Here is a 144179-nt window from a genome sequence, read left to right as displayed (position 1 = left end):
CAAAGTGTGTTTTATGCATTAAGATTATGGATGCAGTTCAGAAGCCTGTACTTACACATAATTCCTCTGAATGGACAGAGAGGCATTTCTTCCATTCTCTTTTCCTGTTCAGATATCTATATCCAAAATACACTGTGTGTGACAGAAGAGCCAAAGCTATCTTTCTCCGTGGGTAACTGCGTAATACTAAGGAAATAATAACTCCATCTTAGAAAAAGATGGCATCGGGAACTTGTCTTCTGCTAGCATGTGGAAACTCTTGAACAGCGAAAAGATTATTAGTTATATAACTCCCTCCCCTCCCGGAGGCCTAAGTGGCTATTATATTAGCACTTAATTTTCCTACTGCCCTTCATGTCACACAATGCGCAATACATTTGTAATTACAATAGAAATGTAGGTTTTGCTTACTGCAGCATGGCCAAAATGAAGGTGATGGTTATTGCTTCTTCTAGCTTGCTTGTGCCCTTCCTATATCGATTTCTTATATTGCCATAATCTAAATAGCATTTAAGCTAATGGCAAGTTTCTTTATGACAAGTGTGTCAGTCTGGAGCATCCCTCCATGTAATGCTGAACATGAACAAGTATCCAGGTGATATGGAACAGAAAACTCTGCCTAGGAGAAGATTACACGCCACCAGAGCTGAAAGGTGGTAGGTGGTCTGGGAGAGACATTTTCTGGAAGGTTTCAAGCGTGCTGGGGTGGGAAGGATTTCAGATACCTGCAGAGAGCCTGGGGGCTCACACCACAGCGTCTGACCCAGAATTGCATAGGGTGCAGTTTCTCTCTGGGTAAGTGCAACTTATGTCTCTTCTTGCATTAATTTAATGCTGTAGGCTGACTCTTGTGTTGCAAATCTGCCTGTTAATGAGGACGTTGGCAGTTCTGATTCACCTTGCTGTGAGGTTATGGAAATGCCTTGTTGCTACCAGCAGGCTACACTTTCTCCCAAAAACTAATTCCTGTAGAGTACTGCAAAACATGTACTTTCAAGACTGAGGGGAGATGAGACAAGCCATGTTACTGAATTGGCCTTAGGACTTTTGTCAAGTTTGGTGAGGTTTCATTTTTTGCCCCTCAGCAGCTTTGGAGACAGATATGGTGCCAGTTGGCATCAGGCATTAAATTTCTGATTATGTATCAAAATGAGTGCATTTCTGCTAGTTGCATGTACCCTCTGATAGAATCGTTGCTCGAGATTGAGGGCAAGTTTGACGTTAAGCCAGCTGCACATTTTTCAGCACATGCTAGATACATTGGGCAGATCCTCAGCCTTATGTGCGTCATTTTGTCTCCCATGGCTTCAGCAGAACTGGGCTTTTGCCGGTTGAGACCATAGCTTGGCTGCCGTATCCCTATTTGCTTGTGTCTTTTGCTTTTGTTACAGCATAAATTGAGCCAGCCAGGGTGCTTAGAGAGCAGTGCTGACTTGCACTCCATTGCAAGAGAAACTAAGCAAGTTGCATGGCTTTCCTCTGAAACCCTGACATAAAAGGGGCGTGATGACAAGTTTATCACTTAATTGATATTTGTGAAATTTCCAGTTGGCTAATGTCCCATGCATCTGTGGACTTGCACCCTCAATATAAAGGACATAACACTGTTAAAGCAGCTGCATGCTCATTTGTGAGCGTGGTCCACATTTGTATATGCCGCCCTCCCCCACCACTACAGCAGGGGTTTTGCAGGTGAAACCCTTGATATATTAGTGTGAATCCTGGGAGTGTGTGGGTTAGTGTTTGAGCAGGTTAGTGTTTGCACCTGCTCACCCCACATCTGTTGAGATTGGCTGGGAAAGTCCAATTTATCTTCATGTAATTTGTGTCCGATGCTGACTTCCCCAGGTCACAACATCTTGGCACAAGAACAGATTTTGGAAATAAAACCTGTGACTCCACTGTCATACTTTGACCTTACCTCCTCCCATCTCTTAAAGCATATTGGTCCCATGATAACATAAGGAGGGCTGCTGCTTTTTTATAAGGTACCAGAGTGGCACATCTCTAAATAGACATCTTTATTGGGGTACATTGCTATTTTCCCTTCTAATTTTCTTTAACATCAGTGTTTCACAAGCTTTCAGTCTGCATGACATGATTTGAGGTAGAGTATTTCATTCAGCTTTCCATTAGGCAGAAGACAAGCTGAGCTGTCCCTCCTGGCTTTCCCAGCACAGCCCTGCTTGCTTTTGCTAGATTTTGTTGATCTTATTGCAGGCCCATGCAAGGATTTGTACAGCAGAAGTCTTACATAGAGCTGCCAGCTTTCCCAGCCACTGGCAGCTTCCGTGCCCTCCTTTCTCAGTTCTGCCTTCCTGTTGCTTTTGCAAAAACTTCTGCTGCCAGGTGTGCATGCATCTGGTGTGTGAGCCAGAAAGGTGATCTGCAAAAGTGCCTTTTTGGTGCCAGAGGCGGTTTCATCCTTGGCACATATTTGGGAATGGCTGGCAGGGCTGGTACAACCTGGCATGTGCCACCTGCCTTCTCTGCTACACTAATAGCTCTTCAGCGCTTATCATAAGGGCCTGTGACAGCATCAATGCCTGCAATGCTCTTCATTTAGATCTGCATTATTCTCCATAGATTGTAGGTAAAATGAGGTCTTCTCTGGTGAAGAAGTTGCTTCTGGATGGAAGTGCCTCCGTCCCTCCCAAATACCAATCCCTTCCGGCAAAGCAGCATGTGGCCAGGTAGAGCTTTGCCAAGCCCATTTCTCTGAGCATCCATTCTTTCGTGCATCCCCCCAGCTGCAGCCAAACAAAGGGGTGGCTGGTGGCCTCCAACAAGTACATAAATGTTGTGGTGGGTTGTGGGGTGCAAATAAGGCTGGGAATGGGAGAGTGAAGGCAAAAGGTAGATTTCAGTCCTGGGGACAACACACTCCGTGTGCACGCCCCTCACTGCTATTACCTAGAGGCTCAGCCTGGTCTTGGTGGTGACAAGGAAAGAACTGACACTTCTGCCTGGGGCATTTTATTTTGGGTCTGCACCCATCTCAGAGAGACTGGAGAGAGGCCCCAGTCTTGCCACAGCTTGTGGGGCAGATGTGAATGTGTGGCACTTGTCTGCAGCAATGGGCCTTGCAAGGGGGTGCTGCTTTCTGCTGTGGCCCTGTGCCCCACAGCCAGCGCATTGGGCTTACACAGCCCCTCCAAGGTAATACTTAGAGCAACATAAAACCTAACATGACTTTTTCCTGGGTAACAGAAATCTGCATTCCCTTTCACAAAAGAGTTTGATATAAATAATGGCAAGTGACCTGAGAATGTGTGCTTGTAGCCTGGAAACCATGAGTTGCAGAAACTTTTCCATAAGCAGTAGAAATTTTTTATCTGGACTTTAGTGTGACAAGCCAAATAACTACCCCTTCCCATCCTGAGAGGAATTGCCTGGGACAGCCACCGACTGTGCATTTCAGGGTGCTGGCTGGCTGGCTCCTAAAGTTCCCTATGGCTTCACAGCATCTTCCTGAAGTCCCGGGCAGCACTAGAGGATGCAGCCCCACCTGACCTTGCTCACTGAGGAAGGGTGCGTGCCCTTAGCAGTGGCAGCACTGCAGCTCTGATGAGCAAAATGAAAAGACAGACCCATTGTGGTTCACTTTTTTTTAAACATCTGCAAGGGATTCTTTGTGTTACTGCAAAGGAAATGTTCGGAGAGGCTTGCTTTCTGCTACACAAAAAAGAAGATCTGGAATCCCAGGAGGTAAAAGCAATCTTTGCTCTGAGATAAGATGCTGGCAGGCAAATGCTATTTTTTCACTGTAATTTCTGAGAGCCAATGGACTACCCTGAAAGCATTAGTCTGTGACAGGTCCTACAGCCCTGCAGAGACATTTGAATTCTTCACTGGTTTAACATTGTTGGTCATTGGCAAAGGTACATTACTGACAGTACTCAGAAGGCAATCTTCAAAACTGCTGACAGCTATAGGATTGCTACAGATGTAGAGTCAATCATTACTACCACAGGTTAAGAAAACGTTTTTAAAATAGCCCTGTGGTTCTGTGCCAGTCTGGTGGACAGGACAGATGATGCTTGGTAATGGAAAAAAGCAAAACCAACCCAAACAAAACAAGCAAAACCACATACACCCAAGCTGAGTCTTCAGTTCAGGGTGAAATATGTTTGTTTGTAATTTGATTTTTATGAGTTAGTATCTGCTAAAGAAAGGCTTCGCCATCTTGGAAGCATTCCTTGCAGTCCCAGAAAGCCAAGGGCAGACACCCCAGTGACTTTGTAAGGTATTAGCTGGTGTAGTGGTATCTCACTTTGCCTGGCCTGATAGCAGTAGGTCCTACGTAGTGGAAGTCCCAGAGACACTGTTGCATAGCTTGTTGCCCACAGTTAGCCAAGCTAACATCATTTCTTCTTCTATTCAGTACAAGAGATACCTTTATGGATGCTGTAACTTCCTTAATTGCTGGAGGGAACACTGTGGTCCAGTGCCTCAAGATAGCTTTGAGCAATGTCATGTCAAAAGGCAAGAAGCAGGAGTGGACTCCTGATGCAACATGTGGCACAGGCCCCTGATGTGGTGGAGTTTATTTCCTTGGCTCGAGCCACTTGCCTCTACTTTAGCCTGTTACAGGACTGTTCCCTCACATTTCTAAGGCTTCCTGCAAGGAGTCTTTTGAAGGTGAGACTCCAGTTTCCTATTTGTGACTTTTTCCCATGCTATTTTACATCCCCAGTGTTTGCAGATGCTTTTTTTTTTTTTTTAACTTGTGGGTATAGCAGCAAAGAGCTGTGATGTCCAAGTGCTCCCAGGTCACACTGGCTGCTGAGTCAAACTGGCCTCAACAGCAGCCCCGTGAGCACCGTCAGTGTGACTGCTCAGCAGCCAGCGTTTTTTAATTTCTTTGTTAAGCACCTGAAGACAAGATGGGACTGCTGTTTTATTCGTATTGCAGCTTTGCTAACACAGGCTTTGCTATTTCTATGTGAGCAGCAGTTTGGCTTCTCCTGCCTTAACTTGGGAAGGGGCAGAAGTGAAGGCTGCCTGCCCCCTTTGCCTGTTGCCACTCATCTCCCTCCCTGACCACTGCACAAGGATTCACGGTTGTAGCTATTTTGTTGTCCTCTGGAGAAGCCACAAAGCTTGTCTAATGCTTCTCTCTTTTACCTTCCCGAGCCATTTATTTAAATATCTGGCATACATTGCGTGTTCAGTGCAGCCTTCTATCCCTAAAACCTATCCTAGACAATCCGCTTCAGAAATTCACTCCCATACAACACAGGATAGGGGATTTGGTGGTAGATCACAGCATGGCTAAGATAAAGCACAGACTTCTCTTGAGCTTCTCTTCTCGTCTCTAGTGTCTACAGCTAGGGACAGGCAGCAGTTTGTGGCGGAGAAATCACACTTGGAGAGTGAACATAAGGAAAGAGACCTTTGCAACACCCGCGACTACAATCTCGCATTGCTGTCACTCCCATGACACGATCAGCCTTGCTCATGTGCTCTCCAGCTGGCTTGGTACAAAACGTCCCGTTCTCGACGCTTGCCTGCTGCTGCTCAGCTGTATGGCCGTGCCATGTCCCCGCCGTACCCAGGCATGCTGCCGCACCACAGGGACTTCAGCTGTGGTTTCCCCTGGGAGAGGCTGGTGCAGGCAAACGTTGCCCTGCTGCCAGGTGGCACGTGCCTTGCTGCCAGGCGGCTGCGGGGAAACTGCCACTCCAAATTTCCTCCCTTCTTTCAGCATCTGGGGGGAAGATGCATGCTTGGAAGATTTTAACCTCTGTGCTGATAGGTTTTCATCCCCCCCATGGTTAATCCAGTGGTTAGGTTGAATGTTGATGTGACTGCAAATCGGGCAAGATTTTGGCTTGGAAATGAAACTTTTTGATGCAGTTCTTGTTTCTGCATGCAGCTGTATATGGAGCAGCTCAGCCCTGCACAGGGGCCCTTGTTAGATGCCAGTTTGATTAATCCTCACCCACTGCCTGCTCCCCTGTGCCTCTACCACAGGGTGATTTTTCTGATGCCAAGAACTTGTGCAGCAATATATCTGAGTTCACTACCCAAGGACTGTGAGGGCCTGTGCCAAATTTTTAATTGTATTTTTCTGGCAAATAGCCATAGCTTGGTCTTAAGAAAAAGAAGTCAAGTGTTTCTAGCTCTCAACTCTGTGTCAGTCCATTGAGGAGCAATGCTGGGAAGTGCGGTTGGAGCTTACTTTGCTTAACTGGGGGGAGGAAGAGGGTTCCCAGGCTGCTGGCGTAGTGGGAGGGATGAGAGAAGCCAATAAACTGGCCCTGTTTTGCAGGAGGAGTTGAAGAGACCCTGGGGGTGGAATAGCTGCCTTGGACCCACTGCTCCTGCCACCTGTGGCTGAGCTGGGATGATGGTTCTTTTGCAGGTGGGAAGCATTCAGGCTGAGCCCTGTTCTTTTCGGTTGTGCTGAACGACGGAGGCTCTCCTGTCAGACAAAACCATGATTTTTTGACCACTTGCGAACTGGTCTGGCTGGACAGCTGAGCATGAGATGAGTTTCACTGCATTACCCTTGGTGAAACGGAAGCCCTGAGTTGTGCTTGGGAGTGCAGTAGCTGTAATAAAGCACCGCAAGGCCTGGCAAAACTCATTGCATGGCAGAAGCATGATGGAGACAGAGGATTAAACTCATTGCATGGCAGAAGCATGATGGAGACAGAGGATTATCACACACATTATTCTCCCAAAGGCAAATCATGTGCCATCTTCTGGGTAATTCATTAGCTATTCTACAAGTTCATTTTACATGGACCCTCTACAATCTTGTCTCCACTTGAGGGGAGGAGGGTGTATCTATCACTCTGAATTTCCCACAGCATGTGGAGCCTGTTCAGGAGCCATCTGCCTTGGATGCCTGGCCCGAGGCACCTCCAACACAAACATAAACCCTCTTATTAATTGCACAAATTACGTTGCACCAACACAGTATTTCAGGCAGGTTGATTGGCTGGTTCAGTAACTCTTCACCACCCTCCATAATCAAGCACTTTTCCTCAGAATTTTATTCAGGAACACTTGGGACATGTATGAGCCATTGCCTTCCTTGACAAAAGGCAATCGGTTCTCCCCCAGGAGCATGTTTGCTCCTGCAGGAGAGTAGAGTTGGAGGTGAAGTGCTTTGTGCTCACCTATGCTCACCAGAGTGTACTGGTTAGGGCTGTCCCAGCCAGCCCTAATGTTCCAGCAACGCTGTGGAGTGAAAAGTGCCAGCTGGCTGGCCCCTTTACATCTCATCCGTTTCCTCCTCTCTCACCTCTGTGAGCTGCCCTGCAGGGATGCAGAGCTGAGCATTCAGAGTGGCCGCCGGAGCCTTTGCTCTGTGGCCAGGAGAGGGCCCATGCCAGGGCTGGTCATTGTGAGAGCACCCAGGATAGGAAAGATGTAAATGGTGAATTTGGTTACTGAACAGCTGAATCCTCCCTATTACACACACATCTGCTCCCCAACTGTAAAATTCCCTCTTTTATCTCGGTTTCAGTGTGCACACATTCAGAAGGTTTGATGCTGCACCATCTGAGCGAAGGTGGGCACGTGCAAGCGAGCTCAGGAGGATGGTGGCTTTGCACTCAGCTCATGTGGGTTTGTGGCCAAGAATTCCTGAGCAGTGCTGCATTCCTCCTTGGTTAAGCAAAAGCTGATAGTTCATTCAGATCTGGAGAAAATCATCTGCCTCTGGCTAGGATCTGTGCAAACATGGGCTTCTCCTTATGGCCCACCCATTTTGGTTAAGCACAAAGATAAGTTTTCTGTAGGGTCAGTCTAATGGGGAATTGTGTTGGTTCCCCGTTGCTCCGTAGATGAGAGCCTGTTGCACATATATATACTTTGTCCTAATTGTGGTCCATCCTCAGGGTGACACAGCTCTCCCTCTGTGACTCGGATTGCACAGAGGATTGTCAGTGCCTTGCAGAGAGCCACATATTCTGGGGAATGAGAAACATGAGCCATGGGCTTGGAGTGGTGGCATAATACATGGCAACGAAGCCACATAAATATTTCTCGGCACACGACTGGGGGTAAGAGCTATTGTCACAGTAGGGCAGAACCAAGGCAGGATCCACAATGCAGGATGCCAAAAGCCAGGAGAAACAGCTCAGCCATGGATACACAAAATGGTACTTGGCCAGACAAGGCTCCCGGGAGGGATGGGTGTGTATTGGGTTTGCGTGGCAAGGTTTTGGTAGTGGGGGGCCTGAAGGGGTGGCTGCTGTGAGAGGCTGCTAGAAGCTCCCCTGTGGGGAGGACAACGGCCCAGCTTTTTTTGGCCTGTGCGCACAGTCGTGCTCAGGTGTTGCTCAGTGGAATAGCTGGAGTATTCTTTTTAAAACACTTTTCCTGGAAAGCAGGATTTTACAGCCACAGATTTTACGGGTGTAAGCCACAGCACGTTGGCACACAGCTGGTGTCTGGAAGAGGCTGTATACTCATTTTCCATGCAGGCCAGTTTAGGGGACTTGTGGAGAGAAGAGCATTATTTGATGCTGCATGTTATTTCTTGTGACTAGTGTGAGGCTTAGGAACAGTGAACTTTGTCCAACTTTAACATTTCAAAGCAACAAGCTTATGGCGTTCTTCTGTACCTCAGGCGCAAGATGTCTCCCTCCCTGTGAGAGGTGGATTTTCCTCATCCCAATTGTGATGTAGTTACAGACAACTGACTTCAAAATGTTAAAGAAAATTAGGGCACTGGCTTACAAAGGTAGCCATGCCTCTGTGGATGCAGCTTATTCTGGGGTAGAGGAGCTACCTGTAAATTTTTTGGCTCAGTTATATGCCTGCAGCAGTCAGCACAGGCCACCTGTGGTGCTGAGGAGCAGCACAGATGTTCCCCAGGTTATACCCTGTAGTGAATACTGGCTTATACAGATGTGAATCATGAGCATCTCCCAGTGCTGCATAGCAGGGAGGTGCAAGAAGAGATCATCCAGCAGGGACCCCTGGGCTCTTGGTATTTGCAGATACAGCTTAGGAACTGTTGTACGAAGCTTTTGGTCATCTTTGTGTGCTACCTCTTATATGTATTTTGCACACTGGGAACTTTTTGTCAGTCCTTATTACTCAGAATTACTTCTTCAGGTCTGCCACTTCTTCTGTAGCTGTGTTTCTTCATTGGCTAGTCTAACCTCTCAAGACGTCTTACACCAATACCAAATCACAGCATGGTTGGAATACTTGTGTGATAGTATCATCTGTCACTGTTGAACAACAGCCCTAAGGAAGTGAGCAATTTTTCAAACTGGAGCAGAATGAGAACAGACAAAACAAGAAGGGATACTGTAAACCTAAATTTGAATCCCTAGCAGGGAGGTGGGTATCCAAGCCCTGAGATGCATGCATGCATACCAGGCTCAGTTTGAAGTTCACAGAATCACAGAATGGTTGAGGTTGGAAGGGACCTCTGGAAGTCATCTGGTCCAAAATTTCTCGGTGACAGCCAGGACACAACTTCCTCCTAGTCTGCCTAAGTCTTGGAGGGTTTAGTTGGATTTGGTTGGATACAGGTAATTTCTTAAATGATACTTTCACTGTAATTCCACAAATACAGCTATAGTAGCTTTACAGCAATTTAAACTAATTTTTAAAGACTCTAAGTAACTTAGTAGTCATAGCAGTTGAGAAAATGCCCTAAATTATGCTAAGTTTAGAAATTCAAAACTTGGAAATACTGCCTTGTCATTTTATTCAAGATATTTTCTTTACTGCATTACAGCCCAGAGTAAACTAACAGTGAAGAAGAAAAGAAGTGGGAAGGACAATGCAATAGATTTTGTAACAAAATGGCAAAACCCAGCTTAAAGCCATGAAAATCACATACATTAGCAAAAAGAACCTTGTCACCTGCATCAAGTGCTTCCTTTTCCAACACCATGGCACAGCCCCATCTCACATTCTGTCTTTCAGACACAGGTGCAAAGGAGATGGGTGGTTTGATTGGTTGGTTTGATGCAACTTATCCATGGAGCCAAGAAATAATGTTCCCTTCCCTGAGGTACAGGCAAGTCCAGTCATGGATTATGTGCTTGGCTTTCCTCAAGCCGCAGCCTCCACTCATGCTGGTACACGATTTCCCAATACCAGCCTTGACTTGTCTTCCAGGTGGCAAGTTGCCCCATCACCTCTTCCCAAGCCTCAGCCATACGTCCAAACAGAGGAAAATCACCCAGCCTCAGCCTCTGGTTGCCTCCATGTTTCCTGGGAGACATCTCCCAAGCATTTCCAGTGCCACACCATCCCAGCCCTGAGCTATGCAGGTACCTCTGTATCAGCAAGTGGTGTCTCTCATGGGGCACTCACTGTGGTCAGAGCCAGCACAGGGGCTCCAGATGAGCTACTGCATTCAGTAATGGGCAATGACATGTTTGGAAATAACTAATTTGAAGTATACCTGTAGGAAAAATGTAAAAGAATAAAGCATTAATGATGAGAAGCCTGTAGACCTTCTAGATATATGAGGTCATTGTTATACAAGGATGCTGTAATACTGTAAATTTCAGAGTTATGGAAATTGAGACTGGAATCTGACCCCTTATGCCTGAAAAAATCCTTAATTGTTATTAGGATGGAAATACTACAAACCACTATGTTAAAATAATGCTAGTTGGGCTTGGAAAATTCACATTCAAATAGTAAGAAATGGTAATTTTAAGGTTACCAAGCAAACATAATCTTTCTGCACAAATGCATATCTTATATTCAGTAAGGCAAGGTTCCTGGGAAAAATGACAAGTGTAATTAAAACCTGCCTCATCATGCATGCACACAGGGGAGGGCAAGCTGTGATTGTAATGGTAACTGCTCCTAGCAGGTGTTTTTCTTTTAATATGAGGTATTAAATAAAACTTCCTGTGTTTATTAACCCAAATACTCTCCTGTATGCTTCTAACAGTGCCTCTGTGATGTGTTGCCAAACAAAGGCGAACTTGAACTACATCTTTCAAAATGAACTTTTGTTTTCAGAGGTACAAAACTAGCTACCTTAGCCGAGACTGTTACAGGGACCTGGAGCACTGCTGATGCTGAAAATGCTTTCACACTTTGTATCTCTGGAGGTTGATAGTTTTTCGTGCTGAAGATATCTGGCTCGTGCGCGTGGTGGGGATCCTCCACAACTGGTAGGGGAGAGGAGGAAAGCCTGCCAGAAGCGCTGTCATCTGTTGCCTGCAACTGTGAGAGGATGAATGTGATCAACTACATTTTTAATAAAAAAGTCAGAAGGGGAGGAGGCAGAGCTGGAGCCAGGCACTGGCTTTGGATAATCTGAGCCTGATGTCTCACTTCAGAAGGGCAAGGTGCTGGGTCTGAAGGAGGGGGAAGTTTGGCTCCACTCTTCCCCGTATGATACTTATAGTTCCCAGGCACCCCTAGTGCTGTGAGACTACATGGGCTTTTATGACTTTTATTTCAAGTTCATTTGTTATTTGCTGCCAGAATTCTCCCAAGGAATGTAGACAAGAAGTGGTAAATGGTGATTAATTTAGACAACCTAAGTGGAGGACTCAGAATGGGCTCCCCATGTAATACAAGAAAGTTAACGGCTTGCTGATGTCCTTTTGTGAGTGAATTGTGTAGCCTGGTTGTTTAATGGAGTGTTTAAAAATTGTGTTGGCAATAGCCTATGAATAATGTATAGAGGAATAATGAAATACTTTACTGCTAAGAAACTGCTGATATGCTGGGGAAATTTCCATCAGATGTGAGAACAATTTTGAAAGCACTGTCTTCTTGGGATGCCCTTTATTTATGGTCTTGCTGCTTCTGAGATTGCATTCCCTTTTTAGATACTGCATGTGAAGATGCCCTCCACTGCCTCTGCCTCTGTCTTCCAGCTTCACCTCACTCCCTTCGCTTGTGTCTGTAAAAGCTCCTGAATTTTGATGACTTTAGGCTTTATTACCTGAGCACTGTAAGCATGGAGATATTTGCTGTGCAGTCTTCAGCCATTCTAGGTATCTGCACCAAGGCACAGTGCATCAAAGGAAGATTGATGCTGTTTTTGTGTCATGGCAATGTCCCATGATGCAGAAAGCAGAAACAGGGCCAAATGATTTGGAAAAAAAGACCAATGTTTCTTTTGCAGGTTTTTGGAGCATGGGCTCCTTGCGTGAGATAAGCAACCCCAGAGTGTCACACATGGATGTTCAGATTTTGATGGACTTTGCAGTGTGAACCCAGCTCTGATGCCTCTCAATTTGCCGCCGTGTCCTCCTCCAGTGCATGAGGCCTCTGTGTGCTTTGGCCATGAGTAGTGGGAAGTTGTGACACTAAGCAACTGAATCTTGCTTGACCAAAGGAGTGAGAAGATTGGGAGTGAACGCCTGCTTGCAGGGGAGCTCTGGAGGTTGCACTGCCTTAGCTGCAGGAGGAAACAGGCCTCCTAAAAGACCCCAGGACATTGCTCAGGCAGGCACATGAGGCAATCGCAGTATCTTCCTTTGCTCCTTGTTTTGACCCTCAGTTGCACTCCAGGAGAAAATAAAATCATAACTTCATTTCTTAAGCAGGGTTTTCCCTACCTGCACTAAAATGCAGAAGTATCACAGGAGGGCAGGCGAACACAGTGTCTATCTAATGACTGTCCAGAGTGGTCTCAGCTAAGTGTATGTTAAAAGCAAACCCAGCCTGTGGAGTCTGTAGCTCTGCACCCTGCCTCTGCTGTGGCTTTGTTACGTAGGAGTAGCCTAGTGCTCATGCTGCATTTTTGTGTCTACACAGTAGAGCCCTGAGTCAAAACGTTTCTTGCAATATGGGCAGTATATTATTAGTGTAATGCTAGAACAAAGCAACACATGATTGATGTTGGTATTAGTCAGCTGAGGAAGTGACATCCCCACCTGGGAGGTTGATGCTATGGGTTTTGAAGTCACGTGGTGATGCCAACAGCAAGGTCCAGGCATGAGGCTACAGGGCAGGAGAGAGAATGGGTTAGAAGAGAGGTTGTATCCACAGGATGATCTGCAACTGGCTAAGCAAGAGGATTCGCCAAAATGGGAGGGAAGATTTGTATTTTTATTGGCTTGTTTGTCCAGTATTTTCACAGCTACAGGAAAGGAGGTGTATAAAAGCAGTTAGTCTAAACACAAGATAGGTGGCAAGAACCACCAGAGAAGTTTGACTGATGGCCTAAATGTTTTCAGTAGAAGAAATAAAGAGAAAAGGTATCTAAAACTTCCTCCATCTCTACCACCCAAAACCCCTCCTGCCAGCCAAGAAGTGTTTTCAGAAGAGAGGGTTACAAAAGTGTAGTCTGAGGATCATGGTCAAGTTCAACAAGTCTTTCTCAGGGTAGAAATGCTGCTAGCCGACAGTATACATGAAAGAGCAGCTTTCAAAAGGAAGATGACAGTTCTGTTATGCAGTTTATTCCACTTCTGATGATCCTATTAATTTATCTTTTTTTAATGTTTGTTTCTTTTAGGTGAAGAGTGAAGGCCCCAAACTGGTGCCCTTCTTTAAAGCTACTTGCGTCTATTTTGTCCTCTGGCTGCCAACTTCCAGCCCTTCCTGGTTCAGTGCCCTCATCAAATGCCTGCCCATCTTCTGCCTGTGGGTTTTCCTTCTGGCTCACGGAATTAACTTCTTAGTGTCACACCGGAGCGCCAGCCGCATCCTAGCGGGACTCATATTCTCGGCAGTGGGAGACGCCTTTCTTATCTGGCAGGAGCAGGGCTACTTCATTCATGGTGAGTGTGGTGTCAGTCCTAAGGGAATGCTGCAGTGTCCAGCTGTTACCCTCTTTATTTAGTAATGAGTTGCTGGGCCACGTGTTTTGTTTATTCATGTAGAGCTTAAGCCCTGAACAGTGGGAAGCACTCATCCCTTGACTAAAATCCATCGTGGTTAGAGGAGTCACACCATGGATGAGTCTTTCTCTTGAACTTGTCTTGAGGTCAGAGAGGTAATTGGGGCAGCTTTGGTTCCCTGGTATGTGCTCGCAGCATCTCAGCTGTCTAGAGCTGGGAAGGTGGCATGGGCAGAATCCCTGTGGAAGAGAAGGAAATGCTTGTGGCACTCAATAGCACCCATGAAGCTACAGGAAGTATCTGCCTCCTATCTTTCTGCAGGGACATCTGTCAGCCCTCCTCTACAAGGATCAGAAATAGGACACATGGTGCAAAGGTCCTCAGTGGAGAACAGGTGGAGAGGACCCTTATGTTTTGATAAACAAGCCCATAGCCTGGGGGAGGTGTTTAAGTGGATGCTAGAAACCAAAGCATCAGAAATCTTGTTGTACGTGTAGGTTCATCAGTATGAATCATGCAGCCTGTTGTACAAGACATGTTTGTTTTGCAAGGCATGTAAATGATGGGGAATCAAGGGCAAACCCTACCACAATGGTCTGTCTTCTCTACAGAAAGATCCACATCTCTCAGAGAAAAACAAGCTTTTTTCATTTTGCTAGTTTGCAGGCTAGAACATAATGACTTAGATTAATCATTTAAAGCCACGTTGAACCTGCCTTGCAGCAACTCTCCCCGGCCTTGGACTGTCACAAGAAATCATCAGCAGTTGAGTCCTTCGCTAAACTGACTGGTGAGGTTTCTGAAGTTAATTTATCCAGCACAGGGATCTCATGTAACACCCACCATTAACTGGCTTCTGTGACTGTCCCACTGGAAAATGTGATGAGACAAGGGAACTTTCTGACTTCTGCTGTTGTCAACTCTGAAAGTCAAAGACTTGTTTTTCCCCCTTCTCTGGAGGTCAGTATTTAGTTTTATTCTGAGATTCCCACAAGCTTGCTCTTGATGAGAGGGAAGTGTGTGAAATGCCAGATATGAAGGCCAAATGCTCTGAATCTGGTTTTAATTCTGCTTTCCCAAGGGCTTATCCCAATCTCATTAAAAGTTCATGTAAAGATTTTTACTGATTTTGGTGGGGTTTAGATTAGGCCCCAAGGACTGAATCTATCTGGCTGAACCTTGGGCATGTTGCTGAGGAGCTCCAGCCTTCTCTTGCAGTGTCATCCCCTCTGTGCTGAGTGTTGGCATTCCCACTGATGGGCCTCCTCCTAACAGGGGTACCCGGCTCAGCGCCTGTCACCTCAGCCCAACTGCCTGTGCTTCTGTTTTGCCTCCTGGAGTAGCTCCTTGAGCTGTGGCTTGGAAAACATTCAAGGCCTGATTCTTACCATGACCGTTTTTCTACTTGAACTGTGCTGAGCTTCTCCTTTCCCATGTAGCTGGGACATCTCTGAGTCCCTTCTCCAATTTAGCGCTAGAGGAAAGTCAACCAGTCACAGCAATTCAGTATCTATCTGGTTAACGTGTTTTAATCTGCAAATAAGTTGGATTTTTGACCCTAATCTTACAACTGGGAAGTGCTGCTTTGTGGGTTTAGACACATTTTTCTCCTTAAGGAAAAGAAAAGCTCTCTTGGAGCATTTTGAAAATCTCAGCCTTTATCCTGATTGTCTCCTGCCTGCTTCAGTCTGTGCTAATCCGAGCTACCGTCTTCCATAGTGAAGCATTAACATTTGTGTTTCAACTGTTAGCAGATAAAGCACACTACCCCACTTCATCCTTTACCTCTCCTGCAAAACATATTTTCTCCTTTTTAAAACTCACCAGGCTGCTGTTGTTGACAATTAACAATATTCAAACTTTTGACATCATTGTTTGTGGGAATTTGAAATTTCAGGGGAATAAGAGGAAATATTAGATAAAAATGTACTTTCTTTGATTTCTATGGCTTTTAGGCTGAAAAAACAGTTGGGAATTGGACTCATTTGAATAGCTTTTGAGACAATGGATTTATAAAAGGACATTTGTTCATTACTTTATAGGGAAGTGAGAACCTGGGAACCTACTCCTGGCACACCTGACTTTTTTTAATTTTTGCTGTTTCAGTCCACTAGTAACATGCTATTTTCTGACTAGTGTCTTACTGCATGTAAAAGATACTTTACAGTGTTAACATCCACCCCCTTTGATAGCAGGCACTTAGAAACAATTTATGCATTTGGTGGAGAAGACAGGGACTAACAAAAAGGACTCACTGCCAGACTAAGGGGAAACCCCAGAGGCAGGGAGGGGAAGGAACTGGACAGAGAGGAGAAGGGCTGATCTGCCTGATGTGGTTGGGAGGGCTGAGCCAAAGGCTGAGAAATGCAAGACAAATATACCCCCTCCCTGTGCAGCCGTCACAGGTTTCCCCAGTTCCTGGCTTGATTTATGGGTGTTGAATGAGCAAACCTGGGAGCTGTCTCCCTTGTTTGTGATCAGCCTTGCCATGTATCACAAAACTCCTCCTGCCTTTCTGGGCTTCTGCTTGGCTGCCGCATCCTGTCCTCCTCTCCTCCTCTCCTTCTTGCCAGCTGCCTGCATGAAGTACACCACCACATTCTCCAGTTCCCCATCCCAGAACTCCCCATATAATGCCACTGAAGGAAAAACTACCCCTTACTGCTACAGCAAAGTAACCTTCTCCTTACTGTGCGCAGGGCTCTAACCTGTCCTGCACTGTAACACTATAAACAGCTCTTCTCCTAAGTCCCTCCTCGGTTTCCTCAGTGCTGTGCCCATGATGTGTAATAGCTCTGTGAAACATCAACTTCTTGTTTCCCTCTTTTGCACTTCTTTTGCTTCCCCTTCACACTATTTTCTCTAGCGTAACCTTGCAGACCAGATCCCCACCAGCCCTCTCCCTCCTGCAGGTTCCCCTCTCATCCCACCACTGCTGATCTTTCAGTGGATGTCCAATCTGGTCCTCCCCAAAGCCAGGGAGACACTTCCCCTTCTTTGAGCTGCTTCAACACGAGAGTATTAGGATGAAGAAATGTCTGCCAGCAGCAGGTTTTTGTGACTGCCCTTTATACCACAGCATCATGCTTTAAATGTAAACAAGTGTCCTGCTGGAGGACTCAGCTTTCCAGATCCTTTTTTCCATTTCATGCTTTAGAGCTGCATGAAAACTTCCAGCTACTCTAATAATTCTGCCAGGATAAAGTGGGACAGCCTGCAGTTGCACCGTGTGGGGTCTGGGAACCAGAGGACCAGAGAAGCTGGACTCCATTTGGGGTCCATTATCTACAATTGGCATGACAACTAGTCGTGTTGTCAGCAGCTGTACCAACACATTCCAACTTTTTTGTCAAATGGATTAGTGGCAAGTGAATAACATATGGGCAGTACCTTCCAACACCCACATCTGGCATTTCTCAGGCGTGTTGGACTTCAAAGGGAAGCCAGCATTTTATTTTCACTGAATGATTCCAGCTAAGGTTCATCTGAACCTTGCAAATAGCCATAAAATTGTTGGCAGATCACATTGGTGCAGTTCTTGAAATAGGCCAGCTGCTTCTTTCCAACTTAGGTTTCCCCTAGCTATGGGCAGAGATGGACTAGGAGCCAGATTTAGTCCCCAAGTGCCTTTGGGTTTGTGGCTAAATACAGTCAGGCTTTTTGTCTGGTTCGGTGGGATTGGTATCTTTTTTCACTTCTTGTTCCTACACTGCTCTTATCCCAGCCTTCCTGTTTCACACATGACCTATGAGCAAAACATGTTGGATAGTTAAGAGGGGGTGATCTTTAGTCTGCCTTGCCCCCACCCTTCCGTCCAAAGCAGGGGAGGAGAAACCACCTGAAAAACAAGCTTTGTTCCTTCTGCAGCTGCTTAGTTCACCGGGCCTCTCGGCAAAAAGTCTTGCATCACAACAGAGTTGTACTTGGCTTGCAGTTACAGATGTGCTGGGGCTTTTTCTTAAGGCGGGAGCTTGGTGCTAAGGCTGATCTCCTATGCATGGATTTTTATATCAGAATGGTCCCAAGTGGTGAGTATGGTTCCCACTGAAAGTGTTAAGGGTTGTAACACTGCAAGGACATCTAAGCCTGTGCTTGTTGCGGTATATTTAAAACCTGATATAGCTACATGTTTTCGGGGGCTACCAACTGCCAGTCACTGATGAAAGGTCACACTTGCTATGTCAATGCCTCTTTCCAGGTCTGCTGATGTTTGCCATCACACACATCCTCTACTCTTCAGCCTTTGGCATGAAGCCTTTGGACCTCAAAGCCGGCTTGTTGATGGGCCTTGTTTGCAGTTCCTGTTATGCCTTCCTGTACTCCTACCTCACAGGCCCATTCACCTACCTGGTAGCTGTCTACATTGCCTTGATTGGCTTCATGGGCTGGCGAGCGGTGGCCGGCATGCAGCTGTGCAACGACCTCTGGACATGGACCAAGCTCTCGGCCTGCATCGGCGTGATGCTGTTTATGGTGTCAGATCTGACCATTGCACTTAACAAGTTCTGCTTTCCTGTGCCCTACTCGCGCTTCATCATCATGGCTACTTACTATGCAGCCCAAATGCTTATTGCACTGTCAGCTGTAGAGAGCAGAGATGAAGAGGACTTCAGAAAGCGAAGCTAGGTGGAGCGCAAATAGTTTGTGAACAATGTGGGTTATATCTCAGGTGCTGTAGCTGCATTCACCCCTGAGAGAGATCTCCATTTCTCTAGGCACATTGGTGATGTTGATTTTGCTTCTTTGAAGCATTACCTTTGGGGCTTTTTTTTCAATGGCTTTCTCCGAATACAGCTTACTTCAGTGTGGAGTCCACATCAGAAAGCTTAGACTGTCCCTGCAGTAGCTACTCACTCAACTTTTTCTTCCTTGGAAGTGCTGTACTACTGCATTTTACTTCTTAGTCTTGAAACTGATGCTGAATGTCTGGGAAGAAGAGGGCTGATGCAAAGGAGGTTTGGCTATGCACTCTGCTAGAAAACTTGCTTTCAATAGTAGGCAGACAGGCACAGCTCTCTGTAAAGTCATAGGTAAAAATGAACTTAACCGGTGTTTGTCTCTTTTGGTGCATTACAGACTCACTACACAAACTGGAGCTGTTGCCTCTGCTGAAAGGAGGCCTGGAGGTAGAGCATAAAAACCAGCATATCCAGATGAGGGCTGAGCTTTGGAGTCAACAGCAGCATGTGGGGCCACCCCCAGCAGAACCAGAATGAAAGCAAGACACCAAGCAGAGAGCACAGAGCAAGAAGTGCACTGATATGCAGTGCTGTGTGCTTTGATCGTGGCTGATCACTGCTCCAGGGCAGGTCTGCAGGTGCCTGTCAGCGTTGCTGCATGTGGCAGAACTAGGAGTTTGGTGGGATTTTCAGGGACATCTAGGTAGCCAGGCCAGTGTGTTCTCCCCCACCATGCGTGCGCAGTTAGATGGTGTCTGCAGCCACCAGTGACAGCTGAGATGTAATGGGCATGAGAGGCACTTTGATTTTTATAGCAGGACTTTGAGCATGTTGTACTAATGTATGTCCTAACTGTCCCTAGTACAGCAGACAGGAATCTAACCTTTATGACTTTCTTCCCCAGTATCCTAACAAATAATATTTCATATACTCTTTAAGCTTTACAGTACTGCTGCTTGCAGTATCTCTCTCGAATCATGGTGTAAGTACTTCCTGTGGTCAAGGCCCTGATTTTGGATGTAGATTGTTGTTGTGTTTTGCCAGCTGGTGGTAAACAATCAATCAGCTTTGCACTGCTTGTTTTTGGAAAGCCTCTTTTCAGCAGAACTTCCTGAAAAGCACTGTCCTGTGTGTTTGAAGTGCCTGATGCTTCCTTCTTGAACTCACATGGATGCAGCGAGAATGTAAGAGCCATCAGGGCTTGCACAGCCTATTTAATTCTGATCTAAATTCTTTCGTTGGTTTGTCTGCCCATCTGCTGAAGCAAGATTACTTCTGACTTCAGACTCTCTTAAAAGAGGTTGCCCTGATTTTTAATCCAAGTTCATTTGCGATCATATGTATATTTTTTCATCTTATTTATGATATCTACCAGTAAGCTCTGTTTCTGTTTGAAACTATCATCTTGAATATGCTTTTTCCTTCTGTCTGTCCTAGGACTGCTCCCTTGGGCTGAGATGCTTCCCCAACACCTTGTTTTAAAGACACGAGTGCACTCAGGTGTGCAAAGGAAGCTTGCTGAGGGTTTCTGCACCTCTTCAATCCTGTAGCCAAACAGGGACAGCCAAAACAGACTGCAGGACGATTCAAATCCTTGCATGCCCCAACAGCCCCTTGCATGTGCTCATGTGGGCAGAGCAAACAGAGGAACAGCCCTCCAGTCCAACCTCATGGGCTGAAAATCACCACCGACTCCATACCTAGCGTGCCCAGACCATTCCAGGCGAAAGCCTGGCACTGAGTCCCTGGCACAGTCAGCAAAGTAGGAATTCCTCTTGGTGAGGCGTGCGGGAGGGTCAGGGGGCAGTTGAGGAAACCCTACCAACCCTGCTAGCTTTTCCCTTGGTTTTGGAAGGTGCAGAGTCTCTTGCTCCTCCCTGGCCTTGCATGGTGGGACTGGGTGTGGAATAGGCATTACCTCCCCACGACTTCCACATTAGTGCAAATGCAGCCAGTATTAAAAAAATCTAGGTTAATCATCCTGACCCCATGGAGTCATCTGCTGCTTTTCAGACAGAGATCAGAAAGGTCAGCTGCATTATTGAGAGGGAAAGCATTGTAAATAGCACAGCTCCATGTAATCTCTTCCCTTTAATGCTGTTGTGTAATGTTGTCAGTATTCATTCACTGGCTCACCAGGGCCTGTCTGGAGTAAATTGCTAAGGGAATTCAGAGCCATGAAACATCTTCATTCATCAGCATAGCTTATCTCCTGGCCGCAGCTTGAACCCTGCAGTGTAGCTCTCTGTGGATGTCACCTGCTGTTACTCAGCTTGACTGTTTGCAAATCTCTTCCTCCAACAGACTGACCCAGCTCAGAAGAAATCTAAGCATTTGGGGTGAACCCCACCGTTCTCCCAGCATGTGAGCAAATAGCACATTTCAGTCTGATTTACAGCTCCTTGTCATGGGTCAGTCCAGCACACTCAGTCCTTAGCTGGCAGTTCTTCAGAGGAGTCCCCCCTGCCCCAAGCTTCCTTTTGCTTTGAGTAAAGTGTGTGTGTGATAAAGTAACCTTTATTTAGAAATTAGAATTTTGGTTATCTCTTTCTTCGCCTCTAGAGATCAGTAGTCTTCAATTTCCTGAAGAGGTTGGGTCACTTTTCTGCATGTGTTTTCATCTTGGCTTGCTTTGTTATCCTGCTCCACCATCAGCCACTGGATAGTTGCAGAAAATGATCTTTTAAGTGTTATTAGCAGGCCTGTCCTCTCCACTGGCCATCAGAGGTGCAGTCTCTGGTGGCAGAGGTCTCAGGGTGGCTCTAGCTAGGATGGCAGAAACACGTGCAGCCCAAGTGGGCTTTTGTTCCCCTGCTGTCTCCTCACCTGGAGCAGGCTGGCTGGGACGCATCCTGGCCAGCCATGCTGGCTCCGCCCCAGTGCTGCAACAGCTTCAGCCTTCCCAGGGATTTGAGGCAGACCCCTCAGCATACAAAGCGAGAGTCCTGGCTGGCTCTGAGGTTTGCCAGTGAAGGCTCTCAATCTTCAAAATCTCTCTTCTGCACTGCATTCTTCCTTTTAATCCGTATTACTTGAATGAGACCATTTTCCTGGAGGCTCTTTCCTGCTGTCCAGATGCTGTGGACGCTGATTTGACACAATTCTGAGTTTCATAAACCCTTGGAAACACCAAGCAGTTGCTGACAGTCTGTTAAATACCTTTTCCTGGGATTAAAACTGCTCCCTCAGTGCCATCGAGGGCAATCTTTACTTTGAAAGGATGCAAAGAAGTGGGAATGATGTGACTGTCTGTGGCACCGCCTTTGTGGACCTTCCTATTGTCTCTTTGCACTGTAAAACTGCAAGGTTTGATACATTCTTTTCCTTTTCAGGGGCACAGTCTTTGAGAAGCACCCTGTCTTTGGCCCAGGAACATTACAGAGGGAATGAAGCACTTCAGCAGTGTAGTATGCCTGGCCCTAGCTCCTTTGCTTGCTAAGTACAGAGGCTTTCTTTTCACGCTGCTGTATTCAAACACTCCTCTGCAATTCCTGTTTGTGGTCACTTGAGGTTACTCACATGGTCCGATTACTTTTGCTCTCTTTCCTTTCTGTAGTTATCACCCTATTGGAGATCCTTTGGTTCCTTATTTGGACATATAAAAGATGTAGCACATCTATTTCAGCCTTGAAATACATCTCTCTCTGTAGATAGATCCTCCTCACACAGACCTCCCAATGAAGTCAAAGAAGCAATGCTAAGTGCAACTGGTTTGCTGAATGCTAGTAATGCTTCTGGGCTGTGCCAGTCACACTGATGTCAGCAGAGTGAAGCTGGTGGAGAAATGGTGGGTTGAGAAGAACAAAGCCAGAGGATTTTAACAGCTTTACTCCTACTCTACCAAGAAAATTGTATTTCTACTTAATAGCTGGCTTCTTACTCCTCCATACTGAGGCAACTGTAAGACTGATTGATTGGTTTAAGAATTACTTTAACATGGCTTTTAAGTAGAAAGGTTTCATGCTGTAATCAGTGGAGGTAATTGATACATTTTTACACAAGTATATAAAATTCCCAGGACAAACTTCACAGAATTTTATAACGGCTTTCCAAACTTTTCTGGTCCCATAGTTTGACACCAACACCTGTATGTTTTCAGCTTGCTATCATGGTAATTTTGGGAGCTGTTCTGGAAGAAACAGATCAAAGCAAACAGCAACTGTAAAGCTCAGTGGCAGGTGCCTCTTTCTCTTTGCTTGGTTTCTGGATACAGATGGGCTCTTTTAGGCAGAGGCAGCATAACTGCATTCTTGGAAGAGGATAGGAAGTTGATGACTTCTCATGGCAGAAGTCCTCCTGGGTACTTCTTCTGCCTTTTATACATGCTTGCTCCTTTTGTGGCTTTGGGTAAGTCACTTAAATTTTCTGGGGCCCGGTCCTCATCTGGTGTAAAAAGGTACAAGTGTATGAGAGCCAGTGCTATGCCAAGTTACAACAGCAGGGGACCAGGCCCTCACCCCATTTCTAAAATGGGGATATTAGCACTTACCTACCTCACAAGGATGCTGTGAGGGTTAATGTTCATACAGCGCTTTGAAGATATAAAGTGCTATATAAGTCCCAAGTATTATCCTACCTTAGTGTTAAACATGCTTTTAGGGATCTGCAAAACTTCTCTTAAACTGTGGAATGTGTGACTGCCTTTTCAATTTGCATCAGATGGAAAGCAAATGCAAAATATTTATTCATGCTGTCTAACAGGATGGGCTCAGCTGCACTTGAACTCTGAGGAGGAGGGTTTAGCTTAAAAGTCTGAACTCTAATTTCAGTTTTGCAAATGGTTTTTAGTTCTTCTAAAAGCCTCAACCAAACCCTTGGACGTGAACCTTGCATCCAAATTTTGCAGTCTGATCTCATCTCTGACTGTTAGCTAGAATAAATCTAATCCAGCCAAAACACAGTGCTGCCACAGTCTGCTATGGCTGTTGAAAAGACTGGAACAGAAAATGAAGTTATTCTTTCAACCTTCATTCTGCAGAAGGTCAGCTAGGTTTCATGGGACAACTTGCAAAGGGATGTTTAATTCCTGTGATTGTAAGTTTTACTGGCTTTAAAATCAGCAGAGAGGGAAGGCCTTGATGGAATCAATAAGGTCAGCACATCCCTCTTGAATTACTTCCTTTTCACCTGAATCAAAGAAGTAGCAGGTTCTGTAGTGAAGGAAGTGTTTGTACCCCCAGTCCTAGGGCCCAGAACAAAAGCTGATGTAGAAATACAGCTCTAATCCATCACCATGTTCTCAACTAGTATAAAAATGCCACTGTTCACTGGTTTCAAATCTGGACCACAGCTAGAAACTACTTAGTTCTGGTAGCACTAGCTGCTGTACAAACACAAGTGAAGGCGAGGAATTACACACCAAGGAACGTGGGCTGTGTATATGTGAAATGGACCACAATTTTGAAGCAGCTGCAGTAAAATCTTATCTTAATATGAACTCAGAAGCAAACACAATGCAAATTTTTATGGTTTCTTTAAAATGTTTGATGGGTTTTAGTTTTCTTAGTTTGGAGGAAATTTCTTAATGTTATTTTATTTTTGCTCTTATTGTAAAGAATAAAAATATACAACTCTAGATGGACCACACAAATGAAAGGAAGTGGCCAGTTGGCAGGAATGCCAAAACTTCTGTGGCTTGTATTGCTTCTGTGGTGACACTATGCTGCTGTAGGATGAGCTACTGGAAGTGGTGTGACAACTCAACAGTGAGGCTGAAGCACATGGCCAGTCTCATATAAAAGGAATGCAGGGGCTGAGCTACCAAGACTGCAGCAGGAGCACGACTGGGCCAATGCAGACCAGTCAAAAGACAGAGAGAGCATCAGGAAATAAAAGAAACCTTATCCTGACATCTAAAAAGCAAGAAACCAAAGCCAGCCCATTGGGTGATGGTGCTGAATTAGTACAAACACGGATCTAGACCTTGCTTGTGCAGTCTCCTGCTGGACCAGGCCTTGTTCCTAATTCACCTGAGGAGGCTTGCTCGAAGTCTGTGGTGATGGCAGGGTCAGGCCAGCAGAACCTGATGCTTTGTTAAATAAAACTCCAAAACCTAGATAACAAAGGAAACAAACAAACAAAAAAGCAAGGAAGGAAAAAAACAATGCCATTGGGAAAGCAGCCTGCCCGCCTGAGACTGCAGACTGGCTGGTCTGTCCTGAACACTAATCTCCACGTCTTGTACCCATGTGAGCCTCTCACTCCAGCCCTCTCCCACGCATTCCAGGCAGAGTGCACTGAAAGATGTGACCGAAGCAGCTGCTCTCCCCCAGGGAGTCAAGTATTTTGCCATGTCTGAAAGCCTCTAGCACTTACTTCCTTTACTGTGATTGTAAAGGTCACCACATGCAGTATGGCCACTTGATCTGAGATCTTTTCTTAACACATTTTTATGCTGATTTTACTATTTTAATTCTTTGTTTGGAATGTATTTTTTTCTCATTTCTTCTGTGTGTAACAGCAATTAAAAATATTAATTTACTGAGTATTTTTACTGTGCAGATACAACATCTCCTTGCTCATTTTCTGTTTCTGTGATGGTTTCAGCATGGAGTATGGAGCCAGCTGAACCCCTGTAGCGGGCAGTTTTGTGCCACTGTTATGCCCGTCAGTCATGTGGCTCTGCCCTCGAGCTAGCCAGCGCCCCACTGAAGCAGACTGACACTCTCACAGCCAGCTACAGTATTCCTGTCTGGGGAACCTTGAAACAGAGCTATGTGCACCCTACAGAGCACATCCAACACAAACCGACCAGGCACCACTGCGACCATGGCACCTGGCTAGTGTTACAACACGTCCCGGGTGCCCTGGGATGTGGAACTCTGAGGCATGCCTGTCCCTTGCTGCTACTGCCAGTCCCACATACAATGGCCATTTGTCCACACTTCCAGGGAGAAGGCAGCTTTCGCTGCCCAGAAATCCCAGACGAATGGCCAAGTCTCTCTTCCCCCATGCCCCAGCAAAATTTCCAGGAGGAAAAAGTAGGGTAGTATGGACATTTTTCCCCGGTTGGGGATTGCATGCCAGTTTCTTCAGCTGTTTGATGCAGTGGCACAGATATTTGGTTTCCTTAATCCTGAACCAGGCCATCTGTCACTAGTGGAACAGGTTTCAAGGATTTATAGCATAGAAACAGAGAGCATGTAACTGCTCCCAGTCCATTAAATGTATCTGCTTGCAGCCTTAACAGACACTCCTTCATACTCCCCTTCTAGAGTGCAGTGGTTCCTGATGTCAGAATGAATCAGTATTAGGCAGAAATACTACCAAATTCTTTTCAAAGCAGTTAAAGGGGTTAATGGCAGGCAAGAGCGGGTGCTTCTTTGCTCTTTCCTTAATTTGGTCTTTTACAATTCCTTTCAAAAACTTAGAGGCCTGCTGGGAGGAGCATCCTGTTTCCTCACACCTCCTTCCTAGCTCCAGATGGAACAAAGGTGGCAAAATATTCTCAGACTGAGTGTATGCCTGTGGCTGGCCACTGCTATGCTTTTATTCCACAACAGGCTCCTGGAAGAATTCACTCCTAAGTTAAAAGAACTAGCACCAATGTATATATATGTGTATTTATCTATCTGTCAATCTGTTGATCCTACAGTGGTTCAGATGTTCTGTAATTCCTTATCTAGTCTTGGCCACCAGCAGTGAAGTTCCTGGACCCTTTTGGATCTCAAGTTTTACCTTCTATAGCCAGCCCTCTCACAAAGTGACTCCCTCATTTGCAAAGCTGCAGACTGTATTTACTTTCTTGATATTGTAAGGATTTAAGTACTTCAGATTGGTGGCTTACTCTATGTTTATATACAATCTGACATAATGAAGCCTAGATCATCATGGAGGTCCTGTTAGGCTATCTAGGGACACGGAGACTCCTCTTGAACTCAGAAGCAGGATTCTCATTGACCAGTGCAGAAGCAAACTGATATATCGAAGAGAGAACTGCAATCTTTGTCTCCTTTTATTACCATTAAGAAACATTAGCAGATGGTATTAGAAATAGCACCTTTAACATGCACCCTTCTTCCCAAAACCACTTAGAGGGAAGGAAGACGTAAACATCAGAAGTGTCCCTGCTGAGCAGAAGCCCCACTCTACCACCTGGTTTAACTGACCATTACAGAAGCCAAGGGCAGTTGCATTTTGAGCCACACAAAGACAAACTACGCAGCCACAGCAATGCCTTTCTGCATGCCCGTCCAGGCAGAGCTAGTTCCACTAATTACATCTTGTGTTTTGACTTCTGCAAACTTTCACTGTGTCCAAGAGGCTTTTATCATCTTTTTCTTAAGAAAAAAAGCCAAAAGGAGTAAGTGCGTGTCATAATTACTGCAATCAACTATTTTGCATGCAAGTCTCACAAAGTTCTGGCTAAAAAGCTTTAGAAAGCTTTGGAAAGATTTCCACTGTATAAAGGAAAAAGTTGTCTGGTCGCAGTTTTTGTAGGCAGTAAACAGTTTAAATTTGGGGAGTTCTCACTTTCATTCTCATTTCCCCTCATTCAGTTCATTACTGTTCCAAATAATTTATTTTGGGTCTAACAGGCTTTGTGTTCTCTGCAACCTGCCACCTCCCAGCCTACAGAAAATGATATTCACCCCTTCTGAGCTACAACAGCAGGAAAGATGCTGCTGTGTGTCATAGAGGTGGAGCAATGTCATAGAGGTGGAGCAATGCCCTATTTGTTTTTGCAAATAATATGAAAAAGGCTAAAACTGAAAACATGGCTAAGCAGAGGAATGCAAGTGTCCTTCCTTAAAGAAAAGAGACAGAAGAGCATACATGTATTGGCTTTGCATGGCAAGGTTTTGGTAGCAGAGGAGCTACAGGGGTGGCTTCTGTGAGAAGCTGCTAGAAGCTTCCCATATGTCCAATAGAGCCAATGCCAGCCAGCTCCAAGGCAGACCCGCCACTGGCCAAGGCTGAGCCCATCAGGGAGGGTGGTAGCACCTCTGGGATAACATAGTTAAGAAGGCGGAAAAAAATCCTGGGCAACTGCAGCCAGAGAGAAGAGTGAGAAGATGTGAAACAGCTCTGCAAAAACCAAGGTCAGTGCAAAAGAAGGGGCAGGAGGTGCTCCAGGCACTGGAGCAGAGATTCCCCTGCAGCCTGTGGTGACGACCATGGTGAGGCAGGCTGTCCCCCCGCAGCCCATGGAGCTCCACGGTGGAGCAGATATCCACCTGCAGCCCATGGGGACCCCACGCCAGAGCAGGTGGATGCCCAGAAGAGGCTGTGACCCCACGGGAAGCCTGCACTGGAGCAAGCTCCTGGTAGGGCCTGTGGCCCCGTGGAGAGAGGAACCCAGGCTGGAGCAGGTTTGCTGGCAGGACCTGTGACCGCGTGGGGGACCCACGCTGGAGAAGCCTGTTCCTGAAGGACTGCAACCCGTAAGAAGGACACAGGCTGGAGCAGTTCATGAAGAACTGCAGCCCATGGGAAGGACTCACTTTGGAGAAGTTTGTGGAGGACTGTCTCCCGTGGGAAGGACCCCATGCTGGAGCAGGAGCGGAGTGTGAGGAGTCCTCCCCCTGAGGAGGAAGGAGCAGCAGAGACAATGTGTGATGAACTGAGCACAACACCCATTCCCCGTCCCCCTGTGCCACTTAGGGTGCGGGTGGGGGGAGGCAGAGAAATCTGGAGTAAAATCAAGCCCAGGAAGAAGGGAGGGGGGAAAGTGTTTTAAGATTTAATTTTTATTTCTCATTATCCTACTCCAATTTGATTGGTAATAAATTAATTTCCCCAAGTCAAGTCTGTTTTGCCCATGATGGTAATTGCTGAATGATCTTTCCCTCTCCTTACCTTGAGCCTTTCATTAGATTTTGACTCCCCTGTCCAGCTGAGGGGAGTGACAGAGCGGCTTTGGTAGGCACCTGGCATCCAGCCATGGTCAACCCACCACAATACGTTAAAAGGAGTGGAGACAGATATTTGAAAAACACTGGTTTAGCTCCCATGGAATCAGCATAGAAATCAGCAACTGAGACTCCTGCACAGCTGTTCAGATCAGCAGATTTGCTCATCCTGTAGATCACTCCTTACTCCTTTCCCTTAGGACAGCTTGTCACCAGGTAAAGAGCATTCAAAGTCCCTAAAAAAGTCCCTAAAGAAAGTCTTGCAAGTCCTGGTCTGAAGGAACTCCTAGCCTAACGAAGAGTGCTTTCACAAGAGGTATGATGTCCTCCAGCACCTGACTCCAGGCAGTAACTACCCCTCTTCCAGAACTAAAATCAGCAAGAATATAGTTCCTGAGATCTGAAAGAAACCTGCAGTTAAGCTTAATTTGAAGTTAATGCCTTATCTCCTAAAGTCAGTTTTACAGTCTTATTCTGACTCCTGCTTTCCTGCCTCATGGCTGCAAATATCCCTAGCAGTGGAGAGACCCTCCCAAGAGACTGCCCAGGTCAAGGTACAGAGAAGCCCCAGGAGGCCTCAGAAATAGGCTCCCATTAAGGAATTGGAATATACATTAGCACCTCACCCACACAAGTGCTTTTGCAAGACTTGTTCCTTAGCCAGCTCTGCTTATAAGCAGGCTGCTTTGAATATCTTTGAAGAGGTGTGTTCCTATTATAAGTCCTCACCTCAACAAGCTCTGTGTGGGAAGGCAGAAGATAAGTCCTACCCAGCAATCAGACCTCTGAGGGGGTAGAAAGCTGTTCTCATGCCCCTCAGGCCTGCCTGCCCTCCCTGAACCTAGGTGAGCAGTGCTGACAGGATTCCTCTTGCGTCAGCCTGGCTGGCAGTGATGCCAGGCCAGGGAAAGCTCCCACTGATTTTAGGGACTAGGAAACTGTCCTCCGGCTGTGGCTTGAAACTGTGGCTTCAGGGAGGAGTGTATCAGGGAGCATGAGAAATGGGATACCCAATATTTAAAAAATGGCGAAGAACTGCTTTCAGTCTTTTACGTGGGCAGTGGCTGGCTTCAGTGAAGGAAGTGTTGCACATATCCAACACACAAAGACAGATGTGTTTGTTTGAAATCGGAGCTGGAAAGCCAGCGTGCACATCCTTTCCCTCCACTGACCCACAGCGAGCTACTTCTGCATTAGCAGAGAACCAAACCCTGGGCCGGGGGAGTGGTTCAGCAGTTGTCAGCAGGCTGCCCAGAAGCAATGATCACAGACAAAAATAACCTTAAAAGATCTTTCTAAATATAGTCCCTTGTTATTGGTGCTGTATCAATTTCATTTCAAGTTGTCTCTGGCAGTGTCTCTCTCTTCTTCCCTCTAAGACAACACCAACAGGTCCTGAGGCACCAGGGCCTTTCTCTAGAAAAAGGAAGAATGGGGGAAGCATGCTTCAGTGTCATAACAGACAAAAGGGTGGAGAATTCTTGCTCTCAAATGTTTAACCTTGAAGGGTCCCTAGTTAATTAATCATAAGCAGGGTGAGCTTACCAGGGGCTGGTGAAACTCACAGGACACAGCTGTTTCAAGGCACTACTGTACGTATTGTAAGACTACTCTGCAAGCTCTAAGTTTGGGCATGGTGACCTGGGGAAACCATGTGTGGGTTGTGGGTTACTGTTAGTAAACCTAAGCCCATGCACCTGGAAGTGTTCAGTCTCAAAGGACTAATTTAAGCCAGCTGGAACCAAGCTGTGTGTGTTACAACCTGATTTAAAACTTCACTGGGTGCTTCCAATATGGAAAAAAAAACAGAGAAGGGAATATGAAATGCCTGATTTTCTTCCTTTTTGTGTCTTGGAAATTTTTACTAGTTTTCATACAATGTTGTCAAAATCCTGCCACTTCACAAAGGAAGAGAATAGATTTTTTACGCAGTGTCTTGTGGTATCTGAAAAAAAACCCACAAAACTGTTGTTAGAATGCATCAGTTGACTGCTTGGAGGTGGTAGGTATGCCACGGGTGCAGGCCAAGCCTGGTTAGGGACTGAGAAATAGCCATATTTGCTTTTAAGTTATTTAGGGAATCCCATGAGATCTGCTAGTCAAAATTTTAAGGGACCCAATACTGCCTTCATGCAACTGAAGACAAATCACAGTGACTTCAGAGGAAGACAAAGTCAGAATTAGGCTGGGTTTTGGATATGAAGGTAAGTTCTTACAGTGTGGCCCTTGCAGCTCCAGTAAGTACAGACTGAGCTATCTCAGTCTCGAGGAGGAAGAATGAACAATACACCACATTACTCCCAGCACCTGACCAGCATACCTATCTCAACATGCAAACAAATAGAAACTGAAAAGCAAGAGAGGAAGGAATCAGAAATCTCATTCTCCCATTAATCTGCTATGCAACTGTAAGCAAGCAAGCAATTTCTTTGTTTCTTGGTCGGTAAATAGGTGTCAGGTTTTTGCTCCATGGGGATATATTGATGCCATCTCTCACTAATGCCATTAAATTGTAAAGTGCTTTTGCATATTTGGCTCCCAAGGCACTTTAGAAATGCATTATTAAATTACACTCAATTATAAACCAAAGCAGGTGATCTTGTAAAGGAAGGGATATTGTTCTGCTGGTGTTGCTCTGAGGCATTAACAGTCTACAGAATGCTCTGGGGGAATCGAGGGGAACTGCATGTGCAATTTCATTTCCAGTGTCCACTACAAATCTTCCATTTTCAGCCTGTATTTAAACACACTTCTTGAAGTCTTTATTATCTCCTTTTGCATTGGCATGGGGTCCCATCAGGTAAATCCCCTGGATCCTAAATATAGCACTGTACTGCAAAATTCTCTTACAAGACCTCATTCTCAGAAAACAGCTTATCTTATCCTTTAGAGTCTTTCTACCGTCTCTCAGGTTTGTGCAAATAAACCTTTGTGACTTGCCATTTATATTGAAGAATAGAAAATCAGTTCACATCTGCTTGTGTCCTGCCTGAAGACAGACAGGCAGACTGTTATCAAGGGAATGCACTGCAAGGCACAACCAACCTCGCTTTCTTCTACTTCCTACTCTTTTATGCTCGCCTACATACACAGAAGTTACTGAAGTTATTTCAGACTCTGTAAAATCCAGGTCTAGAGTACTTCCATACAGGAACACAGCTACAGTCCTGTGACTGGAAGTGCTCTTTCTCAGCTGCATAGGTAGCTGAAGTAACGTAGCTATGGTCTAGCTACATTGACCAAGGAAGGCTGATTGTTAAATGCAAATACACAATGTAACACCTGATACTCATTTTGGTGTACTACTTATTCTGTTATTTTAATGTATTGCCCATTACTTTTAATGGGATTAGAAGACTTATAGCAGTATGTAGATAGGCTTCTGAAGAAATATGTACACGGTCTGATAATATATGTTAATATATAGTTTGTTTTATATTACTATATTGTTTATTACAACAGTCATAGGCCAAACAAAAAAATCTGGCTTGGACCTCACTATTCAGAGTAACTTCGTCTGCTTTGCCCCAGACTGGACGGAAGGATCACTTACCATTTTGATTTAATGAGCTGGGGCATGTTCAGTTTTGTTTGGGAGTACTGCTAATGAGACACCCTTATTATGATTAGGCCTGAGCAGGGAGTGACTGAACAAAGGAGAAGGCATTTACCTGATGGGATGACCTCAGAGTGTTTAATTTAATGTGCTTTTAGGGACTACTTATAGCTTCTGGCCCAGACAGACTGTTATACAGTCTCCTACATGTAACAGATATTTTTGCTTTTCATTTAGGGAACAAATCCCAGTCAGACTGAAAATACGCTACAAGACAAATGACTTGTAATGCCAATCTTCCGTTATGTCAAGACATGATAATATCACCCTCTCTGCACACAGATGGCCCCTACTGTCTTGAATTTTAATTTAAACAGCATCTGTATGAACTGCTATGTAATGTGCTACACATACACAGAAGCCTGGTCCTGAAGAGATTGCCATCAAATGGATGGGACAGGACGGAATGTATTCTTGTGACTATTCCCCAGGTGGAGACCTGAGGTGCAGAATAGGTTAGTGATATACCCAAGGCAACAGAGGGATGCTGAGCTTTAGTCCAGAGTCTTGTGTATGAGCACCCACCTTCCTCCAGTACTGTCACAAATTTTTATGCTTACCTCTGCCTTTGGAGATGTACCACTGCTCGTATGAATCCAGAGGGTCAGTGTCCCCAGTATCATACAGCTGTGAACCACGTGGCAGTACTGACATCAAATTTCAGGACACCATATTCAGTCTGCTAGTCATCTTCTACATCTGAGCTATGATTTAGGGTCACAGTGTTTGAGGCTTCTTTAACCAGCTGCAGATTAGTGGATGGTCAGGAGAAATATAGGAATTAATGAGCACATTTCAGTATTGGTTTCTTCTGTTTCAGAGCCTTCTTCTGTCCTTTTGTGGGGCAAAAATTTTTCACTGCAGCTCCTCCCTTCCAAAGTCCCTGTGTGTCTAGGGAAGTACTTTTTTCCTTGATTTCTTGTACCCCAAGCAACCTGAGGACCAATTTGCCCTGTGCATGCAATTCCCTTATGATTTAAAAATAAGGCTGTTAGTTTTAAAAAGCACTCTGAAGAGATGACAAGTACAAAATACACTGTAAAGGTTCCTAACTGCCCGCAGATCATTACAGTAATAGGAGTCTCTCTAGGGAGCAAGCCAGCCTGCCTCCACCTGGCTGTCATGGACCCACTTGCAATGGGAATGATGTCAACAGACTTCTGGGAGGACCACACAGTTGTGTTAGTGCTGTTATGGGGATTGGCCCGATCAAATAATGGCATGAAAAACACAGCAGCATTTGGGCATGTCTGGAACAATAACTGTTCACACTTTCCCTCCACATTGGACAGAGTGAGCAAAGCCCCAGCAGTACCTTCCTTACGCCTGCTTGGCTCAGCTAACTGGCTCTGAGCAAGTGTGAAGGTGGGACTTGGGAAACACTGCGACAAAGAGGTAGGAAAATCCTTTCTGACCAGGGAGTCTTTCTCCTCTTGAGTGCAAATGTAACATTTTGGATCGCTCCTGTGGCATTTTTTGGATGGGAAGTGTGTATGATTGGGATAGTTTGGTTTTTTTAATAAAAAAAAACAACCTTCACAATTCTAGTATTGATGCAGAAATCGTGTGACACTTCCATCAGCAGAGGAGTACCTCCTGTTGATACCCATAGGTGACTGAGATGCTCAAGTTTGCTCTACACTGTACCTGCAACTTGCATTTGAATGTCGTAACGGGCTTCTCCATAACTGTTCTTGAGGATGATCTGGTACAGGTGAGAAACAGATCACTTGGTGCTGTGCATAAGGACTGGCAATGGTTCTTGCCCTCCCTCTCGTTGATATGCCTTCTTTTTGACACATAGCTGTTGGTGGTAGTGGTGAGCCCCGACCAAGACAAATGTGCAGCTGTATCGTTCTGCTTCCTAACCTGGGTGGCAACAGAAACAAACCACATCTCTGAGCACAGAAGGGATACCTGTCTACAGGAGCCACTTGTACATGATCCGCCTGATAGAAAAATGTTTCAAGGACAACAATCCTAGAGATTTCTTGAAGCTGTAAAGGCAACAGCAGGCTTTGTCCCCAGCAAAGTGCACAGAGCTGGCTTGGCTTGGGAGATGCCACATAAACCTTATGCTACAGTTCATTAGTTTGATCTTGAAAGCTGAGGGAAAACAACTGGTGTGATACAGATAAACTTGTACGATTTAGACTGAGAGATACATTCTTACACTGGGGCTGGTTCTGCAAGGTACTGTGGAGCCTCAGCTTGTGCAGAGGTCTAGGCTTAAAAAACAGGAAAGCAGAGAAACTGCCATTAGCCTCTACAGAAATAAGCTCAACATCTGTGTTAATAGAAATTGTACCTCAGAAAGGACAGTGTTGGGACCTCAGGCATTGTCTTTATAACCCGATCACTCCCCTAGGTCACTCAAGGTTTAATCAAGGATGTTTTCACTTCAGTTAACATCAACTGTAGTTGCATGCTCCAAAAATTCTGCCTCTCTTGATGAATCAGAGAGCTTCCCCAATGTTTTATGGTTTGCTGAACACTGTTGCTCCAGCTGCAGAGGGCTGGATTGCGCAGCTGACAAACTTATGTGCACAGAAGTCCCTCTACCCTAACCACCACAGGGAGGCTTGTAAAAAGACTAGCTATAAAAATAATGAGTTATGCAGGACTTCATGAACCTAAATCACTGCATGAGTTTTCTCCAACAGTCAACTTCTTTTAAACCAAAGTGATGGCTCATGTGATAAAGGCCAAAGGACAACTACAGCCTCCCCAGCCCTGCAGCTGTATTTCACCAGATGCCAAATAAAACTCTAATTGCAGGATTTCTTTTCTCACAGGGAAAGATGTATGAATGCATGGTGCTGTCCCAGCACAAACCACCATGTGGCTCTTCAGCCTCACAGTCAGATCAAATGGGGACGGGGGTGGGGGGTTAAAAGAAAAAACAGAGAGAGAGAGAAATTAAAAAATTAGGAGTGAGAGATTGCACAAAAAGGTAAACCCATTCTTCAGTCTGTTGAGTCATGCCTGGAAAAGCGACTGACTGTGACTGGAAGAAGAAAACTTTCAAACTGTTTCAGCAGAAGGCAGTTAGTTTAAGGGTTGCAATGTTGCCAGATCATTTCCTAATACCTGTACCACCAGAAGAGAAACATCAATGCCTCAGCAATCAACAGCTTAATGATGACCACCTATTCAGGACAATTTTAGGTAAGGCACGTGGAACAGGAACATTTAAAAATAGTTCATGTAAAAAGTGAATGAGAACAAAGAAAAAGAAGAGGAGGCAGCTTTAATGCCTCGCTAGATGATTTTACTGTCCACCTTCTGCCACAAATAATTTTGTATGATGCCTGTTTCTTACAGGACTTCTCATACCCTTCAGTACAGTACAGTACGGTGTTGCCATGCCGCACCAGAAAAGTTTGGCTGGAGCCTGCAGTCTCTCTGGGATTTTTGGGGGTTTCTCTAGTTGGAGATGTGGTAACAAAGCCCTGCTGTATGGACTGGTTGTGTAGTTCCAAAGTGGAGACTGAGAAGAGAAACAATCATTTTTTTGTATTGGTCACCTGGATGTTGCCTTCTGAGACTTCCTCAGTCAATCCTGAATGTCCTTCTACGCTATAGGAATCAGTGCTATATAACATGACTCATGGATCACGCATCTTTTCTTGCTGGCGCTACTGCTACTGAGGGCAGTCAGCACCATGCTTTGTTACCTGGGAGTACCTTAGACATAAAAAGTCTGATTTTCCTAATTAAGCAATCGTAAGTCCTAAACAATAAAGACTTAAATACTTGACTACCTCAAATAGTAAGCTATCTAGGGATTTCATGGCAGGTCATAATACCTTCATTCTCAAGACATAATTAGGGTTTTTGAAAGTAAGACCTCTGATAACATTATTTCAGCTTTAGCATGCTAGCACTTGACTGTTCATCCCATTCAAACCAAGTGTCTGAAAGAATTACAATCCTGCCTCAGTACTACTGTATTTACAACGAACGAACATTTAAAACATCATGGTTTATTTGCTGTAGTACCTACCCTCCTAACCCATGCTCAGACTATGTGACAGAAATCAGAGAGTCTTCCAACAGTGACCTCTGTAATCACGTGAGATGTGATGCAAGAGGTCAGGTGGTGGAAGAAACAGCTACCATTGTACCTGATATACTCATTCAGGGGACAGCTCAGCAAGAAGGATGACAGAATGATTTTAATTTGGCTCAGGGACCACACAGCTTGTGCTGCTCTCCGTCTCCTCTCAGCACCTCAGAAAGCTCAGCAAAAAGCAGCAGATCTGTGATGCTAAATGTTCTTTTGTGCAAGATGAATTTGATAATCCTTTAGAAAATAAGGTATATTTTAAAAACACAAGAAAGCAACAGCTGATAGATGGGAGTTCCAGCTGGACAGATACTGCAGGTCTTACCTGAAGGTGGCATTGCTAGAATTCCTTCCTGTAACCCACTGCTTCTCCCATACCAGCTTCATTCACAGCTCGGGTTCAGAGGTAGTATTTGTCGCTCCTGCAAGCCTCCCATAATGTAAGTGGTATTGAGATAGGGACGTCGATGCATTTTGTCCATTTCTTGGTGTCCTCAGCTCATATATCTAGTATGTATCCTGACAGCACATCTCCCTGGTCTGGCTCCTGCCAGGCTAAGGAAATGCTGGAGTTGGAAAAATCCACCACCTTCAGCAGTCCTGGAGGCTCTGCAACAGCAGGAGAGCTGTGACACACTACTGTACCCACAGGCCGATGCTTGCATAAGTGAATACAGAGCTGTTCCTATTTCAAGATGCTGAACCTGCAAGACTGTAAGGTAAAAGAAGCCTTAATTCTGTCCAACAAAACAATGCAATTCCTAACATGACACATACATGTAGACCCTGTTCTAAGGTTGACTATTTATGAAAAATTCTCACAACATTTGACATGGGACTATCTGAATTCAGCTTGGAAAGCGCACCTTTTATGAGCACTGACCACGACTCATTCTCCACATGTGTTTGGGACAGATGTCTATGCATTAAAGGCTTGCTTCTCTCTCTTCCTAACTGACTGGTGAGCTCTGAAGTACATTTACTACAAACCTGCCTTGTAAGGTGTTGAGTGCCTTCTGTCTCTTCTTGTTTAATAAATATCTCTTACTGTCCTGTGTAAAGTGGTCAGGTGCTATCTGGACTGCCTAGATTACTGAACTTGCTTACTGGCTTGCAAGATCCTGTTAATGTTCTTCAAGCATATTTACCAAAGTTTACAATACTCCTAATTAATAGTAATTTTTGAAAATACAGCTCTTGCTTTTTGCTCTTTAGTCCACCTTGCAGCAGTCTAGTTAGATCTCCATAATATGTAAGAAGAGCAAAAGATAGAATATTAAAAAATATCTGTATGTTTTTAATCAAATGAAGGAGTTGTGTATCCCAATCCACATTCTGCTTTGAAAAATCTCAGCTAAAATGCAATGACCCAGCCCCTGCCCCAAACCAAAAATGTCAACCAGTGCAGCGTGGCATGACAAACTTGATGCTAATGGCTTTTATACAGAACACTCATATGAACACACAGGGTCATAAGGAATATGGTGCATGTGGACAGTACATATTCTCCTAGGCCTAATGTGGAATAATGCAAGTCTTCAAATAGGAGAAGAATCATAGCTTCAGGCTTTAAATTGTTTTGTGTTATCTTCTGATGTAAAGGAACATGAATGCTTTTCCATCTGAGTAACTATTTTACCTCAAGGCTTTCATCTACTACACAGAATTCTCTCATTTTTTAGCTATACTGGCTTCCACACTTGGCCAGGTTTTTTTCTAAATTATGTGCAGCTACTGAGGCCCACTCCTGTATCTATTACAAGATTCCATCAATAGTTTAAGCTATTTATTGATGGCTTCTGAGAGCCTTTTGTATTTAAAATGCTTTAGTTATACCGTCATATAGAGTAAGAATTATCTATAACTGGCACAAAATAAAATCTGCCCATTTCAGTATTTCTGATGCTACTGTAATGCTTTGGAGTTTGTCTGTGATTTTGATCAGTCCAGAATTAGGCACAGATTCTTTATTACTACAAATCTAGTTTTAAAGTAAAAGAACGTAAGCAACTTTTCTAAGTTCCGCAAGAGTTTTCTCTTCTTTTAAAAGGGTTGATGGGGGACTGATGAAAGGAGCATAGTAACATGTATGAGAAATTATTTTCTTTGTCATACATTAGGGCCTTTGGCAACCTATATATTAACATTAAGCACTAAAGGTATCTACACCTTAGAGAACCTTTAGCATTTTGATCTCTGCTGTTTGCATATATTGAATTCCCCACAGGTGGGTATCTTTACTGTGTCATTATCTTAATAGTTACACATTTTAAGTAAATACTCTCACTAATAGTATATTATAATATACTTACATTTATAATATAATTACATTTATAGCCAACAGTATGAAGGCCTTTGTCCTGGTTTCAGCCAGGATAGGGCTGGTTTTCTTCACAGAAGCTAGTGTGAGACTGTGTTTTGGATTTGGGATGAGAAACTGTTGATAATGTGCTGATGTTTTGGGTTGTTGCTGAGCAGTCAAGGACAGTCCAGCTTCTTGTGCTGGCTTGCCAGCAAGGAGGCTGGGGATGCATGGGAAGCTGAGAGGGGACACAGCCAGGACAGCTGACCCAGACTGGCCAAAGAGATATTCCCTACCATACGACATCATGCCCAGTACATAAACTGGAGTTGGCCGGGGGGCAGAAATTGCTGCTCAGGGATGGGTTGTTGATCACTGGGTGGTGAGCAATTGCTGTATTGGGCATCACTTGTTCTTGTACATTCCTTTGTTGGTATTATCATTGTTGTTTCCTTCTTTCTTTCTGTCCTATTAAACTGTGTTTATCTCAACCCATGAGTTTTTTCCCAATTCTCTCCCCCATCCCACTGGGGGAGGGGGAGTGAGTGAGCGGCTGCGTGGTGCTTAGTTGCTGGCTGGGGCTAAACCACGACAGCCTGCCTTAATCTTTAGTTAAGCTGTAAACACAATGCAGTCCATTACATTGAGCCAGGCAGGAATTTGCCACGTTCCCTCAGACTTCAGTCATAAATATATAATCTGATAATCACATACATGTTTAGGAAAACTAGACGTTCAACAGTGAAAGAAACTACTGATGGGATCCTTTGCAATGAGAGGTTGAGGGCATGCTGAGGAGTCTAGGGCCTACACGGTTCACAGCTATCACATGGAACTCATTCTGTACCCTCCAGAAAACCATCCACTTGGAATCTGGTACCTAGAGACACACATGTTGCAATTACACAACTCTCTAATCACCCATAAAAGTGGTCCCAAGTGGTCCCTATTTTTTTTTTTTTAATTGGTTTTGGATTGATATAAACCAAGATAAAATTTCAGCTCACAGACTGCTGGAGAACAATATTAATGTCAGAATGCAAGGAGCCCCTTAACTAGGTCTAACCTTCACTTCTCCAGTGGTCTCCTCCATTTTCATATCTCTCTCCTTAAAGAGTAGATGGAATTTTGATGCATATAATAAGAGGGAAAATGTATAATTTGGTTTCCACTAGATTAGGGTCAATAGCCTGACCATACATGCTGGGGAAAAATATCTCCATGTCTTGCTCCACTGACTTCAGTGGGATTTCCCAAAATGTAACAACCTCAACAGAGTGGCCAAGCCTTTCACAATCTAGCCTTCAAGGTTAAACCTCCATTCAATTTTGAAAAAAAACCCTCAGTAATTGAATAATTTGCCTTAAAAAGTGTTTCCATTATTTACCACGAGTAATGTTGGTGCTTTAAGGAGGATATTTTTGGATAGTGTGATTGATTGTAACTTAATTAATTTGGAAGTCCAACATTTTAAATGAGATACAGGAAAGAATCCAAGAAAGAACCAAAATATTAACAGAAAAGGAAAAGCAAAAGTCTCGTTAGTCAGATGCTGCTGCTGATAGGAACACTTCCATGTGTTATACAAGCTGCGCTAAGCATCGATCATATGGTTGCTATCTGATGGATACAACAAAATCAGTCACTTGTTTAATTCAGTTCTGGTCTAAGTCAGGGAAAAGCGGTCAAAATTAGGTAGAGAGAAATGTAAAATATAGATGCTTGAAATTAGGCACCCAAATCCATAGGCGTGACTTTCAGAGGTGCTGAGTGTTCTGTCCTCTCACTGTTGCTCGTGGTATCAAGCCATTTCTATTTGAGGGCTGAAAATCTCGCTTTGAACAGCATATGCCAAAATGTGTATCTTGTTAGATGCCATGATGACATTTTCCTTGGTTAACCAATATTCAGCTTTGCACTCAAAGCTTATCTAACTTTCCTTCTGCCCACATAAAACATAATAATCTTGCTCTGACCTTGCACTGTCTCCTCTAACCAAGGAGACACAAATATTGCTGCTTTTCTTCCTTTTTTTCTGTGATACAGCCTTGCACTGGGGAGCGTCCATCCTGGGTTGAGAAGTTCTAGGTGATGGTGACATCTTCCTTCTTGACATCTACAACTTAAGGCTGACACACCTGTCTTGGAGGCTCTACAAAGAAAAAAATGAAATTAGCACAGTACAATCAGAATTCATTGACTGCAAATGGCGTGTATGTGTTTGTCATGGTGTAACGCCAGCCGGCAACTAAGCACCACACAGCCACTTGCTCACTCCCCCCTGGTGCAATGGGGGAGAGAATTGGAAGGGTAAAAGTGAGAAAACTCATGGGTTGAGATAAAGACAGTTTAATAGGTAAAGCAAAAGCCACGTGCACAAGCAAAGCAAAACAAGGACTTCATTCACTACTTCCCATCAGCAGGCAGGCAGCCATCTCCACCCCTTATTCCATACCATTTATGTCATGCTCAGGTACCACACTATCCAATATAACCTCGTTAACCACCACTCCCCTTCCCATCCTTTGATATAATACACAGATATCATTCCCTTAAGTCTATGAACCACCCCTGTAAAATTCCATAAAATGCCCAGAAGTGTCCACAAAATGTCCATTGAGTTCATTTAGTCCATGACTTTGGGCTCTGTCTGTTATGGTGGTCACTCAGGACAGGAGAGGTGGTATGTTGCGTGGAGTTACCGGGCACCAAAGCCAGCTCAGGTTGTAATACAGCAATCCCTGTAACATGCAACTCAAATCCCAGGTTACAATTTAAAGGTATTTCCACTACAATCTCCACTCCTGGTCTCTTTGGACCAAATCATCAAGTTTAATATTGCAATGAACTCCTCCCCTTGCCCCTGCGTCGGCTTGGGCTTATCCACAGACTGCAGGCTCTTAGGGGAGTACCTGCTCAAAGTGGAGCATTATCTAATGAGCCACAGTCTCTTCAGGGCTATACCTGCTGTGGCATAGACTTATCCACAGCCACAGTAGCTTTGAGATGCACCTGTCCCAGCATGGTCTTCTCCATGGGCCGCAACGTCTTCAGAGATATACCTGCTCCAGTGTGGCCTTACCCACAGCCACAGTCCTTTCAGAAATAAACCTGCTCCAACATGGCCTTACTCATGGCTGCAGTCCCTCCAGGGGTGTACCTGCTCTGTCATGGGCTTATCCATGGCCACAGACTTTGAGATGCTCCAGCATGACCTCATGCACAGCCACTGATGCTTCAAAGCACACATGATGCAGCAGGGACTTATCCACAGCCACAGATGCTTTGGGATGTCCTGCTCCCACATGGTCACAGTCCCTTTGACTTGAGTTCACACTGGAATTACAGCCTTTCCAGTACAGCAGCACAGAAATGGCAGTGATCCCCTGGTCATCTGCCAGCCCAGGTGCATGGCCACTGCTGTTATCAAAATGTTCCCAGGCACAGTAGAGTAAGATGCTGTACAGCAGTACAGTAACCAGCAAAAGCAAAAAGCAGCCACTAACAAGCACTAGACTCTAATATACAGTAAGGCAAGCAAGTCCCATAGCAAACACAGGAGCCTGTCAATTAATAGCTAAATAGCAGTAACAACTATAAATTCGTCTTCAACCCTTCAAGCCCCATGTTGGGTGCCAAAAAGGACTGTCATGCTTTAACCCCAGCCAGCAACGAAGCCCCACACAGCTGCTCACTCCCCCTCAGTGGGATGGGGGAAGAGAATCAGAAGGGTAAAAGTCAGAAAACTCATGGGTTGAGAAAAAGACAGTTTAATAGGTAAAGCAAAAGCTGCACGCACAAGGAAAGCAAAACAAGGAATTCATTCACCACTTCCCATCGGTAGGCAGGTGTTCAGGCATCTCCAGGAAAGCAGGGCTCCATCACGTATATCGGTTACTTGGGAAGACAAAACACCATCACACTGAACATGCCTCCCTTCCTTCCTCCTCCCCCAGCTTTATATGCTGAGAAACATGACATCATATAGTATGGAATATCCCTTTGGTCAGTTGGGGTCAGCTGTCCCAGCTGTGTCCCCTCCCAATTTCTTGTGTATCCCCAGCCTACTCACTGGTGGGGTGGTGCAAGGAGCAGAAAAGGCCTTGACTCTGTGTAAGCACTGCTCACCAATAAGGAAAGCATCCCTGTATTATCAACACTGTTTTCAGCACAAATCCAAAACATAGACCCATACTAGCTACTAAGAAGAAAATTAATTTTATCCCAGCCAAAACCAGGACAGTGTTATGTGAGTGTGTATAAATCTATATGTATGTATGTACAGCAAGAAGTCAAGGAGGGGAACTTGTATGTTGGGGTTTATTCATGGCCACAACATTTTTCTGAAGGCTCTTTGTTTGCCATCTACTTCTCTTTGTCACTTCAAATCTTGAAACATTTCAATTCTTGCACTTATTCTGAAAATTAGCTCTTTCTGTGATGCAGTACAAAATGGCTTAAAAATGCCTAATCCATAGGAAATTTGGACAAAAATGCAAAGTTTTAGGTGAGGATGGATATATATTACTTCAATTTGATAATTTTCCTTCTGAAACGTTTCAACAGGCCAGACTTCCTGTCTGCACTGTATCTTCTGTGATACACTCTGGTCTTAGGGAAAGGGGACTGCAAATCCCCTTTCATTGAGGATTCCAGCCCATAAAGGAAAAATGGGAACAAGAGGTACCCGAACTATAACTCTCAGAAGATAGTTCAGCAGTGTTTTCTAACCAACTTTGTTTTTCACTGACATATTTTCTTTTTTGTCTGTAAAACAAAATGTTTTTAAGCATTCCCTTTTAAATTATCTTCCCTCCTCCTCCACAATATTTTCCAGAGAAAGCCACTTTTCATTTCTGTGGTATCCCACTGAACTTATGTAATGCTGGAACAGTGTGTTAGTCAGTCCTCTGTTGTGACCAGTCTATGTTGAGGGTATCTGAGTCCACAAACCCTTGTGGTGAAAGAACCTGGGTATTTGATCCTGGCTATCAGTCTAAGCACAAAGCAGCTTCTAAGCTCTGTCCCTGGAATTTGTCCCTTGAAGCACAATGTTCTTTTGGGGACTAGCAAGAAGGAAGAGGACAAAAATGATGGGAAGCAGGACTGTGAAACCACATTAAAAAAAGCTGGCTAATACATTCTCCAGCAAAAATTTCTTCTGTTTCCAGGGGCTTGATGAGACCCTCAGAGTTGATGGCATGTATTCTGAATAGGTAGGCTTTCCCTTCCTCCACCTTCTCCATAGCAAATGTAGTGTAGTTGTTCTCCACCACACCTACTTTGATCCACAATTTTTTTTCCAGCCATCGTCCTCTCAGTGACAAAGCGAGTCACCTGCTTTCCTCCATTGCCTTTGGGGGCTTTCCATGTCATTTTACATTTTCCCCATGTGTTCCAGGAACTCTACTTTCCCCTGTGGTGGTTTTAGTTTGTCAGCAGCTGACCAGAGTGACCTGGAGGGCTATTATTTAGAGGGTCATATCCTGCCATGGTGTAAATCAGTGTAGATTACAGCAAAACTAAACTGACTTCAATCACTTGATTTGATAACTCAGTCTGCCCCCCTGCAAGATTTTTAAAAAGAAAGTCTGAATTACAGTGTCTGTTACCCAACATATCTACCAGTGATTGTCCTGATATAAAATGATTAATTTAGGACCTACTAACAAAGTTGAGGTAAAGATTGTCAGAAGCTGAGCCGCAGTCATTTTTTAGATTCATCATAATGGCTCTATTGTCTTCTCTCACACAGGTTTTGGTTGTGAGTAACGCAGTCACTGGCTTCCTCCATCACCACTTTCTCTTCCTCTGTCACCTCAATACCATCTTTGAACCGTGTGACTTTGGGCATTGGCTTTGCCTTGAAAGGCACACTGATGCTTGCTGTATGCTTAGCCTTCACAGTAATGCTGTGCGCAGCAAAAAGCTCAAGGGCAGATTCTTCAATAACAGGAGAATCTGGAAAGAACAGAAGACATCTGAAAGCTGCAGCTGCAAATATAGCTTGACATCTTTCCTGTGTCTGCGAGTTCCCAGAAAAGGTAGTCCAAAGCCGGTCCCTTCATACACTCCTCCATGTTTTTGATATAAGAATCTGTATTTTGTGAAAGTCTTCGGGGACACTCAAATTCTTCAGCATGCTTTGATTCAGTTAATTTATTTCTGTTTCTTGTACAGGGAGCCGGCTGACCTCCTTCAGCTGTTTAGCTCAGCAGAAAAAGAGGGAGCTCTGGGAAACAGCAAGCCCCAAGGCTCTTCACTTCCCTAGTGCCTGGAGATTTGATTCCAAGAATTTTCTAAGTTTTGCAAGGCACAAGAAGCCCTTTGTGCTGTTCTTCCGTAAGGCCGCACTGGGATATCTATGATCATGATAAAGACAGTGGAATCAAAGTTAGGAACTGCTTATAAAGAAAACGCTCTCTCATTTGTTACAGAGTAATATGGGAAAATGATAACGATCTCCTGCACATAATAAAGAAAAAAACCTAGGTTCCTAAACATATTTGGTGTTTTTCCTTTTATTCTTGTCACACAACATGTATGTTTAGAAATGACAATCTTCTGATGAAAGTCATAAAAAGGCATTCAAAAATATTTTTGAATGCAGGAAAATCAACCTGCCCTGTACGAAAGCTTTGCTGTGGATGGGTTTTTACTGCAACACAGGTATGATAAATATTCGGCGCTGCAGCCACAGCAACCTTACTGCTACGTTTGTCCTGCTGTCGGTGCAGCGGTATCTACCCACCTTGCCTGATCCAGCGGGCATAAAGTGGCTTATTTCCATGCTGCAGAGTCTGACAGTCCATCTGGCGCCATCTGGCTGCTGAGAGCTGAGTAATACACATATTTATATATTTCTCTATATATAGTTTCAGAAGAGGTGTTTTTCTTGTTGCTCATGACAACAACGTTTGAAGTAAAGGCTCAGGCCAAAATTCTTGATCATTGATTTATAAACACAGAAATCTATGCTTAGTCACTTAAAATCAACCAGTACGACTGTTCAATTTTCTCCTCTTGGGAACAAAGCAGCAGAAAGAAGAGGTTTCCCCCTGCAGATAGACAAGCCTATAAAACACTACAGACCCAGGTGAGGAGACCTGGTAGAAGCACTGATTCTGCAAGTGTTTGTGTATGTCTGGTAAAGAGCAGTAAGGAGATGGGGTGGCTACCTCCAATGGCAACTGTTGCTCCACTCTCTGCCCCCTTGGCTCTGAACATCTACTTCCCTTCATGCTCCTCTTCCCATTCTGACAATGATGAGTTCATGGATGGATCCTCATTTCACTATCCAGATCCTTCTCATGTCCGTAATCTGACAAGAAGATTGAGGCAGGAAACAACCCACACTGCAACAAACACCATCTCCAACCCTGTCCCTGAATCCTCTGATCAGAGTTTCCTGCTCTAAGATGATTAAGCAGTCAGGATTTCTAGCTCCTACTCTGGTAAAATGCTCTGTGATCTACGGACAAAACAAATTCAGTGTTATGTGGACAGACTGATCTGTGCATCTGCATAGATGAGCCACATGACATGTAACGAAAGGTGTGCATTAGCATGCAAAGGATACACTTACTGATCACTCTGAAAATCAGAGACTGGGAGAGGGAGAAGGGTGGGTAGTGGGAAAGCCAATCTTGTGGGAAAGAATGTGAGTCTACAGGCTGAGAAAATGCGTTAGCAAATGTGAAAACATCTTTACAGGAGACTGGGAAGGAAGATTTTGAAAAAACCAAGATTCAAAGCCAAAACTTAGTAAGACTGAGGCTGTAGTAGACTGGGAAAGATTAGATCCATTCTTGTCTCACCTGTCCATCTGTTTCTCCTTAGTCAACAGCCCTTTATCAAAACCAGGCCAAGTCCCACAGTAGCTATTTGGAGAAAATTTTCCACTAGGGTTTTGCAGCCTTTCATTATACCGACAATACCATGGGCATTTTACCTATTTGCCATCCTTGAGACATATTCCTTCTACCTTTGTGTCATTCAGGACAACACAGAGCTTGGCAGGATCCCCAAGTAGAGCATGAACGTCACACACATACTCTTCATGGTTGCAAATGTCTCTGGAAGAAATCCTGGTGGAAGCATGTGAACAGAAAATCTGTGCAGAATGATTGTTGACTGAGCACTTCAAACACCAGGGAGGTATTTAACAGCAGGGAAACCTCATAACAAAATGGACAGGCCCTCAGGATGAAAGTGGTTTAGTGAATTGGACATCATGGGAAGAAAGGGGGCTGGAGAAAGGCTGTTCCTAAGTAGTTTTTGCCCTACTTTACGGGTGTTCACTGGAGGGAATGTAGCTATAGGAACACAAAAGCTGAAGCAGAACACAGCCTCTTGGCACTGCTCCAGACCCTTAGCTGGTCCAGAGGAGCTGTCAAACCAGCCGAACACTTCCCCTAATTCCTACATAATATTTGTATCTGAACCTGAACTCTGCATGGGGAAAGATGAATCTGTAACTAAGACACCACAACTAAGCCTGTGATTCCAGTGTGCACAGGAGTCAGAGGCAGCTCAGCCACAGCTTTCCAGGTTACCTGTTTCGGGTTTGGTCCCAGAGCAGTAGTCAGAGAAGGCCCCTGCCCCACACTGTCCCTTCAGGCCACCCTGGCCATGGCCCACAGAGGGCACTCACATACCAGGCTTGGTACCCATACTCCAACAGCCAGAGCTTCCTTTCCCACTGCCAGCCACACTCAACTCTGGCCACAGACTCCTCGCCACACTGCACATCTAGAAAGCCCAGGGCTCTGGATGCCATTGTGAAACTGCTCCATTCTGGCCTGTTTTGGGAAAACAAAATGAGAAATACATGGCCAAAATGCAACTAATGGAGTGACCTCCACCCAAGTGCATACACCAGGACAGGGTTTGAGGGGCATCACAGAACCACAGAATCACTAGGTTGGAAAGGACCTTCAGGATCATCAAGTCCAACCATTAATCCAGCGCCATCATGTTCCCTAAACCATGTCCTGAAGTGCCACATCCACATGTTTTTTGAACATTTCCAGAGATGGCGACTCCACCACCTCCCTGGGCAGCCTGTTCCAATGCCTGACCACTCTCTCAGTGAAGAAATGTCTCCTACTATCCAATCTAAACTTCCCCTGGTGCAACTTGAGGCCATTTCCTCTTGTCCTATCACTAGTTGGGAGAAGAGGCAAACACCCACCTCGCCACAACCCCCTTTCAGGTAGTTGTAGAGAGCGATAAGGTCTCCCCTCAGCCTCCTCTTCTCCGGACTGAACAATCCCAGTTCCCTCAGCCGCTCCCCATAAGACTTGTGCTCCAGACCCCTCACCAGCTTCGTTGCCCTTCTCTGGACATGCTCCAGCACCTCAGCATCCTTCTTGTAGTGAGGGGCCCAAAACTGAACACAGGATTCAAGCTGCGGCCTCACCAGTGCCGAGTACATGGGCACGATCACTTCCCTACTCCTGCTGGCCACACTATTTCTGATACAGGCCAGGACATTGTTGGCCTTCTTGGCCACCTGGGCACACTGCCAGCTCCTATTCAGCCGGCTGTCAGCCAGCACCTCCAGGTCCCTTTCCACCGGGCAGTTCTTCAGCCACTCCTCCCCAAGCCTGTAGTGTTGCATGGGGTTGTTGTGACCCAAGTGCAGGACCCGGCACTTGGCCTTATTAAACCTCATACAGTTGGCCTCTGCCCATTGATCCAGCCTGTCCAGATCCCTCTGCAGAGCCCTCCTACCCTCCAGCAGATCAACACTCCCACCCAACTTGGTGTCATCTGCAAACTTACTGAGGGAGCACTCGATTCCCTCATCCAGGTCATTGACAAAGATATTGAACAAGACCGGCCCCAGAACCGAGCCCTGGGGAACACCGCTTGTGACCGGCCGCCAGCCAGATTCAACGCCGTTCACCAGAACTCTCTGGGCTCGGCCATCCGGACAGTTCTCTACCCAGCGAAGAGTAAACCTTTCTAAGCCACGAGCTGCCAGTTTCTCCAGAAGAATGCTGTGGGAGACGCTGTCAAAGGCTTTACTAAAGTCCAGGTAGACAAAGTCCATAGTCTTTCCCTCATCCACTAGGCGGGTCACCTGGTCATAGAAGGAGATCAGGTTGGTCAAGCAGGACCTGCCTTTCATGAACCCATGCTGGCTGGGCCTGATCCCTCGGTTGTCCTGCAGATGCCCTGTGAGCACTCTCAAGACCAACCGCTCCATAATCTTCCCCAGTACAGAGGTCAGGTTGACAGGCCGTAGTTCCCAGGATCCTCCTTCCGGCCTTTCTTGTAGACAGGCGTCACATTGGCAAGCCTCCAGTCTTCTGGGACCTCCCCTGTTAACCAGGACTGCTGATAAATGATGGAGAGTGGCTTGGCAAGCTCCTTTGCCAGCTCTCTCAGTACTCTCGGGTGGATCCCATCAGGCCCCATAGACTTGTGGGTGTCCAGGTGGTTTAACATGTCCTTAACTGCTTCCTCCTGGATTATGAGGAGTTTATTGTGCTCTCCATCCCCGTCTTCCAGCTCAGGGGGCTGAATACCCTGTGGATACCTGGACTGGCTATTGAAGACTGAGGCAAAGAAGGTATTAAGTACCTCAGCCTTGTCCTCATCCTTGGAGACAATGTTCCCCGCCATATCCAGTAGGGGATGGAGATTCTCTTTGCCTCTCTTTTTGTTGTTAATATATTTGTAAAAACATTTTTTATTATCCCGTGCAACCGTGGCCAGACTGAGCTCTAGCTGGGCTTTTGCCTTTCTAATTTTGTCCCTGCTTGACCTAACGAGATCCTTGTACTCTTTGTGAGTTGCCTGCCCCTTCTTCCAGAGGTGATAAACTCTCCTCTTTTCCCTGAGTCCCAGCAAAATCTCCCTGTTCAGCCAGGCTGGTCGCTTTCCCCGCCAGCTCTTCTTATGGCACATGGGGACTGCCTGCTCCTGCGCCTTTAAGATTTCCTTCCTGAAGGCTGTCCAGCCTTCCTGGACCCCTTTGTCCTTCAGGACTGTCTCCCAAGGGACTCTCTCAACCAGTGACCTGAACAGGCCAAAGTCTGCCCTCCGGAAGTCCATGGTAGCAGTTTTGCTGACCCTTCTCCTTACTTTGCTCACAACTGAGAATTCTATCATGTCATGGTCGCTAAGCCCAAGACGGCCTCCGACCACCACATCTCTCACCAGTCCTTCTCTGTTTGTAAACAGCAGGTCCAGCAAGGCACCTCCCCTGGTGGGCTCACTCACCAGCCGTGTCAGGAAGTTATCCTCCACACACTCCAGGAACCTCCCAGATTGTTTCCTCTCTGCCGTGTTATACTTCCAGCAGATGTCCGGTAGGTTGAAGTCCCCCACAAGAACAAGGGCCAGCTAATGCGAGACTTCTGCCAGTCGCTTATAGAATAGAATGTCTCATCTGTCTCTTCGTCCTGGTTGGGTGGTCCCAGCAAGATATCTGCCTCATTGGCCTTCCCCCTCATCCTTACCCATAAGCAGTCTACTTGGTCTTCACAATCATTGATTTCTATGCAATCAAAACACTCCCTAACATACAGAGCCACCCCACCACCTCTCGTTCCCTGCCTATCCCTTCGGAAGAGCTTAGAGCCATCCATTGCAGCACTCCAGTCACGAGAAGCATCCCACCATGTTTCTGTGATAGCAACTACATCATAGCTGTCCCGCTGCACAGTGGCTTCCAGCTCCTCCTGTTTAGTGCCCATGCTGCGTGCATTGGTGTAGATGCACCTGAGCTGGGCTATATTTCAACTCTGGCACGCTACCCCTAGGTTCAACTCTAGTGAGCCTGGTTTTATCCCCCTCCCCAATCTAGTTTAAAGCCCTCTCAATGAGGCCTGCCAGCTCATGAGCAAGAATCCTTTTGCCCCTTGAAGTCAGTTGCACTCCATCTGCTGCGAGGAGGCCCGGTGCCGTGTAAACCGCCCCGTGGTCAAAAAACCCAAAATTCTGACGACGGCACCAGCCCCTGAGCCATGTGTTGATCAGGTGTTGATCATGTGTGATCATCTGACACAGAAAACATGGGACTATATTAGGAAGAGACCAGCCTCACAGAGATATCTCTCAGGGATGGCCACTAGGGCAGATCAATCTTCCATGTGAGAAAATCTGCTTTACCTCACAGCTGAGCTTCTTTTGGCCCCTGAAGTTTCCTTCATACTACCCTAACAACTAAATATTCAGTTGTCCCTGAACCTGTGAAGGCTACACTAATACAATTTTATCCTTCTTCCATGCAGTTCATTTTAAAATGGTCTTAAAATGCTGCGCTTTTCATGGAAGGCATCTGGGCATAGTTCAAAGCTGGTACACATCTAACAGAAGTCATCTCAAACACTAACAACCACTAAAATCCTCACCCTCATTTTGAAATTCTTCTCCAGCCTATGCTGAGAGTATGAAGCTAAGCTTTCCAATGTTTTTTCCCCTCTCTTAACAGCCTTGTGTTTTTCTATAAAGATCACAAAGTTTACAGCATCAATAACGCTACTGCAAAATTAGTTCACAAATGTGATATTAAATATTTACCAGCCTCAAGTTGTGCTGCTGGTCCTCAGCAGACTGCAGCCAAACGTCCCATGGGTTGCTTTCCAGAATCAGGGTAAGAAATCGTTAGGACAACCCTGATGAAAATAAAAAACATGGTACACTTTACTAGGCTGGTTTAGGTGACACGTGCAAGGACTTAAATGAAGATTTACTACTTTATGCTTCTACAGCTTTATACGGCAAAGGGCTGTCCTTAATTATTACCTGCATGATACAAAAAGAGGGCACAGACTAATGGCTTATTCCATATTAAACAATAAATAGACTGCAGAGCAGTGTTATCTCACATCAGTTTCCTAGCTGTTATAGCAAAGAAGCACTGCTCCTCTGCAGAGTTCACTGAAGAACAGTGTAAAGGCTACCTATTCCCCCTCCTCTTCCTCTCTTGAGCCATGCACGCTTACCTTCCCCAGTTACACTGGCACTGCTGTACTGCTCGTTACGATCACTGTCTTGCATAGTCTATGATCACTGTGCAATCTCCTGCGTCAGTCAGTTCAGCAGCATTAAAGATAAGCTCTTCTCTCTTCCCTTCATGCTTTATGGTGTACTTAGGAGACCTCTCAATCACTTGTTCATTCTACATCTCGTTCAGGGTGACATCTTCAGAAGTCAGCACACACTCCAGGCAGGCTTTTCCCTTCTTTTTCACTTGGGTGTTCTTGAGATTGCTGATGAACTGAATTGGAACTCCTGGGAAAGGGGTTGGCAAGAAAAAATGGCACATAGCAGCAAGAACCTTGTAAATAAAAACCGGTGGCTTTGCCTTTGCTGGATATAACATGGGCTGCTGTGCAAGAGAGATTCCAGGCTTGGGACTTCATTTCCACTGTGAAAATGAGGTCTTCATGCTCCCTCGCTTGCCTGTCCACAGACTAGCTTTATGACACTGTGGCTTCCATTTTCTACAGCCCAAGTTCTGCGGCTTTGTGTTTTAGCTTTATGGATTTTGCAGCTCAAACCCTGCTGTCTTGCGTTTGATCACTACCTAGAGATGCTTACTTCACATTACTTATGATCAATGAAGAGTGGAGTGTTCTGCACTAGACCTCCCAGTCTCAACACTGAGTTTCCTAAACTCACTGGACAGAACACCCTTAATTTTCATAGTGTGGGCCAATCCATCATCAGATGTGATGATTTCATACTTATCATCCCACTTCAACTCTTTCCCATTGAAATTGTAGGTGAAGTTTTCCACTTTCTTTGGCCAGGCGGATTCCAAACACTGATGTCTGTCTTTCATTTTCAGTGGTTTAAGTTCTGTCAGGAGTTAGGGGCTCCCCTGTTAAAATACCAAAAAGACAAATATTCATTCTGTTATGCTTAGCTCCTGATCTCAGATTTCCTACACTAAATAGCTAGACTTCAGTGAAGTAATTTTGATTTCTTTTCTTGAGTCGTAGCAGAAAGATCAATTTATCCCTTCAACTTCAGTGAAAATTAAGCTAACTACAGTTTATGATGTTCAGTAAAAGTTGCATGTAATCCTACAAAGCTGATTACCAACAGACATACTGCTTTTCCTGTCCAGTTCTTCTAGCTTAGCTTTGTTTTTTTTTTTCTCTCCTTTACTGTAGGTCATTGTAAAGTAAAATAGCTTCAGGCAACTGCAGATAACAACTAAAAGCATACCTGGAACCATCTGGCAAGCTGAAGGTCTGACATCTTCCTGCATTATCTGTCAAGAGTGCTGCAGTGCCTGGCACAGGATCACTATTTGGCTTAAGTAAGGTAATCTACCACACTACCAAATAGCCTGTTCCCAAGCCCTGCTAAGGGCTTTATCAAAAAGATAAGTATTATACTTAAATAATAGTACTTACAGGAAAGCTTATCTTTAAGAGATGGTCCTATTGCAATAAAAGGTAAGGCAGGTGGCCAGCATCACTTCTACTTAGCATTGATTTAAAGCAAGTTTGCTGTATATAATGTGGTTGGTTTTCTTTCAAACAGCAGGCACACATTTGGCTGGCTGTACGAAGCATATGCAGATGAAAAAAGATCGTTGTCATTATGCCCAGGCCCAGCCACTCACTCCTAAATCCTTTAACATTGTTTGAGCAAAGCTCACTTCCACTAAAAGGACAGCGCCAAAGTGCATTTTGTCATTCCCACCTTTTCCACTAAAACTGGTCCAAATTCAGTAGTGACTAATAAATACCCCTGCCACACTGACGTCAGTGAAAAATTTGGCTTATTATGGGTAATAACTAGGCTTCAAACTGAAATGTGCTATCTCATGAAGGTGTTTTCACATGGGCGTTCTGGTAATTGTGGGTTGGTTTATGACTTGTACAATATTGGATTTCTGTTTGAGCCTAAAAAGACCAGTGAATCATGAATGTTGCAAAGACATATCAGAAAAGAAAGCTGGTCACAGTTTGGCTCACCAATTTTGACCCTCAAATTTTTGTCTGCACATGTTGACATTGTACACAGAACCTCATGTATCTGAGAACAACCATTACCTATCACTCAGCATAGCAGAGTGGCTTGTTAGCCACAGGAAGACTGGAGGTGCCTAGGTCTTTCCCATTCACATTGGTGATGCACAGCATATATTTCATACCCATAGGCTTCATATAATTTTTTTCTCAGGGAATCCAGGGAACGTAAAGGCTTTTCCCCATAATAAGCACAATGCTTGCACCTTTGAAAATGTGTTCTTTTTGCGCAGTGGACACAGAGGGCAAGACACACTGCTCAGTTTAAAGTCAGCAGGAGATAGACTGCTGACTGCATCCTGCTTCACTCCACTCTACTTGCAGCAAATCTGCCCTGCAAAGACTCTCCATTTTTTCCTAACTTAAAAATTCTTCCAAGCCTAGTTGTTAGTAACTGGTCTAGTCACTAATCAAACCAGACCTCTACACCTCACCTTTAGTCATGATCGAGGATCAAGGATCTGTAGATGGCATCAGTGTGGATACTGGACACTACACACTTGTAGTTATCTGTATTATCTCAGGAGAAGCATTCAGATTGGACAGAAAAAAAACATAGAGAAAGCAATAAGCAAAAGCCCCACACCGGTTGGGGCAGTGGGGAGCATATATGGCAAATGTATTAGTGAATTCCTCTTTTTATCTGTGTTTAAGTATTTTTTTTAATCATTAACAGAATTGACCTGTTGAAAAGCCAGAATCTCTCAGGGCAGAAATTTTGAGGTCAAATCCAGTGCTCCCTCCTCTCTAAAGATTCTTCACAACCTTCCTAAAGCCCCAGAAACAGACAGAAGTCTTCCTACTGACAGTGATGTATTTTGGATCAGGTCCATACCTGATCCTAAGGCCAAGCTTAAGGCAGCAAAATGAAGCCACATTTCTTTTCAGAGACATCCTTTTATTCTGGTGCTCTGTATTGAATGTGAATGTCAACCCTGAACTGCATAAGCAATACAGAGACCAGAGAAGGGTGAATGGAAGCTGTTGGACTTAAGACTGGAGTACTGTAGGAGAAGAAAAAATTTGACCTGCCCTGGCTGGCAGACTTGTAAACAAAGGAGTCCCTGAGACAATATGTGAATTAGAGTGAACTAAGAATTAAGGAGAGAGGAGAGAAAGGGACAGAGCAAGGAAAGTATGGAAAAGAACAGAAGGGCAGAATTTTTGCAGCCATGGGACATCACAAATTAAACAGGGCTGAACTGGGACATATGTCTTGAATATTATGAATTATAAAGATTTAGCGTTGGCTTTGCCTGAATGGCACACAAGAGGCATTAGGGCCTCACTATGCTAAACACAAAACCAAGTAAGAAAAATACTTGTTCCTGCTCTGATGCTCTTTTTCTGTTGATCGGAAACACTGCCCTATAAACACACAACAGTATTTAAAAGTAGCAGGATTGCAGTAGGCTGACTGCAAATGGGGACATTTTATTGCTGCTGAGGAATACTATAGTGCTTAAGCTTTTCTTTTTTACAGTTTTTACTGTGGGAATAATTAAAACAATGAGCTAATGACAAGAAAAAAAGGTGTGTTACCTTAGCACACACTACGTAAAAATACTGTCAAAAATATTCTGCATCTTTCTTCTACTGGCACCCATTCTCTCTTTTCCATGTTACATTAGGCTTTGGTTTACTTTTAACTTTAGCTCAGAATATTGCTTTGTCTCCTAAAATTCAAGAAGAAACACTGCAATTAATGAATCAATGAGTGAAATGGAACAGGGGTCTGTTACCTACTTTCTCTGCTTGGGTTTATTTTAAATGCATGGGGGTTTTTTTTCCTGTCTGCTTTAGAGAGGAGATTAAATTAACCTTGCTTTACTTTACTTACTGTACTTATTACAACTTTACATCCATCACAGATACCACTCTGGGAATGAAATTTGTTCATTAGCAGTGCTCTGCACACTGACAGGAATGATTTGTGATTCTTTGGTGATATATAATAAAGACTCATATCATCTTTTTGTCACTTTAGTCACAGATCTGTCAAATGGGAGAGAGTATACATGACAGAAAGGCTTATTTACTTATGCATTAAAGGTCACATTCTTCCAGCCCCAGCCAAATAATTCGATCATGAGTTTTGCATATACAAGAACTGCTGTATTTTAATCAGTAAGGACAGACTTCCAGCAGCTAAAATGAAGAGCAGCTTTCCCACTGATTTTCCCTGATCCATGACAAATCTCTAAAGAGTGAGGATAGGGCAGGGCATAGGTAACTGCAGTTGGCACCCATTTTTGTTTACCACTCTTCCAGTTGTAGAAGATGACAGACCATATTTACTTGTATGAGGTGGGTGAATGTGCCCAAGAACACCTGAAAATGCAGTCGGTTGTTGGAACGTAGTAGGTAAAGAGCTGTCTTTCACCAGAAGTTGTTGTTACTCACCCTTAGATGTTGCCAGTGGACTAACTTTTTCCACAAATTCAGGAATTCTTTCTCCAGCAAGGATCTCAAAGGAGGATGTTACCATGCTAAAAGACTCCAATATGGCAGAAGACTTCTTAGAAACAACTTAGGTTGGGGAAAAATACATTAATCAAGCAGAACACAGAGGTGCTGTCTGAAGCATTTATTTACTGGGAGTGGGAAAAGGTGGATACAAGAAGAAGCCCTGAAATATAAAGTTACAGAGAATTGCCCCAGTCAGTTAAAACTCTTGAGAGAGGAAGGTTTGTGCATCAGGAGAACTGCTGTTCAACTCCTTGCTTCTTTCCAGTCTTTCTGCAGGATTTTGGGCAACTAATTTACTCTCTCTGTACCTGTCTTGCAATCTACACAATGGGAAAATTGGGCTGTCTTTCTGCACAAGGGTGTTGCAAGGTGCTTTGATGTTCATTCCTTTCATTTAAGGAAGGTATCAAAACTGGATGTATCAAAAGGCCCATTAGGACTTAACTCTGTTCTGCACAAGCTGTACTAAGCCCCTGAGTGCTGCTCATGCTCTATGTTTAGAAAAATGCCCATAGTTTAAAGTAAATCCTCCTCCTTTAAACTGTTAATTTCAGGAGGCTCCAAAGAGCTGCATTTTTCTATCAGAATGAACCCATTCAGTTTGTTTTTATAAGAACTAGTTCTTCAGTTCAGGTAAAACTGTATTTTTTTTCCAGCCAGACTGACCAGTAAGGATAATAATTTCTAACAGCTCCATGCAAACGCCTCACTGGAACAGAGATATTTTTCTGTGGTTAATACCAAAGGTCTCAGTTTTACACCAGAAAAATCAACAAAAACTCTACTATTGGCTTGGATTATTCTGGCTTACTCATTTAGTCTATTTCATTGCACTTTTCCTTAATCAAGGACCTCCCCAGCTCTCCTAAATCTATCAAATACAGTGGAGCATGTGAATGCTACAAGTGCCTGTGCACACCTTGGGATGTGGCTGGGAACTGTGTCATTGTCCTCACCGCAGTGTCGAGACAGAACCCGTAAGGAGGTTGCTTTAACTCAAGATAACCAAAGCAAGACAAAATGTTTCCAATCAAAGGCAATGGCTGATGCAGAGGCAGTACCTGTAGTCTTGCAATAGCAGGTATACCATGTACTGGCCTTTGAGAAGAACAAAAATACTCGCTTCTCCTTCAACTGAAGGCAAACCCCACCACACAGATGCAGCCCACCTTTTGTCAGTTTGGTGTGCATCACCTAGGGAGGCCATGTGACCATACTATGGGAAAAAATTCTGTCACCATACAGCCTGTTTCCAGCAGGGACTTTGCTGCCTATAGTTCTGCCAAGACTGGTCCCAGTATGGAAGGCAGTTTGGAAAAGGGAACTCTTCGTTCTAGTCCTTGAGGGATGAGCACTAGTCATCTAGAAATTGTAGCTCCCTAGTTTTAAAAAGCGTTCCTTGTCAAGACAGATACAGTAAGTAAGGAATGGTAGTCTCTGACACAGTTGTGTGCTGCTGAAGGACCTTGGGGCAGAAGCAAATCAACCCAAAACAACAAGCCTTTCCAAGATTTGGGGGCACAAATGGTAAAGCTATAATTATGCACTGCAACCTAGAAGATGCAGTCCACAGGGAAGACAATGTTAAGACCATATGCCCTTGAGACTTTTCTTCGTTGCCAGCAGAAATTGTAGCTATGCCAGAAGTGCTCTGTTTTGGGCATCCTCCCAAGGAGACCCTTTTCCTTATGAGAATATATATACCCTGGTCTCCTTGCTGAGCTGGCCTTTATCTCCAGCCTGCCTGTACAAAAGACAAAGGTTCCCTGACTCTTTATGAACAAAAGACAAGTGAAGAGTCTCTATCCTAGACTATGTACCTCCATATACCCTCTAAAATTATACAGGGATATCATGCATCTCTAGACCCTGTTAAGTCTTTTCTGCTCAGAAATGTTCTCATGGAGACACAATTTTTAAAGTCTTCCCTACAAGCCAAGAGAAAGAGATCACTCCTCCTTTTGCTCGGTCTGCCCAAAAGTGCTCCCCCCTCCCCTCGCTGTTCTGTTCTCACCCTTTCATTCTTACATACTAAGAGTCATTGATGTTGGTAACAGCAATGACTGGGGCTGGTTAGGAAAAAATGAGATGTTACTCTATAATCCCAGAAGTTCTAGAAAAGAGCGTATTTTGCCCTCAGTCATTATGGGGCAATTCCTCAGCAGTAGCACCAAGTGCTAAAATGAGAAGGCACACAGCATGCTGCTTTACTCACCTGCACCACTGCAGAACTCTCCGTGTACTTTTGGTTTTATTTGGATGTTCAAATCCTACAAATCTCACAGTGACATAGTTTAAAGCCAACCCACCATTTTGATAGTTCCTCCTTTCACCTTAAAAACTCCCTTTACTTACACTCCTTTACCTGATCAAAATTTTCATCCTTGGCCACAGATTTTCTGAACATGAACATGTTACAGGTTAAGACCCAGCTTGTGCCAGCTAAGGAGCAGAAACGGCTGAGCCCAAAAGGCTGCACTTGAAGGATGTGACATTGTCTGTTACTGCTCATCACCATGACTCAACTTGCCCATACCTTGGCTGCAGGCAAGAAAGAAAACAAAATGATAATGCATACAACCCTCTGTGCTTAGGAACACAAATGCACCGTGAATCGACCTACAGGTACTCTGCAGAGAATCAATTTCACTCATCACATATAGTGTGGCTATCACACTGTATTTACTATGGCTGCTATTAACAGAATGAGCGCACATTTGCAAGGCAAACCAGATCTCAAGAAAAGACTTGTCAGTACCACCTAAGTACACACAACAAAGACTTGGTGCAAGAAAACGGTAATTTTAGTTTCAGTTACAGAAGACAGAGTTGGACAAGTTTGACTAATTCTTTTGTAGGTAACTGAGTCTTCCCTACACCATACTTTTTGCAGCTCTTTCACTCTGCGTTTAAGTGTCTCAAGGAGTCATACTTCAGAGTGGTACTTCACAAGGTTCCTTTCTTGGAAAGGAAAGGAAAAGCAAAGCAGATATGAGACTAAAGCTATTGATCTCACAGCCAATGTCCACCCTGCCTGCCCACAGCCACAGAATACAAAGTATTGGGACAGTCTTGAGAATATATGTTTACATATATTTTACCTTTTTTTTCCCCCAGCTGCTAAGGTCCTGATCATTCCTACTAAGAGACAGGAGCTTTCAAGTCAAGACCATTACCGACCCTTCTGTGTCCCTCAGCTCACGTGAAGTCTGGTAGATTGTTGCATTCCTAGGAAGATGCCTGGGTCTCTTTACACTGGACAAATATGGCTTTGAGTAGTTCAAAATTTAAATACATACTGGCCTCTTGTGGGCTATGTCGTTACATCCTTCACACTGGCTTCAGCAGTTTCTCATTCGTGGAGTAACAGGACGATAAAACTTCAAGTATGAGGCTAAACAGAGTAAAACTTCTGTAGGCCAAAAGGAGATCTTTTTATTTAAAAATAAACATTAACTCCCCAATCCCAGGTTTTCTTATGATTGATTGTTACACCATTTCAAAACTTTGATCAAAACAGCCTACTAAACAATTTACCAGTCTTGTTTTTCAGGTAAAAACAAAATATGTGGGTCCACGTTTCAAACAGTTAAACATTCAACAAATCCTGCGTTGGTGTTTGTCAGTCCCCAGTGCTCCTTTCACACCTCAGTGTGGCCAGGCTTTGGCTTTGTTTATTTTTAAGTTATACAGGCAGCAGTTCCCACCATTTCCAAGTCCAGCCAGTTCATTCAGTTACTCAAATAGGGACTCGGCTCTTTAGAAAAATCAGTTCACAACTTCAAATTACAGAAGTCATTCTTTAATCCATTTTCTTCCACCCCTTAATAGGTCTGAGATTCTGTCACCCTCTTCATATGGGGAAGGACTTCATTCCCAACTTCTAAAGAAGTAAGATACTTCTCAAGAAGAGAATGAATTACACATCTCAGCCTGTGTATTTAGCTCTCTTCTACTTTACTAGTGTTAACAGCAGCAGTGCTGAAATAGTGCAGGTGCAAGAGGGCTGTTTTATGTGTATACGGGTCTATTCATTCTAAGGGACACAAACTACATATCTTGCATACAACGAAGGCTGAACTAGTGGCAATAAATTGCTTCTCTTAACTGAGCACATATGATTTCTGTTTGGAACAGACTGCTGTTATCTAGTCTGTATTTATATTAAATTCAAATGAAAAGGGAGTCTAGTGCAGGAGGCACCTGGGTTATACTTTGCAAAACACAGGAACTTAGAAAACCAAAGAACATCAAAATGTAGCCAATTTGCAAAGGCTGACAGAAATAACTCTAGGGGTAAGCTCTGGAAAAAGCAATGGCAATCTCCTGCAGGAATATACCACTTTTCCTGATGATTTTAAGATGATTTCTGCTGCTCTAGGAAAGAAAGAGGAAGGTAAAAAAATTTAACAAAAATCAAGAAAAAAAATGTATGGAGCTTGAAACATTGTCAACTTTTCCTGTGAGCAAAAAATGCCACATACAGACAGCCAAAATAAACACATGCTAAAGAAGGATTTTAAAGAAGCATTCCAGCAAGACAGAGGCTCTGTGTTCCCTTCTCTAGAATTTAGTGTTCCTATTAACACAGGTGCATTTATCAAATCAGAAGTACGTGGAAATGGGATTGGTCGTGCTATGAAGAGGATAACGTATTATTTATTGCTTGTCTAATAAATCTATCAAGGAACCAACTTTCACTTAACCTCTTCAGTATTCTAATTCCAGTGGAAAAGATGATTCCTGGAAAACACTGTCTATCAACACATTGGATTAAAACTAGTGCAATACAGTGACTTATATAGTTCTATTATAAGCCTAAGAAGCAACAGGAAGATCAGAGATGAAGAAGCAACAGGGAACACAGAAGTTGAACAGCATGGGTCAATGGAGCAAAAGGGACAAGAATTGCAATACCCAAGTCCTTTGCCAGAGTGTTTAAGCTTTATCTTCTTAAGCCATATTGCCTGCTCTGGTGTCAACATGGCTTTTAATTCTGAGTAAATAATTTAGCTTTTCTCTGCATTCAACTTTGCTATCAACTGAATAAACCCAACACTGCTGCCCTGGCTGGGGATTACATGGCACACAAGCTTGGGCAGGTCTTCTGCACCAAAGTTAATCATACCCCCTTTTGTGACTCTCACACCATGCCATGCGAATGTGGCATCTGTTGTATTTCGGTGCTGGAGCCTGATCTGTATCAGTACTCAGAGCACAGTGGACTCTTCTCTTTCCTCGCATGTAACAGAAGGAGTTCACCTCTTTATGAATAATTCACCTCTCTGTGAATATGTGCAATTCGCTTTTAGACATCAGAAACCAATGCTTGTGTTGTCTAGAGCATGCAGTTCTTTGCCTGCTCTAAAATAAAGCTGTGAATAATTCTTTGTGAATAATTCACCTCTCTGTGAATATGTGCAATTCACTTTTAGACATCAGAAACCAATGCTTGTGTTGTCTAAAGCATGCAGTTCTTTGCCTGTCCCTTATGCACAAAGCTGCAAATGCTGCTTTCATTCACATATTTCTTTCATGCTTTTGAATGGAGTAATTTTTTTTTCTTCTTGCAGGACTCTCGAGCTGCCCTACATTAGCCTAAGATGACAGTCACTTTCACAGGTATCAGCAAATACACATCTACAGACTTGGCAGATGAAATTGGATACATTTTTCCAATGTATCTCGGAAAAAGTGTTTTGTTTTTTCTCCCAAATAAAGGTGTAAAGCATGTTTCATGTCAAAAATAGACACACAACACAGTTATGATTAACAAAATGTAAGTTTACCATTTCCTTTTGTTCAAAATGGTTTCCAGGGAAAGAACACATCAAAAATAACAGTGCAGGTCCACTTCTAAAACCTACCAACTCACCAATCAACAGACATACATTTTCTAAGATCACCTGTGTGCAAGCCGCATAGTTCCTCCACTGCAGAGACAGCAGGGAAGAGACAGGAACCAAGGTCTTGTTTAGTGAAGTCTTCAGTCTGAAGCCCTTTTGCAACTGCAAATTCACAAATTAAGGATAAGATTTTCCAAAGCAGACTAATTGTAGAGGAAACATTCAGAATTGTTAGCTACTTTTGAACATCTTGCAAGTAAATGTGACACTCTACTGTACATGACTGCTAGGTAGTTGACATTTCAGAATAATTTGACCAAGTCATGTTTACCTTGATCCTTCAGAGAGTCAAACATGCTTTACCTCTTGCTCTCAATTGCAATCTTAGTTTTTGTTTTTACATAACCCTGTGTATCTGCTGATCTCAGAGTACCTACAAAAGGACAGAGTGTGTCATTAGTCTGTTACCATGAGAGTAACATAAACAGGATAACACTGCTTAAGTGTGACGGCCAACAACCAAAATGACCAGTGATCAAGCAAGGCACTGAGTTAGGCTCTGACTTGTTCACAAATTGTGAAAAAGCTTATGAAACAGAAGACATCACAGTTGTTACTAAATAAAAAGATCTCAATATGCTAACCTACCTGGAGAGGGGAATTCAGTCCTCTAGGAAACAACTGTTGTAGGTATTAATGCTGTGGTGTCTGGTACCAAGAGGTCTGCGCAGTGAGCTGCGGCAAGTGGATGAAGTGTGCTAGGAATTTTCTTTTAATAGAGTGCCCAGTAAAAAGAGAACTTTAGTAATACACATAGCTTAGTTTAGTTCCTATTGTCAGCTCAGTTTCAAACCGACTGATTATAGAAGCACAAGCCCCACTCATCTCAAGTGTTTCTGCATGGCCAGAGCTCCTTTATGCTAATAATCCCAAGCACTTCTTAAGACTACCTCTGCCATCAGAAGGGATCAGAACAGTGGATATAAGGCCATTTAGAACTCAAATTGTATTAAAAAAAAAAAAAAGAAGAGTGAGAGGGAGAAAGAGACAGAGATAAATATGGTAATTACAGTAAGGCCAAAGAGTAAATAGGAGGATTAGCTCCAAATCTGTTAGACAAAATAACACTTCAAGAGGCATTTCAATATTTTGATCCTGACCAAATGGCATGCTCATGTTCGGTGTGAGATGGCAGCAGTGCCCCCCTCATAACTAGACTGTGCAACCAGGCTGACATTTGCTTTGTACTAGTGAATTGATGCAAAGCAGTCTGATTTTATCAGTGACCAGTCTCTCAGGACATTCCACATATGTAGAATGGGAGTGGACAGCAGGCTATATTTCCTTCATCAGTATAAATCATTCACGTCTACTCAAGTCAGTGAAGCACTGCCAACTAATATCTGATGACAATCTGCACAAGGACCTCAAAGTCAGTATCTTAGAGCCCTTTATACCTTGTTTGCCATAAAGCAATTCTCTAGAAAGTCTCCTTGTACAGGAGGCAGCTTATACATTGAACTTAGCTCCTATATGCACGTTCCTATCACTCATCAACAAATACTCTCTAGCAGATGCACAGGAAGCTGATGACAAAACAAGTAATTTTATTCAGAGTCAGTTTTGACACTGAAGGGCACTGAACAGCTGAAAACATCATTTATAGGGAGTTCCACTTACAATGTTATCCAGAACATCAGTGGCACTTTTGTTATTTCTGAGGAGTGCTTAGCTGAAATAGTGTTATCCCTTCAAAAGAATCAGTAGCAATGGGGAGAATATAGCTAGCAAGGTTTACATAAAACTAACAGTCATGTTATGCTCAAAAGCTTAAGTTTATTGCTCTATTTAATGACTACCACCAGTATTTTTAAAAAGAATGCCAGTTCTTCCTGCTAGCTTCTCACTGAAGGAAATATTTTAAATACAGCAATAAATTCAAGTGGTTTAAAGATAACACAATTTGCTACACATTCATGCAAACCCTGCTGACAGGATTTTTACAGGTTCGTGGATACAGAAAAAACACAAATAAACATGTGAACTGAAATGCTGGGAAACTTTCTCCAGTGATGAAGTTGTAGGCATAACATTTCAGGCCCTACACTCTGCACCTATTGATGTCAATGGCAAAACCTCAGTGGGAGCAGGATCAGCCCTTACTGTTCTGAGAGCTGCTTTACCTTCTCCTGATTAGGAAGTGCAGTAAATTCTCAGAATCTCCTCCACTAATAAAAGCGGTGGGTTTTGGTTATTGTTACAAATAAAGAGAAGTAAAAATATTTTTAGTAGATCATTACAGCTTCTATTCACAAAACACTTATCTTTCATGTTAAGGGTCCTGTGTACCTCCATTTTGCTCGGCTCAATAATGCACTTAAACATGTGCTTACCACAGACTACAGTCTTCACAGCCTGACTGAGGTCTAAAAAGAAAAGCACAGGCAGCAGTCTGTATTACTGAAAAGGAAACACTGCTGCCTGGACTAGTGATTAGAATAGCTAAATGATTGTCTAAATTTGGTTTGAGGGCAAATTTATCAGAAACAGCCAAAATGTTCAGACTGATTTTTTTAAAGCTGCCTATAGCATTTGTTAGTTTTAATATGCACTGGGCACACAGTCACCCTCAAAGCTTTGAAACAAGTTTAAATTCATAAAATACAAGTGATTATATTATTATATTTTTAATAAAAAATGAATCCAACTCTCAAAATTTCTCACCTGATTTCAAACCTCAAATTTCAAGGGAAGTTGTATTTGGATGGTGGTCTGACTTTGTAAAGAGAAACTATTTGCAAAAATCAAATCTGGTTGCCGACTGAGATGCCAAAATATTGACAAGGTTAAGAAAAGGTAAAGCATGAAGAATTTATGTTCCAATTAATTTCTACTAGTCACCTCGGATTCACCCAGCTGTCACGATACTGGGGTACACTGCTGGTAAGAATTAGAGGTAAGAATTTGACTCACATCACTAAAATATTTTTTTCCCCTTAGCTCTGATAACACTGGTGGTGGGCTCTTTTAGAAAAAATAAACAAGCAAACATGATGTGTGAAACATCATTTCAATGTGAATCTACTTGAATCTTTCAACGCAGAGGCTCAGAAGATTTACGATATACACAGTATTCGGTAATTTTATATGTAAAAACAATCAGAAAGAGGCAAAAAGTTACTTTCAAGCTTAGTCAACATACGGCACATTTCAGCATGACAATTCAAAAAGTTTCACACTGTATTTGGATATATTAGCAATGATTTTTTAAAAATAGCAAACTGAAGACAATGGTTTTTTTCTGATTTTTCTTCTTGCTTTTGTAACAAATGAAGCTACTATTCTTATTTACAGTATAAATAAGCCTCTTTTGGTGAAGATTATGTCCTGTCACATATGTTTAAGACAAGGCATACCTCAGCTCTTAAATGCCAATGCAAACAAGAGCATAAAAGCAGTATTAAAGTAAAATAACATATCTTTCTTTCCAGCTAAGACAGCCAAGTTACCATGTGTCTTTTATCAGATCCAAAATATATCTGAATGCAGTCAAAAGTTCTCTTGGTTTTAGCCTTTAGGAATATCATGAAAATTTATTCTTCCGCTGTTCTAGAAAGCTGTTTTCCGTACAAGCTCATGACATGATGGACAAATTGATACTGTTCACAAGTCTGGATCATTCCTCCCCTAAAAAGGAAAGAAAAAAGGGGAGGGAAACAGCATCCTTATTACATGCAAATAACACATGAGGAATGGCATAGCTAACATGAAGCTGGTGTTACACAAAAAAGGTCTACTCCTGAAGCTTCTTGAAATGAGTGAGAAGTGCCCACTGATGGCAGCCAGATTGCAGTCTGACCTCGAGCTACATTTTGAAAGTCTCTGCTAACCAAGGAACGGAAGGTAGACAGAACAGGAATGGGCTTTACCTTCATTTTTGTTGGCAGAGGCCCTCATCCAGTAAGGCAACACCATCATCATTTACATTCATATTACCAGAGCACCTATACTCTAAGCACCATTTTAAACACCATAAAAAGCAACCCCACCCCAATGCTCTATACAGACAGATGGGAGCAGGGGGAATAAAGAAGGGAGGTAGCGTATCCAAGACTTCACAGCTGCGCTAAGGAGTGAATTCAGGAATATAGAGGACCAGGCCAGGCAACTGATGTAGCACACAACTTTCTCATTCTGGAACGAGGGTTCTTTCCTCCATGCCATCCCACATTGTGCTTTTGGCAAGTTCACCAGGGAACGTCCAGCAGGATTTTGGAGCAGACAATGGAACTTCAGCAAAAGACAACTCAGATTTGTAACTGAATTGACTGCCATGTACACCTTGATCAGTGAAAGACTCCCAGCACAGAAATCTATTTTAGTTCAGCTTTTATTTCAGCTTTTGCTGTTCTCTTTAAAACTGCAAACCTGAAAGCAAATGCAAGCAGGAGCAGAAACAGTTTGCCTTTCCATCTATCATTAACCTGTGTATTTCTGCAAGTAGCATATTAATGAACACGAGTACTACAGCAGGAGACAGAAATGAACAAAAAGAACAAGGATAAAATTGTCCATTTTAAGCAGATTTTACTAACACTTAAAATTCTGCTAAGAGTACCTCAACGACAGTGATATGATCTCTTGATTTGTCATTATGGAAATAATTTAAGCCACATGGCTCAAATTCACAGATATATGCAGAATTGTGCCAGCACTGGTACTGGTACACAGACCTAGCCAACACAGTGCCAAAAGGAAGCTGAAATGACAAATGGCGTTGAGGGATATGGGAAGCCACAGGTGGCCAGCACCAACCAGACTGTGTCAGTCTGAGGAAGAGCATATGTGGTGCATTCCCTCAGAAACCTCCACCGGAGGAAATTTATGAAAAGTTGCTTCCTCTGAGCCAAATAGCAGACTGCTAGCACCCTCCCTGGGGACTACCCTCTTCTATGGGGTCCAGCTTAACAAGTGTGGGTCAGACAGTAACCATACCAGTAAGGGGTAGATGAGTGGGCAAGACAACCTCCTCTTTCAGCCTCTTGCAGTTATTTTGTCAAGTGACTGAAACAACACTTAACAATGAGCAGGGAAAGGCAGGGACCCATGCTTCAACCTTTCATCAGTAAGCTAAGGTGGGAAACACACATTGCATTTCTAAAGAAACTATTTCCCAGATAAGCACCTCCTCCCCATCTACTCAATACAGCCTCACAGTTCATCTGTTTCTGAGTCCATGCGGCACACAGCATTGAAATATGTCAGTTCACACACCAGGAATGTTAGTCATATCTGGCAATTACTCCCCATGCAATTCCTTTAGCAGTGAGGTTGCACCCCAAAGTTGTAGCCACAGAAGCACTAGGGTGGCCATCAAGTTTCAGACCACAGGAGATGATTTTCCTTTTTATCTGGTTCCCTGCTATGTAGTGGCTTCCTCCCCTTCCCACACACATGCACACCATGACGTGCTTGCTGTCCAGGTTTTGGCACAGAATAGAGAAATTATGTTTTCACCCCTATTTGCCACAGAAACCTTTCAAATCTGATTTGCATTGTGGGAAAGGACAGCAAATGTTTCTCAGCACTGTGGGAAGGATGCAGGAATGATCACTTCCTCTCCTTAGTCATACTAGGTTATTTTAGGGCCAACTGTTGGCCACTGGTGCAGAGCCCAGTGCACAGAATTTTTCCAAGGGATCTGTAAGGGAATGAAGGGAAAGAAACATTTGTTCGCTTCACCCCCACAGCAAAAAGTAGTTGTCAGGGCTAATGTCAACCCCTCTACTGCCATGAAGCAGTGAGGTGCATTCTGTTACATGTCTGCTCTGGCCTGCATCCAACCCTCTTTCCTTAAACCCCTGGTTACTCCTTCACATCCATCCTATTTTCTCTAGCCAGTAACCACCAGACAGGAGGAGGAGACAGAGAGGGTCTTCCTTCCTATAGCTGCTTGGACACTGTCTCATCCTCTCATGCTGCTTTTGAAGTAACACAGAGCTGTTGTGGGGTTTTGTATTTATTTGACAATAACAGCGGATGGCAGCGTGACTTCCAAGAGACTATGAGCCCCATTTTTCAATCCTTGAAGAAACCATGTTATTCTATAGCCAGGATGGTGATTTGACTGCTTTCGATCTTATTTTCTCCCATGACATTTAAATGGCCTTCTCCTATCTCATCCTACCCCTGAAAGGTACACGGCAGCTACAGAGGTCCCTGCAGGCTTCCTTTTCCTCTATGGCATCCTTTAAGTATGATCTCCCTTCCCCAGCCTCTGCAGATGACTGCCAGTTCCCCTCTCTCTGCAAAGGTAGTATTTTTAATTGGCCTTCTATATAAAGCACAATTGTAAGGAGGTGTCTTCAACCTTCATTTGTATGGCTATTTCTCTGTGTAACATCAGTCACAGAGACAAGACATTTCAGATCCAGCCAAATATTTCACTAGGCCATGGATAATCAGTACTCACTACTCATTTTCTGGTTTTCTTTTTCTCAAGAAGCCTTTCTTTGTCTGGCCTGAAATCCATTGAAATAGCCAAACCTGCAAGCCCCTGCAGGTCCCTGTCTATCACAGCCTCAGCAGGGCAGCAAGCATTTCATTTTCTGCCTCCCACTGAGCATAATTTCTCCTCTGAAATAAAGTTCAGCGTGGGGTTGAGGTTCTTTTTTTTTTCCCTCAGAAAAATCTTTGGTATGTTTTTCGTGACATCTCTTCCCCCGACTACATTTATCATTATCATTAGAGAGAGTACTGAGACATGTTTTGATGGCACTTGAAACCAGTAGGAGAGGAAAAATAACATCTCTGGTGCAAAATTCAAGTCTGTTTACTTCATAATCAAACTCAAGGTGGTGTGTTAAGAAATGCTTAACTAGAAACCATTGAAATTCTGGACATTTTCACAGCTCCTTTCATATGTCTCCAAACACTCCAGACTGTGCACATTCTCCCTCTCCCCACAAAGTCCTAAGCAGCCGTGCCCTCCAAATAGTGCCCACAGCTCCAACTATGCAAGGCCAGTTTTGTTTATGCCTCCTCTAGCAAAGTGCTGATCTGTGGCTCTGAACTTAAGTACAGCACACCTTTGAGCCTTTGCTTCTGTAAGAACATGGGTCCAGCTCCTGAGCTGGGAAAGGTCATCCCTTGCTGCACTGATCTGTGCAGATTTTGATGCCAGCTGTGGATCTACCTCAGTCCTAGGGCTGTTCATTAAGGTTTACTGTTCATAAAATAGGCAAAGATTATAAGTTAAAACTGCTTAGAACAGGACAACTTCCTTCCAGGAACATTCTCTCTTGGCCTCCATTTGCCTTTGTTCCTCTGATCTTCCCATTTGTTTCTCCTGAAGTAAAGCGAAAGATTACTTTTTTTTTTTCCCCCCAGGAAACAAAACAGGCTTTCTTACCTGTCTAAGCGTAACTGGCAGGCTGTTCGCAATATGTCAACTATGCCCTCGCTCTTCAGCTGTTTACAACAGACACTAGTTGCAATAAAGCAGCCAGTCCTCCCAATGCCTGCACTAAGGGATGGAAAAGCAGAGAAAGGCAGTGGAGATGTTAGAATGGCTTTAGAACTTTTTCGTTAAATGAGCGCCATTAAACCAGCAATCAAATCCCATTATCCCTTTCCTCCCTCCAAACCTTGCCAGGTGGGTGCTTGTGGATATAAAGCCACAACTAGGAAAAGATACTAACTTCAATGGGACAAAGCAATTACATGTGAGCCACTCACAGCAAAAGGATGAACACTGCACATACAGTGCTAAAAATTTACTGCTGGGTACTGTTTGACCTGATATGTCATTGAACATGTTATTGAACCACTGAAAATAAGCAGTTAAACAATATTTCTTAGTCAGACTTGGTTTGAGGGCAATCCTTGCTTTGAAGACAACCTTTGCTTTGAGATTCTTAATCCCAATAGCTTCTTTGAAAGCTATTTTCATTCTCAGGTACAGTAAAAAAAAAACAACAAACCCCTTGCTTAAATAATTAAAGCTAACAGCAATTTGGTAAGTGTGATGCCATTTGCTGATCAGATCTGCAATCTAGTAATTCTCTGAATTAGTGCAGGATACAACAAATTCACTATTAAAGAAATTTCCGTCTTCCCTAAACATCTTTGTATTTGATTTAGTCCTTGCTTAATGACCAGAATTGATTTTATTCTCAAAGGCACACTGCTATCAAAGCTGTGAATTCTTCTTACCATCTAATAAAAAGCTAGCAGCAAAAACTGACAGCCCTCCTTATGCATTAAATAATTAAGTGAGCATCCTCAAGAATAATTACCTGACACAACTGCAAGAAATCTTGCTTCCATTTAAATTGTGCTAAAGTCATAATACAAAAATACTGGCAACAAATGTATAAGCAACAATGGAGTTTGCAGTTAGCTACTGCTTGCAAAGTCCTAATACTGTTTCTTTGACTGTATAGACAGGTGTTTCACTCTGTATTTGTGCTCATTAGGGAAACAGCTACATCAGAATTGTTTTAACTTCTATAATAGAATGATCAAGGCAATTTAATGGAAGTTTGGGGGATGATCTTACCAAGAACTCACCTTAGTCTTCAAATAATTGTGATGGAGGTACCTACCTGACTTGAAATTTTTGTCCCTGAAACTCTCTGTACCTCATGCCCTGACTTCTGTTTTCTTTACTATATCTTGTTTGTTCATCAGTACTTCAAATATTTCAGGGTTTCAGACAACTCTTTGCTGCATATGGATGTACATCAATGGTTAAAAAAAAAAAAAAAAAGCCCTTAGTCTTCCAATTCATGCCGTAACCAAATAGGCCACAGTACACAGCTCTGGTATACTGTTTACCATCCACAGGTCTCAGAGTGTTTCTCAAAAGGAGGGAACACCCCCCATTTTTAGATAAAGCAAACAGCACTAAGACAGCACTTGTCCCAGGACAAGCTGCAGGTCTCTCAGTGGCTGAAACAAAGTCATAATCATTCAAACACTGCCCAAGAGTTGTGCATTATCCACAGGACCTTAACAGGACTGCTAGCCTGCCTTTAACATGAAGCTGCTTTTAAGAATAGGGCCACAAAAATTATCAGAGGGCTGGAACACCTCTCCTATGAAGAAAGGCTGAGACAGTTGGGGTTGTTCAGCCTGGAGAAGAGAAGGCTCTGGGGAGACTGCTCCCTCAGTAAGTTTGCAGATGACACCAAGTTGGGTGGGAGTGTTGATCTGCTGGAGGGTAGGAGGGCTCTGCAGAGGGATCTGGACAGGCTGGATAGATGGGCAGAGGTCAACTGTATGAGGTTTAACAAGGCCAAGTGCCGGGTCCTGCACTTGGACCACAACAATCCCATGCAATGCCACAGGCTTGGGGAGGAATGGTTGGAGAGCTGTCCGGAGGAAAAGGACCTGGGGGTGGTGGTTGACAGCCGGCTGAATAGGAGCCAGCAGTGTGCCCAGGTGGCCAAAAAGGCCAACAATGTCCTGGCCTGTATCAGAAATAGTGTGGCCAGCACGAGCAGGGATGTGATAGTGCCCCTGTACTCGGCACTGGTGAGGCCGCACCTCGAATACTGTGTTCAGTTTTGGGCCCCTCACTACAAGAAGGACATTGAGGAGCTGGAGCGTGTCCAAAGAAGGGCAGTGAAGCTAGTGAGGGGGCTGGAGCACAAGTCTTATGAGGAGCGACTGAGGGAACTGGGGTTGTTCAGTCCGGAGAAGAGGAGGCTGGGGGAGACCTTATCGCTCTCTACAACTACCTGAAAGGGGGTTGTGGCGAGGTGAGTGTCGGTCTCTTCTCCCAAGTAACTAGTGATAGAACAAGAGCAAATGGACTCAAGTTGCGCCAGGGGAGGTTTAGATTGGATATTAGGAAAAATTTCTTCACCGAGCAAGTGGTCAAGCATTGGAACAGGCTGCCTACGGAGGTGGTGGAGTCACCATCTCTGGAAGTATTCAAAAAAATGTGTGGATGTGGCGCTTCAGGACATGGTTTAGGGGACATGGTGTCATTGGGTTAATGGTTGGACTTGATGATTTTGAAGGTCCTTTCCAACCTTAGTGATACTGTAACTTTACTGCAGCCTTTCAGTACTCAAAGGGAGCTTATAAGAAAGATGGGGACAGACTTTTTAGCAGGGCCTATTGCAATAGGACAAGGGGTAATGGTTTTAAACTAAAAGAGGGCAGATTCAGACTAGATAGAGGGAAGAAATTTTTCATAATGAGGGTGGTGAACACTGGCACAGGTTGCCCAGAGAGGTGGTAGATGCCCCATCTCTGGAAACTTTCCAGGTCAGGTTGGACAGGGCTCTGAGCAACGTTATCAAGTTGAAGATGCTCCTGCTCACTCCAGCGGGGTTGGACTAGATCACCTTTAAAGGTCCCTTCCAACCCAAACTATTCTATGATTCTAACAGTTTCATGTTTAGGTTTGCATCTATTTTTTTCTTAAAGGTGTGTTATTTTACATCACTGAAGGCCAAAATGACAGTGATTATGTTCTACTGAGGATCTCACACAATGGCCAAAGGAGCTACAGTACTCAGCATAACACAGGCCTTGGCTAATGGCTTGCTGTATATACCACCATCAAATAGACACAATATATTAAATTCCTTCTTCAGATAAAATGACTGCAATTGAGAATAATCTGAAAGGGTTCTGGTCCACAGTTATCACATAAAATACTTCATAATCCTATCACCATGTCTCTTAGTAGTTATTTCGAATAAAAATGCCCCGTTTCCCCCCAAATTATTACTGTGTCATGGGGATGACACCATACAAGAGGACAAAACAAGTATGCAAAGCAAGAGTGACATGGTGACCAGAATCTTTACCTGCAGCAAATACCATAATACTTCAAGGAGCTCTTAGAGAGTCACAGATTTCCAAGGGCAAAGGGGACCTTCTTACAAACCATTTGTTATTTTTCTCTGAACTCTCCCCAATTTGTCAAAATCTGTTTTAAAACACAGGCAGAAAAACTGGACATGTGTCATCATACGAACATTTTACTAGCGATTACTCCATATTAGCTTATAGGTGGATCTTTGATGACACCAGGCTACCAACCATTCATGCGAAGAGACTCTTTAAAAATATTCCCATTGTATGATAATACCCCATTTACTATGGCTTCTGGATAGCAACCGTCCACCATTTCCTAGAAAACATTATGCAAAGCTAGGTAAAATTCCTTACAAAAATCCCAAAGATCAATCTGGCAAAATGTATTTTATTGAAATTATGGAAGATTATCCTGGCAAGATTACTGCATCACTTACAAGGCTTTCACTATTTACCTGGAATAATTGTTTTGAGAACCAACTTGTAGTTTTCAAGTAATCACATTTAACCTTTCTAAACACTAGCACAACTGGACTTGCTTTTAGACCTCTGGAACTTCTCCAATTTTCCAAGAACTGGAACTCAGCTATACTAAAGTTTAATGGTTTAGAGCCTGTGGACCAATTTTTTTTAAACACTCTTGGGTGCAAATCGTCTAGTATAGCTGATTTAATAATGGTTAGCAATTGTTACTTAACACATTCCCTAGTTAGTAGTACAAAGGAATGTACTTCATCATGTCTGTATCATCCTATTTTTTTCTGAAAACGGAAGAGAAGTATCTATCTTCATCTATTTTTTCTCCTCTGTGATTGATAATTACAATTTTCTCATCAGGCTTCAAACCACTGTAAGGATTTTGCTTCTTCCATATAAGAAGTTTTCATCTTTGCCAGTGGCTTTTCACAGATATTTCCATTTTGCTATCAGTTGCATACATTTCCTGTCTGCTGGTGAGTACGTGCTGCAAATCAGCTTTGCCACTGTTTCATTTGTTTTATGTATTACACTTGAATTATTATCTTCGGCCTAATCAGGAATTTTTTAAAATCAAAGAAGGAATCTTCTCATTTTTCTGCTTGCATGTGTCTTCCTACTTGATTTTGCTCAGTGTGTTAATCTTTGATTTAGCCCTTTTAAGATCGTTAAAGGCATATATTGCTGGTAAGGCAAATAAAATGATACTGTTCTTACTTGTAACTCAGCCACCACCAGCTTCTCTGTTCAGCTCAGTCTGTATCTGATTGCAACACTTGATAATAGAAAATTATTGTCATTAAATTTTAGAAGTTCAAAGCATATTTCAAAAGCAGTTGGGCAAGATCTCCCCCACCTCTGACTGATGGCCAATATGACAGCATCTGCACTATGCCATTATATGCAAAGAAGCCCTTAAAAGTCAGATACAACATTTATTTACCTGCAGTGAACAATCACTGGGGCGTTCTTCTCTTCTGCACTCTGCATTGCCTCTTCCACTTCCAGTACTAGCTGTAACAGAGGGGGTGCTTGATCTGGTGTCTTCTGGTCTGGCCAAGATGTGTACCAGTAATGTTTCAGTTTTCTGATTTCTTCTCCTTTCTGCAATCCAGTTAAGACAAACACCACAAAGTTTTAAATTGATATTGAAACCCAGCCTTCCCTTTAAGAATGAGATGATTAAACCAATGCTAAATGGAACAGGAGATCCAAATGGCAAGCCACACAACATAGAAATCTGCATTTCAAATATCACGTCTGCACTTCAGTAAACTGCCTTAAAAAAAATAATCCGCCCCCCCCCCCCCCAAGTATGCTGCTCTTTTAGTGCCAAGAGCTGTGCGCAAAACACTCCAGGCAGCCTGTTCCCTCTTGACAGATTCATTCAGCAAAGCCAGAGCTGTGCTTGTGACATAATTGCTTTCATAATGTATTTGACAGACAGAGAGCCAGGAGCCATATTTCTGTCTCTGATAGCTAGATAGATGAGGGAGAGAGAAGGGAGCTTATTTTGCTATCTCTTCTGACAGACAGACTCATATCAGTTTCCTGTCAATTCTACTCTTCTCTTAGACACGGTGAAAAATTCAGAGACACTATGGAAGGTGGGAATTGTACCTAGCTGCAGCCCAGTGCTTTTTGAGAGACACAAATTCCAATTCTCTCTATGTCTCAGCATGGCTATGAATACAGCAAATGTGCTGTTACCTTTTCTGAGTGCCAAGTAGCACTGTGAGCTTCTGATTTTGTGTGTTCAAAGTGACATCCTTCTGCGTGATTTCTAAAGGTGCCAAACAGCAACATGGAGCTCAGGGAACCTTTCAACCACTAGATAAGCCAGTTGGCATAGGGCCAAGCAAATGGCTTCAAAAGGTTTGGGAACAGAAGAGTTAATTTCCACAACCTTCCCTTAAACACATGGCTGGCTGAGTTTAAGAGGCGAGGAAAAAGAGAACAAATTTGTCTCTTTCTAAAGAACAGGGCACAAAAATCTGGAAATAGTTTGTCAGCTATACTCTTAAGTCCCTATCACTGTCAGTCATTGGATGTTAAAAGTGCTCTGTGGTTGTGCCACTTTCCATTCTTCTCTTTGGTTGACAAAGATTTCGCATAGCTTCACAGTGAACTAGACTGGGGAAGTGATCTAGTTAAATCTTTTTTCTTTCTCATGCTGGATTAATTTTCAGATGCATTGATCAGCTTCCCCCTTTGTCTTAACACAGTCACATAAACGCTTGTGTGGGCACATGAGAGATGGCACACAGGTAGGAACAAGAGAGCTGGACAAAGGGAGGCTGGGCTTCATTTGGTTGCTGTTCCAGCTTATACTGCTCATTGAAGCACAGCCATAGGAACCTCAAGGGTAAGCTCAATTTAGGAAAAGAGAGTCTGACTATCGTATCACAGGTTAGGTTATTTACCCTAATGAGATGATGAGACAATCAGGTTAAGAGAGCATAACTAGTTGTCATGAATAGTACTTGAGCTCACTACAGTAAATCTGACCAAATTTCAACACTGCTCTGAAACATGAACATACACAGTTGCTTGACTATGTGTGAGCCACAGAAGTTATGAACACTGGATTAAGTGGGTTGTGAAAAATTATAATAAAAATGTTGTCAATAATACTAAAAGTAGCAGATAAAAGTCATCTGAATAAAAACATGAATCATTACATGAAGTCACTTATTTGACAGAAGCAGAAAAGAGCCAAAGTTCTAATGATGAACTCTGGATGTCTTTAGTTTTGTCTACGCTGTTGCCAATTTTACGCTTCTGCTTAGAGAACCCTGACTTCTGTGGTTCTGTACACTTCTGCTTTAACTTCAACAAAATATTCTCTATTGGTGCTTCCTTGAGACTGAGAAGACTTGGGAACACCTAGGAGGAAGCAAGACTTAATTGAATGTTTGAAGTCTACCATCATTTACGCTGTAGCTGAGGCTGAGATCATGAACCAGTGGCTAGACACTGGCAGGTTCCTTTGGGAAAGAAAAACAAGCCTTGCCCTATTGCCTGAGCATTTTCTAAATTCCTAAAGCTTGCCAAATCCAGTCCCCTATTCTGAGAACAGTACGATAGTCCACCCTGTAACACATACAGTAATCATATATTGCTGGTGGTGGTATCATATATTTCTGACCATTCCTGCTTAATGGAAAACAGGAGTCAATTCATGGTGTCTCTAGTTTTCGCTACCAAGTCATTTAACAAACATATAGTCTGGAGCTGCTACTCCACTATTGCTATTAAATGACAAATGTACAGCTCTAGGCAAAGGTAACCGAACAAATGGAATCTTTATTTCAGCTCTAGAACTCAGCAGTTTACCTCCTGACATTTGGGCATGGGAGGAAAGTGACACTGTTCCACTAGTACTGAAAAAAAAGAGTATTGTGTAACTGAAAAACAAACTGGGATGAGCTTAAAGAAAATAATCAAAACAATCAAGTCATCTGAGTAGGGAAGAACTAAATCCTTGGAGACCTGTACATGCAGTAAAGACTTTCGTATCATTTGTGATAGGAAAGCACTTGTCTGTCTTGGCTGTGATTGGGAAAAATGTGTAGTATCTCTACTTCTTTCCTTATGACTCCGCCGTACTCTGCTACCCCAGCTATTCATTTTTGCTTTCTGTTAGTGCCTGAACATAGTGGATATGCCAGCCCTGACAAATAATCTGGCCTTCAGTTTGCTGGTTGTTGGGTTTTCCCCGCTGTGGGATACACAGTTACATATACAAAAAAGATATATTCATATTTGACTCTAAATTCTGAAGCTCCTTAGCTCTAACATGGAGAGCTTCATCTAAGGAAGAACTAAGCAGGGACAAGAGAATTTGGGAAAACACTGAGAGGTTGCTGTTGGAATAAAACATTCAGCAGGTATGACTATTAGCATGAAAGGTACTCGTGAGATGGGAGTATGGCTTATTACACCTGAATTGTTGTATTTAAGCTCTTCAGGACTGTTTCTTTGTTTTGTGCAACACTTGTTAAAGTGAGATTGCTTTTTGGATATACTACTGCAATATCGATATTAAAAGCTATTCCCTTGCAATTTCCATCTGAAAACAGAACCGGCTATTACCTTCCTGAGAAGAATTTGAATGATCCTTCCCCAGTGAGAAAACCAAATTTCCTTCCAGAAATATATAGAGAAAGTGGGGGTTTTTTTTGGAGGGGAGGAGGGAGTAGGAGGAGGGGGCAAGGAAGACCATTTCAACATAAATCTCTAAAGTTAATGTGAAGCTGAAAAAAAAATTGCAATATTTGCCAATATTAAAATGCTATATTTAACAATTTAAAACAATTACGAAAAACTCTTCTGGCAGACAGTGTAGTATTTTACTGAGGAAATCTTGTTTTGTTACCATAACTAAAAAGTGACCAGTTCTGTTAGATATCAGTATTCCAGCAGAATTAATCTGTGTATTATTCTTCTGCACTGTAGTGTTTTGGATAAATTGTATTTAAGACTTCTGCAAGACCACAACATACTTGTAAATATTCTTTACTTCCCACTTGTCAGGTAGTGTGATTTTTCTCCTTGCTGCCTTTGCCAAAAACATGAGTGACAGACTTTCCACACTCTCAGTTCAGAAATGGGATTTCATATGCTGGCTTTCTGTCTATTAGCATATGGCTGAAGAGACTTGAAACTGGTTGGATAAAAGGAGAATTTTTTCAGCTTGGAAAGAAATTGTCGTGTTATAGTGAGGTCAAGGGAAGATCTAGTAGATGAAAGATGAATAAAGTTTATGTAAATAAACACATAGCTGGACATTCTAGAACCTAACAATGAAAATAGTTGTAAAATAAGACTCTGAAACTTTAGACTAAGTATCATCTAAGTATTTAAAAAAATTAAATCTACGTTTAAACTCTCCATCCACAAGATGACAGAATAGTTACTGGTATGTAAAACTACATATACAGTTAGATGGAAAGATACTAATGTTTAGAAATGTAAGCAGGGGGTATGCTGTGGTGAAAGTGGTTTTAAAGGTCATCAACAGTTTTAGTGTCTTGGAGTGGAATGGCCCCTCAAAGCATGTTAAAAGTCAAGTCAGCCAAATCGCTCAAAGAATAAGTTAGCAAGGTACCTATTAAAAGGGGTTCAGCCATGGTGAACAGAAGTGGTGCCACCACACCATTGACAAGTGCCAAGCAGACCAGTAGTCCCACTGCTGAAACTGAAAACAGCAAGCAAAACTAAAAAGCCTTTTGCTCAGTTCTCAACTCCCCCACTTCTTGTTAGCAGCACAAGTCACCTTAGGTATGAACAGCTGGCAGGTATCCAGCACTCTGACAGCATCCTAATAATGATTATGAAAAGACAAGAAGCACAACCTAAGTATTTCTTAGGGGTCTTCCCATACTACAAAATATGTAAGATGCCATGCAGGCAGAAGTTCCTTGTTAGTAATCAGTAGCCCTTTGCCTAAGTCCATGGCTCAAAGAATAAACAAACCTTTGAATTCTACAGAACACCATCACAGAGTTTAGCGGGTTATTCCACAAGTGCTGTCTGTCTGACTTGCAAAGGCTGGTAAGAAGCTATCTGTGAGATAACATGTCACTCTAAATGACCAGTCAACACAGAAGACACAGGCATAGAATGAGTCACTGGTTTATTCCACTGAGTGAACCCCGTACTACTACAATTGGCCTGGTAGTTTCATGTTGTACATATGCAGTCTAAATCTCTGACTGCTTGTTTTACTGTAGTTTTTATATGTTGGCAAACTGGGCAAAGCTATAATGACTTCAGTAATGAAACATGGTATTTGTACAACAGTACACTGTGCAGAAGATTTCTAGACAACTCTCCATGTACATCTCCATTTAAGGGTTTAAACAGCTAAATTACTGTAGGTACATTGGAATGATTTACCTTTAGGGTGATGAGCCTTAAACGGTAATCATCTGCTTGTATAACTCTGTTAACTGTGATTTCTATTCCTTCATAGGTGACCTGTTCCTCTGGCCAATATTCCGTGCATTTCTGTGTGCAATATAAAATAAATCTAGTTAAGCAGATATCACGAAAGGTTCATTTTTACTCCTCTGAAATTGGATATAGTCCATGCATAGATGAATATGAATGAGTGTTGCTTCTATAATAAGTACAAGTTTTCACTTTCTAAACAGGGACTGCATTTCAGGTGATTTTTGCTGCATTCATAATAGCCTGATTGCGTGATTAAAAATGCACAAATCAAGTAATGACTAACCAATGCTTTTAAATACACTCATCCTTATTTATCTTTATGCAAAGGATGTGCATTTTGAAGGTTCATTAGAAAAGCCAGTGGCTATGTGCCTGTGTTTTTTGATTAATCCTTTTCTTAAGATAATAATGGCTAGTATAATACACACTAGTCACCAATATTTCTGTGGTGTGCATACACTGATATGGAAACAAAATATATGTTTTCTATTTTTTTCTGTTCAGAGAGCATTGACCCTTTATAAGATAATAATTTGCATAGGTTTTTGTACAAAGAACATGACTGGGGATGTTTTGGGAATTAGATTATGTCTCAAAATCTACTTTAAATGGACACTGAGAATCTTTCAAAGCTAAGGAACTAAAAGGAAGCAATAGCTGTGAGACCTATTAGACTCCTACATTTGATTTCGCCAAAAAACAGTCAGAGATGCAGCCAGAACAACCCAACAATTAGAGAAGGACAAACAATAGTCCACTTGCTATCAGTCTCATTGTGGTACTGATACACTAGACATGAGTAGGTGAGAATTTGTAAGCACTCCTATCCTGGAAGGAGGACTGAAAAAGACTGTGTTTTTTGGTATGTGGTTTCTCTTTAAACTAATCAATATGCAAAGGAAGAGACAAGCACTTCAACACGGTGCATGAACTAGTTCATGGACAAGGAATGACATGAACAAGGCATGACATGAACAAGGCAGGGTCTGAGAAAAAGGCTCCCTTGTGATAACGGAAGAAGCAATCTCATTATCACAGGAGAATAAGAATCTGCTATTGGACCAACCCAGTTAAAGATGATGCTTGTAAGCCTCCTTTTTTACACAGCTCTACACAATCTTGAAGGAAGCAAGTTAAATCATTTTGCTCTCCCCCACTAAAAATAATTGCACTTCAGGAGAAAGACTAACAACAGAAAAGTATCTTGCAAAGTTAGAGTCAAAATTTTTGTGTGGGATAATCAGTGTTGTTCCATCTGCATAGTATAGCAGTTAATAACCCACTGGGAATGTGGCCCACTGTGTCTCTAAAATTATTTACACAAATTCTTCCTATCCTCTTAAACTGAAGAATCCATTGTAAAAAATGTCAAAAGCGCTAGCAGCTATCAATAGCACAGACATTGCTCTGCTTAAAGGCGTGGAGTAAGATTGCCCACTCATTTCTGTGGGCTGTCTGTCAGTTCAGATTAGATGTGACAGAGGGCTGAGATGCAGAGCTTTTAATACTCACATTAGCAAAGTCATTGCACTGAGGAGGAATGCAAAGCCTCTGTTACTAGCATCTTTGCCGAACAAAGGTTTTGGTTTTGAATCTACGTACTTCTAAGTCTTGTTACTCATATATTAATATATGTGTTATGGAAGAAAGGGAATGAATATAGGAGACATTTACATGAAAGGACTTACCCTACATTTATGGCTGAGATTCCTGACACCATTTAATTTTTGACACAAAAGGTATCAGAAAAGACTCAGCAGCTCTGTTATGATATATAGGCTGCAGCAAGCTCCTGTTGTATAGTGCATCAGCACTGCAGTGCACTGCTTCCCAAGACTGAGATGATGGGTGAAATACTTGCTCAGCATGCACAAGAGGAAATTCAGATGTAAAGGTTATTTTACATTCCGGTTATGCCATCGTGCTATGAAAACTATAGCGGAAGAACTTCTCACCAGATGTGTCATTCAGGATCAGTATTTAATCTGCATCATCATCTTTAAACCTCAAAACCTCAAAAACCAGAATCATTTAAGGACTATGTCATGACATTTTAACATCTTATTTGCCCTAAGCTGGCAACTCTGATCAACAAGATACTACTTCAGTGCTGCCTCTCAGATAGGGGCAGATGTGAGTTTAAAATATTAGTGCAAACAAAGCATTTAGATCAGCAACATACTGTACTTTGCATCATCAATTCAATCAGCCAGCTGTAATAACTGACCATTTTTAACTTGCAAAGCATGATAATTCTGTCTGTCTTTTTCATGTCTTTTTTTCACTAAAATCCCCAACTGGGGAAAGATAAAGGTTTGTGCACATGCATAATTATGGGCACTGAGCTTCCAACTAGCATTTAAGTCATTATAATGCCGTGTATGACAGAGGTATGCCCATATTCTTGGGCTTCTAAGTGTCTGAAGCCTCTTCTCCAAAGGAAACTCTCTCACCTAAATTACTAATGGGTTCTCAGGTATGTGCTTTGACAAATACTGCTGCTGCAGCTTAAGAAACATAACTTGGATCTCTCCACTACACCTTGCTGCCTGTGGCGAGAGGGGATGCAGAGTCCAACACATGCCCAGACCACTTTCTCACATCTTAATACTGCTATTGAAGGCAGACCTAAGCTCAGCTCCCTGTCTGTGCCCAGGCACATGGTTCTTGCAAGTCTGCTATGGGGCAAATATTTCAGCAGGTAAGTAATGAGCAGCTGGAGGGCAGCAGTATATTAAACCACAAACAAAAATTACATTAGGTGGATTAATAGAAACACCATGACAGTTTCATTTCTGGAAGTAGGTGGTGAATAGAAAATTTCAGCATCTTAATTTCAGTATTTCAAAAGTATTTCCTAGGCACATTCAGGAAAAGGTCCTCTGTATCCAAGTTGGCTCTAGTTATTGAGTATTGTAAACTAGCATTGTTCACAAGTCAGGGACAGCCTCAACGAAATGTGGATATAGGCACTGAATCATAATAAATGTAAGGTAAAGCAGCACCAACTCTGTGATTAAAGATATTCAGCCTTAGGAGTTATGGTGTACTACTGGTTTTGATTCCTTTAGACAGAACTTAAAAGAGCATCTGCAAATAGAGCTGGGTTTGGAGAGGTTTCAGGTCAGCTGGGAGAGGAAAAATAGCAAAAGAAGCAGTAGGGTAAGTCAGACAGCAAAACAAGACTTACAGTAAACTGCACTGGAAGAGAAGCCCACATATTCTCTGAGCCTGAAGAATTTAAGGCTGGCTCTGATTGCTCAGGCCACTGACCCAACTTCTGTTCACTGGCTTAGCATCTATGACAAAAATATCTGCTATAATACAGATAAAAACACAGACTATATGTAACACCATTACCTCATTCATCTCTTCTATATTGGTAATCATGACAATGATGGGAGAACGCTCCTGCCACACCATTCTCCAGAAATCACTGACAGTATTAACTATTGGTCCCTGAGTAGCAATATATACCTTTTCCTCTCCTCCATAGCCCTGCCAACAAAACAACAAGAGATCAGTTTTAACAGGGACGACCACCACAACCTTGAAGGTCCAGTCTTTACAACAGAGAGCTACCACTGGTTGGAATGGTGACTCCACAGCATCAGTTCTTCCCCTCTCTCTCTCTCCTGCACATGTGTACATGGAGCAGAGGCACAATACGGACTCACGTAATTCCAGCAATGAATGTCCAACAGCCTTGAGGTGACTCTGGCTAGGTCAAGAGCCTTATTCAGGCTTATTATCCAGTGCCTTGGTCAGGCCAGCTGACAAGCAATTTGCATCAAGAAGTGCAGAAGTGTGCTTTTGTCTGGTCTGAACCTGTACAGTTGCACTTTGAGATAAATTGTTTTTCAGTTAATATAAGCAGGAGAGAAGAGCAATCAGTTTAGCTAGGATGCCTTTAAAAGCCAGTGGATGTTGCAGTTCTGTTTACGTTAACAGTGCTGACAGAGGCTAGGCAGACACATTGGACTATCGAGCTCTTACCCTGATGTAGTTAGCATTGATGTAAGAGCTAAGGGGGTCGTCCTGATCATCTGAGGTAAGGCACACTCTGCTGTGTGGATCTGAAAGGTGTAGAGAAATAAGTAATAGTTTATCAGTTGCTCAGAGGAGAGAAAGAGAGACACAAGATTATTTTGTACAGAGAGACACTTACATGCATCCATGGCCATCACAACAGATGTGAGTGGCCTTGGAGAGCTCCCATGTAAAAATGTTACCACAAAAAAAGGGAAAGGGTGTTTGGGGTAATTTGGCTGCTTCTCATAGTTTTACCCACTCTCTGAAGCCTGCTTAATTGTTCCTGATGCAGAGCCAGTGTCCCAGAGTGACTCTGGAAAAGAAGTTTTCTGCTCCAGGAAATTATTTCTCAATTTGTTAGGTCAACAGACTCATTCTGGCTTGTAAGACACCAGAATATTACTTCTGAAATGATAGAAAACAGCTTTTCTCCCAAACCATAAACACAGATTCCTTGCACACAGGCAAGCCAGATGACAATAACTCTTTACCTGTTTTGTCTTGCAGTGAACTAAACTCCAAGATGTACTATTAACAAATGCAATGATTAAAGAAAAAGTAAAGAATATTAGCAGTTTCCTGTACAGTTTCAAGTCTCTTCAGTACTTGACTCTCCCTCATTGGGGCTGTTTATGAGGCATTATTCTTGTTTTAATAAGACAACAAATGAAAATATTATTCCACCTGAGAAGCTCAGTCCAATTCCCACTGAAGTCAATGGGAGCTGTTTCACCAATTTTAATGTGAGCTGACACAGGCCCACATTTATCCACTTTCACCAGTACTACACAGTTTATCATTGACAAGAAACACCTTCCTGACAGAGGCCTCAGCAAACACTAACAGTGTATATCACCAGGAGAATATTAAAAACAAACCACAGATGACTTCATAAAAAAAAATCCAGCCGCCTCAGAAACCAGAACAAAACAAAAAATATGCAAAAATAGTGCGATATTGGGTAAAGCAAAGAACTAAGCACACAATTTCTACTGTACTACACAGACTCAGCATGAAACACTGTAGTCAGAACAGATTCATGTTATCTATTATATGATCCGCAAAGCAAAGATATTAACAAAGATATTGTTTTCTAGCACAGAAGCACTGAAACCAGTGAGTTCCTAATACAGTTCCCTCCTGCTCAACTTTGCTCACCCCTCTAGTGCTGGGAAGATGATGAGACAAGAGATAAAAATTTGCTTTTTAATCAGTAATTCTGAGAGCCTGCAACACGTCACACCATTAAAAAGGTGACATTGGTTGTCAGCAGTTAGACCCCTTGCCTGAAGTTCCTTTGCCTGGGTTTTATGCAGTCACCCATGGAGTCTGCTGAAGTTTCAGTAACGATTACATGATTTTTCCCTACTAATAGCAGCAATAACACTACGTTGTCCATCTCATGGTGTGTCTTTAGGGAGAAATAAAATGGATCTGAAGAACTCTATCAACAGGTGCCACAGACTTTTAAGCACCGACTGCTTTTAGTATTCTTCAACTGCAGTAGAATTTGAGTTACTTTTCACTGTGGACTTTGTTATTGCTGTATCCACAAATATTAAAACATTATTCAGAATATGCTTTTACTTTAAATTATAATACTTGGCTTGTGATTTTTCTGTTAACATAGTATTTACATGTGTTAAGGCAGTATAGGCAGTTAGTAAACAGTTGCAACCTTACTTCATGTAAGAGAGGCCTATTAACACATTGTTGACACAAGAATGTGCATTGTTTTGCAGAAAGTGTAACCTAAGCTGAATTGCATCTCAAAAATATATAAACAGGAATAACTCCTTCTTTAAAAAAAAAATCATAACAAGACCTTAATATAACAGTTTGCAGTCTGAATTTCAGATTTTCAATAGAGAAGCATTTAAGCAAAATCAAATCCTACTCTCAATGAAAACATTTCACCCAGGACAAAAACAGTGCACAGGCCAGGTTCAAGACAAAACCATGCCTTTAAAAGAACAGTAGTAGTCTGTGTCTCTAAGAAACCAAATAATATGTCAGCTATATTTGTCTTTTATGGCCATTTTGTGTTGATACTGCGCCTGACATTTTAGAGGAACTTGCTAAACTTAACTGAAATGTTTTGCATAACTTAAAATGGTGTAAAAGCAATAGAGCTATGTAGAAATTTAAAAAGTCTGTCTAAATGTTACTCCTGAGAAAAGGATTCAATGAAATTGGTATCCAACATGCTCCAATAAGTTCTTGCCACCTCTGGAATTCTATAACAAGAACATCCTTTTCTATATATTCAAAAAGTGCCTCCAAGCACCTCAGAGAAAAATTGTAATTTTCCAGGCAATACCATAGGACTCATCCCCAGAAAAGGACTGTCTGCAAACAAATTCATAGTTATGAAATATCCAAATCAACCTCCTTATCTTGGCATTTTCCCAAAAACACCCTTCTGCCATCAAAAAGCCACCTTTTAAGCCATTTTACTACCAACAGCAATATTGGAGGATCTGCAAAAAGAATTTACCACAAAAGAAATATAAATGAAATTAATTACAGACTATTACCATGTTTCTCACTAGAATCAACTCTAGGATTGCAAGTAACTGATCATTATCTTAAGTGACTGCTTACCTTTTAATGATAACTGCCTAGATGGATTCTGGCAATGCAGCTGTTAAGGGAATTTTAGTTGCTTATTTAATTCAGATTTTGGGTTTGACTCTAGTTTGGTAATCAAGCATCTGCTGTTCCCTATGATAATCACTTGTCTGAGTCTGTTCTACTGCAGCTTGTTCAGGAGCTCCTGCCATTACTGCATTCTGCAGCTAGAACTTGGAAGAATGCTAGGTAGATACTCAAGGCAGCATAGACTACCTTTGGTCAGGCGAGAAACAAAAAAGTCAGTGGATGGTCAAAGCCTGAAAAGCACTGGACTCTCCATCTTGCCTCTGGTTCCCTCTCCTACTTTGTGCATAGATAGTTTACTGGGATCCTCAGCTTTGAAGCATAAAGGGGATGTTTAGCTCTCCTTGCTAGCCTCTTTACTGACAGCACCAAGCCCTTCAAAATGGAGGTAGTTGGATAAAAGTGAACAGTCAGCCCTCTTCTTTCCTCAGCAATATCAAGCCATCCTTTGGTCACAGCCAGGGACAAAGCTGCATAGAGGTTACTAGTTTTGGAATTAATTCAGAAAAAAAAAATATTCAGATCATAATGAGCTTGTGGAACAAGCCTTCTAATCCTTGGAGTCAGAGAATCACAGAATCATTTATGTTGGAAAAGACCTTTAAGATCATCAAGTCCAACTGTAAACCTAACACTGCGAAGTCCACCACTAAACCATGTTCCTAAGTACCACATCTATACATCTTTTAAATACCTCCAGTGATGATGAGTCCACCACTTCCCCAGGGCAGCCTTTTCCAGTGCCTGATAACACTTTTTTCTAATATCCAATCTAAACCTTCCCTGGTGCAACTTGAGGCCACTTCCTGTTGTCCTATTGCTTGTTACTTGTTACAGTATTGAAAGTGCGGCCTCACCAGTACTGAATACAGGGGGACGATTGCTTCCCTACTCCTGCTGACCTCACTGTTTCTGATACAGGCCTTCTTGGCCACCTGGGCACACTGCTAGCTCATGTTCAGCTGGCTGTCAACCAGCACCCCCAGGTCCTTTACCACCAAGCAGCTTTCTAGCCACTTCTCTCCAAGCCTGTGGTGTTGCATGGGTTTCTTGTGACTCATGTGCAGGACCTGGCACTTAGCCTTGTTGAACCTCATACAGTTGGCCTTGGCCCATCAATCCAGCCTGTCCAGATCCCTCTGTAGAGCCTTCCTACCCTCCAGCAGATCAACACTTCTGCCCAACTTGATGTCATCTGCATGGCAGGTTAGAGACTAGTTATCTTATCTGGAAAGGTCAAAGCGACAACAATGGCTGCTAGCAGATACCCATATGGCTCAAATTATGCTTGCAGCAAATAATTAACCCACTGAATAATAATTTGTAAAAACATATGACAGTGGGCCAACTGATTACAACTCTGGAACAGGGTGTTCAAAATGACAGCAATTCTGATATTTGAGCTTAAAAATCCAATATAAGGTATTTAAAATGGATCCAGTTCTCAAAGTCCGCATTAGATACCAAATTTAGAATATACAGATCACTTTAATATCTAGCAGTTCAGGCATCTGAAATCACTAGCCACTTTTGCAATCTTCCCTTTCCAGCAAAAACAGTGAATTAATACATGAACGATTCACTTCAGTCATTAGTACAGAAATTGTGAAACATGGCTGAACGTTTTTATACTTTCGCTCTAAGGTGGAGTACAAAGTCATCAGATAGGTTGCGCAAATTGGATCATTGGCTGCAGCCACTGGAGTTATAAATGTAGATAAAAAACCTCTTCTGGAATCATTTCCAATGCAGATTGATTGACTAAAATGACAGGTATAGCTGAGGACATTTTTGACTTCTCTGAACTTTGCTAACCTGACACTGAACCTTTTGCACTTTGCAAATAGAGCTGTTGTGGCTCATGGTGGCGTCTTCCAACAATGGCTTAGAGCAAAAAAAGAGGCATGACATCTCATCATATCACTTTTCAAAGTAACTTTAAGTATGACACAGGGGAAAACGATGACACTTGTAAAAATTTGTACCAAAATGTTTCTCAAAACTCCTACTCCTGGCTACAAATAAAAATAGTGTAATAGAAAACAAAAAGATTTTGATTTTCTGTATCATCTTAATGCCATCAGGCCAACTCCAAATATTCTCAGTTCACATTTGAGGTGTAAATCTGACAAAAACATCAGTTGGGAAAATAACATTGCTAACATGTAATCCTTCTAAAGAGTTTAATCAAAGAAACCACAAAGCAACATCTGAATAAACACACTAAATTCTTGGCTAGAATTTTTAAGCAGCACCAAATGATACAATTCTAATGATTTAAAAATCTAAGTGCTGCTGATGTTCAGTGAATCTCAGGTTCTTCATGCTCTGTACCTCTTGAAATTTGATTTATGCTTGGAAGCCACGTTGCTGCTTCATAAATATGGCCTTTGGACAATACAGTACCAATACAATGGTAGTGACAGCACCCTTGATGCATTCTGGAAAGGAAAGTGAAGCCTTTCAGCATGTGGAATAAACCAGCCTGCCTCAGTGGCTTAAAAAGCAGGAAACTTACTTGGGAGAATTGTTTTGTAGCGATTCTTACGCACTAAGCCTGGAATATCATATTCCTTTGGATCCACAAAGTTCATTGGAATTTCCTGTTAAAAAAACCAAACAAACCACAAGACACAGCAGGTAGTATTATTAGATTCACAAGAGGAATAAAAAAACCCAAGCCCATTACGTCCTGCCTGTGAGAGAGGCAAAGTGATGAAGTCAACTGAGACATATGGTACAGTACTTCTAGAAATTTACCACCAAAATATGATTGATGTTTCCTTTTACTGTCACTGGCTTTCTTTTCTGAAATCCTGAATATGAAAACACTCATAGTGACTAATTCATTGAATAATATGCATGACAGCATTATGTTAGCTCCTAATATTATTAGAACTGAATCGCAAGTGTAAGCACAGAAATAACCAAAAGGTGGTAGGTAAGATACTCTGCTCCAAAAGCGATGGACCTCAGACACCATCTTTTCTGACTCACATACCTTCTTTCTCTCTGAGGGTGAAAGGAAATAATTTACTAGTGACTTTCACCAGCAACAAATTATGACACACATTATGACAGGTTGGAGTACTGACCTGACTCTATGGAGCTGGGGGGAGTGTCACTCTTTTTGCTCACCACACTTAAAAGCTCCACGGGCAAGGACAGCAAACAGGTGTTCAGGGATTACCTGCTCTCTACACTACTGACCCAAAGAACACACAAAGATGGAGGGGCTTCTTATTCCCCCCACTCATCTTCTGCAAGTAAGTGGCCAACACCAGCCAGGAACAAACAGGAACCTTCTACCAACTAGAGTCCGTGGGCATGTGAGGAGATGGATGTGTCAACCAGGCTCAGCAGAGTAAAGGCTCATGGGAGCTTGGGAGCAGCGCTGGTCATCCCAGCTGCTGCACAATGGATTTGAAAAGTCACTAATGGACTTACTGGTAATAGGAGTCAAGGTTGAGTAAGACAAACCTCATACAGGGAAGAAATTAAGATGAGTAGAGCTATGGACTATGTTAAATTCTGGAGCTTCAGAAGACTGACTACCTGTATTCTGCCTCTTACACAGCTCTGAGCATACTGTTGGGCTTAACCAGAGGCAGCTGATGAGAAAAAAAACATTTTATTGAATAGTTTCCTATCAATTTGGGAAACTGCATGGAAATGAAACCTTCATATTTTCCTCAATTGTTACTTGATATTGAGTCACCCAAAACTCTACTTGAGCCAAGCTCCATGGTCTGTCTTTGGGACTTAGTCATTCACTGCTCAAGCAAATTCTTGGTGAAATCAATAGGACTTCTGCTTGAATAAAAACTCTGAATCTTGTAAGAATTTCAGGACTTAGCTCTGCAAGTGACATCCCCTCTGACTTTTCTTCAAAAATGAAACACAGCTGCTTGCTTCATTGTGGGTCTGGACTTTGAAAACCAAGTAGGTTAGACAGACTGAAAATACATGATGCAGAGCTAGCTGGTGATGACTATTTCATAAAAAACTCCCCACTAGTTTACAATTTTTAATTACAGAAATGACATTTTGATTACACAGCATTTTTATCTATGCTTTTTCAGTTTTCATTAAAGAATCGAAATTACTTTGGGATAGTTTGGTTGTTGAATGATTTTTCTGAACACCAGGAAAACTAATTCAAAATATCTCAGAGAAATTAAGCATTTTTTCCCCTACTTTTAACATTATTTTCTTTGCTTGAAAGCTACAGTGCACCTCAGAGACTGATGAAACTGTATGTGGACTTGTTCAGCAGTCAATTCAGGCATTCACTAAGTGAACATTTCCTCCCTAGAACAGCAATAGATGCTTTACTTTGAAAGAATCAGGGCTTGTCTACACAAAAGCTGCTTTTCTTCAACTTGTACAGTACTAAGTGAATTAAGGGCCACAGATATCTGGTGGTCTATTTTAAAACAGAAGTCCAGACTATTTCATCTCCCCCCATGCTTTTGAAGTGAAAAAAAACAACCCCGAAATTGCACAAGGAGGGAGGACAGCAAGTGTTACTCCTGCTCTTTCAGACCCTTGCAAGTCATAAAGAGGACAGGCTGAAAGGGCTGTTATGTTGCAAAACATCAACTTCCCCCTGCTCTGCTGAGAATCCATGCTTAAGAGAATATTTGACTTGGCAGCATTAACTTCAGTAGCTCTTGATCATGTGCTTTGAAATACCCCAGCATGCAAAGACTGTGCCCTGGTTACCTCCCATCTTGTGCATGAATTTACAACCCTGCCTAGTAGACACAATACTCATAGCCACTGCAGCATTTTGCATATTTTTTTTTTCCATGTATAATAAACATGACAACGCCTATCACACAGACACTCAAGCAGCTAGAGAAGAGGCTCATGGAGTGCAAAGATTTAAAAAGCCAGTGTAGTCAACACACCAAAATGTATCTGGCCTTTATCCTAAACTACGTAAAAATCCAATTTTCAACTGCTTGCTTCACCTGTGTACGTATATTTTTTCCTCAAAATAAGGCAAAGAATTCTTTCTCCCAAAGTGACTGTGGATACAGTGAACATAATTCAGATTCCTAAAAGCAACTGACAGAGCCGTTTACAACTAGTAAATGATTTTTGTGCAGAAAAAAAACACAGTAAGATATACTTTCTATGGCTCCTGCTGAGTGACATAGTCATCTTGTGCTTCAGTTATCTGAAGAACATTCAGGCTTGGCAAGTAGCTCCGTGCCAAGCATTCAACAGCAAAGAGCATGCACTTGGACTAATTTAATCCCTAGGGCAACTCCAGACACATTTCATAAATTATGCCTATATAGCAAACTTGGCTTTTCTTCTGTACCTTAGTGAAAAATTTTGATTTTTTTTGTTAAAAAGTAGCATGCCGAGAAGAAGAAAGAGAGGGAGGGAGAAAGAGAGGGAGGGAGAAAGAGAGGGAGGGAGAAAGAGAGGGAGGGAGAAAGAGAGGGAGGGAGAAAGAGAGGGAGGGAGAAAGAGAGGGAGGGAGAAAGAGAGGGAGGGAGAAAGAGAGGGAGGGAGAAAGAGAGGGAGGGAGAAAGAGAAAGCTTTTTTTGTTGTTGCCAGAAACAATTTTCTAGTTTTTAAGTGACAACAGCACTGAAAGCTTTCAGACATTGTCATTCCATGGGATGACAAATTTCAGAATTGCATTAAATGCTTCACTGATGGAAACTGAGTTTGCACATACTAATTTTAGACTTGCAGAAAATAATAGCAAGGTTCATAGAAGAGAGGTAACATCCCATTTTTCTGATGCTCCTAGAAGAGAGAGGTCAGACACTCACAAAGAACTCTGCCTGGAGTATGAAAGGATCCAGTGCTTTCTTGTGCAGTTCCTCTTCAGTAAGGACATTTGATGCTGTCTGGAGATATTCTTGGGCTGACTGTTCCCGTGGTGACATGATATAGCCAAAACCTTGCTCAGAACAGCCTGGGGTACACATATCCAGTGTGAGTGAAACATTTGAACCTCTCCTGCAAAACAGAGTGATTGGAGTTTGCTTACAGCATAACAGACTGACCCATCATTGTCAGCAATGTATACAGTCCCAATGACAGATCAACAGCAAATCTGAAAAGCAACCCAGCTGGTTCTGCTTTGTACATTATGGTCACTAACTGTAAAAAATGGATGATGCTTCTTGTGTAGACAAGAGCAGAAGATGATTTTGTACACCAGAATATGAAGGCCAACACTTTCAAAGTGTTGTCTGTGGTAAGGTAACTGCATACTGTGTCACTTAGCAACTTGCTTGCCAAAGATGTTGAGCAGGCAACTGCAGGACAGTTTTCATACTTGTCTAAATCACACCATATTTTCAGATACTTGAATATGGACCAACATTTTAGACACTAGAGGTGAAAACATTGGTTGTAGTTTTTGTCAGGCCGCAGTAGGGTAAGATCTTGGGATAAACATTACCAGCTCATTAATAAATCAGTTAATTAAAAATTAAATTTAAAAATAAATAAATAACAAAGACATGAGATGCCAAACATTACAGCAAATAGTTTTTCTGTCTGAAAAACTTTCTTTCCACAATGGTACATCACAAGAAAGGTAAAAAGAAGGGCCCAACATTTTAACAGTCACATTAAAAACAGAGATGCTGTTGAGTGTAGAATTTTTAGTGGCTTTTATTTGTTAGCCACACAATAAAACAAAAACCTCAAAATACCTGCATTGTTTAATGAATGCCGTTTTAAAGCATTTCTGAGCTTCTGTCAATCTCGCATGTTACAGACAAAAGTAAGATTCAAATGCCATCAGTGAATCTATATTTAAATATCTTTAACATAATAATAAAATCATACAATATGATGATTACTACATGGACTGTTCTATGCATCCACACAGTAAACCTATTTTTGATGACTCTCAACTGGCAAAATCTAGCTGGGAGGTGTTTGCAGGAGCTAATGAAAAACCATGCAAACATGCAGGCATGTCTAGCTCACAAAGATGACAGGAGAAGTTGTTACTTGGATCACTGCCCTTTTCTGGATTCAGGAGTTTTTCCAAAAGAATGTGCAGCCAGCCTCCTGCTATGATTCACAGTCATGGGGAAATGATTTTGGATGAAACATGACCATTAGTGGTCAACACTGAATCTTTAGTGACACCTTTCAAAAGATTTTGACCCCACCCTGTGTGCTGTTAAATAGCTACCACATTCCTCCCCAGAAATAGATGCATTTGATAACGAATGCTTTTGGTTCTTTTAAGGTAGAAGAGGCTACATAGAGATGTTAATAGTTCTTCAGCATGAGGAAATGCGATTGTTTCTTCTTAAGAGTAACATTCAGTGCTGTTTGAATTTAGCTAGTGACTACCCTTCTAATGGCATAGGTGGTTAAAGAATGAGAGGGAAGTAAGATGGAGAAGCAGAATGGATGCAAAAAAGGGATAGGAAGGTAATTCAACATAATACCAAACAATGGAAGAATGACCAATGCTTGATGTAAATGAAATCTGTCAGAGCACAGCCCAAACCTGAAATGATATCCGGCTTCTTAAGGACTCGTAAAACAAACTTGTTTTCAACATACACATCTTAAGTGTACATGTTCTACCTAGTGTAAGCACTTCAAGCAATTGCTTCCTTTTTCCTACCTCTACTTCTTTGACAGTTTTTTAAATTGTAATTCATTACTTGAATCAATTGATATTCCCCAATTGATATTCCCCACTTCTCTTGAAGCAGCGAGTATCTTTCCTGCAGGCTAGCAGTCACTTGAGAAGAAATGTCAGCACCTTTAAAATGAGAGATGGAATGAAATCAGGGATGATGAGGCATTTCAAGACCAATCACACCCATAATGTAAAACAATGGCAAAAGTCACTGAGAGCAGCAGGTTCAGGGACAAGGCCAAGAGGTTACTGCAATCTCATATTTAAAGTAGAAGATTATAACAATAAAAGGTAGGACATTTTAGGACAAATGTTGTAACCAAGACTAAAAAGTGAGTAAAAACATTCTAATCTCACAGAGTGCAAATTAAAAGCCTCTTCTGTAACATTCCCTTTTACTGTCATGTGACGTTTTGGAAACTCAGCATCATACTTTAAAAAAAATAAATATCTAAGGTCTGCCCTTTGTTTTAAGTTTTAGATATGAGAATTAACTACGGTTAGAACTCCAATTAAGCTTGAAAACCTAGAAATAAAGAAAGGTGATACTTTGCTATGTTTGGCCCTTCAGTAACCTCATTCTTTTAACATCATCACCTTTGTAGAATTTCTTTATGGGATTTCTATCCTCAAGATCTTTGTTCTCTTTCACCAAGACAACTGAAAGAACACAAAACAGAAAAAAGATGCAGCCTGCCAACAATATAAATTCAGTCTTCCTGTGGTACACAGAAGAAAGGAAAGGAACCTTAAACCAACCTCAGCCTCAGAGATGAGGTTGTTAAGTCTGATGTACTTCCTTTCACTCATCCATTCACTCACACACACAGACACACTGGCAAAGTGCAATAAAATAATCTTATGGATGAAAGTATAAGGATAGTTCAGTCCAACAGAACACCCAGTAACTCCACTGAACATTCCCCCATTCACACACTCTGGAATTCACCCACCTCTGGGCCTTTCAAAGTTCACCCATTACAGGTGACCCTTCTGTGAGATGCATTTCTCCATCTTCACTCAGACAACACAAATCAATGCTGCATCATTCCTATCTTCCTTTTATCTTAAAATTGCCTTTTCCCAGCTGTGAATCTTTCTGAGAAGCTCCATTGCCCTGCTGGTTCAAGGAGTGAACACCAGCTAACCCTGAAGTTTAAGTGCTCAGTTAATGTCAAAGGAATTCATTTACTTTTGGACTAACCCATTTATATGAGAATTACTGCAGATTATTACTTGTCCCATGGTTTGCTTTTGGAGAAAGGAATAAAGAAAAAAATTAACAAGATCCACCCCTTTTCAGAAGTAAACGCTTTCATGGCCCTATAGTGGATTTCATGCTATGCAGTTGCCATTGTGGGAAATGGCAAGAGACTGATCAAATACAAATGGCTATTTTAAAGGAAAGAAATTATGCTTTTGAATAACACTTGTTGATAGCTGTCTAGACACTATGGGTTTTGGCTAATATGCTTATGACTGGACTGAAAACAAGACAGGAAATAATGCAGGTACTTGGCTTTATAACCACATGAAGTGAAATTCATGAAGGAAATGAAGTTTTTTACTAGGCACAGAACTCCTAAATCCACAAAACCTGGGACCAGACTTTCCTCTATTAATAGTCACATGTACCCTACCTTTCTTGCAAGCCCACGGATTTAACCGTTAGAGTAGCTGGATCTGTCTCCGCTTTAATGTCCATTACGCAGTCAAAGACCGGAGTCTCTGGTACAGGATCCAAATCTAGGAAGTCATCCTCATTTTTATCCTCTGTCCACTCTGAGTACGTGAATGAAGGCTGCCGGCTCACAGATTGGCGTCTGTCCTCTTGTAGCGGAAAGGGGGAGTCTGGACGGGCTCCAAACAGATGCCAAAACTGGAGGAAACAAACATTTAAAAAAGCTTTCTGCTTGTTGCCAGCCCTTCCATACAGCCTAGAGGATGGGTCTTTAGGGTAGCGTCCCAGCTCACTATAATGTGTTAGAACTGGAAACTACTGAAGAGGACAGGAACGTTCCATGCAGGAGTAGCTTTGTGGTGCATGTTACAAGGATTCACATCTACCCATTCAAACCTGCTTTCAGCTCCAGAGGTTTCCACAGAGCTGGCCAGGCTTAACTCAGGGATACAGCGGAAGCAGAATGTGCTTGTGACCATCATATGCAAGCCAACGTGGTATCACTGTCCTTTTTGTTCAGTTGCTTACCCTTCCTTGGTTTGTTTACAACACAAAAATCTACTGTACTATTCTACAGATCATACCTCTCCTGACTTAAACGATCTTCCATCTAAAATTTAGATAAAGCTGGGTTAAGAAAATATAATTTTCCTGAACTGCACATCTTTGATAATCTGGCACTGTACCACAAATTCATGTGTAAACCAGTAATTTTTTAAAGAGGCCTTTATTTTGATGTGCCTGGTTTTGAGGCTCAGAATATTCCGTATCAGTTTTTGGCCAGTGGCAGAGGCTATTCTGTAATCTAATTATCTGATTTAAACATGGTATAGTCATTAAATAATAAATCTTGTGATGTTCTAGGACATAAATGTAATATTAAGGATTATATTATAAATTAATGAAAGGTTTGAAATGGCATGAATCTAAACAATTACCGTATCATAGTGGTCTGCATGGATGCTGTGGCAGACTAGATGATTTGGAGATTCTACCAGTAAACTGTTTAATCCTCCACACAGGCCTCAGTTAAAAATTTCAAGGCCACCTCTGAAGTCCAGGATCTGGAACCTCAGGCCAACTTCATCCCTCTAGCATTGAATCAGGAGCAGCATCACTCAGGCTAAATGTTATACAAACCATATTGTACTTTCATGCGTCCTTTTGAGAATAAGAACAGGTTGTATTTTCCAAAGTAAAGCGTCTTCTGTCCTTTTCTTATATGGCTTTTAAATGGGCAGTTGAATTTAGAAAACCTGCCATTAAAAAGGGTCAAATTTCTCTTCCTAGGCTACTAAAGCACATTAGCTTGTATAGGATTTTGAACAACAATTTTCTTGTGCCTGTGTGTCTTCATGTACTCTCATTTCTCTGAGCCTAAAGAATGAAAGGAAGTGAAGCAAGTTCTCATTTCTGTCCATAGTCAGCTTTAGCCAATGTTAGACTCTCACAAAGCAGCAGTATTCGACAGTTATTTCAAACAAAATGGTTTTTTGTTTCAGTTAATCACAATACACGGTAATTACAAAAGCAAGATAGGAACATGATTGATAGACTTTTATTTTACACAAATTCGGGGCCAAGTCTGAATCGAATCTGTCCTACATGCCTGGCCTGTTGGATGACAAGCAAGAAGCCTGAAGATTTGGTTCTATTTTCATTCCCCAAGATTAATTCTAGAGCTTGGCAGTCCCACAGTACTAGCCATGATTCTTTCACATACTGCAAGACTGTAATAGCTGAGCAGTTCACAGTGTAAAGTATCTGCTCGACAACTTTATACTGGTGGAGAGTGCTGCTGTTACTAAAATCAACACTTGTGCCGAGGGCCAAGTGTAAGGTCTAGGTAACAACTATATGTTGCAGATTCTAGAGCTGGTATGGTGACACAGGACTCATTTTACTGGTGATTTAACACACTGTAAATTCAAAGGACTAAAAAGTTCACCCTAGAAACAAAGCAGCTTTTCTTCCAGTTGAAAGAAGTGTGTGGTAAATAAGGAGCTGCCCAAGGCGCTGGAAGAGATTAAGCTATACTTAAAAGTGATGGGGTTAAAGTAAATAATGGAAAAATAGTCTGAAAACCTGTTCAGGAGGACTACATAGCTCAATGCTGGTTCTCTGCAGCTGCCTGGGTCTTAACACACCATTATATGAGACAGAAAACAGACAGCATCACTGAACAAGCCTCAAGCAATCTATCCAGCCTTCTATTTTCACTGATTGCCAGCCTCCCAATGCATTCTGGTATCTGGGTATTCTCAGGAAAGTGCCTCAAACACTAGGTGAGGTCTGTTCTCCTGAAAAAATCATTCTACATGTATTAGAGTCACAAATTCCCTAATACAGGAATGAGCTGGACTTTAGCATGTGCACAGATCAGACAGGACCTCCGTTCTCTTGGTATCACTTCTGAGAATCTGCCTGACCACGATTTCTCAGCCTTGTTACGTGGCCCAACAGTCACTGCTCTACATTAAAGCAATAAAGTACCTGTTTAAACAGGTACATTTTTTCCCCTTCCCCAGGGAACTACTAAAGCATTACCGTAAATTACCACAGTTGCTGAATTAAAAAAAAAATAAAAATGCATAAGCTGCTTTTCACTGGTATGCCATCTGGTATATACATCAGCGTGGGACTGATGTATCAGGTCCATCTATACAGAGAGAAGGCTATATTTGGGAAAGAAAGATTTCGTCATAAAGGCACTCCTCAGTGTAAAACGTCCCTTCAAGGTCCCTTCCAGATAGCATATTGCTTAAAAACCATTAAAAAAAAAAAAAGAGAGAGCGCATGCGTGACAGAGATCACTCAGCTGAGACGGGGAAAAGAAAGAAAACAGTCCTCATGCAACTATCTGTTGTCCACCAGGCTGGGATTCCAGAAACCCTGCTTAGCTCCATCACTGTTATTTGCAGTGTTCTGCTAATGACTGTTTTACACCTTATTCCCTAAATGCTGGTAGAAGCAGATGTTTTCAAATTACAAAGCAGCATGACCTGATATGTCAGAGACTAAGATTACAGGCACGTAGGAAGAGACAAGGCTCATATGCTCTCTCTAAACCGCCTCTCTTTACTAATGGCACTGTCAGAGAGAACATACTGGGCAAGATGGACCATTGGTCTGAACTCACAGGATGATTCTTATATTCTGATGCTCTGTGACTTGTCCAGAGAACAGGCTGTCAAACAGTGACATTTGTGCCTCCACTCTAGCTAGAAGGCTGTTAACACAGACAACAGGAATACAAAAGAGAGCAAGCTTGACTGTATGGGAACTGTTATAAAACCGTTTCTGTACAAAAGTTTTAACCAAGAATTAAAAATGGGCCAAGTCTGCTCTCATTTACACTGGTATAAGTGTTCACTTGCACGGAGTTACTACCCACGCAAAGCGGTTCAAACTACAATCAAAATTTCTGGGCACAGAGAGCTTGCATTTAAAGTTACTTTTTGTGCTAAGAATGGGTCAGCAATAAAAAGTTTCCATCCACCAAGAAATAGGTTGGATACGCAGAAAAATCACACCCCTGCTATTTTGATTTACAGTTCAGAATGTTTTGCTGCAAAATTACCTGGAATTCACACAGTTCATCACAATTCTCAGATATCTCATTTTTGTTCTTTAATATTCGCAATTACAAAATGACCAGAAGTTTATTTTTTGAGGACAAAATTCATCTGTATAAGGAACAGCAGCACCAAAAAGCAGAAAATTGCACAAAACCCGCTAACTTCCTTGCCTACATCAATGATCACAATAATGATCTACTTTGCCTTGTGAATGGTTTTAAAAAGTACATTCACCCGACACATTAAACAGAAGATTTTGCCACTGTGCTGCCTCTGAGTGAACTTAATCACGGTATGTAATAGGACAGACTTCCTACCAGGGAGTGTGGCCAGCAAACCAGAGGAGGTATTCCCACCTCCTTGGCACTGATGCAATTGCATCTTGAATACTGCGTCCAATTTTAGGGTCTCCAGTTTAAGGCAGATATAGACAAACTGGAGGGGGCCCAGTGGAGGGCTATAAAGGAGGTCAGGGGTCTGGAGCACATGACCTTTGAAAGAGGTGGAGGGAATTGGGCTTGTTCATCCTGGCAAAGAGGAGGCTGGGGTGATCTAACAGCAGCCTGCAACTACTTGAAGGGCAGCTCCAGAGATAATGCAGCCAGACTCTTCTTGGTAGTGGCAGCTGATACCTCAAGGGACAATGGCCACAAGCCGCAGAGATTCAGCTCGGACATTCAGCTTTGGGAAATTCAGAGCAGACATTAGGAAAAAATTCCCAAGAGTGCCATGCAGTCACAGCACAGGTACCCAGAGAGATGATACATCTCCTTCCCTGGAGGTTTTAAAAACCTGTGTAGAAAAATGCATGGCTGATGGTATGGAATGTTGGCAACAGCCCTACTTCAAGCAGGACGTTAGACTAGAAAACTCCAGAGGCCCCTTCCCACCAGTGGTCCTGTGATTCTATCAAGTACTTCATTATACTGTGCATCACACAAATGGAACGTACATCATACATCTTCAGCTTCCTAAGCTACCTGAAGGTGCAGTGCTGTAAGGACAGGAGGTGATGTTCCACCTGCAAGTTCAGTAACTGCATTCCCACTCTATCAGAACAGTATACAGGGGTATGAAAAGTCACGTTCAATTAGAGCTCCCTAAAAAGAAAGAATTCTCCATAGCTTTCCCATCTATCACACACCTTTGTGCCACTTACACAATCAATGGAGAAACACAATACACTCCTGTTCCCAAACAACTGAAAGCTAACTAGATTAATTGTAGTCATGCCACTACTCTTGCTCCGCAGCTGGGGCCTTGGCCTATATTTACAAGGGCATTACATTCACAAGTACACTGGAGCTCCGGAACAGCTCTTTCTGCTACTTAAGTCAATAGATGCTCTGCTGCTTTATGAATTGCCCGCAGTATTAGATGGTCCCATTACTGGACCACATCCCTTCTACTTAAGTGAAAATAATTTTCCCATCTGTGGATAGAAAGAATAAAAACCATCAGTGTAATCCCCAATTCATCAAGAAATTGAGTAAAGATAAGTGTAGTTGTGATTCCTCTATGTAAAGCAAGCAGACAGTTATAGAGAAATAGCCCCAAAGATGTTGCTTTACAATCAGCTCAGGCATAACATCAACAGCTTGGGTGAGTTAGACATCTTATAAAAACTCACTGAAAAAGGGCATGAATATAGTTTGCACAGTATCATAACTTACCAGAGATCCAACAAATAACAGTCCTAGAGAAGCTAAAGACAGCAGGATGTATGATACCACAACGCTCCCGATTCTAGTCAGGTCCTGTGAAACAACAGAATTGACGATGATTCATGAAGTATTTAGGGGCACAGTATAGCATCTGCATGCATGTTCTTGGCAAACTGTGCATTCGTTCTTGGATTTCCCATGCAGATTTAGTCACACCATACTCTTCTCTGTGGAAAAGCCACCACCAAAACCAGAAAAAATGCCAGGCTTTGGAGAAGACTGAAATTGAAACCATCTCTGAGCCCTGGCATCTCAGGAGGTCTAAAAAACAGATTCCACTGTGAAGGCAAACAGGAAATGTGCTTCCTATACTCATGCATTGCCAAAATTGAGATCTGGATCCATGTTTCAATTCTGCAGTCTGGACCAGTGTTTCATTGCCACAGTCAGTGTAATTATACTGTGGGAAAAGGCTTTGAAGAAAGTTTTGTACTGTTCCCATGTTTGTAGGTTCTTACATAAAACCCAGCCACAGAGGACTTTTCTATAATTTCTATACTTTCTGCAAAATACCATCAGGTTCATTCACAGCGCTGGCAAGTGAAATTCACTCCAATGTCTCAGTCATATTTAAGTAGTTTAGAGTTCAGCCTATTCTCAGTAGTAGGTGCAAAATCCAGCTGTAAAGGGCTTCAGTGAGCAAGGAATTTTACTGTTTCTGACCCACTAGCACAGCTAAAGAAAAATTCAGAGTTAGGAGCTTTCATTTACTTATGTCAGAAGATTTCTCCAACTTTACTGCTTTCAAGTCTAAATTTGCACGATAAATAGTGCTATAATAAACAGCCCTCAAAGATATGCATTAACATCTGCACACAGTCATACTTGGGGTGTTCTTGTGGTGCATTCTAGGAATCGTCTTCCTCCACACTGAACTCTTATTTTAAGTCAATATACCATAAATCAGGGATTTTCTGTAAGGAACAATTTGTTAATGATTGACCCACTGCAAATAAGATACAGGCGATACTCTATGAAGAGCTCTGATGGTGCATAATAAATCCAACCGAGAAAGGGCAAAGAAAAAGTGCTTCTTTCAAATAAACAAAAGAGTAGGTGACATGCAGCTCAAACACGTTGTTAAGAGAACACAGAAAACAGTCTCCACTGTACTTCAGCCACAAGAGGCACTGAGTCAGATTTCCTATTTGTACTGCATAGCCTCTCCTATAAAGATTATGTACAATGAATCTAAGCTTCTGATAGCAAATATATTTCACCTGATTTTTTTAAAGTAGCTGCTCACTACTTAATTAAGGCTCTGTCCACACTAGAGAAATCTGCACTGGGTATAATTACCCCAGTAATTTATCAGGTGAATCATACTGGTATACATGTCATTATGTCATGGTGAGAAGCTAAGCAATTTTACTGGGGTAGCTTTTAGATATAATTGAATCTGTACACCTAATACACCTGAAATACTTTTATTGCACATAGATAAGCTTTAAACACTCAATGGAAATTCGTGACCGAGTATTTAGTGATTTGTACCCTTTATGTGGGTTGATCCATTCTTCCAGAATTTAAGCTTCTATCCATCCTGATAAATTAAGTGCCAGCTCTCCCTTTACTGTGGACTAAACCTTAGTTGACTAATTTCTTATTGCTTTGTTTAATTTGAAATCATTTGCACATTATGAAAAATCTGCTGTGCTGATCTGACATCACAGCTAAAAATTCAGCCCTATATCTTGAAGATAAAATACGGATTTGCTTTCAGAAAATTCTTTTCACCATTTCAGGACACACACAATGCAGCTGTCACTATATTATATGAAGTACATGTATATTATACTTTTAATCAGAAGAGATATTAGAAGCACCACCCAAGGCTACTGACACCAACTATATAATCAGAGAGGAGTAACAGGGACTTACCTCCCCTTGATCTGACAAAAACTGTTTAAATGGGGTAAGCAAGTAAGACAGCAGGTCAAAGGCATTCTGAGCTGCTGGGATGGTCCCATAAGTGCTGTACCACAGCATCACGCAGAGAAGCTGTGCAATCAGTCAGAAAACACATAATGAGCATCTCTCATTATACAAACATTCATTTTAATTTCAAGACTGCATAATTAACTAATTTAGCTCTCATTGATTTCATGTTGATCACCATTTTTGCTTTAAGAAGTCAGGTATTTTCTAGGCTGTAGCTTAAGAATAAAGAGACTGAAGGCTAAATGCTCAGCTACCATTAACTAGATGTGTATCACTGAGTTAAGCAAGCTTACTCTGATTTACACTAGCAAAAGGACTGCCCATGTAGCCTGTACACTGAAAGAGCAACAGATTCCTCTGACTTCTGAACTTTCAGAATTATTACTTTTAGATCTACTTTAGATCTGTTACTAAAAGATTATTAAGGCCTATCTCATACTATGCAAAGCTCTCACAAATAGCCATGTTCACATAGGCATCCCTATAAACAGATACACACACAAACATATACATGTTGAAACATTTCATTTGAACCACTTAAGGTTGCTGCACACACACCACATGAACCTAAAAATGCAAGAATGCTATGTTTAACACTCTCACAGAGAGGTATACCCCCATCCCCAACCATGAAGGGCACACTGCAACTTTAAAGGAGGAGACACATCTCAATCTACTTTTTAAAAAGACTGTTACTTACCCCCATACATATGAGCTACAGAAGATGGATTTGTTGGGAGACGGGTCATTTGGCAAAGGAGGCATTTGCAGAGGGGCAGGGAATGGGATGGCAGTCTGGGACATCAAAAGGCAGGGGCTGTTTGCAAAGCAAGGCTGTGAGAGGTGGCTGCAGAAATGAAAGAACTGCAGCTGTGTCCATTGCTACATCTACAACAAATGAGGAGGAAAACTCCCAAGCCAACAAAGCTTAAAAGGGTCCCAGCATTTCAAAGTGATGACAAGCTGCCTTACCAGTATCTGTGAGAGGACAAATAGATACATGTTGTCTCCAGGCATTAATCCATTCCACCGGGCAGCCCAACCAAGCAGTGCTGTTTTCTGGGTGTTTTTCAGGGACTGCTCCTTCCTGTTCTGCTGTCCTTGTTGTGCTTCATCCATTGACTCCATAACTGCTGGACTGGAAAGACCTTCACATGAAAATGACATGTGCAGGGAATGAATAGTATGTAACCCCGCAGCCACTGCAGAGGCTGCAAGGACTATTGTTTTCCTAGAGACGATGGTTACCTCTCAGTTCTGCATCAGTAAGCGCAGCTCAGGATTGTGAGCGTCACACTCTGTTAGTGCAGCTGTATTCACCTGCCTTCGTCTGAAAAAAGTGAGTGTGGGCGGATAAATTATTTTCCGTTTCTTTCCGGAGGTGCAGATTCTGTGCTTTGTTGTTAATAAATTCTCATTTACATTGCTGCACCTTTTCGTTTTTACTTTTTAAAAGGAACCATCTGTGCTATTTCCTAGCTCCACAATTCCTGGCTACATGGTGGCAGAGAACCTATTTTGTCCCTCCCTGCCTCAATTTCTCCATTTCCCCTTATTTGTCTGCTTTATCCAATTTGATTATAACTTTCTGAGATAGAGACTATTTCATGTTATGTGTCTGAATAGTGCTCAAGGGCTCTGGGTTTTGCCTGAGTGTCCTAAGGCACTAACAAAATAGACTTTATTCCAATAACCTACTTCTTGGATAAATTCATACTCAAGAGTTATTTAATAATGTTGTAATGCTATTCCATTGAGTGGAAATATGCACTGGAGTGGCTAGTCCCTCAGTAACAGTATTTTGAACACAGTCTGTGCAGATATAAATTAATTTACAAGCTAAAAAAAGTGAAAGATCAGACCCATTTGATGTAAGCACTACTGATTCACATCTTCCTACATGAGGAAAGGCCCAAGGCTGCCATACGTACAACACTGTAACCTTAAACCTAAGCCAGCCACCTGTGCCCCAGGGAAAGGCCCCATTGTTGGGCCTTCCATGGTTTGTTGAGGTCAGGTTTCTACAAAATGTTCCCCTCCTCACACATTTCTGTCTCACAATAATATCACAGTATCACAGAATCATTAAGGTTGGAAGGGACCTTCAAGATCATCAAGTCCAACCGTTAACCCAACATCACCATGTCCCCTAAACCATGTCCCAAAGTGCCACATCCACACATTTTTTGAACACTTCCAGAGATAGTGACTCCACCACCTCCGTAGGCAGCCTGTTCCAACGCTTGACCACTCTCTCGGTAAAGAAATCTAAACCTCCCCAGTGCAACTTGAGGCCATTTCCTCTCGTCCTATCACTAGTTACTTGGGAGAAGAGACCAACACCCACGTTGCCACAACCCCCTTTCAGGTAGTTGTAGAGAGCGATAAGGTCTCCCCTCAGCCTCCTCTTCTCCGGACTGAACAACCCCAGTTCCCTCAGTCGCTCCTCATAAGACTTGTGCTCCAGACCCCTCACCATCTTCATTGCCTTTCTTTGGACATACTCGAGCACCTCAATGCCCTTAGTGGCTCTAAGTCAGATAAGCATCCATAAACTAGCCACAGCTCTAATTAGGCAAATGAAACATAGGATCAGCTGAGGGCCTGGCTTTTGGTACAGTAAGGATTCATGAAAATATCCCATTATGATTTCTAAAACACAAAAATGTGAGAGTAGACAGGAACGTGCAATGTTTATTCCTACTCTGTGATTGTTCTTCCTCCCCTCACTGAAACAGACCTTTAGGACATCCATCTCTGCACAGGAGAACAAGGTGTTTGGGAAATGCTGATGGCTTCCTCTGCAAGGTTCTCCGCTCCCACAGCTGCCCAGCAACAAAAGCGTCATCATTGTTTAATGACTGGGGAGACCCAGAGACACAAGGAGCACCTGCAAGGTACTACCAGATACTTCCCCAGCAGCTCAGGTTACTGGTTTCTCATTTTCAAAATATCTCTACTCAGTATATGATAGGTAATGGCCTCAGCAGGATATGCTGGGTATAACTGGTTATATGTAGCTACTTCTCAGGAAGCATAGAGAAAGTGCTTCTAGATAGACATACAGCCATTGTGCAGCAGGAAAACTATGATATAGCTGCCATCATGGAAACATGGTGGGATGACTTGCACAACTGGAGTGCTGCAATGGATGGCTATAAACACTTCAGAAGGAATAGGCAGGGAAGCAGAGGCGGTGGGGTAGCCCTGTACATTAGAGAGTGTTTTGACTGTCTAGAGCTTAATGATGGTGACAACAGGGTTGAGTGTTTATGGGCAAGAATCATGGGAAGGCCAACATGGCAGATATGGTGGGAGCCTGTTATAGACCACCCAACCAGGATGAAGAGATAGATGAAATATTCTTTAAGCAGCTGGGAGAAGTCTCACAGTCACTAGTTCTTATTCTTGTGTGGGACTTAAACTTACCAGATATTTGCTGGAAATACAATACGGCAGAGAGGAAAGAGTTTAGGATGTTCCTGGAGTATGTGGAAAATCACTTCTTGACACAACTGGTGAGTAAGCCAGCTAGGGAGGGCACCCCACTGGACCTGTTGTTTGCAAATAGAGGAGGACTTGTGGGTGATGTGATGGTTGGAGACCATCTTGGGCATAGCGATCACAGAATGACAGAGTTTTTGATTCTTGGAGGAATAAGGAGGGAGGTTCAGCAGAACTGCTACCTTGGACTTCCAGAGGGTAGACTTTGGCCAGTTTAGGAAGACTGGTTGGCAGAGTCCCTTGGGAGACAGTCCTGAAGGGCACAGGAGTCCAGGAAGGCTGAACATTCTTCAAGAAGGAAATCGTAAAGGCACAGGAGCATGATGTCCCTGTGTGCCAAAAGACAAGTTGGCAGGGAAGAAGACTGGCCTGGCTGAACAGTGAGATTTGGCTGGAAATCAGAAAAAAGGAGTGTTTACGACCTTTGGAAGAAGGGGCAGGCAACTCAGGAGGACTACAAGGACAACACTGTCGTGAGGTTATGCAGAGAGAAAATCAGAAGGGCCAAAGCCCAATTAGAACTTAATCTGGCTACTGCTGTAAAAGACAATAAAAATGTTTCTGCAAGTACATTAGCAACAAAAGGAGGGCTAAGAACCTCCATCCCTTATTGGATGGAGGGGAAACAGTGACAAAGGATGAAGAAAAGGCTGAGGTACTTAATGCCTTCTTTGCCTCAGTCTTTAATAGAAAGACCAGTTGTTCTCTGAGTACCCAGCCCCCTGAGCTCAAAGACAGGGACAGGGAGCAGAATGAAGACCCCATAATCCAAGGGGAAACTGTCAGCGACCTGCTACACCACTTAGACACACACAAGTCTATGGTGCTGGATGGGATCCACCCAAGGGTACTGAGGGAGCTGGCAGAAGTGCTCACCAAGCCACTTTCCATCATTCATCAGCAGTCCTGGCTAACTGGGGAGGTCCCAATTGACTGCAAGTTAGCAACTGTGATGCTACAAGAAGGGCCAGAAGGAGGATCCAGGTAACTACAGGCCTGTCAGTCTGACCTCGGTGCTGGGGAAGGTTATGCAGCAGATCATCTTGACTGCCATCACGCGGCACATACAGGACAATCAGGTGATCAGGCCCAGTCAGCATGGATTTATGAAAGGCAGGTCCTACCTGACCAACCTGATCTCCTTCTATGATAAGGCAACCCACTCAATGAATGAGGCAGAGGCTGTGGATGTTGTCTACCCAGACTTTAGTAAAGCCTTTGACACTGTTTCCCACAGCATTCTCCTGGAGAAAGTGGCTGCTCATAGCTTGGACAGGTATACTCTTCACTGGGTAAAAAACTGGCTGGATGGCCAGGCCCAAAGAGCTGTGGTGAACAGAGTTAAAACTAGTTGGCGGCCAGTCACCAGTGGTGTTCCCCAGGGCTCAGTTTTGGGGCCAGTTCTGTTTAATATCTTTATCAATGATCTGGACGAGGGAATCAAGTGCACCCTCAGTAACTTTGCAGATGACACGAAGTTGGGCAGGAGTGTTGATCTGATGGAGGGTGAGAAGGCTCTGCAGAGGGATCTGGACAGGCTGGATCAATGGGCTGAGGCCAACTGCATGATGTTCAACAAGGCTAAATGCCAGGTCCTGCACTTGGGTCACAACAACCCCATGTAACACCACAGGCTTGGGGAAGAGTGGCTACAAAGCTGCCCAGCAGAAAAGGACCTGTGGGTGTTGGTCAACAGCCAGCCGAATATGAACCAGCAGGGTGCCCAGGTGGCCAAGGCCAATGGCATCCTGGCTTGTATCAGAAACAGTGAGGCCAACAGGACTAGGGAAGTGATCATCCCTGTACTTTGCACTGGTGAGGCCACACTTGGAATATTATGTTCAGTTTTGGGCCCCTCACTACAAGAAAGACACTGAGGTGCTGGAGTGTGTCCGAAGAAGGGCAATGAAGCTCGTGAAGGGTCTAGAGCACGTCTTGTGAAGAGCAGCTGAGGGAACTGAGGTTGGTTAGCCTGGAGAAAAGGGGGCTGAGGGGAGACCTTACCACTCCCTACAACTACCTGAAAGGAGGCCGTAGTGGGTGTTGGTCTCCTCTCCCAAGCAACAAACGACAGGACAAGAGGAAATGGCCTCAAGTTGTGCCAGGGGAGGTTTAGATTGGATATTAGGAAAAATTCCTTCACTGAAAGCGTTATCAGGCACTGGAACAGGCTGCCCCAAGGAAATGGTGGAGTCACCATCCCTGGTGGTATTTAAAAGATGTGTAGACATGGTACTTAGAGACAGGCTTTAGTGGTGGATTTGGTAGTACTAGGTTAACAGTTGGACTCAATGATCTTAAAGGTCTTTTCCAACTTAAGTGAGTCTATGATTCTACATCATACCATGGGAATATGCTGAAATTAACTGACTAATTGCCAGGAAAGACTCAGTACATTAATTTGCATAAACCCTATCAAAATTTCATATTCCATACAAGTCAAACCATGGAAAAATATGGAACTAAAGAGGTAAAATCAGAAGTGTCAAGAATCCTAGCCTGTATTTCTCCCAGTGGTAAAACCTCCTTCACTTTCATCTATATGTCTTTAATGCGAGAAGACAACCACTTGAAAATACCACTTTTCAAAGAAAAGCAGACAGTTTCTGGAATACAGCTCAAGAGATCATGGGAGCTCTACCTCCCTGTCCTTCAGGCTCCACCTGGTAATCTACAGCCCATGACAATCCCCCAAGAAATAGAAAGCTCAGATGCAGTCTTTGATGTCCAGAGACACGGACCGTATGCTTAACACCTGACTTCTGATACCATGCTACATAAAGCTGGACTCAAGTTCTCAAGGAGGACAATACAGCAGCCACAGCTAAGGCTGCCTAAATACTTTCAATGATGATGTTTGTTTTCATTTTCTCTAATGTGCTAAAATTTAATGTTGAAAATTTAAAGTTGAAAATTTTCAAGCTTCCTAACTACTTCATGTCTCACTGGATTGAGGGGAGAACCCTTGTTAATGACTGCCAATTTTTTTCCTGCTACTTTTGTGGGATGTGTATGGTCTGTGTTTTGGAATAGGAATTTAAAATTTAGCAGGGACAGAATCTTGATGTCAGAAATTATTTTTGCCATCCATGCAAAAAGACATGTACCTGTGGCTGAGAAGTAAACCTTCAAAAATATCTATTTACATATTGTTTATTATGGCTTGCTCCTAAAGTCTCTAGCCTTCCATTTTCACTTAGCATGTTTTAAGTTCTACTCTTCCTTTATCTGCATTAAATAATGCACTTCTTTCCCTAAAAGCGGCTAATGAACTTATTTATTGTTTTTCCAAATCCTAGTGACTTCCTTTCTTGGATATTCCTCCCCAAAGCTCAAGATAAAATACACACAGAACTGAAACATCTTTGGGAAGACATGCAGAACAAGGAGACAGGGAATGCAGATTTCAAGCTCAGCTTTCAACTATTTTTTATAAGTCATAATATTTCATATTTCAGAAGATTTTTTTTTTTTTAACTGACCAAAAGCTCATTCACCTGCCTTATGCAACACAAACAGAACTTCTTTGTTTCATTCATGCAACTGCCTGAGATTTTACAAGATCACTTCTGTCTTGGTTTGAAACAGAAGCCTGACTCTGATATGACAATGTGAAGGCCACTTAACCACATGTCTTCTGGAACAAAGACATCAAAGTTAGGGGACCGCTCTGTGTCTGTAACCATGGGGATTTATGCCTCTCCACAGCCCAGAAGCCCAATTCCCAGTATTCCGGTGTTGTCTAGCAACAGCTGTAAAACTGTAGGAGTCACATTCTCATTCTTATGACTGTCCTACATGAAGGACAATAGACTACTACTACCTTCAATTATTTTCACTGCATAAAGTAGAGATCTGGTCTACAGACCTAAGAGCCCAGGATTCCAGCTCTGCTGAAGTGATACTGTTGTCAACAGGTATCTTCACTAATACAGTAAAAGACAATGGGGGCAAGAACTAAAATAATGGAGAACTGTCTGAATTCATATGTATAAATGTATACATTAAGATTCATGTCTTGGGTATACATAGAAAGTGCCTTGGATTAATTAAAGCCCACTCAAAAATTTGCTACTCCAAATCACAAAAGATAATATCCAGTAGTTTTCCTGTGTCAAGGTCAATGTGAAATCTTGAGACACCTGACAAGGATCCAGTAGGAGTGAATTAAACCTCCCCTCTCTTAGTGATCTGACTGACAGTGAAATCTAACATCCATATGGTATCCTCCTGAATTCCTGCACCATGGAGATTGGTATTCAAGTTCCATAAGTACTTCTGCTTTGATGCAGGACTCTGCTTGCTAGAAAAAAACCTTTGGCAGAAGAATTAAAAGGTCTCCACATCTGTAGCAGCCGCATGTCTTTTTAAAGCAACTTGAAATTTCGAAACAGCATATAAAGCACCATAAATTTAACCATATCCTTGCTGTTTAAGGAAAGGAACTTTCTGGATCAAGCCAGTGACCCATTCATCCTGTATTCTTTCCTGAAACATAGACACTAGTATAAGCTGCCAAAAATGAATGGCACAACATTTTGCCATGGAATACTCTATACCAGGAAACATCTTTGTCCACTCACAAGGTAACAGCTGGCTTCCATAACTCAGACAATGACCATTTAAAAAACCCCTGTGCCTCCATCTTTCTTTTTCTGACTTCATATGTGGCATTAGAATGAAACAATACCTATATACACTCTCAGAAAACATGTGCTTAGAGTACTAGACTTAACTGAAACACTGAAAGGGACCATAGTAAGTCAACAATGCCTTGCAGTAACAAACATGCCATGATCCAGTGAAATGTTGCTGTGGGCAAGGCATCAGCGGCTCTGTAACTCAATTGATTCATACTTAGAGCCTTCAGAGAAAAACAAAACAAAGAACAACCCCCCAGGACTACGTATCCTGGTTGTATTTCCTAATAGTCAGCACTTTAAAAGGATCTTGTGTCCTCTCTTGTGCATGGGTGCTAATGCTCAAGGAATTGACACAGCTCTGATGGCAGACTTAATTTAACAATGTATTTTTGAGGTTAAAAAAGACTTGTTTCTTACCAAAAGGATTTTTATAACAGAAATAAAATGTACCCCAACAATGAAAATAAGGGTGCTTATACAGTTATTAAACTTTTACTTACATCCATCACACTGTGCCTGTAGGAATTATGCTTCTGAGGGACTAGGTGGTACTGTCTTTTCACTGGGAAATTCAAATTTTGTTAAGGGTGGCAGCTGCTTCATTCATGGTGGAATCCCTGAGCTCTGTGGAACTACCTGCCAGACACACAAGATAGGAGGGGAAAACAGGCCTCACCTGTTCTGCCAACTCTCAAGCTGCAGTAGTCACATCACAGCAGCTCAGCTGCATTGTCCCATATTTGTTTTACATGCGTGGAGATCCATATCCCTCTGAACCTCCTATATCTTCATGATGGCTGTAGATGGCACAAACTTACTCTATAGGAAGCGATCACAGTGTGGAAGCATTGCAAAGTATGAACATGCCAGCAATACTTCACATCCATCAAAATTACCAACACTTCACACCACAGTCCTAAAACCACGTACTGCCTGTACATCTTCAGCTATCAAAATGCAACTGCCTACTGAAATCACTGTCTCCAATTTCCACCTAACTGCTAGGGAGACCTGCTATTGATTAGCGAACAGTAGGTGAATGTATACTACTGATATGGGTCTGCAAATCAATTGCTTATTTTCACATGAACCATTTATGCGTATCCAGGACATAGGTCTGGCATTGTACTTCACGTATCTGGTCAAGACCTTGTTAAATCTGAAGGTTATAAAGACACACTGATTGCCGGCAAGTCCAGATGCTGGCCAGATACATCAAAGCTGAGGTAGCTTATGCTGGAGGATAAAAAGACAGCTCATCTAATCAAAGAATGGAGCTTTAGGAGATAGGTATTGGCTGAGAAGACATTCTCTTTTTCGCTTGCCACTGCAGCATGAGAAGGATGGAAACAGAATAATTAGCTTTTGGACCAAAAGTCAATCTTTCTTTTGCACTGCAGTGGTATGGATGTAAGTGGGTAAGAGGAAAGGGACCTTCCGCTCTTGCATGGCAAACAACTTGTGTACTTACATTCCTCTCTCTGCAGGAAACCAACTGGTGGGTCACTAGTGCATAACTTGGAAACTTTTACCAAACTTCTTTATAACCAGCCTATCTCAGATATTAAGTAGCTAAACATAACGATAGAAGCTGCATCATTACTGTTTACAGCTGGATACAATTCACCACCTAGGAAAGTCTGGTTTTTTTCTTGATGCTCTTTGCACTCCTAAAACTCATCTGACAAGTTATGCTAAAAATTACACTCAAGATCTAATGAGCTGTGTTGAAAGCTGGGAATCCTATTTCCAACACTTGCTGTTATCCTAAGAATGCATCTCTTTCTCTCCGTTTCCTCCATCATTAATTTTTTTTTTTTTTACCTTCCCAGTCACAATACCGCACTGCTACTTCTAATCTACTTGATCTCCATCCTGCTCTGTTTACAAGAGTTTGATACATTTACCTTTTCCAAATGGCTGAATAAAACACTGACTGGGAGGAGAGCATCTGGTCCCTAAAAGTATCCAGATTAAGAGCTACAAAGAAAAACATTCCCAAATGCCCCCTACAGCTACCTACTACTGCCTGACTGGAGATAGAAGGGATTTGCAACAATGTAATCGCCTTAACACTTCCTATTCCATTCTGGAAAAAGTCCAAGTTTTAGCTGCCAAGAACTTGTGGTTGGTAGATCTTGCATTTCTAATGCAGAATCACATAGAGAGCTACTTCAGAAGATACCAGGCAGCTTAATTCAAACACTAGCAACAATGCAGACAGATCCACATATCCCACTAAGTTTACCACTAAACACTGGAAGGCATCAAAGCAATTCTAAAGTCACTCTGGTATCTAACTGGAAGCCAGTTAGATTCATCCAGTGGTCCTCTGTAGGACTGCAAACTGTAACTGCAGACTTCATTCTCCTCTGTATAACAGAGCTTAAAGAATAAATAAGCCTGACATACTACTAATCCAAGTAAGAGGTCCAAGCAACTGTAACTACAATCTCTGACACATTACAGAGGAATGGAAAACTCTTCACCAAGACTCAAGCCTACAGAGCAGCAACGTGGTTGTCAGTCTCCTGTGTTACTTATTCTGAGATGAAATTCAGCTTAACGATTTCTAATGCTTTCAGTGTGCACTAAGTATATCTACCCAGGACCGTAAGAATTAGCTGGGCCAAGCTACAGGTGTTCATAGCTGTGTGGGGAACAACTGAAATTTATAACATTCAGGGATTCCATTTGGGAAAGCTGGATGTTTTTGCTAAAATGATCACATTGGAACTAGCCGTGAATATTGATATTTAATTCACTTTGATTCCTGGGTTGATACGCCCATCAAGAAGAATTCAGCTGCTCAAGAGCTCTGAAGTGACACTGTTTCAGGCTCTGAAGATTCAAAAAGAACACCACCCTTTTTTTTTTTTTTGGGGGGGGGTGGGAGGTGTGTTTTTTGCGTGTTATCTTTATCAGCCAAAAGGGGAAAAAGTTCATCTGCAAGATCAAACTCTGGAATGCAAGTGTAGAAAATTCAGTGACAAAAATGTACATAAGCTTTAAAACTGAGCTTTTTAGTAAGTACTGATATAAAGTGTCTACCTGCTGCTGCTTAGTCTATAGAGAAAGATCTGCATCGGTCCTCCCTTCTGAAAGAAAACCCCAGAAACTGCCAATAAAATGCCACAACTTTTTCCATTATTACAAAACTGCTTAGAAAGATGCTGCAATGGCTCCTCCCTAATATTGAGTGAGAAAAAGGTTAGTTATTGGTTTTTTTACTAACTAAAAAGTTAACTATAAAGTTAGGGGGTTTTTTTCACTCCCTTGTGTGACAGAGTACAACTCACAAATAACATCAATTTTCATTTGAACTTGCTTGCCTGTAAGTGGCAGCTAGTATGCTTAAAGCCAGCAGCCTAATTCTGAGAAAGGCAAACATTCACTGTGGAGTTCTTGAAACAACAGTGCAGAGAGGGAAATGGGTGTCATCTACTAGCAAGGAAGAGCACTGGAGACTTGCACTTCTCAAGCTCAGCTGGTAGAGTCTGGCTGCTGCTTAAGCCAAACTGATTACCAAAAAGGAAAGACTCGCGGGGGGGGGGGAGAAGGAGGAAAGGGGGGGAGCGAAGAGAGAGAAAGAGGAGAGAGAGAGGAAGAGAAAGAAAGGGAGGGAGAGAGCGAGTGGGAGAGAGCGAGTGCGCAAGAAAGGAAGGAGGAAAGTCGTGCAGAAGATCTGTGAGCAAGCCAGGCAGTGAACTGAGGTCTACTTATTTCTAGTCCCATGCTTCTCCCCTTTCACTGGCAACATTGTTAACAAAGTTGGAGAAGAAAACTTTCTACTTCAAGTAAATTATGCTGAAAAGAATATGCGGCCCCTTCTCACTGCTGGTGAGCTGCACAGCTCCATCCGTAAGTGGCCTGTTCTCATCGCTGAGGGAACAGGAACCTGATGCCAGAGTGTGCGAGGAGAATAGTTGCCTTTCCACTCGGCAGCTCCCTGCTGAACTGCTGAGTCACACATTTTCTCTGCATTCATTTTCACACTGCTCCCACTCAGTCCACCTGGCACTTCATCTGGGATGGGTGGGAGGAGAGAAGAAGAGGTGAAGTCAGAAAAAACGTTCATGTTCACCCAGGACCATTATTATGATACTGCAGGGTCACATACTAAAGCAAGCTTGCAAGCTTCTAGAGAGGGATGGCAAAGAGAAATATAAGATTGCAAGACAAACTGCCTCCCTCTCTTGTTCAACAAGACAAGACGGGCCAGTGAACAAGTTGCACACCTTATCTGATTCCCAGTCAGTCACTGATGTTAGGTGCTTGCTGATATGTTCTGCAAACTCCAGGCTTCAGACCACGCCTTGAGGTTTTGTCTCTTTCCTGTGACTTAGAAGAAATTTCAACCTGCTGTGATTTTTTCAACAGTTCAATGGATACTGTGTAGTAATCGACTGGCTGCCACAGGGAAATGCCACAATGGCAAGCACCAATTCAATCTGGATAGATTCCAGTTCCTAAGGGCATCTTCAGCTGAGTTCACAGAATCATGAAGGTTGGAAAGGACCTTCAAGATCATCAAGTCCAACCGTTAACCCAACACCACTATGACCCCTAAACCATGTCCCGAAGAGCCAGATCCACACGTTTTTTGAACACTTCCAGAGATGGTGACTCCACTACCTCCCCGGGCAGCCTGTTCCAATGCTTGACCACTCGCTCAGTGAAGAAATTTTTCCTAATATCCAATCTAAACCTCCCCTGGTGCAACTTGAGGCCATTTCCTCTCGTCCTATCACTAGTTACTTGGGAGAAGAGACCAACACCCTCGTTGCCACAACCCCCTTGTTGCAGCAACAGAAGTGTCCACCAGCCCCACCTTTCATCATTCAAGAAGATGAAGAGAAAATCGTAGCCATTTTCTTGCAGTTTCCATAAAACCCAAGCGTAACAGGAGCCAACATCTTCTGCTACCTATTAAATTTTTATGTAGAAAAGGTACTCTGCTATCAGTGATGGGATACATGTTTATCATGGTTATAGAGGGTCCAGATTGCTTTTAGGTTGGGCTGTACATATAGAAACATACATTTAATTAAATTATCAAGGCAGTAATTTTTCCTGTAATTAGATTTCTGGACAGTACAGTTTATAGGTCATGAAAAAAGAAAATGCCTAGAAGCTTCCTAATTTATTCAATCAATGATCTGAAAAAGCACTTCTGAAACTGACTTTCAGACTAAACCAATACAACTGTGATTAATTTTCAGAGTAATTCTTAACCTACTGTTAGTATTCAGTAGAAAAACTGAGGGCTTATTAGGAACTAAATAAGCATTTTGTCTTATTAAGCAGAATTAGCAATTCAAAAAGCAAGCCTGTTTTTCCCTGTGAGAAAGAGTCTCTTCTTAGGTAATGTTCAGCCTTGCTTCTCAGTAATTCTTCTGGTGCCAGTCCCTTTGCTTGAAAACGTGCTTGTGCTCTACAGGCCTGAAGTTGCAGACAAAACCCAGCCTCAGAAGAGCTTAATGACATCGCATTAACATGCCTTTCTATATCAATGTCCACTCCCACGCCCTAGAGTGGCTCATCCTTGTGTTGCTCAAGAAATAGTTCATGAAAAAATATAACTGCAGGGGAAAAGAAATATGGGAAAGAAAAAAGAAAAACTCAAAATATTCTCAAATTTCCCTGACTCCATACAATGGTTTTTTGTTCCAAATAAAAAAAAACCTGCAAACCACAATTTTACAAGATAGGACTCTAGTCTGCAAAGTCATCCCTGAAGACGGAAGGATGCAGCCTGCCATGTCACTAGAGACTTTGTTTCACTGAAGTATGAGACTGGGAGACTTCACCTGAGCTGCCATTAAACTCTTCCTTCCTGGAAAAAACAGCACTCCTCCCAGACCTGGAGTCCTACGCAGTGCTGTTGGCTGCTTAATATACCTAGCCCATCTAGTAAGAGAAAAAGTAACTTATTTGATCATCTCACCAACTCTCTAGTCTGTAATAATTCATATGAAAGTGAGTTGCTAGGGAAAAGCAGCTTACAATACACTTGGCTGACACCACTCTACATCAGGTGTAAGTCTCATTTACATGGGAGCAAGAAGAAACCAAAATCATCATCTCAAAACAATCTGCTCTAGAAAGACAGCCCTCCTGCTTCTGCAAAGATGAACCACTAGGAGCCATTAGAAGCAGTAAGGGACTGTCAGATAAAGCAACGATATGGGAAGCATATGAGAACTACTATACCATCTGCTGGGGTCCGATTCTCCTCCAATACTCATTATTAGTAAAGACATAGCAGTTTATAAAGGAGGAGTTGCTCTTAATTTCCAATGCAAGATTAGTTATGCCCTTGCCGACATATAAATCATTCTACTACTACTAAATCAAATACACAAGAGGTTTATTCTTAATGGCTCTACTAATGCTTACAGGTCTTAAACACAAGATGTGTTTTTAAGCACTGTCCTTTTTCCTTTTCTCCTGCAAAACATGTCAAGTTAAAGGATATGCTATTTCTCATGGCAGCTAAGGCCCCTAGAGCAGTGTTTGCTTCAAAACAATTAAAATATTAAATATGGTGTCAAATTAACAACTCTTAAGTGAATGTAGACCCTCGGCTGGCAGAGACAGTGAATATTAACTTCTATCACACCCACACATAATTAGCCTTTGCCATCTTTCAGTCAGGGCTCTATTCAAAGCTTCTTTTGTTTTTTGCATAAGGCTTTCCTCCTTTCCTATTAAACCCCTTAAAGAAGGTCCGTCTGATTACTGCTTAACAATTAGATTTTTTTAAATAAAGAATAAATTTCCTTGTTATTCTGTTTTCTTCAGTGGAAGTTTTCAAGTGTCTGCTAATAATTTTGGAGGTGCCTTGCGCTTTTGTAAAGACTGCAAGTTGACTTTTAGTGGAGTTGGTTGTCCCAAATTACTCCCAGCCTGCAAACTCCCTTTAACACTGAAAACGGAAACCCACAAAGCAGCTCTGTAATTCCACAGTTAAAGAGCTATGCCTTTGCTCATGAATCAGCCTTGCACAGACAACATAGCCAGGGAGAACTGTCAACAGCACAATGATACAGTTTGAGAGGTACAGGGTTGAATTCTCTTTCTGAAACAGGATAACCAACTTTCCCCTCCAAAACCCAACTAATAATTTTTGTGCCTTTAACCTTTAACTACAGGATATACTTAAATGTGCCTGAATGAATAATCAAAAAATAGCAATAATTTAAAACCAGTCAAACAATCTCTGCAATGTAAGAGTGAATATGACAAAAGGAACAAGCACATTCTGGTTTCATGTATTTTTGAAAGTATTTACTATTCATACTACTATCATCTGAATTGGTGTTAGCACACTTGTATTGCTTGAAAAAAGCATATTTTATCTCATAAATGAAGAACTTCTATAGTTCTAATGCTAATACCATTGCATGTTTCTAATTTCTCTTCAGTGACTTACTAGCCTGGTGTCCTGTAGGTGTTAAATCTGCCTTCTGCTCTGGTGAGTAAGAGGGTTTGCACCTTGAAACAGATGGGTGATATGCTGGCTTCCTGCCAAGTTGAAATGTGAACATTTTGATGTCATTCATTTGGGGATAGCCTGCTTTACTAAGCAACTAGAATGCCCTGGAGCCTTCAGCAAAAACATTTAGGAAAGCCACTATCACATTTGACATTTATTTCAAAGACATTCTCTTTCCTGAGCAAAGTAAATTATATCAAGACCAGTCTCAACAACCACCTTCAGCCACAAACCTGCTACATGCCTTCAGGGTACTATCCCAAGTATGAGCATTTCAGTTTCTTTCATGCATTTAAAAAGGTTATGCTTGCACTGCCTGGCTCCCTCAGAAAGCAGGAGGGAGTTACAGTATTAAACTTACAGTTTCTAAGTTACAGTATTGTCATTCAATACTGTAACTTAGAAACCAGAATAAGCACTAGTATAGATAAGGGCATGGACATGAGAAATAAGATGTCCACACTCAATTTTATCTCTGTACAAGAGTGCTATTTCCACACAGGGCTACTCCATTATGGGCCCACATGCAAAGCCTACATAATTAAATATCATTGCTTCCAGTTCAGTGCTCTGCTACCTTTGTAACTGCAGTCCCTTCATGCTAGAGGCATCCTTAGATTATTAAAATGTGAGAAGTGTAACAGTCTCATTGATCTCTCCTTCTCCCTAGCTAGCCACATAGCACAAAAAGCGAATAGTGCACGTAGAAGAAAGTAACAGTCCACTTTGTTTACTTGTGTCTAGTCTATGTGGGTTCCTCTACTTTGCTCATCAACATGGATATGCAGCCTTAAGTAGTGAACTAAAAAAAAATACAACAGCTTGCCTTCTCATCCTCTTCCCAGTGAGGGAACATACACAGAGAAATGTTTTGTCTAGATGGATAAGCCGACATGCACAAGTTGTTACGGATCTATGTCAGAGAAGGTGAGACGAAAAAAGCGCACGCTGATGATGAGCTTTGCAATTATTCTGGGAGGATTTTGTACAACTTGCCTGCAGCCATCAGCTTCACACTACAAAACAATCCAAAGAAACAAACCTCTCATGGACACATGCATCCCAAGGCTCCGCTTGGTCTGAGGTGACCTGTACCTCACATCACACAGCCTCGTGCTGAGTTACCTTAGCAAAGGCTGATGTTAACCAGCAGGTGTGCAAGGTGGTAAGCAAAGTTCTGTGGAGACACCATTTTGGACCCTGCATCAGCATAGCGTTTCTACTTCTAGCTCCAGGGCCAGCTTGTTATCAGCTAGCCTAGGGATTTTCATTTTGTACTCCAGCAAACAGTACACAAACACTCTTTGATACCTTAGACCAAGACCGTTCTGGAGATGACTTGAATATGGTCTGATGTTACATGGAAGTAGGTATGCTGCATTTGTGGGAGGCATAGCCGCCAAGGAGGTACACTTAAAACCTCCCATTGCTACAGGTATAAAAGGTCTCACAGTTTCATCCTCAGAATAGGAGATAAGACAGCAAGTTATTTTACCATCCCATCTATGCAACACAAATTAGGGCTATTAAAAAGCATTGTTTTTTCAGGCCTTGATTAAAGCATTTCTTCCTTTTCAGCAGCTCCTGATTTCATGACATTTGTCATTCAGGTCACCACAAAGGCACCAAACATATCCTTAGGTACTCCTAGTTGCCCCACTGTTCTGTCTCCATGTTGATACACCACTGTGTATATAACACATTTTGAAATACAGGTAGTCAATTGCCTTTCATAGGATGTTCCTTATGAAGCGTGGGTGACAGTATGTGTCAGTGGGAAAAAAAGATTTCATCCACATAGCTATATTCATGCTATGCTATCCATAACACTTCATCCAAATTAACAGGAGATGCCAAATGCCTCATACCAAGTCTCTTCCCACACTGAGGTACACATTTGACTTCAATATGAAGTTAAACCTGCAGTGAGTAATCTTGTAAATCTCATTCTTAGCTTCTAAGGACCAATGCAGTGCTTTCAAACCCATCCCACCTCTGCTGTCTTCCACAGGGGCCAGATTCACTATGAGATCTTTTTCCTTGCACCTCTCAACTCCCAGTGACAATTATGTGCAACACACTCTCTTGGTCCTTTTTCCTGAAGATAGCATTAATTATGCTGGAAAGACCATAAGCAGAACAGACAAGAAAGAGCTACATTTTATGCATAGCCCAGGTAGCAGCACTGTGATCTATTTCAGATATGCTGAGCAGAGACACAAAGGCAAAAGATGAATCGAGGAAATATCAAGTCCTGCTTTTGGGGGATAATAACATTATAGTCCATTCTTTCATCTCTACAGAACTTGAAATGGTCATACCAACTGAAAAGACATAACGTCACTGAATCCACATATGCATCCAATAGGAATAGCACTTTAGTAGCATGCAGAAAAACCTCAAGAACAAAGGAAGCTTTACCTAAGAGCTGTTGCACAAGTGTTTTCCCCTATGGAAAATGGCACAGGCTCTTCAATGTCTGGGCAAAGGACATTCAGAACCTGCCAGTACCAGTGAGCCAACAGGGTGCTAAAGGGGGCCATTTTAAGAGCCCCCGCACAAACACGACAGGAAGAAAACTGACCTATTTGAAAAAGCTTTCTGTATTTATCTTTGTCTCCTACAGAAGGCATACAAAATGGAAGGCATTTTTCACACTCATCTTTCATGAGTGCCATCCCTCCTCCTGAGAGCCTGCAAAATTGGTCAGATAAAGCTTTTACCTATTTCAGCAGGAATGTTGCCTGTGCAAGGAAGCAGAGACCAAGCCTTGCAGCCTAACCACCTCCCCTCCTACTTCTGGGCTCAGAAGTAAGAGACCTTTTTAACATACATATAGGGAACACAAAGGCATTCAAACTGCTAGACTTTGCAAAGCAGCAGCTTTGGACTGTCATTTGAAGGTCAGTCTCCAACATACAGTATTTATCTGCCTATTTTCAAACAAGTGCTGGGGCAGAAAGGAGTTTTAATAGAATATGTTAGTTAATTAAATCTGGAATGTTAATGGGTTTTTCATAACACTGTGGCATTGTATCTATGAAAAGCAATGAAAAAATGATTCTATTTAAAAGTGGTAATAGCTGTAGTCTTTGAACATATGCTTAAAGAATAAATCTGTTAGGGAAAAAAGGCCTGTGTGTATTGGAGGGGGGTAGTATGTTTCTTCTCACTTAAAGCGTGCCATGATGACAATCATCAACAGCAAATGCCCTCTATTGTTGGGACTGAATAAAATTCCATTTTGCCATTTACTTTCAGGTGAAATTGCTTTTTTCTTTTAAATAACACATTCTTTCAGCTAAACAGCTGAGTTGAAAATGAAGCCATGCCAGATTCATGTTATTAAGGACACCTGATAAGTGTTCCTGCTCTTTGGTAGGTGCAAAGAACCACAATATAGTAATATCCAGGCAGCTTGCTACCACAGCATGGGGTGCAGCACACAAGAAGCTGAACAGACTACAGTGAAGAGGCATTCAGATCCCATGGTGAGAACAGTCTAACAACTGAGTGCTAGCACACATTGTAGTGGTGGGCACAATTTCAGGGACGAAATTATACAGAATACAGAGCAACACAAAACCTGAACAGAATAGAGTATGTAAAACTTAAGATGACAACCAGAAAGCTATGATGGCAAAGCACATAAGAACAAACCCAATCTACTGAGTTTCCATAAATTTGTTTGTGAAATTAAAATGCCAATTTCTTACACTAGGAAGTAAGTAAGGAAAATATCCACAGTTAAGCCATAGCTGGCTGGGTATTTTTGAAGGAAGCTTGTCAGATGTTGCTAAAATGCACCCAAAAAGTCAAACGTGTCAATATTTACTCAACTCCTCTACTGTCCTCCCAAAAGCTCCTCTCACAGAGTGCCAGAATCTCTCCTTTCTCCACCAAATCTGAGAGTTTAAGCTCCTCAGTTCCGCTGTGAATGCTCCTAAGGAAGGTTCACCAAGACAGACTCCCCTTCCTGTTCCTTCCTTCAATAACGTGTTTGAGTATGGATCTTTTTTGCAACATCGCCAAGATCTCAATTGAAAGGTGCATTTTGTGGTGAAAGGGCCATGGTGAACTCCCAGGCTGCATTCAACCAGAATCCCTAGTGCAACACACTAGAGCTGGAAATCTAACCACCAGGTGAGACCATGCCATGATCACCTCTGTTTTGACAACTCTTCTCAGGCAGCAGGGTTGGGATTCTGCTCTTCACCACTTTTGGACAGTTGAGCATGACTCAACATCTGCTCTCCATCAGCTTTGCTAACTTCTCAGTCCTTGCTGTCACTCCTCTTTCCTTTAAGAACTTTTGCCTGTGAACATGCAGAGCAGATCCAGATTAACAAAGATCAGAGATCATGAGTAGGTGGAAAGAGATAAGAAGATGCACAAAGATAAAGCAAATCTCAGGTTCCCAGGACTTCTTTTCTGAGAGAGAACTGTGATACAATGAAGAAAATATTCCATCATTAAAACCTCTAATTCTTGGGGATGGTATTCTCCTCCCACTCTCTTCCTAATGCTATCCTTATCGAAATACTTTTCTCATTGAGGTTCCTTGCATTTTCCCATGGTGACAGAGATGTCACCAGCAGGCATAAGGAAAGCATAAAACCTCAATCTAAGGAAAGCATGAAACCTCAATCTGCAAACTGATAAGGCAGTGATCTAGAAAGCATGATTTCCAAAAGCGGTAGAGGTTTGAGATACTGTGACAACTAGCATTAGACTTCCTACGAGTGGTTTGCCTCAGCTAAAAACCCAGTTTGTAAGACTGTTGCAGACACATGTCAGCAAGGGTCTATTCTCAAAAGTGACTAGCATTTTCACCAGGCTGATTTTCAGCTTATTTCAGCATGCAATTAGTTATGTCCATTCAGTTATGCAATTAGTCTGTCCATTAATCAACCAGTTAGTCCACCAATGGAAACAGTGACCCTGAGGCATGCATAAAATTTGGTATGTAGCAATCTGCCCGATTCAAAACACTGCACCATTTTGGATTCTGCATCCCTGAAACAGGCCTGTCAGTATTTTTGACCTCTGAAATGTCTGTTCTATGACATTAAACCAGGTCCTTCAAAACCACTCTCATCGGGTAACATGAAAGATGAAAGTTAAGCTACACAACAGACTAGCAGCAACAGGCAGAGGAACAAGAAGATACAATAAAGATGACAAAAGAAGGTGTGAGTATGTTTGAGAATAATGGAAATGAGAATATCTGATGAGAGAAGAGATGAAAGAAGGAAAATAAATACAAGACCATAGAAGAGAAGCCCACAGGAGGAGGAGGAGGAGTGTGAAAGCCTGGCAGAAGGACTGAGTGGAGACTAAAAACAGCATCTGGCTGTAGCTCAAATCAAACAAGGCAGCATATGCAAGAAGTGCAGTACACTGAAAACTTCCTTCCTCTTGGAGATTAAGTAACCTCAGAGTTAGTGTAGAGAGTCTTACCTCCCTCTCCTCTGGAATACCTTGCTCTAAACTCTGAAGCAGGAAAAAAATCTAGTTAAAACTTTTCTGTGGTTGTCATTTCACAATTGCCAGTGTGAGGTCTTCATGGAAATTTTCAAAGGTAAAGCTGCAGAAATCAGATATTGATTTTCATTAATTTTTCTAGTGGGAAACATGATAGTGGGTATCTCCTCCCTAAATGATTTAAGGCACCAAGAGGCCAGATTTTCAAAAAGTCTAGGTAAATTTTCAAAATCCCCAATCCAGCCAGATAAGACCCTAGTTCTGCTGAAACAACTTTATCATTTTTTAAAAGATGGGCCTAAGTTCCATTTTCAACAGCAGCTGAAATGGAGTCCATTTCACATGGAAAGACAATGAGACAATACTGCACAGTTGCTTTTGAAACTGAGACTGGCATGCTTTTCAAACTGCTGCCTACCATATGCTTTTTCTTCCTTTAATTATGTGTCTGTGAATACAGCACACAAGTGTGTGTCTATTTGTCACTCACAATTAAGAAAGCACAGGTGCAGTTGTGAGAACATAAAATACTACAAACTTGGCAGTCTCAGGACAGTCCAGCATTTCACGCCTTAAACTGCAGTGATGTCTATGATATTTGCACCTGCACAAAACCTGAGAAAGTCCCATGTGGGGAAGTATTACAGCACTAGCCAGTACCTAACATAGCCTCAGTTCCATCAGCTCTCACAGGGGTGAAACATGGCCTTATAGGTACACATGTCAAGCCAAGCAATGCCATTTCAAGGAATATCCCACCATACCCCACCTGTTTTTTATCACGGTGCGTGTGGATAGGCTGCTACATCTAACTGCACAGCAGAAACAAACTACAACTGTGATTCTTCGCCCCTACGACCATCTGGAGCAGGGTCGTAACTGGAGTTTGCTGTTGCTCTCCCCAGGTCCATATGACCACATTTCCTTCATCAGAAACCAGGAAAAAAGACAGGAAGATGATGCCACACAGATCTCCCTCTAACACAGATAAAGCACATCATCAGATTTATCTTCTGTGACAGTCCCTGTTGTTGAAGATCAAGCTTAAAAGGTAGGAGCTATATACAGAGAGGCAAGAGCATATGAGGCGAAGACTGCCCTAATGTGAATGGTAAAAGAAGGACTGACAGAACAGTCCTGAATAATCCTTGGAGGAGAGTCAGAGCCGAGAGATACTATTTTGCTGCCTGTGTAATAGAGAAGACACAGTAGAACATACTTTTACCTTGGCCATAGGATCCCAGCCTTCCTAGGGACTGCCAGAAACTGTTTGAAAAAACAAAATCTCTGATCAACCTTTGAAATACAGATGCCTACCTCTGCTAGAACTCCTGGGTCATACCATATTAAGTATGCCTCAATGTTCTGTCAAGATATGCTCATGATTCCTGATAAATCTTCAACTTTTCAAGTGACGTTCTTGTATTAAGGTCCAAAGACTAAAATCAAAACAAATAATTGGTGTGGTCAAATAAAGATGTGAGCCCAAACTCGGGCGCATTCTACTTCAATAGTTATTTTTTCATTGTAAGCACAGTACAGCATTATCAAGCAAACAAGAGGCATCTTCATCTTATCAATTTGGAAATAAACCCCAAACCATTCTGTCACTGCAACTGGAAATGCAGTGTTTTTATCTGGGAAAGAAGAGGCAGGGTAAAATGCACTGAGAGGAAGACAGATGTGCATCCTTGTGGAAACAAAGAAAAAACTCACAGCTGCTGGAGAAGCACCAGCACAGTGGCTAGAATACCTTCCTGTGGAAACCCAAATCACAAGCTGGAGATTGCACCAAAACACTGTGCTAGATGAACCTGTGTATATCTTTTACTTGGGCTGCTAGGCTGAAGATGACAGCACACACCACTTCAAAACACACCACTACAAACTGCTGTCTGCAGAAACCTGCGTGCTCTAATCCAGTTGATGTGGCCTGCTAGGCATTTTGAAGTTCAAGATAAACCTTTGTAGCAGTTCATAATTTGAAAATGCATACTCTACTAATAACAAACTCTCAGCACTGCCACAGACCAACCAGCTTCACAGTTTTCTAGTTATAGTGACATGATGAATGGCGATGTCTCCGTGGTGACATAGAAAGTCACTTAGTGATAGAGACCCACAGATGTATCAGCAAATGGATTCTGTTGTGTTTTTACACAGGATACCATGATTCCAACATCCCTGGAACTTCAGCAGAAAACAAATAATCAGTTTCATTAAATGACTCAAATTCCCAGTCTGAATAACAGAGTATCGTCTTTGGTATTAAACAGGAAGATATCCTTGATATTGTGACTGTTACGTTGGGCTAATGGAGCTGGCAGAGGAATAAGCATACATTGGGGGATAGAGACTTGAACCTCTTGACGCTAAGTTACAAATGAGTTTACCACAGTTAAACCCCTTAAGTGGTATGAGGCAAGAAAACCATTTTATGCACAGGAGGAGAAGGAAAAGCATCAAGTGAACTCACTTGCCACCTGTCCAGCTTGAGAAAGGATCAAGTACAACAGAAATTAAAAAAAAATTCCCAAAAACTTGTCCAGCCCTTCATAAAAGCATGCCACATGAAAAACATCTTCCAAGCATTACCTTCCAAGTCACTGCTTTTCCTTTAAGATCTTGACAAAGACAAAATTTTGCTATGAGTATTTAATCATGTTATCCATATAACACATGGTAAATAAATGTTACCAGTGGATTAAATACGTGGGTAAATGCTAATCTTTCTAACCATGGTTGCGTTGGGTTTTTTTTTATTCTCCTCATTGTTGCAAGTTTCACCACTTTACCTAGTGTGCTGTAAATGCCGTTTCTTTATGGTTTGTAATGGAACAGGAAGAAAAACAACCTTACAAGAAAATGGGTGGAATATTTCCTGCCAGAGTGGCTTTTTTCATGGTTCTATTTGCATTCCACATGCAAGCATATGTTTAGCCAAATTCTGCTCATGTTACTACACAAACATTTCATAAGCACAAATCTCTTTCTGAATCAAGCATTCGTTAGAAATGCTGACTACTGTTTGTAAATACTACAGTGGAATCATGGAATGTCCATGTAATGAAAACTCAATGTTAAATGAACAGTCTCTCTACTTGTATTTGTCAAACCATTAAGTAAAGAAAACAATCTCTTTTTCCTTTCAGTATGTTCCCAGAGAAGTGTTCATTCCACTGAGAGTATATTGGTACATTTTATTTCTCAAACAGAAGCAGTGTAAAACACACAGAGACAGACTGAGGCTTCCTTATTCACTTCTTTGCTCTTCTTTTTGTAAGAAAACTCCACAAAGTTGTCAGGATTATTTGTGCAACACCATCAAATGAAACCGGGATTACAATCTGACCCACAAGAAGCAACAATTACTGTCTCATGTATTGCAGACAGGCAGTACCTTTCTTAAAGTTCCTTGAAGGCAAACTGTCTTATATAATCCTGAAAGAAACTGTACTAAAGCAATAAGGATTGTAGAACTAAAACTGGCACTTGATAATTTACCAAATAGATACTTGTCAAAAAGAATAGACTGATTTTTAATTTAAGTCTTTGTTGAAATTAGGGTCCCTCTAGCTGCAATGCACCTTGGCACTGCAAACTGCCTCGTTTTCATCATCTCTCTGATTCTTAGATGATGTTGAGAGATGGACTGAGATTTTCAATAGTTTAATTTTCTACACTGTTGCGTACACATTGCAGAAGAAACTTGCTTTAACAAAAGGTTTAACTGGAAGACTTCAACTTCAAACTGTCAACCCAAGTGCACACTCCTTCAAAAATAGCACATTAAGTTTGCTCATCCCCACACTCATGTGACCTCTTTTAGCTGCAGCCTGTTTTCCACCCGCACCACAGCAGCCCATGGCTATGTCACACAGCTACAGCAAAACTTTTCAAGCCTCCAGGAATACCATCCAGTTTCATTTCACTCTGCACATTTTTTGCTTCATGAGCTATGCTGGATGCAAGTGCATGCAAAATCTAACACGAGGCAGTTCTGTGAAATAAATAGCCTTGTGGTTACTTAAAATGACCATTTTTTAATTTAGTCCATCATTTTATGGTTTCACCATCCCTTTTCATTGGCTGGCACAAACACATCCTAACAGTTTCCCAAGGCATTTTTCAGAATTTGAAAGCAAACACTGCTTTAACATTTGCCCTCCAACCTACCCTAACCAAGCAATGCATTAGAAGTTTCTCATTACCTCACATGCCCTGCAATGAAAACAACAATAATTTCTTTGCCTGTGTTTTACTGATTGCTCAACTTAGACACTAAAACACTGGAAACCTTTGGCCACGTTCTACATAGCATTTTCTGCAATATTGAAGTTTATTAATGTGTTTGTGACAGCTGAACAGAATGATACCCTTTTCTTAGACAACTTTGAAACAAGGGCCAGTCTACAGTCCTATGACAGTGCTTGGACAATGACTTTTATTTCAAGCATTTATTGGAGCATTTTCCATCAACTTTAAAGACACGGATTTGCATTTCATACACTTATTTCCTGAGCCTTCACTCAAATTAGTATCATTGGTACTTTCTAATTGTCTTTCCTCTTGTGCAAAACCCAGTCTGTTCAGTCACCTCAGACTGAGGCCTTTTCAGGGTACCTTTTCAGCAAGCACACTTGCCAGAAGCAGCCTATACAAACAGACTTTGTTTCCCAGTACTTTACCAATACTTCCATGCTGACACTATTATGTTAACATGAAGGCAAGTGCATGACCTTCATCCCACATTCAGCTGGGAAGCTTTACCACAAGTGTTTTTGTTGGAACTATTCCACTTTGATGTCACATGATAAATGACTGCCGACCTTTTCTTTCTCTCCTCCCACATCAGGTTTTCCGAGGCTAAGCTTTTCTGCAAGGCAGAACTACCTACATCTTATTCTGCAATAAAAACAAAACTGTTTGAAAAACTTCCCTTTGTATTGCCCACATATAAAAAGTAAGCCAGTATCACTGCTGAATTAAAGATCTTTTTGATGAACAACCTGCAAGCTACATGCATGAATACATGATATTTTGGCCAAGCAGAATTCAACAGAGATGAGAAGCAAATAACCAGAGGAACACTTCTCTGAGGGCAGTGTCAAAGCCCAAGTGAAACCACATGGGGAAGAAGTGAAGTCCCATATAAACCGGGGGGGGGTGAGCAAAAAAAACATGCATTACTCTACCAGAACCATTCACACACTTCCCCCCAAAGCACCCATATTGGTGGACAGGAAATAGAAAGTGAAATGTGAAAGACCTCTGAATATACTCAGTATCCATAAAAATCATATACTGCACATAGCACATAGTTATTTATTTTTTTTAAACTACCCAGTTAAAAATAGGATGTGTGTGTGGTTTCTATGTTGGTGGATGGATCAAGTTCACTCATGGTTTAATTCCGTATTTTTAACTACATTTTATTACAAATTTCAGTGCAGGGATAAACTTGATAAACTCTGCAAAGTTATTTCTGAATTCATTATTTTGTATAACCAGAATTGCATTTACATCTTGCTTTGAAATTAATATAGTCTATGACTATAAAGATCAGGTAACATACAATATCATGTTTTTACTTATGCTAAACTATCAAAAGTAAGTGCTCTAAGGCAAAAAGCATATATGTTTGTCATTTACTGCATGTTTATACATGCCCTAATATAATGAGGCTTCCAATTATTTGGCACACCTACACACCACCTCAATATAAAAGTAAAAAATACTGAAGTTTTATGGCCCAGGTTTAACAGGTTTTATGGCCTCAAAGGATCTGGACAAGATGGTATAACACAAAGGCTGTAAAGAACACTAGCATGACTCTGAGCTTTTAGAAAGGAAAACACATCCTCTCTGCCATCACATTTGATGGTAAGCATTGACCATCAGCTGGCCAAAGCTGACCACTTTAATCTGTAAAGAGAATGCGAACACCTAGGAGAAATATCTGTTGGCTATCTGAAGTTTCACAGGATTCTTATATAAGTAATGAAAGTCACAACTCATAAAGGGCTTTTCAGAAGTAAAGCATACAGCGTGCAGAATGAACCCATTCACCTTACAGCTTGTTTGCATACAGAACATGTTTTTGCCCCCAAAATGCTCCCTAATAAAGGCTTTCAGTATCCTCTTTCCATAAGGTGGGCCTCCTTTACACTGTGGAGTTGATTCCAAAGGCACACTCACTCAGCTGAATGGGTTTCTGTAACATAAAAACAACCACAGACTGCAATAGTTCACAAGACATCTATACCTGCAAGATGGTATGAAAGGCTGGTCCAGTGCAGCATTAAGGCATATTTAGGTTGTAACCAGAAGGCAAATAAATCAGCTAACCAATAAAAAGAAAAAAGGTTTAGCTACACCAGATGCATAAATGAAAGTCTGAAGTCCAGTAGCTCTTAGAGCCCTCATTGTGCAGATAGGAAACACTTTCTCATAAAAGACAGAATACGCTTACAACCAAGTCCAGAATAACTTGAAAACACCCACTTCCTTTTACTCCTTACTACAAATAAACAAAAAACATGTTTGAGACTGCTGTGGACTGGATTTAAAAGTACATTCTAAGGAGCTTTTAGGAGACAAAGGCACAATCCTTTAGGCATCCTTAGAAATCCTAGTTAAAATAACTTCATAGACATCAAGCAGGTAATGGATGCAAAATGCACTCTTTGCACAATGTGAGAACCACAGCTAGATTAAAAGATATACTCCAGTACATAAAGTTACAGCAAAAAGTACCTTCCATGCTAACTGGGCTTTGCAAAACATTTACTACCTGCAATGAATTTTTTGTTTGTTTGTTTTGTTCCTTGTTCCTTTCATTCTCCAAGAAGATTAGGACCAGTTCTGAATCGGTGTATGACTGTATTTTTCATCTGTACTGAAGTGACAGTATGATATATCTGATCTTCTGTGTCTTACTTACCATCTGACATGCACTCAGTCCTTTCAGTCACATAGTAGCTCAGTTCCAATGTCTGCTCCAGGACAGATGGTCCTCTGGGATTATCATTTACATCCTTTATGCACTAGAATCCTAAAAAATAAGTGAAAAATCTAAGCTTTAACACTATCAGATGTCCAAGAATCATTCAGGGCTTTTACACATAATTTCTCTTGAGAAGAAATTCTAAAAGACCATGATGTGATGTTCATCCATAAAGGAAGCATCAAGCCACTGCTCTGTGGGGTGAGGTGAAGCATGGAGAGGAGATGAAGCATATTCCTGTGTTATTAATCCACTTGCTTTTGCTTATTGCCTGCATACAGGAACTGGGATCAGGTATCCAAAGGGTATGTACCATAAAGTCTTTTAGTATTTAAGGAAAAGGGGGCAATCCATAAGCTAAGCTCCCTTAGGAGCCATCTGCTCCATATGGAAAAAGCCCTCAGCTGAAATCATACTGGCCAATTTCATTAAAATCTCAGAGAGTGCTTAAAGGTCTGTAAGTACAAGACAGAAACCCTTACTATCTATTTGTGAAGGACTGTTGAATGTGTTACACCTACCACACAGGAGGGCTAACTGAATACTTAATTTGGAAACAGACAGTCCATCATAGCCTCAGCCTGTGTGTCCAACATGCCACTCCAAGCATAGCAAAAACATGGGTAAAGAGGGTCATGCAGTCATGTAGAAAGAAATTCACATCCAACAAAGCACAAGGACTTTTTCCTTCTTTACAAATTCTGCTAAGGGAGGCGCCATAGATGTATTCTTTGTTTAGATTATAAAGTGCTCTGATGGCAAGGCTTATACAATTTGTCATCTACTTCTGAAACACCTCACACTGTGAGCATCAGGCCAGTTCATTCACAGCCTCATCCAAAGCCCACAGAAATACATATTTTTACATACAAAACAAGTCTTTCTATTGATGCCACCACACTTTGCATCACAAACCCAATCAAGAAGTCTCTTGAAGAGCAAAAGTATAAAGGGTTAAACCCTGGAAGTGCCCTCTACAGAGGTCCTGTTAAAATCAGAGAGAGTTAATTTAATTAGAAACTGATATTTCCAGTTTTGAACAGGCTGATAAATCAAAGACCACCTAGATATCCAGACTTTACCTCTGACACTGGGATATAAGGTGACACCAGCATATAGATAAGCGCATCTGCATGTTAAAGAAAAACATATTTAAAAGCAAGTCACAGTCTTAGAAGACACAATACAAGACAGCATCCAGGTAAAAGCAAGTCAGCAGAGTCATGTGTAAAGCACTCCTCAAAAAATTACACAAAACCAATATAGCACACCTTAGCATTAAGCAATCCTCTGCTACCCAGGATAAGGGACTACCAGTCAAGGCAGAAAACTTGCTGTAAAGGCCTGGATACATATTGTGTCTTTCACTTGTAATACAAAGATAGTATGGAGGAACTATTCAGGTCCAAGAATAAGAAATACTGTCTGTGTACACAGTGTGTGTCAAAACATAATCCAAAAGTTATTCTTAAAAACAGAAAAATCAGGCATAAAGCATACAGATGGTATTTATACATTTACAGACACTTAGAAACACCTCTCCCTCCCTCGCAGGAAAAGATGACAATCAATTATTTTCAGTTGGATGATTTTATTAAGTTTGTTTTCTGTTGTGTTTTCTTAAGTCAAAGCTCAAACACAGAAAAGATGTCTTGCAGGCAAGTCCCAAGGAGAGTCAACCTTCTTTTACAGAGCAGGTGTCATCTAAAACAACTAACAAGCACCATAAAAAGATGGTGTGGACAGTTCCAAGTCCACCATCAGCACCCCCACTGCTCCTATGAAACTTCTGTCAATGACATAATTGCCAGTTGTGTGCAACAGGTCCTGAGAAACAGGCTTCCCAATGCACTCAATCCACTCCAGCAGTACATCCATGAGGTCCAGAACCAAGAAATAACTTGATTTCATAAGTAATTGCCACTGGAAAAAAGGAATTGGTGCCTCTTGACTCACTACTGAAGGCCAAATTATATCCCCAAACTACATCAAGTGGTCTAATAAAAGATTCTATGCCTCTCTATACAGCTCTCCTTATGCTACCTTGTCTTGACATGAAGGGCTTTGGTATCTGAACAGGTTGCCCCAGTATATAAAGTTATTACATCTGTTAAGTGGAAGTATAATTGACTCTGCATGCAGTCCAATGCAAACAGAAGACAAGATTGCTAAAATCCAAGCAAGAAGTGCTTCATGCTTTTAAAAAAGCAGACTAAGAACATGTACACAGTTACTGCGGTTCAGCTGACACAAGGTAACTCGATCACACATCTTAGTTTTTAACATAAAGCTGTTCGCGATGACAGTAGCCCCAAATGCTACCATCCTTTGACTATCCATAGTGCCTGCAGTCCACCATAATATTCAAATGCTGGTATAAAATTGTTTTCTTTACACACACTACTGTGCAATGTATCATGACACTTACAGAGAGACCAAATGAATAAGAATTAATGCTGAAGCTGTAGGCACAAGGCCTGTATCTAGCTCCTCGCAGCTTCTAAAAGAGTTACCTCTTCTTAAGCTACATGCAACTGTTGTAGTCTGCCTTCAGTACAGGTGCCTTGCCAGCATCCACACTTAATACTCTTTTTTACACTGCCTCTAAATTCAAGCATTCCTCCTCCGCTTCCTCCTTCCCCCACCATGTAACTTGGGAACAAGCACAGTTTTAAATTCTTGAAGAAAATAAACCCATCTATTGCCTAACATGGCCCATCTTTCTGTCTCTCCAACAGCATGTGAATAATCAGAAGAAAATACCACTAAAGGAAGGACAGTTAGGAATCACTCCTGTCTCTGAAAACGGATATAGCCTTATTCTCAATTACTATAGATCTTGCAGTTATTATCAATGTAAAACTGATGTGAAAACAATATTCATATTTGGTAGCATTTTACACCTACCTTACACTGATGTAGAAGAAATAGGCTGCCATGTGCCTGTGACTATGAGGAAAATCTTGAAGGCAGAGTAGTTTTACAGAAAGACAGTTACCTTAAACAATAAAGGCAATCAACTGCATGACCTTGCTTTTAAAACTTGTGTGTCCTTCATTATACTGACATGAGAAGCTAAAACTAGTCACAGGAGCTCTTACTGATGTGCATAAGTGCCAGCAAAATCAGGCTCGGAGTTCAGAGAAGATTTCGGCACTTCATTTTGCTCTGTGTGAAACATCTAAAGGATGTGCCACAGTGGACTGATAAGCAATTGCAAAACTTCTAGTAGCAAGTACTCAACATCATATTCAAACTACTTCATGGAAGCAAGAGTGACTTTATCTTGTGCTCTGTGTGAACAAAACATGTTTTTAAGCCATCAGGTTAATTTTTACTGAAAACACTGGCACAGTCTGCCCAGACACAAGCAAAAATTATACACACAATTATCTGGATATATACCCTGGCACTGACAGAGCAGCAAAGCAGTTCAATGTGCAGAAGCACCATCACAGAACAGTAACACAAATCCAGAGGGTGGAACAGAAAACAATAAAATGGTTTATCGTTACTGTTCAGTTTTTCCCCGTCCTGGGAAGGATGTAGAATCTATTCCAAAGAACACATCATTCAGGCAATCTGTAGCAATGTGTTGCAAGATGTTCCCTCACTCCATCTACAACCCCAAATCAGACAAGAGTATTTGCCTGAAAAGGGACTACACGGATCCACACACTCTTTTTCTCCATTTTCAAGAACAGACAAACTTGAAGACAGGGCCAAGTCTCCTGGGGCAGAAACATGTTATTAAAATAAAGTGTGCACGTAAGTGGTTTCTGTCTTGGGATCTGAAAACCAAGTTTAATTAATCAACTGAGTGGAAAGCACAGTTTATATAACGTAGACTACCTGTGGACTCTCACCCCAGTCATTCCACACAACCCCCTGTAACTACTAGTCCACATAAAAGCAATTTTTGCTGGTAAAAATTAAATAACTGGGATGAGGGATCTAGATGCCAACTTTCACAGAGATCAAGAAAGAAGAAACAGGTGCTTAAAATAGAGAAAATAGAGACCAGTCCATATTGCACAGGCTACTAAATAGTTCTGTAAGCGAAATACAGCTTTCTTGATTCTGGAACTCCTAGAAATTAATTTCATCAGATAGAAAGTTATTCAGTGCTAAAAGTATATTGACAGATACTGCCACTGCCAAAGAGAGACAGTCCTGGAAAGAGTCTGAAGACTTTTGCCTTTCTCTTACCTGTACTCTGGAAATCTGCTTTCTGAAATACTGTATGCTTATGAGATAAGCCAGTGAAAAGCATGATAAACTTGGAAAAATTCTAGCTCGGGGAACAACCAAGGTCTGTCCATTGACTATTTGATCATCTGGTTGTCAGGCCACAGGACTGGCGATTTAGGATTCTGTCTGTGGTTTCCAGTGTCTCCATTTTGCAAGATTCAGCTCAGAAGACTGTCTCCCATTCTGTGATTGCAGAGTTCTTAGCTCAATCAGTCCTTAGTATTTCTTGGGGAATTTAAAAACGAGAGACTACCATCCAACCAACCAATACTTAAGGTTAGCTTCATGTTGCATTTAAGATTACCTAACCTTACACTGCTGCAGAAAGAGAAGGGTTTGTTTCATCTTGTTGACTCTTCTATTGCATCATATCCATCTATCTTATCTATCCATGCAGCAACAAGGCTGCTGCTTCAGCATGCAGAATTGATGGAAAACTAATTAATTTGGGGGGTGGATTAGTCATCGTTGGAGGAGTGAAAAGGGGACCATCTTCAGTGGGAGCTCACTGCTAGATTAAATGCAACATTGAACTGCATTCTTCTCACAGGAATTTACAGAACTTCCCTGGGTGTTCAGCTCAGAAGTACCTGCATGTATACTGTAGAACTATGGCGAAGCAAGTATCAAATGGAATTCAACTCTTTTGTTACAGCATACTAATTTTTGTGAAAACCTCACACCAACTTTTTCAAAGAAAGAACAAACAAACCTCAGTCAGGGCAGTTAAATACAAAACATTCCAACAACATTAAAAACAAAAAGGTTTTTCCAGCCATTAAAAAGTAAACTCAGATAATTATGATACGCACGGCTACCCTAGTGAACATTTATAGCAATTATTTGAAATTCCGATGTCACAATAGATATATCAGCTGATAGTTTTAAAAAAACTTGATTGTATATTAAAAACTATGACCAATATTGTTTTCTGTGCATAGAGATAAACATCCTGCTCAAGGATCTGAACTCCTACTTAAAAACAAAACCAAACATTAAGATTAAAAAGCACTCAGTATGGCTCTGACACACATATGTGGCTGCATTGCATATTCTCTGCCTACACTGACTGTGTGGGAGCTCTGTTAGTCATCTAATGCGCATATTTGCTTGGCACAATGCCTTTACTTTCTTATGCAGGCAAGAAAGATGATCACCAGTTTATTGTATTCTTACATCTCCATTGCATGTTCATCAGTCAGCATGACCAGGTCTTCCCAATTCACACTACATGCTGTTAGGAGACAGACCAGTTCAAAACAAAGCCTGAGGATTGGAAGGTTAAGTACACCTGTAAAGACAAGGGTGACTTTTAGATTCATGCTGCTTACCTATATTTTTTGGTGGGACCTAACAAAATGTTTATTTTAAGAATAAGAACCTTTTATTAAATACAAGCCTAATTTATTTTTGCTTTCAACCCCAACACAGATCCTTTTACTATCTTTAAGGGCATTAGAGGTCCTCAGTCGGCTTGCTTTAACTGTCCTTCTCTGCCTCCATTCTGGAGGAAGCTGGAGCAGAACCTGAATTTAGTTTTCCTGTAAGATGGTCATAACACTTCCTTGTGCAGGCTACAGCAGAATCACATGGATCCCATCCTTCTGGTATCCCAATTTCATTTAAATCATGCAAAACACATACAAGAAAGTTGTGCCTTTTTAGTGTGATGTTGACCATGAAATCTGAAGAGAAAGAAAGGGAGACAGAATTTCCAGGTGCCTCAGTGTTGTCAGACCTTGAAGGAGTGACTCTGGCCATTTCTTCTCCTAATGGCCCTGGATGCTGTGAATTAGTATTTTACCATGAGATACTTCATGTTCCAACCTTATCTGTATAGAATTAACAAAGCACCAATTCAATTGCTTTCTGACACACAAGGGAAGTGCTTTGAGGGGAGATAGCTCACACCGTTTCTTAGGTATCTCAATGGTGAACCCTCTTAACACTGACTACTATATTTATGTCAAGAGAAGTCTCACACTGCCCCCCGCTCCACTGTGGAAACTTGGCAAAGCCAGCCTTAAAAGGCAGTCTGGGACTGCCTTGCAGGGCCTCTTCTAACCCCTTCCTTAAGTGCCTTCAGCAATATGGGCTGCCATGTCTCTACTGTTTTTACCCCAGATGTGCACAAGTTTGGATTCCTGAGGACTGCAGTGCTTTGGTGTAATGTCTGCTGACTACACTCAGTGTGTTAGCATCTAGCTGAAGGGAACAGCTTTTGACAAGAAGGAGTTTAGAATAGGCAAGATCTGGTCTGATCTAGTGGAGCTCTGTCTTTAAATTCTATGATGGTAAGACAGAAGAAATATGTGGGAAGCATTCACAATAATCAACCATCTCAAGTTAATTAGCAATTAATTTAGTGAGCTACTAAAGTCTAGCAAAGATTAATCCTGAGAGATTCTGGTCACAGTTACCCTGATGTAAATCTAGATTAACTCCTAGAGAGAACATCAATCTCCATGACAGTTACTTCAGATTTACACCCAGCTACTCTGAATTTGTGCACTTGTTTTCACAGCCGTGTGGGAGATCTGTCTCAACACAAATCAGCTCTGCTCTCCTGCAGATTCTGCAAGGTACACAGAGTTACATTTCTGTAAAAATCCAACCTCAGTGAAATGGGGAAATTAAATTCTCCACTCTAATGAAACCTAACCCTCCCACACAACAGACAAAAACCCTGATACAGAGCCAGCCACTACAAGTGGTCACAATATCCTCCTCAGCTCTCAGTCTCTGGGCAGCAAGGATAATTCCCTCTCACTAGATTTCATGAAGCACAACAGCAAGCATCAAAATTACTACATTCTTCTGCTGAGGACTTATGAGTATTAAGAATACCAGATTCAGAGAGTGCAGTTTTGAGTCCAGTCTCACAACCCTACCAAAATCCATCTAAGACTTTCAAGGTCATCTTTCTAAGAGGGTAAAGAGGTGGTAAACACCTCCTGGCCATCAGCACAGCCCCATGTGATATACACTGCAGCTGCATCAAAGAAATTTGATATGAAAAAGGAGTTATTGTCTTGCCACCCAGCCCTTCGCCCTTCTACCAACTCCGCTCAGTTCTGCATTCCTTCTCTGCACAGCCATCATTTCCCCCTTCCTTTACCCCTTAAGATAACTGCTGGATTAAAATAATATAATGCCTCTTCCCACCCACATGAATCTCAATCCAAGTAGTGCAGCACTGCTCATGAAATTCTAAGTAGATTCATGTAAGGAAATGTTTGTATCTTTCTGGGTGAACCAGAACACAGGTCCTAAGTAACACAGAGCAGAAACACATCACAGCCAATACACAAATGCAAGTGCTGTAATTCTGAATTAAAGATATTGTCAAGATATTGACAAGAGCTTGTCAAATGGTTTGTGGAAACATTAGAGAGATATTTAGAAACACTTTTGCTAGATGGTTTAAGTTCACATTAAGAATTTGCATCAAACTCATTCATGTGGGGATTTTTTTTAAGCAAACTATAAATCTCCCCATACCAGCCTAACTTGGAAAGAAGTAGACACATTCCTGCCCTCATTCCACTGATGACTGTTTGCACTGCAGGTCCTAACTGCCTCACCTAGTTTTATCCTTTGCAGGAACTGGTTATCTGAAGGAGCCCAGAATCTGCTTACTATTCCTTTGTTTCATGCCATAACTGGGCTTGATAGGGTTACTCAAGATGATCCAGCAAGCTCAGAGTACAGTCTCCATGCATTCATAAGGATGTATTTCAGAGCTGTATTTCATTTTGGAATATTTTTTCCTGCTCTCATGCCCAATGGTGCTCTGAAGACTGTTTTGCCATTAAATATTAGTGTCAGCATTGAGTCTCCATCAAAACAGCCTGATCAGCTCATGAGCGAGCATCATACTAGCAAAGCATATGGCATGAGTAGAGGTAGCCAAAATTTTCATAGCTCCCAGCATTTGTAGAGTTCAAACAGCGTAAGTCAAGTACATCCACAAGTCAGTAAACCCACAGTAGAATACACAGAAGAATATGTGTCATCAGTAAATAAGCTTTTTTCTTCGGTAGTACTCTAAGATTTCCAAAAAAGTAAGCTATTTTTGGGCGGTATATGTATTTTTAATCTATAAAATTCCTTGAAAAGGGACAGTCATTTTAGAGTGAAGCATTTTAAAGGACCCACTAATTCATTTACTCTCTCTTTAAAAAAAAAAAAAACACAAAAAAACCCCACACAGCCAGGTTTTTACAAGAAAGATTAGTTCTCACTTAAGTATTTAAATGAAGTGGCCGGAAAGTATACGGCAACTAACAACTTGAAAACAAAATGGTAAATTTTAGGGTGGCACACTCTGAAAGGTAGTATATAATAGCTAAATAAACGCTGATCTTTTTTAAAGGTAACATTTTAGCTAAGCAATTCTACACAAAAGAATTTCTTGTACAAAGGCCAGTTTGGTTCTTACAATTAGACCTTGCCAAAACTATTAAACTTATGAAGTTGTCTACAGTATATAGTAGGATGAGTACACAGTATAGTAGGATAAGTATTTTATTCCAGAATGAGTATGTCCATACATTAAGTTGTTTAAAAAGTTATTGCATAGTGATATTATACGGATAACCTGTAAATAGCATCCCACAAATAAAAACGTTTTTCTGAGATGAAGCAAAATAATCTCACCTGCAGATGTACCAAAAACTAAGTAAATCCACAGCACCCTATAATGCTTATCTCAATCTCTATAAAATTACTGAGCAGAAATAAAGCTAGAATTACACATAAATCTCAGGTAGCTTTTCTGAACGTAACTGAGCTTCAACAGGTGAGATAAGAATTCAGCTGGTTACTGAGGGCTGGGCATGAATATCCTCTTAATTTCTAGAAGACTAACTGGGCACAAAGCAATCTGTCTTTGTACCATTTCTGAAGGATCTCCCCAGCTGACTCATCCTCCTGCCTAAAGTACAGCATGAAAGTAAAACAAAGTAAAACAGAATCTCTCACATTATCAGAATCAAAATTGCTTTGCATATTATCAAGAGATAGACTAAAACCAAAATTGGATGCCAATTTGCAAACTGACATTAAATTTCCAGGAAGCTAATCCACCAAGGAGCATACTGCACCCTAGAGAGTCCTTAATGAATAGTGTCACACTTGCAAGGCTAGTTAAGGTTGTGTCAGCATTTACATTATATATCCCCATTATATATAGCAAAACAACCCTGAAACTTACTGAAACATGATATACAGGGTTCCAGTCCAGGAAGATAGACTCTGTGAGGGAGGTGGGGAGAAAGTGTTAGCATTGGAGTTGACTGGATTTTATGTTTCCATTTGAAAAAAAAAAAAAACAAACAAAAAAAACCCACAAACTTGGAAACATTTCAAGTTCCAAAAGCAGAGAACATTTCGGCAGGCATTTAAGGCTGAATCCTGAAGGTGGTAAATGCCCTTGACTCTAATCTCAGTGGGACATACGGGTGGTTAGCATCCCCTCAAAGAATGAGGGACTACCAGTGTCTAAGTACTCATCTATATCAATGGGCATTAAAGCACGTAGCTGCTTCTGGGGTCTGGATCACAGTCCATCCATACTTGCTCCGTTATTCTTGGTTTAGGGAGCTTGATCCTGCTTCCATCACAGGGCTGATGACGTCTACAGTCCAGGGTCAGGAAGATAAGCACTACAAACTTCCAAACATGATGAAATACACAGCATATCTAAGAGCTTTATGGGACACAACATACTTTGCATTAGATGGAGCATTACTCTCCCCTTGATGTTTCTATGTGGTGTATTTCACAGTATTGTGGCATTGTTTCTTTAATTAGAAAATATACAGTATCAAATTTGGAGCTCCTGCAGCTTCCAACCCAACCAGCTGGAGCAGAGTGAATACCTCTGCATTCTAATTCTTGGAAATGGATTGCAGTAGTGGGGAGGGGAAGCAGCATTAGACAGCGTTAGGAGAGGGGACAAAGCACAGAGAGGCACTTCATGACCGTCCAAGTCTGCAGTAAGTGGCCTCAGTACTAGTAAGGTTAAAAGTAAGGATGGCAATATCAAAGTAAAGCCAGTAAGTGGTTTCAGTACCAAATGGAGGCCCATCTGCTGACTGCTTCCGTCCTTCATTGTCCTGAGGTCCAGGCACTGGTGACCTTAAATGTCCTGTGATACCCCACTGTGTCCTTCAATATTTCTGTTACCTTCACAGAGGTGGACGTGTGCCCAAAACAAGCTTTCAGAGTGCCTCAGGCCTTGGCTGCAACCACATCTGTCCAACTTGTGAACCTCAGGCAACTGTCAGTGAGGTACGGGAAGATCCCCCTTTTATCCTGCCCCATGCATTGTGTCTGTGTGTCCGATGACAGCAAAACGGTATCAGGGCTTTGCTGGCTCAGCATTGATTACTACCTCTTTGAAGTATCTACCCATTGGAAAAAACAGTATGTTTCTTCTACAGTTCAGGGCTATAGCTCAAAAGGCAATGGCAGTCTGTTACGGCTTTTCTTAGAGAGGAAGCTGGGTATAACAACTCAGGTCCTAGGTCAGGACTCAGGAGTGCCCCCCATCTGATATAAGACTTCCCACATTAAGACAGTATTGCCTTAATTTTACTTAATTGTATCAAGTATTTGGACACTACAAGCTACAAAAGGGCCATATATACATGTACATGAAATAGGACCACCTTTAATGCCTCCAGGTTTGAAAAGCTTATCCATTCACAACATTAAGACCGTGTAAGTCAACACTCAAGACACTCATCCTGACTAGCAATTAATGATTAGAAATCATACTGTAACTCAGAACCTTGCCTTTCATGCACTGTTGTCACTCCAGCATAAACCACGGTGAGCCTGCCCTTCTTGCATGAGTCTACTAGCATGGTAAGTAGATCTTAAGAAGGATTCGATCAGAGAGTAGACAATGCTTTTAGAAAGAGAACAGTTTTCTTGTTTCCACCATTGTACCAAATTGCATCTTCCTGTTTGCTGACTAGCCGCCTTCTCAGATTAAATTGCCCCATTGATCTTGAGGTGCCACACATGACTGAAGAGAGCAGAACTGGTTATCCCAGAAGGATGAACACAGCATCTCAAACCATCAGTGTATCACCACTGTATCCATTTAGCCTATTGCTGCCACAACCTTAAAAATTAATGAGTTCTCTAGGGAATATACAGACATAATGTTCAAAGCAGAAGCTGCTGCTGCCAATACTGTTTTCCTCTCCCGAGATACCACTTGAAGTCAAAACAGAATAGCAGCTTTTGCCCCGCAGCAGAGTATCAGGATCCTTTCAGACAGAAAAAATACCTACGCTTGTGTGGACAGGCCTTGAAATTTCACAGCCTGCAAGCTATCACCATATAATCTGATCTTGTTCCCTCTGCCATCTGGGGTGTTTCTGCCATTAAGTTCAACACGAAGAGAAATTAAGCTTCATTTTGGGGTAACTTCTGAAGTTATCTTGGCCCAAGTTTTGTGAAGATGCTAAGCCTTTCTTAGAAATAATGACTTACATACAACTAAAGGGGGTGCTTAGTTTCTCCAGCTCTAGCACTGACTTGGTTTCTCACTTTTCCTTTTCTGTGCAGCAGTTAACACCACACCCACAGATATGATATGGCATATACACAAAAACAGAGGTCAGCAAAGCAATTTATGTAAGGCGCCTTCTTTAAGGAATCATCTCATGCAAAGGGGAACATCAGCAGATGAGGCTCTGCTTCTGCATCATACTCTTCAAATGTGAATGCCTGGCAGGTGCAGAGGGATAGGAATAGGATAGGAACAATCACTCTCTCACCCTTTCCAGCCCTTGCTTTTCATGGCATCACTGCACACAAGACGCAAGAGAGAAACAGCTTCTTTTGCCTTCCAATCTGTTTGCTTCCCCAAAACCACTCCCCACACATCAGCCAGTGTCACTCAGAAACGGTCTGCCAGAAAAAGTGTTTAGAAATCCTCAAACAAAATGGGTTAACCATTCAGAATTATCATCAACTAACAGCTCCAAAATGATGCAATAAGAGATTAGCACAGCAGAGGAGCTTTAAAATTTACACTGATCTAAGGTCTGAGACCAGTTCTTGAACAACAGCGGAAAAAAATGCTTCCCTAGGACAAAGGACCACTATCATGTAAATCACTTGTGACTAGCAAGCAAGGTTTTATCTAGTCTGACGTATTAGCAGGATCTCAGATTTCTGCTCGTCTCTAGGTCTGGTAACTTATGAAGCATCAGCTCCTAAAATCATGCAGCACCGAAGAATGTTGGCAATCACAAGCAGGTAGATGCAATGCTTAAGTTCAGTATTTCAGGAACTGGCCTAGAAATGGCTGCATGGATTAATGTGTCATTTTCCAGGACCAATACTGGTGTCAAGATGGTATTTCCAAATACCCACTGTGTTCTCAGAATCAGAGCACATGATGCCTATAGCAATCAGTTGCAAAACAGGAACAAAAACCAGAAGCAAATTATTCTTTTATGTATCCTGTAGTGATGGCCATCAGCTCATTTCAGACTATGATAAAGTCCCTTACAAACAAGGGATTCTATAGCTTCCAAGGAAAAGTTGCTTCTTTCATACTTGGACAACATCAAACAGAAGCCGCTAATCTGAGAGGATGTGGTGGACAAGGAGGGCAGTTTGCACTTCCTTGGTTTAAAGCCTTTGTGGCAGAAGGTTACTCAGCTCTTTGTGACAGAGAAATACATAGAGGAGATGTCATGTGGGCTGAGGAGGTAACAGACACAGATGGAAAGGATGACAGCCATGCACTGAGCAGCAGAGATTGGTATCAGCTGAGAAAATGACAGAAGAAAAGCTTGCAGACACAAATAGGAAACTCTGTATTCCAAACTGGAATAAACATCCAGTTTCAAGGACAGCAGATCAGCTTAGAGATCTGCTCTCAATTTCTACTTCTGTTCAGTATCAACAGCCAAGGGAGTAAGTGGGATGTCTTAATAATGGAAATTCCCAAATGAGAGCAGACACTATTCCCAGCTAGCTTTGCTGATTACACTGGGAAGAGAAGGCACTCCAATCTCACAGGCACGACTTTACAAATCCCAGGCCACCAGATAAATGCCAGCAGGCTGTGTCAGAACACAGTAAAGTCAGAGACAGTGTTAGCAAGACCTGACTTTTAAGCAAACTTGCCAAGCAGAAGAGAATCTTTTTCTAAATCCTCGGTACACAGGTAATGTCCTCCACCCAAACACAGGAACCAGCACCACACCTGAATCAGTATCTTACCACTGGCACAATTTTTGAGGTTAAAAATCCTTTATGAAACATTAAAGTCATGCCTAGGACTAACACAAAGCAACAGTTCTCTAATCTAATGCAAGCTAATATAATGTAATCTAATCCATTCAAGGATAACAGACTGAAAAACTAATGTTCTGCATAGAATACACTGCAGATAAAACATTGTTGCTTAATTGCCGGTTGTCTCATTATCTAGCATCGCTACAAAACTTTAGAGCACTGAATATCCATTTGTGATCTGCTGCCCACTGGCAACATGCAGAACTGCAGTAAGTGGCCAAAACAGTAGCAAGATCTACAGTATTTCCAATCAGGAGTTTGAGGGGTTAGCGTGCCAGAGAGCACATACGAAATTCAAAGGGACAAAGACAATGTTTCTTCCTAAAAAATTCAGGACATGCACTGTTGCACATGATGCTT

General features: G+C 42.1%; 3 protein-coding genes across 3 annotated transcripts in view; 1 reads left to right on the top strand and 2 right to left on the bottom strand.

Moving 5' to 3' along the window:
- TMEM86A (transmembrane protein 86A) overlaps window positions 1-18368 on the top strand; it is a gene marked incomplete at both ends in the record, with an annotated part of 22261 nt that extends 3893 nt beyond the window's left edge. Inside the window, 2 exons of the mRNA XM_082001027.1 lie at window positions 13418-13682; window positions 17941-18368. Of these exons, the coding sequence (XP_081857153.1) occupies window positions 13418-13682; window positions 17941-18368 (693 nt within the window). The remainder of the gene's footprint in view (window positions 1-13417; window positions 13683-17940) is intronic.
- A 15145-nt stretch (window positions 18369-33513) lies between these two features.
- Window positions 33514-58143, bottom strand: IGSF22 (immunoglobulin superfamily member 22; the record flags this gene model as incomplete). Its single annotated transcript, XM_082000184.1, is given in 29 exon segments — window positions 33514-33714; window positions 34682-34761; window positions 36283-36318; window positions 36321-36355; window positions 36357-36408; window positions 36411-36456; window positions 36460-36566; window positions 37065-37078; window positions 39015-39098; window positions 39100-39139; window positions 43400-43559; window positions 43561-43642; window positions 43644-43701; window positions 43926-44035; window positions 44037-44220; window positions 45438-45486; window positions 45490-45507; window positions 45509-45544; window positions 45548-45580; window positions 46214-46346; window positions 46917-47060; window positions 51264-51394; window positions 51398-51507; window positions 51898-52077; window positions 54097-54113; window positions 54865-54917; window positions 54921-54937; window positions 55665-55790; window positions 58086-58143. Coding segments are annotated over 29 exon segments (2394 nt in total).
- A 6940-nt stretch (window positions 58144-65083) lies between these two features.
- Window positions 65084-130200, bottom strand: PTPN5 (protein tyrosine phosphatase non-receptor type 5). Its single transcript, XM_082000732.1, has 13 exons — window positions 130176-130200; window positions 103076-103251; window positions 102044-102163; window positions 100112-100195; window positions 94820-95058; window positions 91333-91522; window positions 88056-88140; window positions 82844-82923; window positions 82208-82345; window positions 78791-78901; window positions 73833-73993; window positions 68988-69101; window positions 65084-65263 (listed from the first exon to the last, which is right to left on the bottom strand). Exons 1-13 carry the CDS (start codon window positions 130183-130185, stop codon window positions 65170-65172), a joined length of 1602 nt encoding a protein of 533 aa, XP_081856858.1. The 5' UTR covers window positions 130186-130200; the 3' UTR covers window positions 65084-65169.
- Window positions 130201-144179: the final 13979 nt, after the last annotated feature.

The sequence above is a fragment of the Phaethon aethereus genome (genome assembly GCF_964289735.1).
Source record: "Phaethon aethereus genome assembly, chromosome: 5".
NCBI lineage: Eukaryota > Metazoa > Chordata > Aves > Phaethontiformes > Phaethontidae > Phaethon > Phaethon aethereus.
The sequence above is the reverse complement of the archived record's forward strand: the minus strand, read 5'-3'. Positions and strand labels throughout refer to the sequence as shown.

Bases quoted from the DNA above. Each gene is read 5' to 3' on its own strand.
- PTPN5 (XM_082000732.1), bottom strand. The intron at 100,196-102,043 runs GTAAGTCCCTGT...GTTGTTTCACAG, and splicing joins TTTTGTCAGATCAAGGGGAG to GACCTGACTAGAATCGGGAG. The intron at 91,523-94,819 runs GTAGGGTACATG...TCTGTTTTGCAG, and splicing joins TCCGTGGGCTTGCAAGAAAG to GAGAGGTTCAAATGTTTCAC.